Raw genomic sequence first — 144,179 nt, 5'->3', positions numbered from 1 at the left:
TGGTCGATGGCGACTGAAAGCTAACTACAAAATATTGTTTGAAATTTAAACCAAGGCAGCTTCACTATGATTGCTCAAGACATTGCCCTGAGGAATGAACCAGAGAATGGCTGTCACTTATTTTGTTCAACAGAAAAGGTCATAACATCTGTACATGTTCTTTCTGCCTGCAAAGATTAGGGCCCTTTATATATGTAACTTCAAGTACATGCAAATGTACCACACTGCGAGCCTGAGTGACAATCTTAAATTGACTGTGAATGTAATTCTTGTTTTTTAAAAAATATTTTATTGAAGCATTTGTAATTTTCACAGTTTAACACATTAACATTTGCTAAACAACCTCGTGCGCCGACACATGCAAAACACCTAAACGAACAAAAACCGGAAAACAACGTCCCATACTACCACTGCCCTATTCCTTAATTACCCGTATACTAAGTTCCCTGTCCTATCTAACATTGCCATGCCTCCTGTTTTCCTCCCCCCCCTTTTCCTCTCCACCCCCCACCCCCTTACTGCTGACGTTCAATTATCCGTGAAGAAATCGAAGAATGGTTGTGTAGTAATCCACGGGAGGCAGGAGTTCCGTCACCACACCAATATTTATTTACAATAACGATATTACAGGAGCAGCTACAAACAGTGCTGCTAGCAGTCCAGTCAACTTAAGACTCTCACAAAGCCTACACAGGTGATTATATGGGCCCCCTCAATGAGCTATCATTGAGGGAGCTCATACTCCAATTGGCCAACCAATAAAGCCAATTGGAGTTCATTACAGGTTGCCATTTCCGGGCGAATCCCTGATTGATCCTCTTAAGACAAACTTGATTTTTTTTCCAGACTGAGAAGCCCTGCCATATCGCTCCTGCCTTCGGGGACTCCAAGTGCCTCCGTCCCAGCAAAATCCGTCTCCGGGCCACTAGAGAGGAGAAGGCCAGGACATCGGCCTTCCTCCCCCCACTGGCCCCCGGATCTTCCAATACCCCAAATATTGCCAGTTCTGGACTTGAAGTTACCCTCCCTTGTAGGAATTCTGACATAATGTCCGCAAATCCCTGCCAGAACCCCTCAATTTCGGACATGCCTAAAACATATGTACATGTTTCGCCTGGCTACCCCCACACCGCCCACATCCTCCTCCACCTCATCAAAGAACCAGCTCATCCGGGCTACCATCATGTGGGCCCTGTGGACCACCTTGAACTGGATCAAGCTAAGTCTGGCACACGATGAAGATGAATTGACTCTCTTCAAGGCTTTTTCCCACAGTTCAATTTCCAGCTCTCCTCCCAGCTCTTCTTCCCACTTCCTCTTCACCTCTCTGATAGGAGCCCCTTCCCACTCCATCAACTCCTTGTATATCTCCGAAACTCTCCCCTCTCCAAACCCTGTTTTTGACATCACCTTGACCTGTAGTCCCCTCAGGGGGAGGTGAAGAAAGCTTGTAACCTGCCTCTGTACTGGCAGATGTGCCGTTAGTAAAGCCTCCAAACTCATACCCTTGCAGGATGCCACTTCCACTTGCTTCCAAACCGATCCCCCCCACTACCCACTTCCTGCCCATCGATATTAATAAAGCTCAGGAGGGCCAAGCGCCCCTTTGTGACCCCATTCCAGGAGTGCCTTCTTTACTCTCCGAGTTTTACCCAACCACACAAAACCCGAGATCGCCGTGTTCATTTTCCTGAAAAATGCCTTTGGGTAAAAATCGGAGGACATTGAAAAATGAAGAGCAGTCTTGAAAGGACCGTAATTTTCACCGCCTGGTCCGTTCCCGCCAGTGTCAGTGGGTGCATGTCCCATTTGTTTTCTTTTGATTGACTGCTTTGCCCAGATTTAACTTATGAAGCTGCCCCCAATCCTTAGCCACTTGAATCGCCAGATATCTTAAACTCCTCTCAGCCACTTTAAAAGGCAACACCCTCAGCCTCCTTTCCTGCCCCCCTGCCTGGATCATGAACATCTCGCTCTTTCCCATATTTAACTTGTAGCCTGAAAATCGCCCAAATTCTCCTAGTATCTCCATGATTTCGGCCACCCCGCCCGCCGGGCCTGTGACATAGAGCAGCAAATCGTCCGCATAGAGAGAGACCCTGTACTCCACCCCCACACACCCCCTCACTATCCCTCACCAGGCATTCGATGATCTAAGGGCCATTGCTAACGGCTCTTTGGCCAGGGCAAACAGAAATGGGGAGAGCGGGCATCACTTCCTTGTCCCCCTACAGAGATTAAAGCATTCTGACCGGACTCAGTTGGGTCTTACATTTGCCACTGGAGCCTGATATAACAGCCAGACCCAATCCACAAATCCCTGCCAGAACCCAACCTGCCTAGGATATTCCATAGGTACTTCCATCCCACCCGGTCGAAAGCCTTCTCCACGTCCATGGCAAAACCAACCCAACATCGCCCCCCTCCGCTGGCATCATTGTAACATTAAGAAGCCGTCTAATATTGGACGTCAGGTGCCTGCCCTTCACAACTCCCGTCTGATCCTCCCCAATTACCTCTGGGACACAATCCTCTATTCGGGTGGCCCATTCAGTCCACGACCATTCCACACAACCAGTCTGGTCCGGGGTGGGGGTGGGGGGGGGGGGGGGGGGCTCCTGCCCCCCTCCCCTGTCGGTCAGCCATGACCTTTCCTAGGCCAGCCCTTAGCCCATGTCCCGCACCACCCCTGGCCCGGCCCTCGGCAGCCACCGCCATCTGGTCTCATCTCCCACCTCCTAAAAGTCCCCTAGTCATCAGCAGTCCCTCCCCCACCTCTACCCCATCTCTCTTCAGCTCTCGCCCCACTTTGCTCCCGTGAACCAGCTCCCCCAGCTAGCCTAGCAGCTCCCGCCCCCAGCGCCTAGTATCCTACCACCTGCTGGATCCTCACCACACCCCCCCCCCCCCCTCCCCCCGCACTCTTCACATACGTTCTCAAAACAATATCAAAAAACACAGAAAGCAAACAAACAATCCCCCAAGGTCCAGGAGCAGAGGCGCACCCCACTTCCCTTTACGATATCTTATCAGTCCCATCACCTTCAAACAGTGCCAAAAGCAATAGAATGAAAATCAAGCAGGGTAAGAAGAAAAATTTTTTGCATGCAAAAACTCAAACATCTTTTCTTTTTTCTTCCCCCCCTAGAACATTGCAACTTAAAAACTCTTTTACTGTACCTCGGTACTTACATCAACGGATCAAAATCAAACCAATTCGAGATATCCTTCTTTTCTCTTTCCCCGCAACTTAAATTACAGTGGAAGGCTGAGAATTTTTAACTATAAAGCAACACAGAACTTCTTACTCAGCCCACTACCATCTAGATTTTAAAGTCATTATGCCTCTACCAGATTGTTGTCTTTCATGAAGGCCGCCACTTCTTCCGGGGAGCCAAAATATAGTTCCCGGTTCTCATAGGTCACCCACAGACGGGCCGAGTAGAGCAAATTTTATGTCCTTCGCATACAGGACCGCCTTAACCTTATTAAAACCCGCCCTCCTCTTTGCGAGTTCTGCTCCCAAGTCTTGATACATCCGGATCTCAGAATCTTCCACATGAATCGTTTTCTCTGCCTGGCCCACCTCACGATGCGTTCCTTGTCCAGGAACCAATGCAGCCTCACCACCATCGCCCTCGGGGGCTCACGCCCCTGGGGCTTACGCATGAGCACCCTGTGAGCCCAGTCCACCTTTAACGGCCTGTCAAATGCATCCTCCCCCAGCATCTTCTCCAGCATCTTCCCCACATACGCACTGCATCCGATCCCTCCTTTCCCTCTGGCAGCCCGGATATGCTGCCTACGAGAACGATTCTCCACGTCCTCCACCTTCTCCAACAGCCGTTTCTGCCGATCCTGTAGGATATTAATTTCCATTGCTACCACAGTGGGCTGCTCCTCTTGTTCCGCCGCCCGCTCCTGCAACTTTTGGATCCCCTGTCCCTGGGTCGTCACTTTCTCCTCCACCCGGTCAACCACCTCCTTAATCGAGGCCACCGGTCAACGTAATTCTTAGCACACTGAGGTTATTTAGCAACTGTTGTCAAATTGCGGAATCGCATCTAATGTTGGACACTGTGTTTTGAGTTTTGCAAGCACGGGCTGGTTGAATACAGTCTGTACCTTGGCCCTTTGTGAACAGTGGAAGGGACATGATGGTTGACACGATCCGCCAATCTTCAGGATGTATGACTTACATATCTAATATCACACTGGCACTGAAATTAATTTTTTTTAAATACTTTTGTTAAGGCATTTTCACATATATTTAAATCAAAGAGAAACAGCAACATCATCAATACACAACATGCAGCAACTATATCCAAACTACTTCCTCCAGCCCATGCCCCCTTTTCTTTATATCAGAACAAATCCCAAACAAAAGAAAGGAAACCACCCCCCCCCCCCCCCCCCCCCCACACCCCCACCCAGCTGACAATTTTTTCAACCGCTCCTTAAAGAAGTCGATGACCAGCCTGCACCTCAAGAAGAACCCCTCCTCCAAACCTCTGATAGTGCACTTTATTCTCTCAAGGTGCAGAAACTCCACTAAATCACTCACCCATACCCCTGCCTTAGGCAGCTCCGAGTCCCACCATCTGAACAATGTTCACCTCCGAGCTATCAGGGAGGTGAAGGCCAACACGTCTGCATCTCTCCCCACCTACACTCCCGATCTTCCAACACTCCAAATATTGCCACCCATGGACTCAGAACCACCTTCACCCCAGAATCTTTGACATGTCTGAAAACACTTTCCAAAACTCCTCCAGCCTCGGACATGCCCAGAACATATGAACGTGTTTCGTTGCCCCCCCCCCCCCTGCACACTGCTCACACCCATCGTCCCCTACAAAGAACCGGCTCATTGTGGACACCGTCATATGTGCCCACTCCACCACCTTGAGCTGGATGAGAATCAGTCTCACACACAATGAGAATGAATTCACCCTCCACAACATCTCAGTCCATACCCCAGCCTCAAAACCCCCTCAGTTCCTCCTCTCATCTGCAACATATTTCTTCCATCGAAGCTGCCTATATTTCTCTCCATCAACTCCCCATATATGTCCGACACCATGCCCTCTCCTGCCTTCTCCTTGGGCAGAATCTTATTATGTAGCGCCGGGAGAGGCAGTTTCGGGAACGAGGTCAGTTCCTTTCTCATGAAGTGCCGAACTTGCAGGCAGCGGAACCCATTTCCCTTCAGTAATTAATACGTCGCCTCCAATTCCTCCAACTCTGCAAACCTGCCCTAATAAACAGGTCCGTAAAGTACTCCATCCCCACCCACCCCACTGCCTAAACTTAGAATCCAACCCAGCCGGGACAAACCTGTGGTTGCCACAAATCAGCACCCACAGGGCCATGCCCTCCATTATGAAGTGCTGCAGATACTGGTTCCACATCCTCAGCACCGACACCATCACAGGGCTTGTGGAGTACCTAACCGGTGGGAACAGAAGAGGCGGCAGCAATAATGCCCTCAAATTGACACCTTACATGCGGCTTCCTCCATTCGCCCCCACACCGACCTCTCCTCCACCGCCCACTTCCTAACATTTGCAATGTTTGCTGTCCAATAATAATTCTGCAGATCTGGCAACGCCAACTCCCCTCTCTGCCTCTCAGAACACCCTCCTAATCTGAGGAATCTTGCCCGCCTATAGATACTCCAAGATCATTGTGGTGGTATGAATGTGAGCACTACCATTGGTGCAGAGCATGGGTTTCCCATTAGCTCTAGCTGGTCACGTGCCTCTCGCCCGATTGGCTGGGACTAGTCATGTGACTGCTCACCAATTGGTCGAGAGGCAAGTAGACCCCGCCTCCGAGGCAGGGTATAAGTAGCCAGAGTTCCCGGCTGTCGGCCTTACTCTGTAGTCGACCACCGGGCTAACAACTAGCTGATTAAAGCCACAGTTCGGATCCTAATTGTGTCTTGAGTCGAATTGATGGTACATCAATCATTTTATTGACCTCCCCCCCCCCCCCCCCCCCCCCCCCCCCCCCCCCCAAAAGGACTTTGGCACAAAAGTTGGAAGGCTCTGGAAGATGAACAAAACCTTTGGCAACACCGTCAGCATGACGGTTGGACCATCCCAGCTAATAATAACGGCAAAACATTCCATCTATTAAAGTCCTCCTTTATTCCCTCAATAAATTTCCTAAGTTCAGTTTGTGTAGCTGCACACTGCTCTGCACCACTTGTGTCCCCAGATGCCAAAAGCTGGATCCTACCAGCCGAAACAGCAACTTCCCCAGACTTTTCTCCCCTGCCCCTGTACAATGATAGGGACACCTCGCTCTTCCCCATGTTGAGCTTGCTCCCCAAAAACAGAGTAAACTCCCCCAAGATCCCGATAATCCTATCGAAACTCTCCACCGGATTTGAAATGTACAACATGAATAAAACCCAATAAAACATTTTTTTAAATGGAAGTATAGATTGTCCGTGTACAATGAGATTCAGTGCCCCCCCCCCCCTCCCCCCTCACAACACTCCTCCAGCCCTCGAGGCCCAGAGAGCCATAGCCAATGGCTCAATCATGAAACCAAAAAGCAACGGAGAGTGCGCACACCCCTGCCTCACCCCTCACTGTAATCCAAAGTACCCCGAACTAATGTTATTTATCCGGACACACACCTTTGGGACCTTATACTCACCCTCAGCAGCTCACATGCTTTTGGCTTCCTCCTTAGCTACCTGTGTGCTCCCTCCACCGCAGGTGGTCAGACAAATCCCTTCCAACTTCTCACACATCCTCGCCACATATTGTGTGGCCTGCGTTCCCTCAATCCCTTCTGACAGATCCACAATCCGAAGATTGTGCCTCCTTGAGCGATTCTCCAAGTCGTCCACCTTCTCTCTTAAGTTCTTCTGGCCCTCCGTCGTCAGCACGATTTCTGCCACCAACAAAGCCAACTGATCCTTGTGGTCAGCAAAGATTCCTCCACCTTCTGAAGTGATGCATGTTGAGTCTCCAGCCTTTGCTTCACTCTTTCTATAGCTGCTCAGATCAGCCTGGCCACCCTGGCCAGGTCATTTGAGACCTCTTTTCTCTGCTGCTCAAACTTAGCCATCAGGAACTCCACCAACCGTTCCGTGGACAACTGAGCAAGTTGAAGTGTTGGGCACTGTGGACTTGTGAAGCAGATATATGCCACCAACACGGAAGAAGGTTCAACACTATTTTATTAACTCTTATAAAATAATAGACATACTATAACTGTGGTTTTAAATGATGCTAGTTTAACTAGAGACCTGTGCCTGTCCGAACCAGTTGAATCTCTCAGCACGTGGTGTGAGTCTGTGCTATACTTGATGAGCTCTTGTGCTTCTGAGAGGCAGCATCCAGAATGAGTGGGAAAAGTGATGCCCTCTGCCTTTATAGTGCGTGTGTTCTAACTGGTGATTGGCTGCGGTATTTGTGCATGTTGATTGGTCCTAGTGTATGTCCATCAGTGTGTGTCTGCACCATGATATACTGGTGTATATTATGACACAAGCAACAACGCCACAGAATTCTCCGCCATCTTTCCCTTTGTCTCAATTCGAGAGATCTCCTGGTCTGACTGTTGCACCTTGTTGCACTCGTCATTTGATAGGCCCCTGACATGACCTACCAAAGGAGAATTCTTAGTCCCTTATACGTAAACACTTTGCACCTGCATAACTCTTCTTGAAATGTGCAAAAAGATCCAAAATAATTACACTTCGAGCAGGATCCACCTAATGTGTGACCACTCACATTACCATGACCGCCACTGAAAGTTACCGGTATGGAAATTCACACACCACATTACTCATTTGTGTGACAGGCAGCAAATACTTCTTCCCATTTAATTTACGATGAAAGCACACCAAAATCAAAACCATGTGCAAGAATAACCCTTTGATTTCTGAGAGTAAATGGTCAGAGAGATGTGTGACTTGTTTAGCAGCATCATTAATTGCATTGCCAAACTGTTTCTACTAAAGTGAGCTTACGGTGCAGACATTTCAGACAGTACTACTTATGGTGCGGTCTCGATTGAAGCAATATAGTGGCATAAACAGATCAAATAGAAAAATGAAATAAATTTGCGTGTGTCAGACCCAAGTCAGTGAAGGACTCAGTGAAAATTAGTAACCCTATTATGAATCTGTTCAATCTTATCTTGCTCATAGCATGCTCAAAGTTGGGACTGTGTCTCATTTTAGTATTATCACTACATTTGGAAATGAAAACTGCCAGAACCTTGAGTTTAATATGCTCCTGGAGAAATTCGATAGAAAGCTGCCTGGTTTAAATTTGAAACAATGCTTGGCAGGTAACTGTCAGTCACCATCAACTAGTGCATTTTTCATGGTAAAGCCTTTACCAATCTGGGGCTGGTTTAGCACATTGGGCTAAATCGCTGGCTTTTAAAGCAGACCAAGGCAGGCCAGCAGCACGGTTCAATTCCCGTACCAGCCTCCCCGAACAGGTGCCGGAATGTGGTGACTAGGGGCTTTTCACAGTAACTTCATTGAAGCCTACTTGTGACAATAAGCGATTTTCATTTTCATTTTTTCATTTTTTCATTTTTTCATTTTTTCATTTTTTCATTTTTTCATTTTTTCATTTTTTCAATCTGAATCCACATACCAACCAATCTCTTTTCATATAGTATAAGTTGTTGTTCCCTTTACATTTGATATTTCTGTAAATTATCCTGATGAGTGCAAGCTGAAAAGCTTTGACAAAAGAAATCTCTTTTTTTCAGCAGTACTCAAGCTCTGTACTACCAAAAGCCTAACTTATTGAATGGTGGAGCAGGCTCAAGGGGCTCAGTGGCCTACTCCTGCCCCTAATCCATATGTTTACATGCATGTTCGTAGTTCAGTCAATCCAATTGGCCAGCGGCTCTCGAGGGTGGGCCTTCCACCCAATAAAAGGGTGTAAGTCTTTCCATAAAGTGATCAATGCAACACTCAGCATTAAATTGCAGGGGGGCAGCCGTCAGGGCCACGGGTGGCCTCCTCACTAACTTCTTAGCTGGGGTGGTGGGGTGGCAGGGACCACAATTCCCGTAAAAGCTAGACCAAGGAGGAATAAGTCAAGAAACCGGTTAAGGGTTGGAAAAAACAAGTACATTTTAAGGTAGTTTTGTCTGATCAGGGTAGCTATTGTCTGTGATGCCTAAGGTCTCTATGTAAGAAGCACAATTGTTTTAAAATGTATATAAATGACCGGTGTTCAGAAACTACTTGCAAAATGATTGAATTTGCACATGATACCAAATCCATTGGGGAGAGGGCAGCAGAATTGGAATAGGAAGTTCATAAATTACAAAATCTATGTAAGTGTAAGAGCACAAATGGTAGCACAGTTCTATTGCACAAAATAACTTGTTTCCATACTCTTAATTGTACGTAAATGGACTTAGCAATGGCAGGTAAATTTCCTTTCTGACCAGCTGTGTAATACAGATGCAGTGATCAAACTTAATAATTGGTCCCTTAGACATCGTGCATGTGCCCCATGCACTAAGGCAATAGACTATCTCCCAACTTTTGATACCATAGTCGCAAATAGATGGGTCTCATGAAAGGGTAGTGGAGGGGGAGGGGGGAAGTGTGGGGCAGGGAACAGCTATGTTTTACTCGTTGGGCACAGAGGGACACTCCTGCTTTTCTAGACCCCACAATGAAAGTTTTTTAAAAAATATTTTTATGAAGGTATTTGCAAGTCTTTATAATAATAATAACAGCGACATAAACATAGTACAATAAACATTTCCACCCCCATCCCAATCTTCATACACCCCCCCCCCCCCCCCCCCCCCCACCCCGCACTTTTGGAATTTTTAATTTTCCCCGAGAAAGTCGATGAACGGCGGCCACCTCCGGGTGAACCCTGCCATTGACCCTCTTAAGGCAAATTTTATTTTCTCGAGAATGAAAAACCCAGCCATGTCACTAACCCAGGTCTCTGCACTTGGGGGCTTCAAGTCCCTCCACATTAATAAGATCCGTCTACGGGCTACCAGGGAGGCAAAGGCCAAGACATCGGCCTCTTTCGCCCCCTGAACTCCCGGCTCTTCCGACACTCCAAAGTTCGCCACTGATGTGTTAGGTAAGCTGGGTCTGCGAGGACTGCGTTTACTGCAGCAGTGAGAGAGACAGGCTTCCAACACTTGAAGATATGCAACATGATTTTATTGAACACTTAACTATCATACATGCTTTAACTGTGGGTTGATACTATGCTGACTTGACTGGAGACCTGAGGCTAACCTGACCAGACTATCTTACTACCACATGGTGTTTGTTCTAGTTGCTGCTCACGAGCTCTGACTGTCTCAGAGGCTGGATCCCGAGAGAGCGGGAAAACTAGCGCCCTCTGGCTTTATAGTGATCGTGTCCTATCTGGTGATCGGCTGCTGTGCTCTGTGCGTTCACTGGTCATCCTGTGTATCAATCACTGCCTGTCTGTGCACCATCATATACATGGATGTATATTATGACAACCACCTCTGGACTCGGCACCCCCCGTGTTTTGAGTACCGTGGACATTGCCTTACCAAAACCCTGCCAAATCCCTCTGAGCTTCGGCATGCCCAAAACATGTGGACATGATTTGCTGGGCTTCCCGCGCACCTCACACACCTGGCCACTACCCCAAAAAACCTGCTCATCTGGGCCACCATCATGTGTGCCCAGTGGACTATCTTGAACTGTATCAGGCTAAGCTTGGCACATGATGAGGATGTGTTAATCCTGCTTAGAGCATCCACCCACAGACCTGCTTCTATCTCTCTTCTAAGCTCGTCTTCCTACTTGCCCTTAAGCTCCTCCACCGGAGTTTCCTCCGATTCCAAAAGTTCTTGGTAAATAACTGATACCTCCCCTCTCCCACCCATGTACTGGAGCCTACTCTGTCCTGTATCCCCTGTGGCGGCAGCAGCGGGAAGGCTGGAACCATCCTTCTCAGGAAGTCTCACACCTGCAGATACATAAACCCATTCCCTGCTGGCAATTCAAATTTATCCTCCAAGGTTTTCAAGCTGGGGAAGGTCCCGTCTATAAATAGATTCCCTCATCCTCCTAATTCCTGCCCTTTGCCATCTCCGGAACCCACCATCCAGCCTATCCAGTACAAACCGATAATTATTATAAATCGGGGTCCAAATCGATGCTCTCACCACTCTCTTATATCTCCTCCACTGCCCCCAGATTCTCAGAGCCGCCACCACTATCGGACTTGTGGAGTATCGGGCCAGCGAGAATGGGAGAGGTGCTGTTATCAGTGCTCCCAAACTTGTGTCTTTACATGACGCCGCCTCCATCACACCGACCCCTCCCCCACTACCCACTTCGTAATCATGGCTATATTAGCCGCCCAGTAGTAATTGCAAAAGTTCGGCAGCGCCAACCCACCCTCCTCCTGACTGCGCTCCAGCAACACTTTCTTCATTCGCAGAGTTTTAGCCGCCCTCACAAAGCCCAAAATAACCTTATTCACCCGCTTGAAAAAAGCCCTCGGGATGAAGATGGGGAGGCACTGAAAGACAAACAGAAACCTGGGGAGGACCGTCATTTTCACAGTCTGTCCCCTCCCTGCGAGTGTCAGCGGGAGCATGTCCCATCTCTTAAAGTCCTCTTTCATTTGGATAGGTTTAACTTGTGTAATGCCTCCCATTCCCAGGCCACCTGGATTCCCAGATACCGAAAGCTCCTTCCTACAATTCTAAACGGCAGCTCTCCCAGTCTCTTCATCTGCCCTCTTGCTGGGTCGCGTACATCTCGCTTTTTCCCATGTTTAATTTATATCCCGAAAAATTACCAAATTCCCCGAGGATCAGCATAACTTTCCCCGTCCCCTCCAATGGGTCTGAAATATACAAGAGCAGTATCTTTGTTCAGATTACGTCAGGGCTCTGGATTCTCAATATACTGGTTTCCTATCACAGTTCTTTTTCGGTAGTGGTGGCGGCTCTGAGAATCTGGGGGCAGTGGAGGAGATATAAGAGTGTGGAGGGAGCATCAATTTGGACCCCGATTTATAATAATCATCGGTTTGTACTGGAATTGCGCTGAGCCAGTGGAAGAAGTGTGAGCAGTGAACAACTGTGGACAAGGAGAGGTTATAGTGTGCCAGGACCTCCAAAGAGATTAATCAGTCTTTAATGGATTGAATGCCATTGCGTTGTTAAATGCCCCGGAGCCATTGTTAACCTTTCCGTAGGAGGTTTCATAGGGGTGAGTGTGTCCACGATATGGATAAACTTGCCTAATTGGTTTACTATCTCTAGGAATGGATGCCCATGATAAACATTGGTTGGGGAAAATTGGCAATGGCCATTGTTTAGTGTGGTTCCACCATAATATTGTATCTTTGGATGATATAGACTAGAAGCCTTCTGGTGGTCCTGGTGAATTAAAGCGTGTCATTCAGCGTGAAGCCTGCCAACTTAAGAGCCTTGAGAACTTCTCTTGCCCAAAGGGCATGTTCTGCTCTTGTAGGGCTAGGTATGAGGATGTCGTCCATATGGCACATAAAACTTTGTTTGTCCTGTTAGATTACTGATTTATTGATTCATTAATTTGTTTGGTGCTTTTAAGTATTAATTGAGTATATAGCTCAGGAATAGAATTATTCAAAAACACCCAGTCTGCAAAAAGATAGTCAGTGTTTCAGATAATGAATAAACTTTGGTGCCATGCCTGCAGAAAATCAAAACAATGTTTCATTAAAAAGTTTCATAAATGTTTCATGTAGAGAATAGGACCACTGTATTCCAGTACATTTAGTAATGAAAGTGTATCAAATGCTTAGCAACAGTAAGGTTCATGGCTAGCTGTGACAAAGCACCTTATCTTCATAAGGTGAGGAGGCATGCATACACTGAATTAATTTGGTGGACATTAGTAAATCTTAAGTAATAACCAATGATGGTGAGCACATCATTTTCTTTTCTTTAATAAATTTAGAGTACCCAATTCTTTTTTCCAATTAAAGGGCAATTTAGCGTGGCCAATCCACCTACCCTTCACATCTTTGGGTTGTGTGGTGGAAACCCACACAGACACAGGGAGAATGTGCAAACTCCACACAGACAGTGACCCAGGTCTGAGTTTCGAACCTAGGTCCTCAGCACCGTAGGCAGCAATGCTAACCACTGTGCCACCGTGCTGCCCTAACAAATCATTTTCTAAGTGACAGACATTTATTTGAATAAATCAAGAGGTCACAGCAGAGAATTAGAAACCAATGAGAATGAATGAGGGATTAAATCATCGATAGGAAATTCATTCAGAGTGAGACCCTATGGTTAAGGGTCTATTCCAAATTTATGCTTTGATGAATTTTGAACCATTTATTGATTTACTTTTTAAAGTAATTCTTTTGTACTTTTCTTATACTTTTTGTTTTATGCCTTTCGCTATGTTCTAACCAATTTATGTATTATTTTTGGTCAATGTTTCAATTCAGTTTTATGCAGTTTTATCCAGGTGTGTATTAAGGTGAATAATTAGCAAATAAACGTTTCATAGATTATCATAGAATTTACAGTGCAGAAGCAGGCCATTCGGCCCATCGAGTCTGCACCAGCTCTTAGAAAGAGCACCCTACCCAAGGTCAACACCTCCACCCTATCCCCATAACCCAGTAACCCCACCCAACACTAAGGGCAATTTTGGACACTAAAGGCAATTTATCATGGCCAATCTACCTAACCTGCACAATTTTGGACTGTGGGAGGAAACCGGAGCACCCAGAGGAAACCCACGCACACACAGGGAGGACGTGCAGACTCCGCACAGACAGTTGTATTTTGGACACCTCCAATCAACCAGACTTTTGACTATTATTAGAAGATAGAATCAGAGATCTGTTAGTCCTCATGCATTGTGGACATGATGCATTGTAATATTTCAGGTGCAGAAAAGGTGTCAAAAGGGAGATGACCAAGGCAAAATGGATCAAATAGCTTGACAAAGGTCATCAGCAGCCTGGACTCCACTTCAAGGGATAGCTGCCAAAACCCACTGTTGGTAATGAGCTTGGTAAAAAGGATTCTGTTGGCAAGATTTGCCAGATTGTTGTCTCCAGATGCCATTGGATAGACTTTCCTCTGTAGAGGTATAGAACATAGAACATAGAACGGGGTTTGTAAAGGGGAGACAATTGAATGCCAACGTGCGGAGGCTCCTGAATGTTATGATGATGGCGCCGGTGGCTGGGGAGTCAGAAATAGTGGCGTCCATGGATGCGGAGAAAGTTTTTGATAGGGTGGAGTGGAGTTACCTGTGGGAGGTGTTGCGGAGGTTTGGGTTTGGTGAGGGGTTCATTAGCTGGATGAGGTTGCTGTACAGCTCCCCGGTGGCGAGTGTGGTGACGAATGGGAGGAGGTCAGAGGACTTTCGGCTTTCCAGAGGGACGAGGCAGGGGTGCCCCTTGTCTCTCCTGCTCTTCGCGTTAGCAATTGAGCCCCTGGCCATGGCGCTGAGGGACTCGAAGAGTTGGAGGGGGATTGTGCGGGGGGGGGGGGAGGGGGGGGGGGGGAGGAGCACCGGTTGTCGCTGTATGCAGATGATCTGCTGCTGTATGTCGCGGACCCGGCTGAGGGGATGCCAGAGGTGCTGAGGATACTTGAGGAGTTTGGGGACTTTTCGGGATATAAGCTCAATGTGGGGAAAAGCGAGCTGTTTGTCCTGCACCCGGGGGGGTCAGGAGAGGGAGATAGGGGTACTCCCGTTGAGGAGGGCTGAGGGGAGCTTTAGCTATCTTGGGGTCCACGTGGCTAGGACCTGGGGGGCTATGCATAGACTTAACTTTTCACGGCTGGTGGGGCAGATGGAGGAGGAGTTCGGGAGGTGGGATGCGCTGCCGCTCTCGTTGGCGGGCAGGGTTCAGTTGGTTAAAATGACGGTGCTCCCGAGGTTTTTGTTTCTTTTCCAGTGCCTCCCCATATTGATCCCGATGGCTTTTTTCAGAAGGGTGAATAAGTCGATTCTGGGGTTTGTGTGGGCGCGGAAGGCCCCGAGAGTAAGGAGGGTATTTTTGGAGTGAAGAAGGGAGGTAGGGGGCTTGGCGCTGCCCAACCTGTGTGGATATTATTGGGCGGCGAACGTGGCGATGACTCGCAGGTGGGTGACGGAAGGGGAGGGTGACGCATGGAAGAGACTGGAGGTAGCGTCCTGTGTGGGTACGAGTCTGGAGGCATTGGTGACGGCCCTACTTCCACTCCCCCCAGCAAAGTACTCCACGAGTCCGGTGGTGGTTGCGTCCCTCAAAATCTGGGGACAGTGGAGGCGGCATAGGGGGGAAGTGTGGGCCCAGATACGGGGCAATCACCGTTTTGCGCCAGGGAGAACGGGTGGGGGATTTGGGAGTTGGCACAGGGCAGATATCAGACGATTTGGGGACCTCTTCTTGGATGGGAAGTTTGCGACTTTGGAGGAGCTGGTGGGGAAGTGGAACCTCCCCCCTGGGAACGCTTTTAGGTATATGCAGGTCAGGGACTTTGTTAAGAGGCAGGTGGAGGAGTTTCCGCGGCTGCTGCCAAGGGGGGTGCAGGACAGGGTGCTTTCGGGGACGTGGGTCGGGGAAGAGAAGATCTCCGCTATCTACCAACTGATGCAGGAGGAGGAGGCCTTAGTAGATGAGTTCAAAGCAAAATGGGAGGAAGAGCTAGGGGAAGAGATTGAGGATGGGACGTGATCGGGCGCCATGGAAAGGGTGAATTCTTCCTCCTCTTGCGCACGGCTCAGCCTAATTCAGCTGAAGGTGCTGCACAGGACTCACATGACGGGGGCAAGGATGAGCCGGTTTTTCAGAGGGGAAGACAAGTGTGGGAGGTGTTCGGGTGGCCCGGCAAACCACACCCATATGTTTTGGGCATGTCCGGCTCTGGAGGGGTTTTGGAAGGGGGTGGCGGGGATTTTGTCGGAAGTGGTTGGGTCGAGGGTCAGGCCGGGCTGAGGGCTCACGATCTTTAGGGTAGCTTCGGAGCCGAGAATGCAGGAGGCGAGAGAGGCTGGTATTCTGGCCTTTGCGTCTCTAGTAGCCCGGCGCAGGATCCTGTTACAGTGGAGGGATACGCAGCCCCCGAGTTCGGAGACCTGGGTCAACGACATGGCTGGGTTCATCAAGTTGGAGAGGATGAAATTTGCCCTGAGGGGGCGGTACAGGGGTTCTTTCAGCGGTGGCAGCCCTTTCTCGATTTCCTGGCGAAGGGGTAGAGAGTGGTCGGTCTCGGCAGCAACTGGGGGGCAGGGGGGGGGGGGGGGTGTGTGTGGTTTGGGGGTTTGTTTTTGCGGCGGTGGGTTTGTTATGTTATTTTCTTCTTTCTTAGAACAGTACAGCACAGAACAGGCCCTTCGGCCCTCGATGTTGTGCCGAGCAATGATCACCCTACTTAAACCCACATACCCGTAACCCAACAATCCCCCCATTAACCTTACACTACGGGCAATTTAGCATGGCCAATCCACCTAACCCGCACATCTTTGGACTGTGGGAGGAAACCGGAGCACCCGGAGGAAACCCACGCACACACAGGGAGGACGTGCAGACTCCACACAGACAGTGACCCAGCCGGGAATCGAACCTGGGACCCTGGAGCTGTGAAGCATTGATGCTAACCACCATGCTACCGTGAGGCCCCACTATTTGTTATTATTTATTTTGAGGGGAGAGTTCTTTTCTTGTTTTGGTGTGGTAACACGCCTTGTTTGTTTTAATTTGCGGGGAGAAAATTTGTTAAAATTTGTTATTGTTATTGTTATTAAAAACCTTGAATAAAAATTATTTTTTAAAAAACACTGCAGTGAAGTTATTGTGAAAATCCCCAAGTCACCACATTCTGGCGCCTGTTCGGATACACAGAATGTCCAATTCACCTAACAAGCACGTCTTTCGGGACTTGTGGGAGGAATCCGGAGCACTCGGAAGAAACCCATGCAGACACAGGGAGAACGTGCAGATCCCGCACAGACAGTGATCCAAGCAGGAATCGAACCTGGGACCCTGGCGCAGTGAAGCAACAGTGCTAACCACTTGATGTTTAGGTTAGTCCCTCCCGACTCTTGGAGTTTAATATTTGAAGGCTGCACAAGAACTGTGTTGACCATGCAAGCTGATCAGCCTGTATGATACCCCTGCATGCATGTCAAGTTTGAAGCAGAGTGGGAACTCTTTGATCTCTAAAGTGATCATCCAGATGTCTTTGGAGTGCTCTTGTACTCAGGAAGTGTAGGATGCGATTTATCTGTGGTTCATCTCCTTGGAGAAAAGTGCACAGCGGACCAAAGGCTGAGCCAGGGAAGTGGGATGGGAGGTTTCGGAGATGGGAGTAGAGGGGAGTTAGGGTATTAAAGGATTTGTTTTTGGGGGGCCGTTTTGCGAGGCTGGAGGAGTAGGAGGAGAAATATGGACTGGGGCAGGGGGAGGTATTTAGATATCTGCAGGTCTGGGATTTTGCCAGGAAGGAGGTTTAGAGCTTCCCGATAACGCTGGCCTCCGCATTGTTGGAGGAGGTATAGACGGCAGGGGGAACAAAGAGAAGGGTGGTATCAGTGATATATAGGAAGATTCTGGGGGAGGACAAGGTATTATTGGAGGGGATTAAAGCCAATTGGGAGGAAGAATTGGGGGATGGTATGGAGGATGGACTGTGGTGTGAAGTGCTTCAGAGGGCAAACGCCTCAACCTTGTGCACGAGGTTGGGGCTCATACAGTTGAAGATGGTATATGGAGCACACCTCATGAGGGCGAGCATGAGCCGACTCTTTTGAGTGGGTGGAGGATGTGTGTGAGCGCTGTGGAAGGAGCCCTGCAGACCATGTTCACATGTTTTGGTCCTGTCCGAAACTGTAGGGGTATTGGAGGGAGGTCTTTAAGGTCATCTTGGGGGTAAATCATGTGAGGTTCGAACCAGAGCCCTTAGAAGCCATATTCGGGGTGTTGGACCAACCTGGGCTGCAGGTGGGTGCGGAGGCAGATGTCTTAGTCTTCGCCTCGCAGAATGCCCGAAGGCGGGACCTGCTGGGGTGTAGGTCAGCTTCTCCGCCCTGTGCCTTGGCATAGAGGGGGGAGAAGCTGGAATTTATGACGCTCCAGATGGTGAAGTTTGAGCTGAGGAGGATGATGTAAGGGTTCTACAATTCATGGGCATTGTTTATCCTGCACCTTCAAAAATTAGATGCCATCGAACATTGGGGGGGGGGGGGGGGGGGAGCTAGGGGCGGGGGGAGGGGTGGTTGTGTGTTTATTATTTATTTTTTACCATGTAAATGGGATGACCATGGATTCTCTTTTAGTCTTTCTTGTTTTGTATTTGGGATGTAGGGGGAGGCTTGGGTTGAAGAAGATGTTGGTTGGGGGATTGCTATTGTATTTGTTATTGTTGGTTATCTTTTGTTGGGTGTATATTTGATTTTAAAAAGTGGAAAATGAGGAGAATAAAAATATTTAAAAGAAAAGAAATGTGCATAGCAATGATTCCATTGTTTTCTCCACTTGTTGGAGATTTCAACTGCACGGAAGCATTGAAATGTCCCATCCCCCCACATCTGAAGCATAAAGTGGCCCCTGCTGGGCAGCTCTGCCATCTGAGCTGTTAATTCATGCCAGATAAACACTTGAAAGGATTTACTTATCGCACCCACCAGCTCATGTACTCACACTTCAGTGGGGCTCATTAGTCCAATGGTTGGGTTTTGGCTTGGTGACTCACACATTATAGTTGAGTAGAGCAGATGGTGGTGGCTGGCACAACAGTGGAGAATCCATGTTGAAGTATGCAGCCCTCTCCAAGCACTGTTCAGCTAGATGTGGATCCTGTATCTCAGGGCTGCTGATGGAAAGGATAATCATTGGACAGCAGTAGGCAAATGGGATGTACTGACAGGCCTCTAAGCCCTGACTAGGATTGCAGAGAGAATGGATGAGTCCACCTCAAACATGAATAGGTTTATGCTACACGACATTGTGATGATGTGTTCTTCCAAGGTTAGAGTAACCAGTTTCATAGAGCATTAGGCATTTCAATGAAATGAGCCCATGCACATCTTGACCATTCCCGCGCAGATGATGGGTGACAGGTAACTTATCCTTGGCCTTACAGTGCTATTCAAATCTGCACCAGAGTGCTCTCCAGTAGGGTGTCAGCAGTAAACTGCAGTTGGGCTATGAGAGGGGGTCCCCCATTCAGTCAATACCCAATTGGCTCTCATGTCACCCAATAACCAAGCCTGCATTTCACAGGAGCAAGTGGAGCAGACTTTGACGGCCCTGATTTTACATATGTGACCTTTCACCTGTGGTTGTACATCTGTGATTATAATTGCACACCTGTGTTTGTCCAATTTTGATTGCACACCTGTGATTATACACCTGTGATTTCACACCTGTGAGTGCACAATTGTGATTGCACACATATAACTTTACACGTGATTGCATACCTGTATTTATAAACCTATAATTATACAACTGAATGCACACCTGCGATTATACACATCTGATTATGCACACTTGTGATTACACACGTGATTATACACATTCGATTGCATACCTGTGATTGCACACCTGTGATGTCAGCACATGTAACCTAACACATGTAATTGCACACCTGTATTTATAAACTTATGATTATACAATTGTGAATGCACACCTGTGATTGTGTATCTGTGATTGCACACCTGCGATTGTACACCTGTGATTATACACCTGTGATTGTATACCTGTGATGGCACACCTCTGATTATACGCCTGTGATTGCATACCTGTGATGGCCCCCTGTGATTGCACATGTAAAATTATATACCTTGATTATACACCTGTGATTGCACATCTGTGATTATACACCTGTAATTGCATACCTATGATGGTGCCTCTGTGATTCCACACTTTTGATTGCACTCCTGTGATTATACACCTGTGATTGCACACCTGTCATTATGCACCTGTGATTGTGCATCTGTGATGGCACACTTGTTATCATACACCTGTGATTGCACACCTGTGATTAGACACCTGTGATGGCACACCTGTGACTGTACACCTGTCATTATGCACCTGTGATTGTGCATCTGTGATGGCACACTTGTTATCATACACCTGTGATTGAACACCTGTGATTAGACACCCGTGATGGCACACCTGTGATTGTGCACCTGTGATTGTGCATCTATGATTGCACACTTGTTATCATACACCTGTGATTGCACACCTGTGATTAGACATGTGTGATGGCACACCTGTGATTGTACACCTGTGGCTGCACATCTGCGACTGAAAACCTGTGATTGTACACCTGTGATTATACACTCTTGATTGCACACCTGCGGCTATACATCTGTGATTTCATAACTGTGATGGCACAATGGTGATTGCACAATGGTGATTGCACACCTGCAATTACACCTTTGATTATACACTTGTGATTGCACACTTATGGTTTCACAACTGAGCTGTTTCTGTAGTGTAGTGGTTATCCCATTTGTCTAATACATGATTGCACACCTGCAATTGCACATATGTAATGGAACACCTGTGATGGTTGCCCAGATTGCCATGTGTTCAGTCAATGATGCCCTGCACTTGTGGAAAGCCAGTGAAAACCTGAGTGTCTGCTCATTCTGACCATAACTTAATCGCAGGTAAAATCTGTATAATTATTGGCACCTGTTTGTTGCATCTGTCGGTGGCAGACTGGGAGATCCTGGATATGTTTCCAGCAGAGCATTGGAAGGATCCGATGACCAAAAAATTGAAAGCCATTGCCAATGCATGGGCTCCAGGCGCATCGGGGGCACATCTTCTTCAAGGAGGCTGCAGATGCCTGTCACATGATGTGACAACCTGAGACTCCTGATGGACTGCTATTCCAACATGGTGCTGCTAATTTTACTCCTATCCAAATTCCTATCTTTGGCAGCCAAGACACCGCCAAGCCAAGAATCACTGCTGTGATTCAGTAAACCTCTAAAATGTAGATAATAGGCTCTCAGTAAAAGTACCGTAAATAAATCCTCCCTCGCTAGTAGGTAAGAAAGCAATTATGAGTACTGAGAATTTTTGCTGTCTTCCGATGTGTTTGCTTCAGTCCCTTCAACTGACACTGTTTTTTTCCCTGCTTTTCCTGGGGTGTTTCAGGAAGCTTAGGAAACCTCTGGATCTCATGTTAATGTAAAATTAAGTTGAAACCATGTTGTCATTGAGAGAGATGAAGAAGCTGGTGGGCTGGAGCTGGCTTCCTGATACACTTGTCCATTTTAATCCCCACTCATATCCAAACCCAAGTGCTCCTCCAGGGTACAATTCTATCCAGGGTATCAGTATGACAAAGGATTTTCAACGTTATTTAATTGTGCTGGATTATTAAATTTCTTTGTTAATTAATAATTAGAGGTTCAGGAAAAAAATTAATTGTACCGCTAACAGGATTTGGTGTCCGCGAAATGTGCATTGAGGTGTTTTGATCTTTTGACCAGTTTCATCTTTTGCATGACAAAATGTGAAATTATCTCATGCATGACAGAAACTTTTATATTTTCTTGCCTTGAAACTTGTTCTTGCTATTATTTTAAGAAGCTTTTAAAAATGATTGTACTTTTTAAAGGAGACAAAGGAACATAATCTATGTCCAAAAATGGGAATCACTTTAGAACTTGAACAGGCATGCAGAAACATCTGAAAGTCAAAATGAATATATAAGTGGATATGTCAGGAGTTTTGCAATGTAGTAACCAACCAAAGCATTTCTATTGATTCAGCAGTGATCTAATCACTACCTGTCATTGAGCCATTAGTCAAGGCAGTCACTGCTGCAGTCTGAGGAGTAGCAACATAAGCTGAAGGAAATAATGATCCTGTATCATGCTGATTTCACACATCAAGATGAGTTCCTGCTTTTTATAACCAAACAAAAAATTATTGATCGCTGAGCAGCCGCTCATTTGCAAAGAAAATCAGTGCAATTTTTCAAATTTCCCAAGCAATCCCACCTTCAAAGCTGCCTCCTAGGAGCTGGTAAAAGTTCCTTGTGAGTCTGATCTGGTCTCTTCACACAGTGAGGAGAAATTTATGGTTTTGAGCTCCATTAACACAGGAACAGAGCTTCACTTTCTGCAATAACAAACCTCACACCATGCTCTAACTCAAACCAAGCACCTCATAAAATATAGATAGCAATGTGTATCAAGAAATACTACATGAGGACAGGGCGCTGAAGATGAATGAAGAGAGGTGCAGGATAATAATAATCAAGCAGTTATAGGGCAAATGTCTTGAAGATTGCTCAATTTTTTTCTATTGTCTCCAAATAAGACCTTATAGGACCAGATTTGAGGTAAAGCAACAACTTAATCAGCAACTTCAATCTATATAGTAATTAAATGTTCCATTGTGCTTCACAGGAGCATTATTAAACAAAATATGATACCAAAACACATAAGGAGATATTAGGGCAGATGACCAAAAGGTTGATCAAAGAAGTAGCTTTGAAGAAACACCAAAAGCGAGGCGAGGTAGAGGTGGATATGTTTAGAAAGGCTATTTCAGAGCTTGATATCCAGAAATAAGCTGCTGGAATACAAACATTATGTTGAGAAATAGCTTGCTTCCATACAATTGTTAGTCTGGCGAGATTTCTTCAAACAAACGTGGGCTGCTCTCTGATGAAAGGCCATAGACATGAAACGTTAACTGTGGGTGTGATTTTCCGGTGGTCCCTCTTGGCAAGCTCATCTTGTCCTGCCAAACTTAAGCCCCCGCTTTGGGTTCCCGACGGCAGAGGGTACAAAGAACAGGAAACCCCATTGACATCGATGGGACTGGAAGATCCCGTCACCAGCTGCCTCCGCCGCCACAAAACACGATGGGGGGGGGGGGGGGGGGGGCGTGCGGAAAATCCCACCCTTTGTTTCTTTCTCCAGAGATGCTGCTAGACCTGTTCAGCATTTGCATCATGGCACCTTTCATATTTTCGCAGGGTATACAGTTAAACACAAGGGATAGCTTCCTAGAACTCATGGATGTCCATTGCGGCACACAAAGAGAGATCGAGGGCCTTGTGGATATATACAATCAGCAGTGGCATGAATCAGAAACCCAACAATTTAGCTCTTACTTCAGTGGCAGTTTTGTGCCATCACACGGCTCTGCACAAGTGACAACAAACACAGCACCTAAAAGCACTGAAACCCAGTGACTGTGCAAAACAGACCCTTGGTACCAATGCGGGGATGCAAATATAAATCAGGAAGTCAGATGAATGTAGCCGGTGATACGAATATGTGACTGTTTGCCTGAGCAAATATCCACAACATCTGCTGCCTCAGCAGGAGGTGCATTTAGGATTGGGATTCCTAGTGAAGATCCAGAGCTGAAAAGGAGTGGTTAAAGTGGAATTTGTTAGGAGTTGCACACCAGAAGAAATTTCAACTTCATCCCTATCCTTGGACCATTGATCAGGTCCAGGTATTTTTTCCATTACCCATGCATTTTAACACTAATTCAATTAAGTTCAGTATTTGAGAATTATATCTTTAAAGGCAAGGAGAAAGCAGCAAGATTGATCTGCACCTAGTCAAAAAGGGAACTTGTTCAGTGAATTTCAGTGAAATAAGGAATGGAGAAAACTGAGCAAATTTCCTCATTAACAGAATACACAAGGGTGGAACCCCACTCCCTCTCTCTGGATGACTGAAATTTAGTTTAACCTACTGTGATTTAAATAGGGGTCATTGAGCTGATGGATTGGACTTTCTTTACCACGATTACAGATTTACTGAGGTTGTATGTTTATCAAGCGTGAATGTCCTATTTGACTGCTTATACATGTCACATTTGAAGGAGAACTCATTGAAGAGGGGAAGGCTCCCAATGCCATGGTTCACGTGGAAACCAATAACATGGGGAGAACTAGGAATGATGTTCTGCATGCAGAGTTTGAGGAGGTTTTACTAGAATACAAATTAAAAAGCAGATCTTCAAAGGTAGTAAGAGGCCACACACGATTTTGCATAGGGACAGACAGATTAAAGATTTAAATACAAGGCTGAAAGAGTGGTGTGAAAGGTGGGGAGTACAATTCACAGAGCACCTGGCACCACAATTACTGAGGGGTGAGGGTGTTGTTCCAATAGGATGGAGACCACTTAATCTGGGAAGTCATCATATTCTGGTTAAGTCATCCCAATCATTCTCTCAGCTTCACAAATAACCACATGATAGAAAGGGTTTAAAACTAATAAATAGAGAGGCAGGCTCAGATAAAGGTAAATCTATAATAATTAAGAGAAAAATTAAGTCTTTAAGGAACAGTAGTGGAGTGGGTAAAATTAAACAGATTACGACAAGAAGGAACAGAAAGTTTAAAAATGGTAACAGAACATTTATAACGAAGGTCATATCAGGGGAAAATATTAAAAAGTGTAAAATTAAAGATCAAAGCTTTCATAGATATATGAGGTTCTGGCAAAATAGAAATAAATGGGTTTGTTCGAGGAGCCATTACTGAAATGTGATTGCAAGGTGACCAAAGTTGAGAACCAAATATTCTGGCATCCTTGACTTTGGCAAAATGGACAAGAAGGTGGTGTAGCACTGATAATAAAAGGTGAGATAAGCTCTGAAGGGAGAAAGGAACTTAGCACAGAAAATCAGTATGGGTGGAGATAAAAATAACAAAAAACTGAAAACAGGAGTGGGAGTTAGTTTATGGGCCCCCATATGAACCAGTAATAATGATGAGAGTAGAGTATGAATTAGAAAATTAGAGCAGAATATATTAAGGTTAAGGCAATAAATACTCCTGGGTAACATTAATCTTTAAATAGACTGGGTAAACCAAATTGCCAAAAGTAGTTTGCAGGGTGAGTTCATGGAACATATTCAAGACAGTTTTCTAGAATAATATGTTGAAGAACCAACTTGTGAACAGGCTTTTTAGATCTTGAAATGTGGCTCAAACACAGATGGCACAGCAGATTACTTTGGGATGAAGGCATCACGATTGCTGTTGGGATACCAGCCATTCACCTGCATAACTTTAAAACAAATTTTAAAAAATTTTTTTTAGAGTACCCAATTCTTTGTTTTCCAATTAAGGGGCCATTTAGCTTGACCAATTCACCAATCCTACACATCTTTGGGTTGTGGGGGTGACACCCACATGGAGAGAATGTGCAAACACCACACAAACAGTGACCCGGGGTTGGGATCAAACCAGGGTTCTCGCGTCATGAGGCAGCAGTGCTAACCACTGCACCACACTCCTGCCCCTCACCTTCATAACATGCTGCTAACAGTTAGACATCAGTTGGACGCTGAAGGAGTGGAATCCCTTTTGTTTACAGTATATCTCATCGCTAACCTGTGGCATCTGTAAAGCACCTTGCATTTAGTTAATCACCCTGCAACATGGGGATCTCTGCAATCCTCATAAAGCCACAAGCTCACTGCATCTCTTGATACTTGTCAAGACAAAATTAAACATTGTCATCTCTCTTTTAAAAAAGACCCTCAGTAAAGTTCTTTACACAACAGTGGATGGTATGTTGTGAGATGTTACATACTATAAAGATCCAGACATATAAACATTTATCACTATAGTTACCTCCACAGCCAATAGCAATGCAGTCCTTGTCCTATTCTGAGGTTGCAGTTGAGACTGAAACAGGTGGCAGATTTTAGTGAGGACATGCTACCGGAAGACATCTCTCACATTGTCCCTTATGAGGTTCAGACAGGAGAATAGTTCCTGGAACAAATGGATGGATATGACTACCTCCTGGGAGGCTTTCTCCCTCTCCTTCTCCCTCTTCCAGCAGCTTGTCCTGCTCTACGTAATCTCTGAGGGCAGCACGGTGGCGCAGTGGGTTAGCCCTGCTGCCTCACGGCGCCAAGGTCCCAGGTTCAATTCCGGCTCTGGGTCACCGTCCGTGTGGAGTTTGTACGTTCTCCCCATGTTTGCGTGGGTTTCACCCCCAAAGATGTACAGGCTAGATAGAATGGTAACACTAAATTGCCCCTTAATTGGAATAAATTAATTGGGTACTCTTAAAAAAAAAATTTTTTAATCTCTGCTCATTCATGTTATATTTCGTAAGCAATGTCTACTACTATACCAATGACTGGGAGCACCTAGTATGTGCAGAAGCTTTAAAGTCAGGACCACGTCCTTCAGTACCAGCCACATCACTCCTCATAGACTTTAGCCACTTTAAATAATTCTAGAAAGTGCCAAACACTTTCTCCAATCAAAGCAACAACCAGAAGAAATCAATCAACAACTAACCTGAAAGTAGTTGCAATCCCTTTCAAAAGCATTAGTGGGGATCTTTCTGTCTGTTGTTCATTTTTGGTGTAGAAGAGGTGACTGGCAGTCATTAATACTTATCATCCCATTAAAAGGGCATCCTTGTAACTATTAACCCTAAATATCTGTGGCTAATTTGGTCCGCCAAAATACAGCAACATCATGGCACTCAAAGTATGTCAATCCTGAGGAGGGCAGTGGAGCACAACAAGCAGCAACTTGGACATTCATATTTAAGTGGGCATCTGCTCCTTGTCATGTTACATCATTAGCATCACCATTAATTTGACAATAAAATGTGGCCCATAACAGCTTTCAGCTATTGACGGGTCGTACTTCTGTTTAAAAGCATAATTGATTTTGAAGGTGAGTCTCCTTAATTGTGAAATGCTTTTGCATTCCTAATTAAACAACACACATAACGATAATAGAAGTAGAAACAGATGTAGAGCATTCTCAAAGTCATTAAGGAATTAATAAAAACTGACTGAGGATCTCATCATCAGCAGTCAATTGACAGATCAATTACAATGAATTATAACTTTTTCAGTCATAGACCATAGAAATGATACAGCACAGAAGGGGGCCGTTCAGCCCATCTTGTCAGTGCCGACACAAAGACACCCAGGTGCCCTTTCCAATCCCATATTCCCACACGGCCCATAGCCTTGCAGCTTTCAGCACTTAAGATACAGATACTTTTTTAAAGAGTTTAGGGTCTCTGCCTCCACCACCAACTCAGGCAGTGAATTCCAGACACCCACCCTCTGTGTAAAATGGTTTTTCCTCATGTCCCCTCTCATCCTTCTGTCTCTTAGCTTGAATCTATGACCCCTGTTTTTTTCACAGTAACTTCATTGCAGTGTTAATGTAAGCCTACTTGTGACACTAATAAAAATTATTAATATTGTTACTGAACTCTCTGCCAAGGGAAACAGGCTCTTCCTGTCTACTCTATCTCTACCCCTCACAATTTTGTATACCTCAATGATGCCACCTCACAGCCTTCTCTGTTCCAAGGAAAATAACACCAACCTCTCCAATCTCTCCTCATAGCTACAATTCTACAGCCCTGGCAAGTTCCAGTAAATTCTCTCCAGAGCAATTGCATCCTTCCTGTAATGTGGTAACCAGAACTGCACGTAATACTCCAGTTGTGGTCTCACAATTGTCTTATACAGTTCCATCATTATATCCTTACTTTTGTACTCTATACCTCTGCCAGTGAAGAAGACCATTCTATATTCCTTCTTTACAACCTTATCTACCAGTACTGCTACCTTTAGGGACCTGTGCACCTGTGCATCTCTCCTTCATCTACCTCTTTCATTAGAACATAAGAACATAAGAACTAAGAGCAGGAGTAGGCCATCTGGCCCCTCGAGCCTGCTCCGCCATTCAATGAGATCATGGCTGATCTTCTGTGGCCTCAGCTCCACTTTCCGGCCCGAACACCATAACCCTTAATCCCTTTATTCTTCAAAAAACTATCTATCTTTATCTTAAAAACATTTAATGAAGGAGCCTCAACTGCTTCACTGGGCAAGGAATTCCACAGATTCACAACCCTTTGGGTGAAGAAGTTCCTCTTAAACTCAGTCCTAAATCTACTTCCCCTTTCAGTATATTCCCGTTTATTGTGTACTCCCTAAATTGTTGTGTACTCCAATTGTTTGACTTCCCTAAATGCAGTACCTCACACTTGTAAGAGTTGAACTCCATCTGCCTCTTTCCTGCCCACTCTACCAACCAATCTATATCATTTTGGAATTTATAGCTATTCTCTGCACTATCAACTACACGGCCAATTTCTGTGTCGCCTGCAAATTTCCCAATCGTGTCCCCCATGTTCAAGTCCAAATTGTTAATATACCAAACAAACAGTAGGGACCTCAACAACAAGCCCCGTGGAATACCATTTGAAACAGCTTTCCATTCACAAGGGCAGACATCGACCATTACCCTTTGTTTTCCGTTACAAAGCCAACTTTGGATCCAATTCATCAAATTACCTTGTACCCCATGGGCTTTTACTTTTTTGACCAGTCTGTATGTGGGGCCTTGTCAAATGCCTTACTAAAATCCATGTGGACAACATCCACTGCAAAACCCTCATCGATCCCCCTTGTCACTTCCTCTAAAAATTCAATCAAATATATAAGGCATCACCTTCCCTTAACAAAGCCATGCTGACTACCCCTGACTATTCCATGCCTAAGTGATAGTTTATCCAATCTCTCAGGATTGATTCTAACAATTTTCCCACAATGGTGGGAATACTAACTGGCCTATAATTGTTTGGCAGTTCCTTCATTCCCTTCTTAAACAACAGAACCACATTTGCATTCCTACAGTCCTCCGGCATCTCCCCTGTGTCCAATGAAGTTTGGAAAATAATCCTCAAAGCACCTGCTATTTCCTCCCTGACCTCCTTCAACATCCTTCAACATCCATCAGGCCATGACAACTTAGCCACTTTCAAGGTTTCTAACACCTCTGACACTTTCTCTCTTCTTATGATTATTTTCTCCAATATTACATACTACTCCTCTTGGATTACTATATCCACTTCATCCCTTTCCTTTGTGAATATGGAGACAAAAAGTATGTTTAAAATTCTTCCCAAATCCTCTACATCTTCACACAAGTTTCCTTCTTCATCTCTAATAAGTCCCACTTTTTCCTTAACTAAATTTTTGCGCATTATTTACCGGTGAAACATCTTTGTGTTTTCCTTAGCTTTGCTTTCTAATATATTTTCATGCCCTCTCTTTGATTTCCTTATTTCTTTTTACAGTTAATAATAATAACCTTCATTAGTGTCACAAGTAGGCTTACATTAACACTGCAATGAAGTTACTGTGAAAATCCCCTAGTCGCCACATTCCAGTGCCTGTTCGGGTACGTTGAGGGAGAATTCAGAATGTCCAATTCACTGAACAAGCACGTATTTTGGAGGAAACCGGACCACCCAAAGGAAATCCACGCACACACGGGGAGAACATGCAGACTCCTCACAGACAGTGACCCAAGCCGGGAATCGAACCTGGGTCCCTGGCACTGTGAAATAACAGTGCTACCCACTGTGCTACCATGCTGCCCACCTTGATCCATGTACTTTCTATACTCATTTCAGCTATCTGCAGTGTAGATTTTTTTGTGTCTATCATAAGCTTTGTTTTATCTTTAATCTTTCCCTGTATTTTTCCATGGGGGTCTAGATTTGGCAGTACCATTCTTATTTTTGGATGGGACCTGTCTATTTTGTACCCTAGGATCTCACTAATTAGTGCTTCCCATTTGTTTACCACTGGCTTATCCTTTAGCAGTCTTGTCCAGTCCACCCCAGCCAAACCACTTCTCAGTTTGGTAAAACTTGCCTTCCCCCAGTTTAAAACATTTTCTCTGATTTATCTCTGTCCTTTTCCATAATACTAAATTTAACTGAATTGTGGTCACTATCCCCAATATGGTCACACACTGTCACGTCACCAACTTGTCCACCTTTCCCAAGACTAAATCCGAAATTGCATCTCCTCACTTTGAGTTGTCACATATTGTTTAAAAAAGATTTCCTGGACACAGCAGATGGATTTTTCACCCTCAATGCCTTTTATATTGTTTGAAATCCAGTTGATATTGGGATAGTTATAGCCTCCGACTATTATTCCCCTCTTATTCCTACAGGCAGAAATTTGTTTACGTATATCTTCCATGATCCTTTCACTATTTGGCCGTCTATAATATACTCTTCGTGGTGTGACTGCCCCTTTCTTATTCCTAAACTCAACACATAAAGCATGATTTGTCAACCAGTTTAGCATATCATCCCTTCTCACAACTGGAATTGATTCTTTAACCAATAATGCTACCCCCTCCTTTTTTGTCACCCACTCTATCCTGCCTGAAAATTCTACATCCTGGGATATTGAGCTGCCAATTTGGCCCCTCTTTTAGAAAGGTTTCCATTATAGTAACAACATCCTGCTGTCATGTGTCCATCTGTGCCCATAGCTATTCCACCTTGTTAGTAATACGCCTTGCATTGAAATTTCAACAGTTCAACCCCACCAATTTCCTTTGCTGAACGCTTTTTAACCTTTGTTTCTTTTGTCTTTCTGAATCGCTGACTACATCACTAACTAATGTTCTATCTCTTGTTTCCTGATCTGAATCTGACCCATCTAAGCCTACCCTTCCCCCCCCCCCCCCCCCCGCCATACTAGTTTACAACCTCCCCAATAGAACTAGCAAAAGCCACCTGATGATATTGGTCCCAGCCCTTCCCGAGTGCAACCTTCCCACCTTCCCCAGAATTGGTCCAAATGCCTCAATAATCTAAATCCCTCCCTGCTACACCATTTCTCCAGTCAAACATTCATCTGATGTATCCTCTTATTCCTGCTCTCACTAGCGCATTGAACTGGGAGTAATTTTGAGATTACTACATTTGAGGTCCTGTATTTCAATTTATCTCCTAACTTCCTGTACTCAGCTTGCAGATCCTCTATTTACTTGAAGAAGACTTTTGGTTAAATACAATGACTTAATTGTAGCTACTGTTTTGGCACAAACATAGTTGCCACTTAGTCATTCCCGAGTTTATGATTGTATCGCTATTCAAGTTATTTTTCTTCCTTGCAATTAGAGTCAGTAAATGCTTCAAGTCAGTACTCTATGGCGATATCATTACCAGTTGTAGTTGAACAGAAAGTGTTTAAGTAAAAACCTGACAGAAATATTCAGAACCATTGTGTGATGTACGGTATTAATAACTGCTGTAAACGGTACCTGACCTTTAATACCTTGCCCTTTAAGAGGCTTGGAACCCTGGGGGACTCTGCCTCTGGCTACGCCCCCAGGAAACGGTATATAGGATAAGGCTCCATGTGGTGAGCACACTTCTCTCGGATGCTGTTCAGTTCTCTGTAGATTAAACCTTTTGATTACCGACCTCGCTCTCGCATCGTAATTGAGGGTGCCTCACATTGCATATCACATTTTTGTTGCAATTACTTGATTTTTGAAACAAGCTCAGATGCTGTGATTTCCAATTTCAATATTTTGCACAATTCAGCAGGCAAAACTTTACCTAATTAGACTAAGAATCACACATAGATACTGCTACAATTTAATGTCCCTTAAATAAGTTGCTTGGACCCATATGTTATATAGATAGACTTTGTGAAACTATAATTTATTGCATACAGTGTTTCAGCCCAGGGGCAAATAGTCCCAGCATTGTGGAGACAGGGTTGGAAACAAGAGTTGAGAAAATAGCAAGGTGGGATGGCTCCCCGTTACATTATTATAATGAGGGAAGCTTTGAGGGGCAGGTTGGGAAGGGGATCAGCTGCCCATGCCACAGAGACAGGCAACCATTTAAGGTGCTTCAGACTCCAATTAGGGGTGATTTTGCTGCTTGCAGAATGGACACCCACTGCATGCAGAGGCTGCCAGCTTAATAGAACTGGTTTCCCTGCTGCAGGCTGGGGAACCATCAGAGCCAGGGGCTCCGTACTCATTGACATCACCGCAAGCATGACTAATCCGGATCCAGCAGAGGGATTTTCCCACCATTCAAATGGACCTGCCAGCCTCAATCCTGTTGATCTCTGCACGGCAGTGGAAGACAGTCAGAGTTCCTACCTGTTCTTGACCTGGCAGTCCCCATCTTTCTCAGTGGGCCTCCCAAGGTTCTAGAGCTGCTGGCCTTCGGATTGGACTTGCCGCATCAAGTGCCTATCTGCCATCCTTAACTGGATGTTGAGCTTGGAAGGTGGTAAAAAGGAGACTGCCTCCTGGAAGATTGTTGTGCGGTCTCACTGCTCGGAAGCGTGGGCTGGGGACCTCCTTTTGAACCTGATGTCAGGGTCCCAAAAATCAGGGAGAAACCCAGCCATAAAAATCACTAACATAATTATTTCAATAAAGTAGTCACTTACATTTTGCAATTTGGCTGACTAGGCAAAACAGTGAGCTGCATAGGCTCATGTTCTGCCTAGATTCTTCAATTAAGTTAACTTCCTGTTAAAGACAGACCTTTGAAGACCAATAAATTATTGTAATGACTCTAATGTTAAGGGAATTTCTATAATTTAACTAAAACATGCACTGAAGCAGGAATGTAATACATAAGATTGTAGGAACAGGATTGTGCCACCCATTAAGTCTTAATTTGTATTCAATTATGTCTTGGCTGATCTGCATCTTAATTACATCTACCTTCAATATACTTTTTAAAACCTAAAGAATATAAATATATGTGCCCTGCTTGAAGTATATTCATATGTTGTATATAGTTACAAAATATATATGTGGAAGTAACACATGCAAGATCTGCCTGCTGTCGGTCCTATGGGGGCCCTTAATATAGCTTTGGAAACTCTTAAGTATTAAGACTGGAAAGCAGGCAACACCTGGAGCAACAGCCAGAAGCCTGATAATATCTGAAGGAGACATAAATACCATTTCTTTTTCTTTTCTCTCATCTTGTGGGCCCTCGCAAATGCTCTGATCCATGGAAATCCTGGTGCTATCCTCAGTTCCTGGTTTCCTTTAGCATTCCTTTAATTGTGCACCCATTGAAATGATATGAAAGAATGTGAGGAAAGGCGTGGTTAAGCTGCATTTGGATCTCTGGAATGTGCCTGGCTGTTCTTCTCTTGTGACTCAGCTACCTCTTGGACAAGTCACAAAGAGTCAAAGGCAAAGTAAAGCAGGCAGAACTTCAGATCTGCTTTTCTGATCTTTGCACCAAATAAATGGGTATTCAGGCCTTTAACTCCTCATTGTCCATGTTTTATGAGGAGTTAAAGTCATAGAAGCCTCTTTAGATAGGTCAATATTCTAGAATTCATTTTCTGTATTTCTCCTTATCTCTTAACAGATTGGCTGAGAGGTTTTGGAATTTTCTTTCTTGCCATCTCTCACTTGATCATAAGAAAATAAGTAAAAGTGGGACTATGCTACTGAAAATCCTTCATTAATATGATAAGCCCAATTTAATTGAGGATTTTCACTGTCATTTTCATGTATTTTGCATTAATGTATTGTGGGATAGCCCTCCATACCTAGCAATTACTGACGCAGTTCAAGCATCTATCCTAAAGCATATTAAACTCCTGAATGTAGACGCGTTAGTAGGTTCCTATTTTTGTCCGACATTTGCAAAGCATCACAGACTAATGTTTTTGAATATGCAGACTGAATTAATTGCTAGCAACAAGGAATTCATGAATTACATGTAACTTTCCTATTTGTTATTCATACTATCGCCACCTTAACCTGTCCCATTACCTCCTTCCTGCTCACCATCTCAGGCCCTGAGCACTCTTTTCAAGTGAGGCAGCGATTCACGTGCACCTCCTTCAATCAGGTCTATTGCATTTACTGCACCCAATGAGGTCTACTCTACATTGGGAAGACAAAAGACAGACTGGGTGACCGCTTTGCAGAACACATCCGGTCCGTCTGCAAGTAGGACCCAGATCTTCCTGTCGCTTGCATTTCAACTCACCGTCTTGCTCTCACGTCCACATATCCATCCTTGGCCTGCTGCAATGTTCCAGTGAAGCCCAGCGCAAACTGGAGGAACAGCACCTCATCTTCCGATTAGGCACGTTACAGCCTTCTGGACTTAACATTGAGTTCAACAACTTCAGACTGTGACCTCTCTTCTCCACCTTCACCCCATTTTTATTTCTATCAAAGAGTCACCCAGACTCGAAACATTCGCTCCCTTTTCTCTCCACAGATGCTGTCAGACCTGCTGAGATTGTCCAGTATTTTCTGTTTTTGTTTCAGATTCCAGCATCCGCAGTAATTTGCTTTTATCTTCGAGTCAAGGAAGCCTGATTTTTCCCTCAGCTAACATGCACACGTGGGGACAGCCAGCTGGAGATGGTGAATAGCTATCAGGTCTTGGATCTGAACTGTTTTTCTCCTCCCTAGCCCAGAGGCACCAGCCAATTGTAGAACTCCATCCCCAACCCAGCTGAACCCAGCTTAGACCATGTATGGACGGCACGGTAGCACAGTGATTATCACTGTTGCTTTACAGTGCCAGGGACCTGGGTTCAATTCTGGCTTGGGTTACTGTCTGTGCAGAGTTTGCATGTTCTCCCTGTGTCTGCGTGGGTTTCCTCCAGGTGCTCCGATTTCCTCCCACAAGTCCCGAAAGACGTGCTTGTTAGGTGAATTGAACATTCTAAATTCTCCATCCTTGTCCGCGAACAGGCACCTTAGTGTGGCAACTAGGGGATTTTCACAGTAACTTCAATGCAGTGTTAATGTAAGCCTACTTGTGACACTAATAAAGATTATTATTATTAAATCAGGGACTAACTGTATCATGGTCATGATTGCTTATTTTACACATGATTTGGATGTTAATTTTCAAATAATGCTGGTAGATCACTGATAAGGAGAGGGAAGAGTTCAAAAGTAACAAATAAAAGCTAATATCGAGAAATTGGATCATTTGGAAAACTGGTGTCACAAATGCAATGATCTGATCTAGTATTGTCAAATAAAAATTGCTGACTAGCAACAGGTGCAGCTACGGTGACACTATTTTGTCAAGTACGCTAATTTTAGTACATACATAAACAGAATACAGGTAAATGTGTTTCACTTGGATGTTCACTTAACATATATTTACCATTATTCAGTACAAAACTTTGGAGTTTTTTTCCCTTTCCCCAATGTTTGGAATTCTGGTATAAACTTATTGAACATATGTATCTTAGTGCAGCTTCCAAGATTTTGCAGAGCAGCATTGAGCAGTATTTTAAGTTGTTCAGTGTGACTGCTGAAAATGTCGACTAGCACAGCAAGATGCACCAGTTCGCATGCGCTCTCTCGATCCAGTGGCTATATGGGACATCAGCAGTCTAATTTGAATAAATGCAGTGTATGGCAAAGAGGCAAGGGAAGAAGTAGAAAGAATATAAACTTAGCAGTTGCCAGCGAAAGGACACAATACAGAAAGGATATCTGGGGGCACTGGGTGAAACATTAAAAACTGCAAACATGATTTTCGCTAGCAATTCGAAGGATTAAATCATATATATCGGGAGGTGGTACTGAATTTGTGCAGGTATTAGTCTAACTCTCCATAAAGATGATGGAATTCTGGCCACCATACTGCAGTTGGGGTGTATATCTATGCTATGCAGGCTATACTAGCTGGACAGGAGGGTTAACGTTTTCAGTTAAATATACAACCCCTACCCATGGCACTTTTCACATCCACCAAACTCAAATATTATAATGAGGGGCAAATTTGGCAACTGCATCAGAGAGGTCAGCATATTTCAAACAGTGAAATGTTGCCTTTCTTTACTTCTTCAGAGACTCAGATCAATATACCCCTTTGAAAGATGCTCCAGTGATTGCCCTCTCTCTCATCCATGGTAGATGCATGCAGAATCACTGTAAATGGCCCAGTCACTGGCCTTCTCATCCCCTCCAACCCACTCCTCTGGTCTCTCCACCAGAAAATTATCATCCTCTCTCACAACTCCCAATCCCTCTGCCACACTGTACAACATTTCAGTTTCTCCACACCTACCCACTCCATCACACCCTATCTATCAGATTTAGTCCCTCAGACAAGTTCTGTCCTCCATCCGACACCCACCCAACATGTTTTCAACCTTCTTCCAATCTCCTACCAAGAAAGGTTTTGACTCCTTGCACAAATTGGAATTGTGAGTCAAGGGATGCAGCATTAATGTTGGATACTGAAATATTGAAGGGATAGTTGTTGCTGGCATTTGAATAAAATGTGCAGCTAACAAAACCTGATATCGAAAACTGAATTTGATTCATTTTGAGTCATTTGTATTACATCAAAGGTTTGTTTCTTACAATGACTGATTAGGCTGGGAAATGTGACTTGATATCAAAACAGACATTTCTATGTACAACTGCATGACGGCCTCTAGCATAGTTCATCATAATAAGCTTGTACAGTGCAGCCTGATGAAGATCAATCCTTTGTGCTGGTAAAGCTAACATGAGTTCACTTTGACTTCACCATGTGGTCCGCACTGAGTCTAATATGTTACAGTACTCAGATTTAAAAAGAAAAGGTGCAGGTATTTCTTTGGAACCAGTAGTAACTGCCAACCTGTAGTTGAACAATTAAACCAAGAAGTTCCTTTGTCCATTCATGAAAAAAATCAAATTGTCTCGGCTGGTCACATTTTGTGACATGGGTGCTGCCGTTATGTTACAAGAAAGGATGGTACAGTATGGGGGAGGGATTCTCTTTTACCTGAGTGCTCATTCATCCAGTCATTGTAAACAGTGGCTGTAATTAACTATAACATTTAAGTGACTGTAAATCTGATTTGGGAAAGTTTGTGAATGTCACTTTGCACATAAGAGTTGTCAAAAATGTAATTTTTATTGCATGCAAAATATTTGTCATTTATAACATCTCTTTATACTTAAATTCATCAGTTAAATCTTCCCTGTACATTTTCATTCAAATTTGAATATATTATATATATATATATATTCATAAATCTCTATGATGTCTGTTCTTTTGTACAAAATACTACCACTGAAGTTAGCTTCTGTGGTGCAAATTTACATGATTTCCCCTAACCATGTACATTCGTTATAAAAGCAACAATGTACATTTTGAAACGTGCCATATTTTAATGAAAAAATTAGAAAAGTGCATTATTTTACAACATTGCAGTAATTGTAAAGACAATGTAAAATATATACATGTTAGTGCAATCATTACAAAAAAGAAGCAACCCCAATAATTACATTTTGTACATAAGTCTGAGAGCTACCTTGAGTTGTAAACATTTTGTTACAGCTTCCTATCATTTGAACTATTTCATAGAACAGCAAAAAAAAATCAATTTTGGAAATAACAGTTAAAATCATTTAAACTGTTAGACCTTCTAAAGAAAAATATATTTTTTGTTGTTGATTTTCTAGTCTTATTGTTTTTACCCAGGCATTCAAAAACTAACTCCAGGTCATGCCAGTCATAACTGCGCTAAATAACTAAATGCAACTCCAGCCATTTATTTTTACTCCCCACAATGTTCCAACAAATCTCCACAAGGGGTGAGAAAGAACAAACGGCTGGAATTGCCACAAAAGCATAGATACTCATCATAAATCAATAAATATTAATGGTTTTATTAATTTCAATGCTAGTTAAGTTGTGTTTTCAGGTAAGTTACAAGGCATACCAGTTGTACAAAGCGCATGCATTTTAACTGGCATGCTAAAATGATCTTTCTGCACTTTACAATCCAGTAATATAGAGCCAGCTGTTGAAAACACATCCAGTATACCGACTGCTTCATGTGTTCACGCGCATGCTGTTTTGGCTACAGGATTTCGGTTCTTCTGTTCTGTTCGTCAAATCTGAAACTCAGTATTTAAACTGTTTTACAAAATTAATACCTGATGCATTGTTTCCACACATCCAACTTCCATCATAACACTCTCTCATTCTAACAGTTTACTGTCTTTCCCAAGCAGAATAATGCCAATCTAATGAGTCCTCTTGCTTGTAGTTTCAGTGAATTCCCAACGTGTTGCTTGTTGCCAAAACTCCAACTGCCACCTGTAAGGCATATTGTCGCTACTGTCGAGCTTTTATTAACCATGCTTCATGCTTGGTTTCTGAGTCCCAGAGAAAGGTTGCTTTATTTTCCTCACCTTCTCTAGCACGCTCAAAAACAAATCAAAATCACAAGTGTTTCAAATGGACTTTCTCCTTCTCATGAGCCTGTGATTTTCATTGAAGCTGTGCAAACCTGGCGACACAGAACTCACCGGAGAGGGGAACAGACTGTTTTTCAATGTGCTCGGTGAAATTTCTTCTATCTTGTAAGATACTGAGTGAAAGTACTGGGGATTGAGTTGGGAACTGAATGAATTCTGGTGAGATACCACCTGGTTGGTATACTCATGGGACCTGTAGCACATGCAGGAGCAAACAGACTGCAGATCTGTCACCTCTGTTTTGAACCGTTGCCGGCCTTGTTGGGAATCCTCCTGGATATGGATGATCATGCTGTTCCTATTTCCCGCCAAAGAAGCTCGCTCTTCAGCATCCCGCCGCTCATCTTCACTGTTCATGGTCAAAAACCTGAGAACCACAAGGTTGAGGAAAGCTCCAATAACCGTTAAACCCACTAAAATATACATAAAGCTAAAGGCCACATAGAGTGGCCTTTTCTGCAGAGCCTTATCCTTCTGGAGGGCCACAAAGTCCCCGAACCCTATTGTAGTCAATGTGATGAAGCAGTAGTAATATGCATGAAAAAAGTTCCAGTCTTCATAATGTGCAAAGGCAGCTGCTCCGATGCACAGGGTCCCCATGCAAGAGAAGAAACCCACGGTCACCATGTTCTCCATAGACACATCTGTGCTTTTCATGCCCAGGCATTGCTTTATTCGTTTCAAAAGGTATTTGACAAATGTGTTCATCCGTTCTCCCAGACTCTGGAACATGACTAGGGTCAGTGGTATTCCCAGCACGGCATAAAACATGCAAAAAGCTTTACCTGCATCAGTGTCTGGAGCTGCATGGCCATATCCTGCAAAGCAAAACAGAACACAGCCATTAGTCAAATTGTACCCACAAATTTTGGTGTTCGAGAATTTAATCTTCAACTCTTACAAAATGCCCTGATGAATTAATCTCAGCTGGAAAATTTTCCATTTTATTTCTTGTTGACCTTTGGTACACTAATAGGTGTTGCGTTATCTCAACATTGCAACTTGTTTGTCTTTGATGTTTAAAATATGCCCATCACCAGCACATACGAACAGAGGGCTGAAAGTTTCTCAGATGTATCTGTCATGAAATAACAAAAGTCTTTAATTACTAAATGATTTCATATCAATTTTGAATGTCAATAATGGTAAAACGAAAAAATAGAGATACTATAAACTTAAGCAAACACAACAATTCAAAATCAGCCTGAGGTCCAACACATATAAATTGCCAAGTTTTACAAAGAAAACTGTTAAAATTATACTGTGAATTCATGTTGACTTGGGTACTGGAAACCAGGGACTTGATTCAGATCAACCAACGCTAATTTAGCGTTTGACATAGGTAAAAGCAATGTTCATTACCAGAACGTACTTGGATTCATGTTTCCAGAGGTTTCAATTCACAACACCACTCAGCTTCTAAATATGTACTCTTCAACCCTAATAAATACGTAACTGAATTGCCATGATTTGAACTGGGATTCCTGTACGCTCTCGACAAAAATTGCATCTAATGATTATTTTGTTCAGTCAGTAATTCAAAAATATATGTGACAGAAAATATTAAACAAAGAATAGTTTGGCTTCCAGAATGTGGTGCTATTTCCAGGTTAAATGTTGCAATGGATGAAAAGTTCTGCCAGGGGATCTTCCGGTCCTGCTAATGGTGAACCCCACCGGTGGCACATTCCCCGCTGGCGGAGGATACGGGGCACGCGAAACCCCATAGACATCGGAGGGACCAAACGATGCCGCCGCCAGCCAATGGCGGGGCACCTGTGATGTTATCAGGTATCCTATAAACTTGTAAAAAGAAGGAAAGCAATTTATTCCAGTGCTTTGCCTTGTGTAGTCATTCTAAACAATGGCAAAGAATGGGAAATGCTTTACTCCAATTTTAGAATTAGATCCCCCAGAGCGAGTTAGACAAGTTCTAATAATAGCATCACAACAGCCATGTCATGACCCACTGCAGTGTCAAAGGGTAGGCCTGTCCCACTCTTCTAGCTGAAGAGAAAGTATGGTTGGCATGGAGGGAACACAGTGAAGTCACTATATTAATAATTAATTAAACGAAGGCAAAATTTTACATTCAAATATTTAAAGAAATTTGAATTTTTCACATCTACAGACAAACTTGTATGATTATTTCAGCAATTAGCACTAGGTAACACAGCGGCCAGGAGTTTCAAAGAGCAAACAAAGAACAAAGAAAAGTACAGCACAGAAACAGGCCCTTCGGCCCTTCAAGCCCGTGCCGACCATGCTGCCCGTCTAAACTAAAATCTTCTACACTTCCTGGGTCCATATCCCTCTATTCCCATCCTATTCATGTATTTGTCAAGATGCCCCTTAAATGTCACTATCGTCCCTGCTTCCACCACCTCCTCCGGCAGCGAGTTCCAGGCACCCACTACCCTGTGTGTAAAAAACGTGCCTCGTATATCTCCTCTAAACCTTTTCCCTCGCACCTTAAACCTATGCCCCTGGAAAGATTCAATGTAACTACACCGTGAAAATAGAATTACACCCCATTGTACCAAATTTACATGTTTCTGTTTTATGCCAGTTTTGATGCTATTGTTTGCATCTCCTTGGTTACATTTGCCAAAATCCAACTTAACTCATTAGAACAGCTAATCCTGTTCAAATGTCCAGTGAATGCAGGTTTCCCACATTTTCTGTGATAAAATATGAATTTGTCCCAAAGGTTAAGGTGCAGCAAGATCCAAAGTCACCATTTATGTTTTTAGCAGATTTTTATTTATTTCTCCATACTGAGGCCTACACTGCATTTTATAGCTTCAGAATCTGTAACATTAAAAAGAAAAAAGCTGCTACTTCGGCATTTTCTTAGACATGGAATTCTTAATGTACATAATTGATTATGTGATGGCTCCAAACTTTATCTTTCAGTCCATCAGTAAGATACAGAGGAACTAAAGCAGAAAGAAGGCCTATATTCTGCACTTTCTATTGCACACCTGCTATGGTACCCGGGGCCAGATCTCAGTTTATATTAGGAAACCGGACAAAATCCCAATTTGTAAAACTGTGAGGAAAGAATGCTTCACCACAGGTGTGACCACACTGAAAAATAGGAATATTTTATAGTAAAACAAACTTTATTATTATTATTAATAATAATCGCTTATTGTCACAAGTAGACATCAATGAAGTTACTCATGGTGCCTGTTCGGGGAGGCCAGTACGGGAACAGAGGAGTAACCACATTATCACAGAAAATAGCTTTTCAATTAACAGTTTAAAAAATTGTTATGGAAAACACTTTAACTACCAACTCATACCTTCTCTACCTCCAATTAAGCAAAGCCCATTACAGGTCAAAAGCTACTGGTAAATACAGTTAGCAAACACAGGGATTCTTGCTGTACTACCGTACAGAGATTTCCTTTAGAAAAGTAGAGAGAGATCCTTTCAAGCACAACCTGCAAATCCTTCTGTCTCTGCCAGACTCCTGCTCAACTTGACAGCATTTGGGGAAACTGTTATACAACTAAAAAACTCCCAGCAGACTGCCAACCCTATATAAACTGCAAAACTGCAGACAGACCTGGTTCCTCCCATTCATTATATCACCTTTATCCCACTCAGACCCCATTACCTGCTTACCTTAGTCTAAACACAATGGGCGGGATTCTCCATCCCGCGCGCCCATTTTCTTGTGCAGCGCTCCCCTACCGCCAGCGGGATCCTTCATCCCCCATCCCCCCACGCCGTCAGGAAATCCGCAGGCGTGAGTGTGCTGCTGGAAAAGCGGAGGATCCCACCGACAGAGAATCCTGTCTCAAATTATCTACTCTCCAGGGAATCTCCTGCAATCTCAACAAAATTCCATTTGACATCTCTTTGTAAACAGGTACATGGTTAGAATTAATGATCATCTCACTTTTACAACATCGTTATTGCATCATTTGTAGACATACCACCTGCCTGTGTGTTAAACCAGGGGCGGGATTCTCCGACCCCCCGCCGGGTCAGAGAATCGCCCGGGGCCGGCGTCAATCCCACCCTCGCCGTGTCCCGAATTCTCCGCCACCCGAGATTCGTCGGGGGAGGGAATCGCGCCGCACCAGTCGGCGGGCCCCCTGCCGCGATTCTCCAGCCTGCGATGGGCCAAAGTCCCGCCGCTGACAAGCCTCTCCCGCCAGTGGGAATCAAAACACCTACCTGACTGGCGGGATTGGCGGCGCAGGCGGGCGCCAGGGTCCTGGGGGGAGCAGGGTGATCTGACCCCGTGGGGTGCCCCCACGGTGGCCTGGCCCGCGATCGGGGCCCACCGATCGGTGGGCGGGCCTGTGCCGTGGGGGCACTCTTTTTCTTCCGCCTTCACCATGGTCTTCACCATGGCGGAGGCGGAAGAGACCCCCTCCCCTGCAAATGCGCCGGGATGAAATCAGCAGCCGCTGATGCTCCGGCGCATGCGCGGACTTACGCCGGTCAGCGAAGTCCTTTCAGCCCCTGCTGGCATGGCGCCAAAGGCCGTTCACGTCAGCCGGCGGAGCGGGAACCACTCCGGCGCGGGCCTAGCCCCTCAATGTGAGGGCTTGGCCCCTAAAGGTGCAGAGACTTCAGCACCTTTGGGGCGGCCCGACGCCGGAGTGGTTCATGCCACTCTAACATGCTGGGACCCCCCGCCCCACCGGGTAGAGGAGAATCCTGGCCCAGGACTTTAAAAAATATTACGCAGCAGATATATATTACCTTAACCCAGGAGTTTAATAACATTGCCGTAACAAATGTGTATATAATAAAATCTATATAAAAAATTATTACATCCATGACACCAATTGCAAATGGTCTGTGGAGCCCTCCCTCTTAAAGGGGCCAGGCTACCACATCTCTCCCCTGAACTCTTGTTGTAATTACCCTAACAAAGCTAAATACAGAAGTTACAAATGTTATAAGAGACAACCGGGGAAATAGACTCCAGCAAAACATTTATCGGCCCAGAGACCTAATAATAATAATAATCTTTATTATTTTCGCAAGTAGGCTTACATTAACACTGCAATGAAGTTACCGTGAAAATCCCTTTGTTGCCACACTCTGGTGCCTGTTCGGGTACACTGAGGGAGAATTCAGAATGTCCAAATCACCTAGCAAACACATCTTTCAGGACTTGTGGGAGGAAACCAGAGCATCAGGAGGAAACTCACGCAGACACGGGGAGAACGTCAGACTCCTCACAGACAGTGACCCAAGTGGAGATCGAACCTGGGACCTGGTACTGTGAAGCAACAGTGCTAACCACTGTGCTACCGTGCCGCCCACCTCCGGGTTCTTCCGGACCTCGTAGCCCTAACATAGGCATAGCATCCTTCTGAACAGTTGAATTGTCAATAGTCAATGTCACCTCAGGGGGCACCACCTCAACGACAGGCAATCTGGCCTCATTGGCTTCAAAGGGTGCAGCTGATTGAGCAGAATCAGAAGTCCATGTCTGCCCTTGGCGGACTTGTCGACTCCAAGCTGTAGGTCACCACCCCTGGACTCTGCAAGCTGTCAACGTGCTTCCTAATGGTCTTCCCATTGCCATTGACCACATATGGCATTGCTCCCGACTCGGCCACAGCCCGTCACGGACCTCACGGCTATACCACCCAATACTCGGTTAACCTCTCCTTTAGCCATGCGTTGAACATCAGTGGTTCCTTTATACGCGCACTCCGCCACCTGAGCTATCTTGATCGCTTTTTCTAACATTATCGTGGTTTCAGCCAGGAGCTTCTTCTGGATACTAAGGCTATTATAAATCCCACAAATCAGCCGGTCGAGCAATAAGCATGGTCCCGAACTCAAAGGGTATGAAGGTCGAGTCAGACTCTTCATGGTCTCTCAAACAGAGTTAAACTTATAAATTGGAGGATAATCGAGGGCTTTGTGTTGATATGTTCTTTGACCAATTTCATTATCTGGCCAAAATCCTTAGAGCCAGGTGCTGCCGGGGACATTAGATTCCTAATTTACTTATACGTTTGGAGCTCACAAACTGTCAGAAACTTTCTGCTTGACCTCGTGAAAGAATTGTGGAGCCGTTCGGTGAATTGACTCCAATCCTCAGCCCCATGGTCTATTTTCCCAATGATAGGCATTCTCACTCACGGTTTAATCATTCCCGTTTGTTGCTGGTGCTTCTCTACTTTCTCAACTGCTCCTTCCTTCCCCGCTCAATTCATAATGTCTGTCGGCTACGATCAAAAACTTTTACCTCACCACAAATGGGGTGACTCGAGACATACACTGGAGGCCCCTAATAGTTAGCAAAGGGGTTTATTTATTAAAGGCAAAGGCAGTAAATTAACAGGCACAGAACACAACACAACAGGTGCACTGTCATTTCTATGATATGAACAGGTCTTAACACTTCAGCTCAGGGGTCCACACTTTTTAGGGTCCTGCTCCCAGGGCAAAGACCCTATTGGCTGGGGTTTGCGTGATCCCGCGTGACTGGCCCCAAGCCTGCCATGTGGTCTGTGGAGACTGCCTCCTTAAAGGAGCCACGCCACCACATGGCACTACACTTTTTTCAAATGAATTATTAAACATGTGCATTAATGCCTTCCTCTGGATTCTTTCAAAATGCTTGGATGCAATCCATCCTGACCAGAGGTTTTATCCATTCTATGTTTTACTACTTTATTTAAAAATATTCCTCTTTTTTATTTTAAATGCATTTATCTCTTTGCTCATTTCATCATTCAATGCCATGTTTACCTTTCCCATAGCCCCAGCAAATACCGAAGAGAAATAATTACATTGGGGGGTTTTACGGCCCTTCCCAGTAGCGGGATCTTCTGGTACCGATGAAGGCAACCCCCCAAAGTAAGATTCCCTCCGGCGGGACTAGTGAGCCACACAAAATACTGTTGACTTCGTCAGCCCCAAAATATCCCACTAGTGGCCAATGGCGAGCCATCTCCATCGCTGAAAAACACCCAGGTTGGGGGGGGGGGGGGGGGGGGGGGGGGGAGTTGAAAACCCTGCCATCATTTTATTGCTTTCTGTGGTATTATCCTGTCTATACCGTAATGGCCCTATTCCCATCACAGCCTTTATTTTTTATTAATGTACCTGTAAAATATTTTACTGTTTTGTTTAATGTTCCTTGAAATTTCATTACATATCCCTCTTTGCCTTCTGATTTTTTTTTAGAACAACATAGAACATAGAATCCCTACAGTACAGAAGGAGGCCACTCGGCCCATCGGGTCTACACCGACCCTCTGAAAGAGCACCCCATCCAGGCCCATACCCCACACCATCTGCTGGTTTAGCACCGTGGCCTAAACAGCTAGCTTGTAATGCAGAACAAGGCCAGCAGCGCGGGTTCAATTCCTGTACCGGCCTCCCCGAACAGGCGCCGGAATGTGGCGACTAGTGGCTTTTCACAGTAACTTCATTGAAGCTTACTTGTGACAATAAGCGATTATTATTATTATCCCTGCAACTATGCCTAGGGCCAATTTAGTAGAGCCAATCCACCTAACCTGCACATCTTTGGACTGTGGGAGAAAACTGGAGCACCTGGAGGAAACCCACGCACACACGTGGAGAACGTGCAGACTCCACACAGACAGTCACCTGAGATTGGAATTGAACCCGGGTCCCTGGCGCTGTGAGGCAGCAGTCCTAACCACTCTGTCACCGTGTTCCCAAACCATTTTCTCTCCTAGCATGCGCTCCTCTGCTATCTATGTATTTGCTGTAACCTCAATTGATCCCTTATGTCTTTATTCATCCTTGGAGTCTCACTAGTGTTTAGTAAGATCTTTCCTTTTAGTGGAATGAATATTCCCTGCAATCTGTTGAACACAGTTTTAAATGTTTCCCATTGTTGTTCTTCATGATTGTTTTCCAGTCTGGCTTTCGATTTTATTTTCCAAAATTCTGTTCTCTGCCGCTTATAATCAGCTTTTCTGCAATTTCTTTACTGGTTTTCATCATACATCTTTCCTTCTCAATTGTCATTTTAAAGTAAATGATTTTCTAAAAGGTTCTAAATGTTTTAATGCTGGTGTCAAGCAAACAGTTTGTGCATTGATAACGAGATAAGCTATCTCTGGGGAATAGATCTCCTTGTGTACTTGCAAGGATGGTCTGGTAAATGCGGATTCTTCCAGTCCCTGTGAAGACAGTGGGTGGGATTTATCACACAACCTGCCACATGTCTCATGGCAGCCCCACCAATGGCCAGTGACAGAATCTTCCGGTCCTGCCATGGGTAAGGGAGGGGCTTCCTGTTGAATGCATTCCTCACCGCCAGGAAACCTGTGGTGGGGGTGGACTGTTGGCAAGTTCCGGTCAATAATCTCTTTTATAGAGAAAGGAAACCCCACACCTCCAATGGAAAGAAAACCACCGAGCAATATTTCACATTTCAAAACTTCTACCATGACAAATCAATTAAAACAAAAACATAATTCAACATTAAATAACAGGTTGTGGGTATTTCTTTTTTTTTAAATTTAGAGTAGCCAATTATTTTTTTTTCCAATTAAGGGGCAATTTAGCATGGCCAATTCACCTAGCCTGCACATCTTTGGGTTCTGGGGGTGAAACCCACGCAGACACGGGGAGAATGTGCAAACTCCACACGGACAGTGACCCAGGGCTGGGATTCGAACCCAGGTCCTCAACGCCGTAGGCAGCAATGCTAACCACTATGCCACATGCCGCCCAGGTTATGGGTATTTCAAATAAAAAGGTCAATTTCACTTTAAACAGTCAATATTTACAATGTTGATACGCATCACATTGTTACAAGCACACACATTAATTCCCACACAAATGTGGGATTGCACATGCAATCTCACAGTCTTTCCAACTCAGCTTTTGCTATGCATGACCTCGCACATCCCACTCAATCATGTTGGCCCTTGCGTCACATTCACCAGCAGCTGTATTACATCCAAAGTCCCAGGAAACACAAGGCATGGATGGAGGAACCCTCTCTCACTCAGGTGTCACAAGGGCAGTGTGCCCAGAGATTTCCTTCTCTGACCCACTGGTCTGATGGCCTCTGGCAAAACTGAAACAGCTGCATTGGCTCTTGTCTACTCTACAGTCCGTTGACCCTCCTGTCTTCAGCTCATTGTTCATCCCAACTGTATAACACACACAGTAACACAGTCTGTGCTCTATTCTCAGAGACCTGATTCAACAACAGGACTCCGAAGACTGGCAAACAGAAAAATTTTCCAGTCAGACACAACCTTGCTTGTTTCCTCTTTACATGAATTCTCAGTGTGAACTAAAGTGCAAACAGGAAACGCTGGCTGATCCAACGCGGTTGCAATTATCACATGAGCATTTCCTGGAAGCTAATGATGTCATAATCAGGAAACCAATGAACCCTCTTTCAGAATTCTTCCAGACCACATTGGCCTAAAAGTGCCATTGCACAAGAGAAAATATAGGTTTTCCCAGCACATTGGGCCTCACAAACTTGGACTTCACATATTGATCCAACCTAAAACTGTGCCAAAGCTGTTTCTACCCCCACAGAACACTGTCTTAGTCTTAAAATTAGTTTCTACTTGAAAATTCAATTCAATATTTACTCAGAAGCAATTAACTGGAATGATTTTTAATGTTATCAATATTATTAATGTCACCATGTTTTACAAGCCATCGGGTATAGCAGGCAAATTGCGCTGGCATGAGCATGGTGACAAGAAGCAATAGGAGCTATAATGAAGCATTTTATTTGATTTAGAAACAAATAGACAAGTTAAGGAAAGTGTGAGACACTGATCAGAGGCAGAAAAGGAATTTTCACAGAAGATGAAGGAATTGGCAAAGATACTAACTAGGTTATTTGTCTTAATTTCCATAAAATAGCGATAGTGAAGTTGCATGCATCGTAGAAAGGTGGAAACTCACAGAAAAAAATTGCCTGGGGCTCTGGGCAGTAATCCTTCAAGCACCCTTTGATCTGGAACTTATGCCAAAGGAATGAAGGGTTGCCAATGTAACACTTCTATTCAAAAAAGAAGAAATAAATAAATTGCGGAACTGTAGGCCAGTTCAGCATTGGTAGTGGGTAATTTATTTTTTTAATATAAACTTAGAGTACCCTATTCATTTTTTAACAATTAAGGGGCAATGTAACGTGGCCAATCCACCTAGCCTGCACATCTTTGGGTTGTGGGGGTGAAACACGGGGAGAATGTGCAAACTCCACACGGACAGTGATCCAGAGCCGGGATCAAACCTGGGACATCGGCGCCATGAGGTAGCAGTGCTAACCACTGCACCACTGTGCTGCCCTAGTAGTGGGTAATTTCCAGAGACCAGTACACAGGTGAAAATGAATACTTACTTCGAAAAACATGGGTCGATTACAGACAGCCAACATGAATGAACTAGTTGTATGTGACAAATTTAGTACACTTCTTTGAAGATGAAATGAGTGCATTACATGATCACAGTACTCTGCTTTCTTTTTCCTTTCAACCTTTTATTTCCTGAAGAATTTAACTCAGTATGGAAGTTTTATTCCATTGATGCTAGCCAACCTTCAATACCTAAATGTTCATTATTTATGTGTGGATATTGTTCAAGTCGAAATTAATTGGCTTTAAAAGCAAAAGTAATTTGCGAAGAAAAAATTCTCACAGTTAGTAGTTAAATTGTGGAATGCACTGCCTGAGAGTTGAAGCAGCAAAAAGAGAATTAGACTGTGATCTGGAAAGGAAGAATGTGTAGGATTATGGGAGAGAAGGCTGGTGAGAATGGCACAAAGTGGGCAGGATTATCCGACCCTCCGCCTGGTCGGAGAATCCCCGATGGGCGCCGTGAATCCCGCCCCGCCGCTCCGACACCGGCAGCCGTATTCTCCAGCCCTGGTTTTCGGGTGGGGGCGGGGATCACGCCGTTGGCAGGCCCTCCGCCCCCCCCCCCAGCAATTCTCCAGGCCCCGATGGGCCGAGCGGTCTTCAGTTTCTGGCCTGTCCAACCGGCATGGGTTGGACATGGTCCCACATGGCGGGACCTGGCTAGTAGGCCGACTAGTGCGGTCGTCGGGGAGGTGGGGGGGATCCAGCCTGGCCAGCGATCGGGTCCCACTGATCTGCAGGCGGGCCTGTGCCATGGGGTCCTTCCTTCTACGCCAGACTCTGCAGGGCTCCGCCATGGCCGGCACGGAGAAGACACCCCTCTGCGCATGTGCTAGAATACGGTGGCCAGTCTGCTTATATGCGGAACCACGCTGGCGGTTCTGTGCATGAGCTAACTCGTGCTGGCCCTTTGCCGCCAGTTGACGCAGCGCCAACCCCTCCGGCGCTGGCCTAGCTCCCGGAAGTGCGGAGGATTACGCAACTTCCGGTCGGCCCGACGCCGGAGTGGTTCACGCTGCTTTTTACACTGCCATTGGGCTATCGCGGGGATTCGGTAGAATCCCGCAGAGTGTGTTGATCATTCAGAAAGACAGCGCAGACAAAATGGGCCAAATGGCCTCCTTCTGTACTGTAAAAATTCTGGGATTCTGTCATGAGGAGGACTATAAGCAACTTTAGGAGGAAATAAGTTTATAGGTTGGACAAATACATATCAGATGAAAGGAAATGTGAGGTGATATATTTTTGGAAGGAAAATTCTGAAATATGCACTAAATGGCAGAACCTTAAAAGGGTTATCGAAACAGAGATAGAGAGGTGAATTCTCCACCTCCCCAGCCGCATGTTCCTCGGCGGTGTGCCATCGCTGGCAGCGAGATTCTCCATTCCTGCCACCGGCCAATGGGGTTTCCGATTGTAGCCACCCTATGCCGCTGGGAAATCCGTGGCAGTGGTGTGCTGCCGACAGAACAGAGAATCCCGCCGGAGGAGAATTCACTCCAGAGTTGCAAGTCCCTAAACGTGTAAAAAAAAAGTTGATATACAGGATTTAGGGATTTTAAAAATTGGGCATCACGTACAAAAGCAGAGAGGTAATGCTGGACCTGTACAACTCATTGGTAATTATGTTAAAATGTTGGAATATTATTTCTAGTTTTGAATGTAATAAAGAGGTTACAGAACAGATTCATTAAAATGCTACCAGGGATGACAGATTTTAGAGATTATGATAAAGGGAAGACACAAGGGGTCTTGTGGGAACAAAAAGGTCAAGGGGATATATAATAGAGGTGTTTAAATGATGAGAGGCTTTAAATAAGGTCCATAGGGCAAAACTCTTCCACTGGCTGGTGAGTCAGTAGATAGAAGCAATGAATTTAAGATCATTCAGAACACATGGAGAGTTTTGACATTTTTCATGCATTGGTGTGCTAAGATACAGAGTACCCTATCAGAAACATTGACAAAAGCAGATTCCATAACAGTTTTTAAGAGGAGTAGATAAAAAGCTGAAAAATACATTTTTAAGGAATTTGGTGAATGTATTGAGCTAATGGATGAACTGGTTTGCTCTCTAAGCAAGCTGAAAATGGATGTGATTGGTCAAGTAACCCCTGTCTGACATGTAGGATTCAATGATCCTGTAAGATGCAAAGGTCATAAAACAAAGGAAAATTGCCAAATGTTAGAAGATGGCCTACTGCTCACAAGTTTAGAGCATCCACTTTTCACCTGGGGGATTCAGGTTATGTCAGGGTCCAGCACAGACTAATGCACACTTATGTAGAAACTAAAATGTTAGAAAGGAGATATAACTTTGAGAAATGACAGAAAACATAGGGAAAATGATTACTAACCGACAATAAAGGCAAAGTAAGCCAATAATGTTAATGAGATTAAGCCCAATTGACTAAATGTTAAAGGCTTTTAGGCAAACACTTTGCTGAGTACAGGGGCAGGATTCTCCCATCTGCCAATTGCGTTTTCCAGCGCCCCCCCTCCTGCCGACAGCGGTATTCCCATTGTGGCCATCTCACACCGTTGGGAAACCTGCGGGCGAAGGTGCGCTGCCGGAAGACCAGAGGATCCCGCCAATGGAGAATTCTGCTGCAGAACTTTATGAACAACATCTTGCACTTACCTACCTCTTTTCATATGATAAAAAACCCAAAGTGCTTCACAAAGCGGAGCTGGATACCAAGCAGGAATTATAAGACCATAAGAGGTAGGAGCAAGAGTAGGCTGCTTGGCCCCTTGAGCCCGCTCCGCCATTCAATAGGGTCATGGCTGACCTGACATTCCTCACATCCATATTCCTGCACTTTCCCTGTAACACTTTATTCCCTCACTGATCAAGGATCTACCTATCTCAGCCCGCATGCGCAGTGGGTCCGGCGCAAACCCGTGCATGCGCAGTCCCACCGGCGTGATTTCCACACATGTGCAGTGTCTCCCTTGTCCGCGCCGGCCCCGATCCAACATGGTGCAGGAGCACAGGCACCAGCGCGGACGTAAGGAGGCCGGGAGACAGAGAGGCTGGCCCGCCAATCAGTGGGTCACGATCACGGGCCAGGCCACATCAGAGCCCCCCCCCCCCGGGGTCGGACTCCCCCTCCACCCCCCCCACAGGCTGCCCCTAGACCCTTCAACGCTGAGGCCCCTCCGGCTCAGAGCATGTTAGAACGACACCGGCGGGACTCGGGTTTTTGTTTTACAGCCGCTCGGCCCATCCGGGCCGGAGAATCACCTGTGGCCACATAGAGCAGCTCCCGACCAGCACCGCGCCAGCCATGCCAGCCCCAATGGCACTGATTCTCCGCTCTGCAGAGAATCATGTTCCGTCGTCGGGGCGGCATGGCTGGATTCGCGCGGCCCGCCGTCGATTCTCCAACCCGATGCGGGGTCGGAGAATTCCGCCCCCTATATGTTTCAATGAGATTACCTCTCATTCTTCTAAATTCCAATGATAGTCCCAACCAGTTTAACCTTTGCTCATAACACTATCCCTTTATACAAGGGATCATCCTACTGAACCTTCTCTGAATGGTCTCCAATGAAATATTATCTTTCCTTAACTAAGGGGACCAAAAGTGCTCACAGTACTCCAGATGTGGACTCACCAGTACCTTGTACAGTTGCAGCAAGACGTCCTTACTCTTATACTGCAACCCCCTTGAAATAAGGCCCAACATTCCATTCGCCTTCCTGATTACCTGTTGCATCTATGTGCTCGCTTTCTGTGATTCATGTACAAATATCCCTAACTTCCTTCATGTTGCAGCTTTATTCAGTTTTTCTCTATTTAAATAATACTTGTGTTCTCCCGTCCAAAATGAACAACATCATGGGCGAAATTCTCCCCTACCCGGCGGGGCGGAGGATCCCGGCGTAGCGGAGTGGCGCCAACCACTCCGGCGTCGGGCCTCCCCAAAGGTGCGGAATTCTCCGCACCTTTAGGGGCTAGGCCCGCGCGGAGTGGCTCCCGCTCCACCGACTGGCGCCAACGGCCTTTGGCACCACGCCGCCCGGCGTCGGGGCTGGCCGAAAGGCCTTCGCCGATCGGCGTGTCCGCGCATGCGCCGGAGACTGCCCCCATGGCACAGGTCCGCCTGCCTATCGGTGGGCCCCGATCGCGGGCCAGGCCACCGTGGGGCACCCCCTGGGGTCCGATCGCACCCCGCCCCCCCCCCCCCCCCCAGGACCCCAGGGCCCGCTCGCGCCGCCTGCTCCTGCCGGCACAGAGGTGGTTTAAACCACATCAGCGGGAGAGGCCTGACAGCGGCGGGACTTCGGCCCATCGTGGGCTGGAGAATCGCCTCGGGGGCCCACCAATCGGCGGGGCTCGATTCCCGCCCCCGCCGATTCCCGGGTGGTGGAGAATTCCGGCCATGGCGGGGGTGGGATTTACGCCGGCCCCGGGCGATTCCCCGACCCTGCGGGGGGTCGGAGAATTCCTCCCCATATTTTCCCACATTAATCTTCATTTGCCAACTGTCCACTTACCTAACCTATCACTATCTCTTTGCAAACTGTTTAGATCCCTCTCGCAACTTGCCTGTCCACCTATTTTTGCGTTGTCTGCAAATGTGGCTACAGTACATTCGCTTCCATCCTCCAAGTTATTAATATGTATTGTAAAGAGTTACGGTCCCAGCACTGATCCCTATGGAACCCCACTGGTAGCAGCTCGCCAACATGAAAAAGAACCCCTTATGCCCACTCGTTGTTTCTTGCCCATTAGCCAATTCTCTATCCATGTCAATATACTACCTCTAACACCATGGACTCTTATCATATGACTTAACCTTTTGTGAGGTAACTTGTCGAACACCTTCTTGAAGTTCCAAATACAACAAATCTACTGGTTCCCCTCTATCCCCTCTTAGTTGAGACTACCTCGGAAAACTCTAATAAATATGTCAGACACAATTTCCCTTTCATAAAGCCATGCGGCTTCTGCTTGCTTGATTAGATTATGATTTTTCAAATGTGCTGCTATTAGTTTCTTAATAATTGATTGCATCATTTTTCCAATAATAAATGTTAGGCTAATCGACCTATAGTTACCCACTTTTTGCTTCCCTTCCTTTTTGAATAGGGATGTCACATTGGCAGTTTCCCAATCCTCCGTTACTTCTCCAGCGTCCAAGGATTTTTGGAAAATTAAAACCAATGAATCCACTATTTCTGTAGCTACTTCTTTTTTGATTCTAGGATATAAGCCACCAAGGCCTAGAGTCTTACTGTCTTTAGCCCCCATTAGTTGGTCTAAAACTACTTCTCTAGCGATTTTGATAATATTTAATTCCTCCCCTGTATTTTTAGTATGAATGGGATGTTCAAGGTATCTTCCACTATAAAGACTATTGCAAAATATCTATAAAAAGAAAAGAAATCTATTTACTTCCTCTGCCATTTCCCCAGAACAACTATCTCCCCAGATTCATTTTCTAAGGAGCATGTGTCCACTTTGATCTCTCTCTTTCTTTTTATATATTTAAAGAAGCTCTTATTGTCGGTTTTTATATTCCTTATCAGTTTGTCCTCGTAGTTTATTTTTACTCTTTTTATTATCTTTTTAGTCCTCCTTTGCTAGATTCTGAATTTATTCCAATCTTTGCGCTCTCACTGTCCTTTGCCTCCTTATATGCTTTTTCTTTCAACTTAATACTCTCCTTAACTTCCTTGGTTAGCTGTGGTTGGTTTATCCCTCTCTTAGATTCTTTCTTCATTGCTGGGATCTATTGAAGGGAATTTGATGAGTGTTTTGAAAGTGTGAGGCGATTTTGATAAGTATTACGACACCCTGGACTAGTGTGTGGTCGATACCAGCCCCACAGGCCCGGAGTCCCAAGTGAACTCACCAATAATTCATATATGATTTGCAGAATCTTTGGCCCTTGACTGCTCAATAAGTTATAGCCACCAGTTCTGTACGTTGAACACAACGACTGTTTATTTATCACAGGAACAAAGTTAAAATATGCAATTATTATACCAGAATAACAGCCAGCTAACTTACTCCCCGAAACCCCCCCTATTCTACTGTCCCACACTCTACCCAAACACACACAAGGCAGACACACACAGACGGAGAGGGGGGGGGGGAAACATAATTGGAATTAAAATGAAATGAAAGATAAGTGTCCTTGCTTCTGATGTTGATGTTGTTGCAGCAGGCTGTCCTCCTAAGATGCTTCGGGATCAAAGCCACCAGTGTATGGTTCGAGATGATCTTCTGACAGGCACATTCAGCCAGTATGCCCAGACAATAAGTTTGCCTCCAGAGAGGCACTTTAACTTTTACAAAAATGGGCCTTCACTCAAAGGAACAGCCTCAATTTGTTTGAAATTGAAACAGCCTCGGGCCTGTTCAATTCTTATTTGTTTCCAACTTCACGTGAATGACCAACAGCTTTGCTGAGATAAGAACGGAGTTCCCACACAAGATTTCAAAAGAGTTTTAGGCAACTGATTCTGCCTTCAGCTGGTGCTTGGACTGGATTTCCTTGCAGTTCAGTCTGGCTGCGGAGAGAGAATGGCCTTCACTTTGGATCTTCAGAAAGAATCCATAAGATGAAAGAGAGATCAGGGCTGTGACACTCCAGCTTCTGATCAAAATGAAAGTAAAAGAGAAAAAAAAATAGTCACACAGAAGAAGGAACATTCCAGAGAAAACCACAACAAATCAGTTGGGGCCATTGATAAGGCCCGGCAATTCGAAACAGTCCATTGGTTGACAGCCAAGTCCATCACGAGGTGTCAGCACTCATCTCCCTTGAATCGGCTGATCCGAAATATAAACAGCTCTTTGCAACCTGCCTTGCCTGAGGTCATAAGCCAATCCTCAGTTTACCAGCCACTCGAATTAAAACTGAAGTCCATATTAAAGGAATAGGCACTTTAATTGTCCATGTACAAAAATTGAAACAGCAGAACAGAATTTAGAAGGAAAATAACAAGAGACAATCAGGGATTAACAAGAGGATCCTTACACAAGGGTGTGCCACAATATTGAATGTTAGATATTGTATGTCAACTTCATTAGCAGTCCCTTCTTTATGCCTAATTGTTGTGTCGAAACTCAAACGTGAACAAGATTGCGAAAACCTTTTAGAACCTAGTCATGGTCACTAGATGTCCAAAATGCAAAGCGTTCTGTTCCTAGCATCACCATCTTTCAGACTGATGAGTTCAAATATATAAAGCTATTTTTCTAAATTGTTTTGCTCACTGTGAAGATATAAGCTGATGTGATTGGTGGTTAATTTTGTTTCAACATCTGACTGAGAAAAATATGATTGTGTTCATTCTGCATGCTGATGTTGCACTTTGTGAAAGATGAAATAAATTAATCTGCCTTTTTATTCAGGAATTCTGTTGTTTGCCATACGAACAGCAATCAAACATAAAAATTAGGAGCAGGAGCAGTCCACTCATCCCTCAAGCCTCCTCAGCCATTCAATGGGATCATGGCTGATACCATTTAAAAAAATATATTTTATTGGTATTTTCCAGTCTTTACAGAGTAACAGCTCAATCTATGGTGCGCCTGGTATTCACATATGAAGTTGCTTCTTATTTACCAAGGTTTTTACATGTGTTCTCTCCATCTACCCTCCCCTCCCTTCCCCCCCCGTTGGTAGTGTAGTTTTCCTCCCTAGTACTGACCTCTGCCCTGGGTGTCTCCTACTGTGCTCTGGTCACTTCTTTTGTGGTTTTTAGTTGTCGTTCTTGCGGGGATGTGGATGGGGTTGGGCTTGCTGGCCCCTCTCCTCCTCCCTTTTTTCCATTTGTTTTGTTCTGACTCTCTTGAGTTCCGTCCTCTCCTCCACTCCCCTTCCTCCTCTGTTCCTTTCCATTGTGCCTGCTCTTATTTGTTTTCCTCTATCACACCTCCCCGCCTCCCCATCCCCTCTTCCTAGTCGCTACCAGCCTCAAACAGGTCTTGGAGCAGACGGATGAATGGCCCCCACACTTTGTGGACGCCCTTATCTGAGGTTAGGTAAGTTCTGTGCATCATTTTAAACTGCATGAGGCTTAGCCTGGCGCAGGAGGTGGTGGACTTGGCACTACTCAATGCTTCGCTCCAGAGTCCCCAACCCACTTCCAGCCCCAGTTCATCCTCCCAGTTTTGTCTGGCTCTGCCCAGTGGTGTTCTTGCCCTATCTAATAACTGTCCATAGATGTTCCCACAGTTCTCCCCCTCCTTACCGTCTGTGTTTATTAGTTCCTCTAGTAGTGCGTCTCTCAGAGCCTTGGGGAAAAAGTGTTTCATTTGAAGATGCCTGAGTTCCTGTCCTTTTGGTTGCTCCAGCTCTTCTGCCAGTTCGCCAAAGGTTGCAGTCTGTCCCCTATGTAAAATTCCCTGACTGCTAGCTTCCCCCCATCCTGTCTCCATTTTTTAAAGGTGGTGTTGAGCATGGCTGGTGGGAAATTGTGGTTGCCTCAGAGGGCCATGGAGGCCAAAGTGTTGTCTCAGTTGGTTCCATGTCTTCAATATGGTTACACTGGGTAGGATATATTATGTTGGGGGGGGGGGGGGGATGGTAGCACTGCAGTGGTGAGGGCCCGGAGGGTCATTCCCTTGCAGGAGGACCCCTCCAGCCTCACCCATTCCGTGTTTGGTTCTTGTATCCATCCCCTCACCCTCTCAGCTGTGGCTGCTCAGTGGTAGTATTGTAGATTCGGCAGGGCCAACCCACTCATATTTTTCCTCCTTTGCAATGATGACTTGGGGATCCTTGGATTCTTACCCCCCCCCCCCCCCCCCCCCCCCCACACACACACACACACACACACACACACAAATGCCATAATCATTTTGTTTGTCTTATGGGGATGAAGATCGGTATGGATCTAAGCAAGAAGAGGAACCTGGGCAGTACGTTCATCTTGATTATCTGCGCCCTCCCCGTTAGGGTGAGCAGGAGTGTGTCCCATCTCTCGAGGTCCTTTTTAACTTCCTCCGCCTGACTGGTCAGATTCCACTTGCGGACCAGTGTTCAGTTATGGGCTATCTGGATCCCCAAGTAGCGGAATTTGTTTTGGGCTAGTTTGAATGGTAGTCCCTCCAGCTCTGTCCCTCCCCCATTCGGGTTCACCTGGAATGTTTCGCTCTTGCCCAGGTTGAGATTGTAGCCCAAGAAGAACTCTTCCATGGTTGTTTTCAGGCCATTCTGTGGGTCCGAGACATAGAGGAACAGGTCATCCGCTTAGATTGAAACTCTGTCATCTCTGCCTCCTCTATGGATTCTCTTCCAGCTTTTAGTGTCTCACAGAGCAATCGTCAGGGGTTCAATTAGCAGGGCAAACAGGAGCAGGGTCAGTGGGCATCCCTGCTTTGTGCCTCTGTGCAGCTGGAAATATTCACAGCTGGTGGAGTTGGTCTGAACGCTCACCTTGGGGATGTTGTACAAGAGTTTCAACCACAAAGGCTCCTAGCCCAAACCCCTTCAGTACCTCTATGAGGTACTTCCATTTGACTGTGTCGAAGGCCTTTTCTGCATCCAGAGAGGCGATTACCTCTGGTGTTCTCTCCATGGATGGAGTGGTGGATCTCATTTTAACTTCAACTTCACATTTCTGCCTACTCCCGATAACCTTTCACCCCCTTGCTTATGAAGAATCTATCTACTGCTGCCTTGAAGATATTCAACGACTCTATCTCACCCACCTTTTGAAGAAGAGAATTCCGAAGTCTCACAACGCTCAGAGAGAATTTATTTTCCTCATCCCTTTTTAAAAATAAATATTTTAATTAAACTTTTGCCATTTTATACAGATCGCAACTGCAATAACACATCTGGCAAAAATAGGAAAGTAAAAACAAAAAAGGAGAAAGACAACACCCCCCTCCCCCACCACTACCGCCAGGAACTACCCAGACCCCTCTCCCTCCACACCACTAACAGCTAACAGTGACCAATTCCTTAAAGTGCTGTATGAACGGCTGCCATCTAGATAGAACCCATCAATCAAACCCTTCACCGTGAACATGACCTTCTCAATGTACAAGAACTCCATACAATCACCCAGCCATGCTATGGCGCTAGGCGGTGTCACCTACCTCAAACTCAACAGAATTCGCCTCCAGGCCAACAAAGAGGCGAATGCCAAAGTATCCGCCCCCGCTCCATCCTCAGTTCCATCTGGTTTGACACCCCAAATACAGCTATCAATAGGCATGGCTCTAGATCCACATTCAGGATAGTCGCTATGGTGCTAAAGGAAGGCCCCCAAAAACCCACCAGCTTAAGGCAGGACGAGAACATGTGCGTATGGTAAGTAGGTGCCCTCTCGAGCTCTGCTCACACCTCTCTTCAACCCCTTCAAAAAATCGACTCAACTTGGTGAGGTGTGTACTAAACCACCTTCAGCTGCATCAGGCTCAAACTCATGCAGGATGACACATTCACCCTGCAAAGAGCCTCACTATACACCTCCTATTCCAAAACGGGGCAAGCTCCTCCTCCCAGCTGGCCTTCATTCTTCTACCGAAATCTGCTCTTCCTCCATGATCTACTCATATATCCCGAGCATGCTGCCCTTTTCTGACCCCGTACAAGAGAGTATCCTTTCCATCAAGGTAGATGGCATTGCCTCCGGGAATGCCGGAAATGCCCGCCAAACAAAATCCCGTACCTGAAAATACCTAAACACATCTGATCCCCCTGCTTTCTCCTCCAACTTCGGGGCAGCATGGTGGCACAGAACTGCTGCCTTAGAGCGCCAGGGACCCAGTTCAATTCCAGCCTTGGATTTCTGTCTGTGTGGAGTTAACACATTCTCCGTGTCTACATGGGTTTCCTCCAGGTGCGCCGGTTTTCTCCCATAATCCAAAGATGTGCAGGTTAGGTGGATTGGCCATGATAAATTGTCCCTTAGTGTTCAAAAAAGATATGCATATTTGGTTAAAGGGTTATTGGGATAGGGCAGGGAAGTGGGCTTGTGTGGAAAACCCTTTCAGAGGATTGGTGCAGACTCGATGAGCCGAATGGCTTCCCTTTGTACTGTAGGGAATCTATGAACCCTTCCCAACTGGCAAACTGCCCCTCCGGAAACAACCCCTCCACCCCCCCGAATGTAGTGTCTAATTTTGCTGGCTCAAACAAATGGTTCCTACAAATAAGGGGCCACCTTGACACTGCCCTCAACTTAAAATGCTGACGGAGTTGCCGTCATATTTTTAATTTGGAGACCACCACTGGATTCAAAGAATATTTCGCTGGAGCAAACAGCAGAGAAGCCCTTGCCAGCACCTCCAACAGGACCCCAACTCTCTAAATAACTTCCTGATCCCAAAACCACCCTAACACCTTCTCCACATTAGCCGCACAATAATAATACATCAGGTTCGGTAACGCCAACCCCACTACCTGCCTCTCCTGCTATTGGATCCCCCTCCGAATCTAAGGAGTTCTCCCCGCTCAGATGAAACCCATTATGAGCCACTCCATTTCCCGAAAAAACAACTTTGGTAGAAAAACCGGGAGGCATTGAAACAGGAACACAAATCGTCGCAAAATATTCACTTATATAGATTGAACTCAGCCCGCCACTGACAATGGGAGGATGTCCCACTTTTGTAAATCCGCTCCAACTCACCAGGCTTGTAAAATTCAACTTGTGAAGTTGCACCCTATCCCGGGCTACCTGGACCCCAAAGAGCGAAAACCAGTCCCCACCAGATGGAACGGCAGGCCCGCCAGCCCAGGTCCTCCCCCAGCAGGTTTAACCACAAAATACTTGCTCTTCCCAACATTCAGTTTATGTCCTGAAAAGGAGCCGAACCTCTTCAAGGTGCCCAATATATCCCTCATAACCAGCTCAGGGTTCCTTACGTGTAACAGCAGATCCGCTCATCATTTTTAAAGAGTGGCCCTAGTTTTAGATTCTCCCACAAGAGGAAATATCCTTTCCACACCCAGCCTCTCAATTCACCTCAGAATCTTATATATATCAATCTAGTCACCTCCTACTCATCTAAACCCCAGCAGATACAAGCCTCGTCTGTTCAGCCGTTCCTCATAAGACAGCCCACTAATCCAGGTATTAACTTAGTAAACTTTCTGTCAAGTACTGTCATTGTAGTTACATTGTTCCTTAAATAAGAAGATCAATCCTCAAGAGTGTACACAATACTCCAGATGTGGTCTCGCCAATACCCTGTACAACTGAAGCATAACCTTCCTACCTTTGTATTCAATTCCCCCCACAATAAACAATTACAGTCTATTAGCTTTGCTGATTACTTGCTGCAGCTACATGCTAACCATTTGCGATTCATGCACTAGGACACCCAAATCCCTGGCATCTCAGAGCCCTGCAATCTCTCACCAGTAAATAATATGCTTCTTCTTTATTCATTATATTCACATTTTCCCCACATTACATTCGGTTTGCAAAATATTTACCCCCTCACCTAACATATTTATATCCTTTTGTAGCTTCCTTATGTCCTCTTCACAACTTAAGTTTGATAACTTGTGAAGATCAATGCAAAACACTTTTCCAATTTATCTGCATTCTCCTTATTTTCCATTACTAACTCCCAAACTCACTTTCTATAGGATGTATGATCACTTTGTTACCTCTTTCCTTGTTCAAATCAAGTGGGATGCTTTGTCCCAGATGATGCTGAATTTCTGAAGTGTCGGAGGAAAATGAGTTGTGTTTGATTACACTTCTGACTTCTGCTTTGCAGATGGTGGAAAATCTTTTAGAAGACAGAAGTTGAAATACTCTTCAAAAAAACACAGAGGGCGCGATTCTCCGCAAATGCGGTGAGTCGTAAAGGCTGCCGTGAAACTGGCCGTGTTCCACGGCAGCCTCCGTGCCCCCTCCCAGGACCCGATTCTCCCCCCCCGGGCGGGGCTAGCAGCGGGGCCCCGTGAAGCACGGCATCACGGGCTTAGCGACCGTTGCTAAGTCCGCGTGCCAAGCGTCACGCCGGCCGACGCGCACGATGACATCAGCCGCGCATGCCCCTCAGCCGCCCCGCGGACTGATCCTGCGGGGCGGCGGAAGAACAAATAGTGCGCGGGTATCGGACCGGCTGCCCGCAATCGATGTCCACCGATCGCAGGCCCATGCCACCCTTGGTGCCATGGTTGTCCGGGACGGCACTTTGCGGCCGTTTTCACGAACGCTGAAAACAGGTGTGATCACGGCCGTGAAAACGGCCGTAAACTCCGCGGTATTCGGCCCATCGGCCTGCAGAGAATCGCTGCTCGCCGTAAAAAGCGGTGAGCAGCGATTCGTGTCGGGGGGCGGCCGGTGGGGGGGGGGGGGGGGGGGGGGGGGAATAGCGGGAGGCCGTGAAAATTGTCGGGAAGGCCCTCCCGCTATTCTCCGACCCGTCGTGGGCAGCGGAGAACCGCGCCCAGAGTTTCTGATTTTCTCATTTAGATGGCAGGTCCCATTAGAGTTTTGATCAATGGTAAGCTGCAGAATGTTGATGGTTGCAGATATCATAGTGGCATTTATGAGGCACCTTGATGAATACATGAATAGGATGGGAATAGAAAGAGAGAGACGAACATCGGACGTGCAGAAGGTTTTAGTTTATGCAGGCATCATGATCAGCTCCGGCTTGGAGGGCCTGTTCCTGTGCTGTCCTCTTCTTTGTTCATTGTGAAGAATTGAATGATGGCAATGCCATCGAGTTTTATGGTTAGACATTCTCTTGTTGGAGATGGGCAGGATTCTCCAGCCTCCCAATCCCAGCGGCAGGAGGTGGTACGCCATTCGCTGGCAGCAGAATTCTCTACTCCTACCACTTGTCAATGGGATTTCCCATTGAAGCTGCCCCACGCTGCCGGCAAACCAGTGGACAGGGTGCGCTGTCGGGTGGGACCAGAGAATCTCACCAGCAAACAGCCGGAGAATTCCAGCTAGTATTTGTAAATAGATGAATAGTACTTTCCATTTGCCAGCCCAGCCTGGATCCTCCAAGGCGGTAGCTGGAGATATTTGCAACATCGTGCAGTTTGTGTGTACTGTTGGTAAACGGAGATCACTGGCACTCTGTACTGATTGACAGATAGCCACATTTCACTCTCGCTTCCCAGAGAGAAGCAGGCAGAGGAAGCATGCTGCTTTGTTAGGATTGCAGATTCCATGGCCGGGATTCTCCAATATCACGGTCAAAACCAGCTTGAGCAACGCCAGCATCGACGGACCTCCTGGCTCAGCTATTCTCCGGATTTCAGGGGGCTAGAACGGCGCTGAAAGCAGGCCCTGCACGGCTGGCGCAGATCCACACATGCGCGCGATGGCCGGCGTGGGTCCGCGCATGCGCATGATGGCCATCTCCACACCAACACATGCGCGTGGTTGCCATTTCCACACCGGCGCAGGGCAACATGTCGGCGACCAAACAGCGGGCCCGCGCAGAAGGCGGTAGGATCCCTCCAGATCGCTGCCGCCCGCTGATCGGAAGCCCCCGATAACGGGCCTGGACCCCGTGGAAGTCCCTCCCCGGAGTCAGATCCCCCCCCCCCCCCCCCCCCCCCCGCAACCAGGACGTCCACATCTGCCGCGGGTCCGGGCTCCCACCAGGTGGTACAATGTTTGAACCACACCGGCGGGACTCGGCAGAACTCGGTGGGAATTCAGCCTGTCGCGTGCGGAGAATCGCCACGGGGGCTTATTTCCGCAGCCCCCGACCAGCGCCATGGCGACCGCGCAGGCATGATTGGCGCCGATTCTCCAGTCGCCGGCGAATCGGCGGCCCGACGTCAGACCCAGAGCAGCAAGACGGGATTCTTGCGCTCCCCGGCAATTCTCCCGGCCCATATGTTGCAGTGCACTGTCTTTGAGAGTGTTGGATGTCAAGTCTGCCTAATGCTGGAAACAAAAGGAATTCCGCTCCCTCAAGGTCCATCTGCTGTGTTACCATAGGCCGAGGATTATTCAGGTCAATGTCTAGTTTCTTGGCAGCAGCCAGGATGCCTTCATTCATCGGCAGTTTGCTGTACCATTTACATTTTGCTACCACAGAAAATCAAACGGGCTACTCGGGTCAAGGCCTATTAGTTGACAACAGAGATGATAACTCAAGTGTGCAACTCACACACATGTGCACAGCATGCAGACAATGAAAGCTATGCTGTCATATGAAAGGTGATAGAGCAGACCGTTCTCATGCTGATTCATTGCTGCTGTTGCCCTGGCTGCACTGGAGGAGCTTTTCAGTAGCATGGGTGACAAGATTCGTGATGGTCTACTGCATGCTGCGCAACTTCTCCATCATGAGGAGACAGCCCCTATCACCAGCTACATGGTCAGAAACTCAGGAGCAGACACATGAGGAGCAGCAGGAGGAGAGGAAGAAGAGGAGGATGAGGAAGTCAGGAGGCAACTTAGATAACCTAATTCTGGCCAACTGTCCATGAAGAGCTCTTCTGCATGCAGTAAAGGTAAAATCATCATAGTATAAGATGACCATAGGCTGCTTTTCTCTTTGAGGGGGAGAGATGACTGGTGGTGATTTAACCAGAGGATCACCACATCTCAGGCGAAGGGCAAGGTTGAGAAGGCAGAGCCTTCATGAATAAGCTCAGCTGGTACGGGAATTGAACCTGTGCTGCTGGCCTTGCTTTGCATCGCAAACTAGTTATCTGGCCAAGTGAGCCAAACCGGCCAGTGCAACACCAGTAACTGCAACCTTTGTTTCCTCTTCATCAACAGTCCCAGATATTAGCTTTCCCATGTCACAGAACATAATACAGTAGCATCACAATAGCACCACAATGCAGAAATAAAAGCCAACACAAAATAAACATTCCAAATACAATTTATGAATGAAATCATAACATATTGCTTGCATAATTAAATGAATCACACTTCTGCATTTCCTTTGCGCCTGTTTTCTATTTGCTTTTGCCTGTTCCAGTGCTCCTGCAGTGCTACAGCTACAGCTGCAGCCTGGCTGGCAGAAGGTTGCTGACTTTAAATGCAGAAAAGAGTGCAGAGGCCCTGGTGGACCAGCTCAATCTGCTTTGTATCTAGAAGGCCTGTCTGCAGATTTCACTGTCTCAGACTGGCTGGCAGGATTGGAGGATGAATTATGTCTTCCTGTGAGAGGACAGCCAGTTTATGCCCCACAAAATTAATGCCCCTCCCTTGGGCTCACACCTCAGCAATCTCAGTAATCTGCAGAAGGACAGATTGATGAATTGCTGTGAACCCCCTTTGCAAACTGTATTCCACAGTATGGTGGCAACTGTCTGAGCTTGCAAGGCAGCAAATTAACCTTACTTGGCAACAGTTTGAGCCGTCACTGTAACATTCAGATTTTGGATGACTGCTAGTTGTGTGCAATAGACGCTGCAATATTATCATAAGATAGGACATCATTGTTGGGTTCAGACTGTGAGTGTCACCAGTTCTGGAAAGGATGTGCTCCAAGTTCTGTGCAAAGCCCTGCACCAAGTTTGTACTAACCCTTCCATACTTCCGAGCATTGACCGCAAGTTTTTAATAAACTCCCCAGTGCATCAAGCATTTGTTTTGCACACGCATCAGTGTTCTTGTGTAGGTTGCCCCATTGAAGTGCTTGCAGCAGAACACTCATGCCTGGTTTCTCACCGTGTGCAGATACTACCGCTATGCTATCCTCTAAATTACATGCATTGTCAGTATCTGAACTAGTAGATGCAGGTTTAAAATCAAGTAACCATGGGCGCAATTTAATATTGTAGGTGGGTTTAGCGGGTGTTTCCCAGTGCCTAGGGAACCCAGCACTGGAAACGACCCCGCTATCGTACAGGACTCTGTTATTTTTTCCACTTGCCTTCATTTCCTGCACAGAGGACCTCCGCTCACCAGTGCAGGAAGAGATTTGGGTGCCGTCTGTAAATGGTGCCCCAATCTCTTGATCCTCCACCGAAACCTCAGATTCCCCCAATGTCCCAAGTTACCAGGTCGGGAGTCCTCGAGCCCCCCCAGCACCCCACTTCTTAAGGGCAGAGCAACCCCTGGCCCTATCCCAGCGTGGGCAACATAGCACCTTGGCATTGCCAGTCTGGAACCCTGGCAGTGCCTTTGCCAGCCTGACAGCATCACCCAGGCACCCTGGCAGTGCCAGGCTAGCACCCTGGTGGCACTGCCAGGTTATCAGGCTAAGGTGCCCAGGTGGAATCAGCAGAGCCACCCTGCCCAGAGGCCAACCACATGGGGGCCTCCGATCGCCTGGGAGAACCCAGCAAGTCTGTTCTGCCTGCTCCCTGCTGTGGAGGCCAGTGCTAAATGGCTCCCGGCTGTGGTCTCCTCTGCGAGGCCGTTAGATCCCGCAAGCTGGTTAGCTCTGATGGAGATGTATCTTAAATATGTAAATTTAGGTCCTGCCCATCCAGATCGCGACATCTCATGAGATCCCAAGGTGTGCCAGGTAAATTCTTGTGAGATCTTCCGAATGTGTCACGTCCCAAGTCGGTGCCGCACAGCCGTTAGATCATGTCCCATGTTTCTTCATCATCACAGTGATCTTGATGTGCCACCACTACCTAGACAGTTTGTACTTTTTGGGTATCTGAATGGAAAATAACACATGTAAAAAGATGTGCGACACTTAATCTATTTATTTATAAGAATACAGCAGGTGATGCCATTAAAAAAAAGAGCATTGGTTTTTATGCAGATTCTCTGCACTGCTCCCTCTGAGATTCATTGGGTCGAATGTGAAGGATCATCCATCCGAAAATCACTCAGGAAAATTATAGGAAAGGAAATGTGTATTTATTTGTCTAATCATTGACGGAAATAGAGATTTCGATCCTGATTGGAAGATCTTGGCTAGAGCAGTTGATGTCATATACATGGATTTTAGTAAGGCGTTTGATAAGGTTCCCCATGGTCGGCTCATGAAGAAAGTAAGGTGGTGTGGGATAGAGGGAAATTTGGCCAATTGGATAAGGAACTGGCTATCACAGAGAAGACAGAGGGTGGTGTGGATGGAAAATTTTCAGACTGGAGATCAGTTACCAGCGGTTTACCACAGAGATAAGTGCTGGGTCCTCTGCTATTTGTGATTTTTATCAATGATTTAGAGGAGGGGGCTGAAGGATGGGTCAGTAAATTTGCTGATGACACCAAGATTGGTGGAGTAGTGAATGAGGTGGAGGGCTATTGTAGGCTGCAAAGAGACATTGATAGGATGCAGAGCTGGGCCGAAAAATGGCAGATGGAGTTTAACCCTGATAAGTGCGAGGTGATTCACTTTGGTAGAAAAAATTTGAATGCGGATTACAGGGTCAACGGCAGGGTTCTGAGGAATGTGGAAGAATAGAGAGATCTTGGGGTTCATGTCCACAGATCTCTGAAGGTTACCACTCAAGCACACAGAGCTGTGAAGAAGGCTTATAGTGTGTTAGCGTTTATTAACAGGGGGCTTGAGTTTAAGAGCCGTGGGATTATGCTGCAACTATACATGACCCTGGTGAGACCATATTTGGAGTACTGTGTGCAGTTCTGGTCACCTCATTATAAGAAGGATGTGGAAGCATTGGAAAGGGTGCAAAGGAGATTTACCAGGATGCTGCCTGGTTTGCAGGATAGGTCTTATGAGGAAAGTTTGAGGGAGCTAGGGTTTTTCTCTTTGGAGCGAAGTAGGATGAGAGGCGACTTAATAGAGGTTTATAAGATGGTGAGGGGGATAGATAGAGTGGACGTTCAGAGACTATTTCCTCGGGTGGATGTAGCTGTTACAAGGGGGCATAACTATAAGATTCAGGGTGGAAGATATAGGAGGGATATTCGAGGTAGGTTCTTTACTCAGAGAGTGGTTAGGGTGTGGAATGGACTGCCTGCTGCAATAGTGGAGTTGGACACTTTAGGAACTTTCAAGTGGATATTGGATAGGCACATGGAGCACACCAGAATGACAGGGAGTGGGATAGCTTGATCTTGGTTTCGGACAATGCTCGGCACAACATCGAAGGCCGAAGAGCCTATTCTGTGCTGTTCTATGTTCTAACTCTCAGATAGAGTCCGAGGCTTTTACTGGTTCCAACTTATTTACCTAAATAGTTACTCAAGGAGTGTTAGACAGGAAAAACCTAGTCAAAAACCTACAACTGACACCCCTATTTTCCCCCAAATGTCCAGCTACCTCCTTGAACCCCAAATATGCTCCTGACACCACACCCCAAGCCCCTCTCAGATACTCTCCCTACCCTTCCTGACACACCGACTTTCCCCTGACCAGACTTGCCTCTGACTTCATCTGATAACATCCCAACCACCTATCCATTCACCCAAATGTCATCCTACCTACCTCACCCACCTCCCTGTCTGCAATGTACTGAACCTGAAGCTGGCCTACCCTCGGCCCACTTACTTTGGGCGCGAATCTCCCTAAAGGGAACAAAGTCCTCTAGCGAGCATGTTTACTGCATGTTTCCCGGCACTCGCAGTGCTGAGAAACACATGACTATTCAACGCGACGCACATTGAATAAGGGGCCTGAACGGGCAATGTGCAGCCGAGGCCACACTTAGTCCTGTTTTGTACAGTGGGGAACTCTGCTCGCCGGAACTCCCCATTGTAGCGAGAGATCGGGTCGCCATTTAAAAATGGCGTCCCGATCTCTGAGGTCCCCAAAACAATCCCCAACCTTCCCCTAGCCTGAACACAATATGGGAGGGTCCTGGAGCCCCCCCCCCCCCCCCCCCCAACACCCAACACCCACGGAGGGCACCCCCGACCTGATCACGTGGTGCAAAAAATGCCAGCTTCAGATTCAATACATTGCAGACTGGAATAGAAGAAGCAGCTGATGTGCTGGATGCTCTTATAAGAATTGTCTACTCCATTTCCCATAAGCAAGTCTTCAGCACAATGTGAGAGTTGGAATCATGATCAAGATAAAGTGACAAAGTTTACAGGTTGTTAGTTATTCTGAATTAGTTGCAGTGGTGTTAACAGAAGTTGGTAACCTCCCTATGACCTGAATTTTCCACCTGTCGGGCACGCACACTCGACGGGCCTGGAAATGGACTGGAAACATATTCCTGGCCACTGTCAGCTCCAGGCTGGGCTGAAGTGCTTCCTCAGGGTGACAGCCACTGCGGAGCCGTCTCAGGGAGCTGCTAACCCGTGAAAAATAAATATTGATGTTAATGCCACAAGCATCTAGGCAGCACAAGTCACACACAGGCCACAATCCCCAGACATGTTTTTAGTTTTATTTCAGCCCTGACTGTTCATCCTGCCGAGGACTGAGTTTGCAGCTAATACGCAAAGGCCACCTAGCCTATCGGCCTGCCTGCCAACTGTAAAAGCAGATGGGGGCGGGCCACGTAAAATTGTTTTCAATTGGCCCCTTAAAATGGGCCAGATCGCCTGCTAGATTTTCGGTGACTGCGCTTCTGACTCTCGCACGCGAGCAAGTGCCCGATGACGTCAGGACACACACCAGATGTCTTCTCCCATGATTTCACACTCTGCCCGCTCGGGAACACTTCCGCCTGATCAATGTCAAATTCTGGCCTAGGTCCCTTTCCACTTTGCATGAATAGCAGACAAGGAGGACCAGGGATCTGACAGGTCCGCTGAAGCAGAAAATAAACACGGAAAGAGAAAGTAGAGAGAATGGTGAAGAAATGACAAGGTAAAGGCTAGACAGCTCCAAATACAAATACTTTACAATGTGAAGGGCACTTTGGGGGAAAAAAATACATGGTTAAAATGGGACCTAAAAGGAGAATGGTGGGAAAATATTTGGGATCATGGAGAACATCTTTGTCCTCACATTTACTAATCTAAAAAAAAATAATTACAATTGCTCAGGCATTGGCACCATCATGAGCATTACAAGCCGGTACAGAAAATCTAACGAATGCAGTTTCTAATTTGGAAAGAATTCAAACATTGATGTTTTCTTTTAGATGGATTTATAGGCCCTTAAAGCCACAAAAAATACCCTTTCAGTAGAAATGCCAAACAATTAAATGTTGAAAAGGAACAAAATCATACAGCATACAGATTGAACAGTTTAACTTAGTCAATTAATGTGCGAGAGATTTTTTTTTACCAGTCAAACTTCTTGATATTTCAGTGGAAATTTAGATTTTCAAATGTGTTTGCTTTAAAAACAGAAATGATCTTATGATCCCATAACTTTAAAGGCTCAGTTCTAATGTTTATGAATGCAGACTCAGACCACAGTACATTTTGCATATAAGACCAGGTAAAGAATTGCTTTAACATAAACTATAACCATCATGCACAACTGGTGTTCCTTTGTGATGTCTCTGTAATATTTAAATAGAATTTACAGCACAGCACAGAGAGCCATTCAACCGATAGGTCTACACCGATGTTTATGATCCACACAAGATTCTTGCTGCCTCACTGGGCAAAGTCTTGGAAAGGTTTATAAGATATAGTTTGTATAATCATCTGGAAAGGAATAATTTGATTAGAGATAGTCAACACGGTTTTGTGAAAGGTAGGTCGTGCCTCACAAACCTTATTGAGTTCTTTGAGAAGGTGACCAAACAGGTGGATGAGCGTAAATCAGTTGATGTGGTGTATATGGATTTCAGTAAACCGTTTGATAAGGTTCCCCATGGTAGGCTATTGCAGAAAATACAAAGACATGGGATTCAGGGTGATTTAGCAGTTTGGATCAGAAATTGGCTAGCTGGAAGAAGACAAAGGGTGGTGGTTAATGGGAAATGTTCAGACTGGAGTCCAGTTACTAGTGGTGTACCACAAGGATCTGTTTTGGGGCCACAGCTGTTTGTCATTTTTATAAATGACCTGGAGGAGGGCATTGAAGCATGGGTGAGTAAGTTTGCAGATGACACTAAAGTCGGTGGAGTTGTGGACAGTGCGGAAGGCTGTTACAAGTTACAGAGGGACATACATAAGCTGCAGCGCTGGGCTGAGAGGTGGCAAATGGAGTTTAATGCAGAAAAATGTGAGGTGATTCATTTTGGAAGGAATAACAGGAAGACAGAGTACTGGGCTAATGGTAAGATTCTTGGTAGTGTGGATGAGCAGAGAGATCTTGGTGTCCATGTACATAGATCCCTGAAAGTTGCCACCCAGGTTGAGACGGTTGTTAAGAAGGCGTACGGTGTGTTAGCTTTTATTGGTAGAGTAATTGAGTTTCTGAGCCATGAGGTCATGTTGCAGTTGCACAAAACTCTGGTGCGGCCGCATTTGGAGTATTGCGTGCAGTTCTGGTCGCCGCATTATAGGAAGGATGTGGAAGCATTGGAAAGGGTGCAGAGGAGATTTACCAGGATGTTGCCTGGTATGGAGGGAAGATCTTATGAGGGAAGGCTGAAGGACTTGAGGCTGTTTTCGGTAGAGAGAAGAAGGTTAAGAGGTGACTTAATTGAGGCATACAAGATGATCAGAGGATTAGATACGGTGGACAGTGAGAGCCTTTTTCCTTGGATGGTGATGTCTCGACGAGGGGACATAGCTTTAAATTGAGGGGAGATAGGACAGATGTCAGAGGTAGGTTCTTTACTCAGAGAGTAGTAAGGGCGTGGAATGCCCTGCCTGCAATGGTAGTGGACTCGCCAACATTAAGGGCATTCAAATCGTCATTGGATAGACATATAGACGGTAATAATAGTGTAGATGGGCTTTAGAGTGGTTTCACAGGTCGGCGCAACATCGAGGGCCGAAGGGCCTGTATTGCGCTGTAATGTTCTATGTTCTAGCCGACCAGTATTTCCATGTACTTATGGGACTTCCTCTTCAATACATCTAAGTTACATAGATACAGAGAACATACAGTGAAGAAGGAGGCCATTCGGCCCATCGAGTCTACACCGACCCACTTAAGCCCTCACTTCCACCCTATCCCCATAACCCATTAACCCATCCTAACCTCTTTTTTGGACTCTAAGGGCAATTTAGCATGGCCAATCCACCTAACCTGTATGTCTTTGGACTTTTGGGAGGAAACTGGAGCACCCGGAGGAAACCCACACAGACATGAGGAGAACATGCAGACTCCACACAGACAGTGACCCAGCAGAGAATCGAAACAGAGACCCTGGCGCTGTGAAGCCACAGTGCTCGCCACATGTGCTACCGTGCTGCCCCTCAATGTGGTAGAGAGTTCCACATTCTCACCACTCTGTGAATAGGGAGGTTTCTTCAGAGTTCCTCATTGAATGCTTGCTTCATTTACACAGCATTTGTAAAATTAAATTGTCTATTATCAGAAATAACCCAAGCACTTTGTGGCATGTGTGGTAGGCTATATTAGGGGTATCGCGGTACCTAGGTGGGGTGTACCTTATACTGTAGTATGAGTGGTAGAACCTGCCTGCTGGTTCCGCCCAGTAGGCGGAGCATAAGAGTCTGTGTTTCACCCACAGCAGTCATTCTGTACCGGAGCTGCTGGGGTAACTACTTGTTCATTAAAGCCTTCAATTGGACCACAATCTCGCTTCAGTAGTGATTGATCGTGCATCAGCCTGTAATCACACATGTCCTATCTTTTGATGCCAATGTTGTGAAAGCCACTTTCTTAAATAAAAAAGCATGCAAACAGATTATAATAATAATAATCTTTATTGTCACAAGTAGGCTTACATTAACACTGCAATGAAGTTACTGTGAAAAGCCCCTCGCCGCCTGTTCGGGTACACAGAGGGAGAATTCAGAATGTCCAAATTACCGAACAGCGCGTCTTTTGGGATTAGTGGGAGAAAACCGGGGCGCCCGGAGGAAATCGACACAGACACGGGGAGAACATGCAGACTCTGCACAGACAGTGGCCCAAGCCGGGAATCGAACCCGGGACCCTGGCGCTGTGAAGCAGCAGTGCTAACCACTGTGCTACCATGCCGCATTCTCCGTTTGAGAGACTATCAGCCAGATTCTCCATTCCTGAGATTAAGTGATGACACCAGGACAGGACTTGTGGAGCTCTAGGACAGCTAAACAGGGGCCGCAATTGGACCAATTCACCGACCATTGAGGGGCTAGCACCGACGCCATGTTGAGCAAATTGATTCCAATGGAAAATAGTGTCAGATTCGCCGAAAACAATGTCTAGATTGGCTGACAAGCTGCAGCTGCATATTAGCACGCCACTCCCCACACCCACTCATCCCAGCCAACAAGATGGCACTGGTTGATCTGGAACACACCGATCCCATTGATAAGTCGGCTGGGGTCAGAGGGTACCAAGGGGATTGGCCTAGGGTGGGGGGGTCACCTTACGACCGTGGCGCTCGGTTCACAGTTGGTAGTCAGCAGCATGGCTGCCTGGCAGGCTGCGGCAATGGTGCTCCGTACCCATCCACCGCCTGCTACTCATACTTGTGCCGGTCAGCAGCACAACTGTCAGCACACTATGGCGATGTTGGACACTTTCCGTATCCCCTCTCTTTCCCCCTCATCAGCCATGACGACCATTTCTCAATTTCTAAAAGCACAAGTGAACCTCGCCATTGGGAATTACCCCCAGTGGAGGTGGAAGATTGCTGAGGCCCTGGGGGATACTGGGTTAGGCCTGCTAATGAGATGCCAACGGCGTTTACTGTACCTGCGGAGTGGAACGCATTGACGCCAAGTGTCAAGACACCACAGAATTGGGCTTTGGCATGAACCAGGTACCCACCACAATTTCCGCATCAAAACCAATTCTCCACCCAATTGCGTTTCGCGATTCCGGTGTCGGCCAATGGAGAATCCCCCCTATTTTCTCCCACCACAGCTGAATTGTACCTGATTTGTTCGCCCTCAGGAAGCTATTCCCAATCCTTAGCCATGTAAATTTTTGCATTGCAAGGATTGCAATGGATTTCTTGGGAAATCCCACTATCAAGCCGCCATTTTGAGTGGGTGGCCCGCTAGCGAGGTCCTATGGCTGGGCACCCCCCCCCCCCCCAACACAATTCAGCACCCACACCGTCCGTCCCCCATACAGCGTAATTCAGACCGACCCCCCCCCCCCAGGATTTTCTGGGTCACCACATTCCCCTCTCCCCTAGTACGGGATGATCCAACACTCCCACTGTCCCCACCAGAGACCCACAAAATAAAGTGACCCCTGTGACCCCCCACAGAGACTCCTAAATAAAGAGACCCCCCCCAAGTTAAGAGAGTCCCTAAATAAGGAGAGATCCTCCCACAGACACCCCACTCCGCACCCACATTGAGGTCCCTATATAAAGAGACCCCCACAAGAGAAATCTCCGTCATAAAGCCTCCCCAGAAGAGAGACCCCTGTCTGGAAGCTAGAGAGAAGTTCAGACAGAAGCAGCAAAAAACAATCACTGCTTTACCTGGGCATACACCTGCAAGCTCAGGCAGAGAAAGCAGCACCTGTCAATTCCTGGTAAGAGAAACCAGTCAGCTGGGTTTAAACTCCCTCAGATCTTTGTTCTGTAAACCATCCATTCATTTCTCTTTGGTGTTGACTTTATGAGGCTGTGATTGACAGTTTCCATGCACACACAGCTGTCAGCATTGTTTCATTCAAGGACGGCACAGTGGTTAGCACTGCTGCCTCACGGCACCAAAGACCCGGGTGTGGAGTTTGCACATTCTCGCCTGTCTGCGTGGGTTTCACCCCCACAACCCAAAGAGATGCAGGATAGGTAGATTGGCCATATTAAATTGCCCCTTGATTGGAAAAAAATAAGCTTTGATTAACAGCTCCTGGACCACTTCAAACAGAATTAAGTGTGTTAGTATAGAGGAAGCAGTGGGGGCTTTTGGTGAGGATGGGGTGGACAGGTCTTACATTGTGGGTGTGGTCCTTTGATGGACTTTGGGGGCAACTCTCCCCCTTGGCCCATCCCGAGGTCCACCGTATCAAATGCACGCTTGCCAGGACCAGCACCAATTTTCACCGACATGATTCCTGGACATGAGAACCACGTGGGACCAGAGAATATGGTGTCCAGCCCATTAATAGGATGCAATTGGGTGGGGCACAAACATCGGTCTCAATGCCAGCAGGGGGAGCCGGAGCACGAAAATGGGTCATCGCCTGACACCAATCGCATTTTTCCCCGAAGCTGGATTCTCCAGCACATTGGGAACTCCGTTACTGGTGGCGCGAGGCAGACAATCCAGCCCTACTTGATCAAGTCTGTTCCTAGCCTAGATCCTGTGTAATCTACCCTGTCATGGACATTAACTCACCCACTTAATCATTTCACAGAAAGTTCTGCATAAAACCTCACTGATCCCCAAAGAACTCCAGAACATTCATCGATTTATTCGACCCAATACTGGTCTGCTGCATTCTGAGCAACACAGAAATAATTTTCTTCAGTGTAGTATACTGTGAGACTGCTTATCACATGGAACTCATAATGAAGCCAGATCATCAGTTTTCAACTATTAATTCAACATCATGTTCCTATTGTTAATACTATTAGGTAGCCATCAATTAATTTAAGATACCAATCTAGTCAAGGGCTTTAAATGGCATGTAAACTGTTTGACTTTTTTTTAAACTGTTTGAATTTATTGCATCACCTTAACAGTTCAGTTGGATCATTTGTCTTGTTATCCACTGAGAGATGATTAGTGTCTCCCTTACATTTCTAACATAAAGATTCATCTACGTTACTTGAGATGACAGATTGTGTGAATGCTTAACACCAATTATAGAGCATCTCTCATTGATGGAACTCCTGTAGCTCATACCAATAAACATTAAAATGTTTAAGTAACTACAACAGCAGAATTGTGTCTAAAGAATGTGATAGAATGCATTAAATGGACAGACGAAGAATGGCTGAGTATTTACAATAGTGGCAATGGACGTTTGGAATGGAAGTTGATTTAACTCTCAGGGTGAAGTGATGCCATGGAAGCCGAGTCAGCTTTAATGACCAGGCCTTATTTGCATTCTGCAGGGTGATTTCTCAGCCAAACTGAATGGGAATGATGGAGAGTCTGTCAGGTAGGCAGGAGAAGGAGATGAACACCAAGGACCTCAGAGCTGTGGGCATCACTGAGTCAGTCAGCATTTATTACCCATCCCTAATTGCCCTAAACTGAATGGCTTGCTAGGCTATTTCAGAGGCATTTAAGAGGATATGGAGTCATGTGTAAGGATGGTAAGGATGGCATATTTACTTCCCTCAGGGACATTAGCGAACCAGATGGGTTTTTACAGCAATCAACAATGGTTTCAATTCCAGGTGTTTACTGAATTCAAATTTCACCATCTGCCGGATTCTCCGTCCCTGAGATTAAGTGTTGATGCCGGGGCAGGATTCATGGACTTCCACAACAACAAAACTGGTGCCTCACCTGGTCCGATTCTGCTACTGTTAAGGAGTTAGCACTGGCGCCACATGGAACACAAACGATTCCAATGGGAAATGGTGCGGGAATCACCGGTTTTGCTGTTGACACTCAGGACGCTGCAGCCACATATACACACTCCACTCCCCACACAGAGAATCCCAGCCAACAAGATGGCAGCAAAGAGAGCGGCCCCAAGGTTAACCGGCGCCAAGCTAGAAACCCTCCTGGACATGGTAGAGGAGAGGCGGGCCACCCTATACCCCAGCTCAAGAAGGAGGCTGCCAGCCCTCACCATTCCCCATACCTGGGCACAGGTGGCAGAGGCAGTCAGCGCCACCAGCAACACCATCTGGACTGGCTGGCAAACATTTTCAGGGCATCCAGGGTGAGTAGGCAATACTGTGCCCCTGGCACCAAACCCCGTCCTACACACGTATGACCTACACCCTCACCAGGAGAACAATCGAACCCCTACCTTGCATCACATACCGGCACCCATATCGGCCACCATGGCCTGGTGCCCTGGCCACTGAGGCCACCAGCCATCCATTCCCTGGGCTGCATGTTTTGAAATTTCATTCATTTACGGGATGTGGGCGTCACTGGTTAGGCTAGCATTTATTGCCCATCCCTAGTTGCCATTCAGAAGGTGGTGGTGCATTGCCTTCTTGAATCGCTGCAGTCCTAGAGGTGTAGGTACACCCACTGTGCTGTTAGGGTTAGCTGTTAGGGGCTGGTTTAGCTCACTCGGCTAAATCGCTGGCCTTTAAAGCAGAGCAAGCAGGCCAGCAGCACGGTTCGATTCCCGTACCAGCCTCCCCGGACAGGTGCCGGAATGTGGCGACTAGGGGCTTTTCACAGTAACTTCATTGAAGCCGACACGTGACAATAAGCGATTTTCATTTTTCATTTCATTCATTTCATTTCATTTTGTTATGCATCAGACTGTCTAACACTGTCGTTATCTGTTTCCCCCACCCCCAGGAGAAGGCCTGCCAAACCGCCAGTAGTGGGAGAAAACTGGGAGGTGTCCACCAGACCTGCGGCTCTTCACGGTGGCAGAGCAGCGTGGTCGGCGGGCCAGAAGAAAAGGAAGTCCGCGGGGCGGAGGTCAGCCGCGGGTGAGGAAGTGAGACCCCACTTGCAGTTCCCCGTGACCGTATGTCAACCCCTCCAACACCAACCCCATCCCCGCCCCCACAACACCCTCACCCATACCCCACACCACCATCATCCCCACACCACCCTCATCCCCAATCTCATCCCAACACCACAACGCCCTCATGCTACTTCCCACCCCGGCCTTCAGTCTAATCAAGCTTCTTGTCTTGTGCCATGCAGGACCTGCTGGCGATGGAGCGGATCCATTTGGTGTCCCCACCCCCAGCCAGTACCACAACCTGATTTCCCCAGCGACAATGACATCGACACGGACAGGAGCTATATTATGCCTGTGACCCAAGACACCCTGGAGCTCAAAACTGGAGATGACACTGATTTCCCATCACAGCTGTCTCCAACATCCTCCACCATGCCAGAGACACACTCCTCAGTTGGGCACTTCAGTGAAGAGGCTCCTCAGACACCCTCTGGTGCTCACCACACAGCTGCTCCAGTACATCAGGTGGAGATAGGAATTCCCGAGGGGGCTGAAGGTTGGAGGGTGGGCTGACCCCAGTGACTAGCTGCCATTGAGATGGGTTTCGGTGTTCTGGAACGGACAGTCCCATCGATTGTGGAGATGCAGTTGCAGAGCCAGGGATTATCTGAGGGGTTGGTGGCGAGCATTCAGAACATTCAGAGAGGTGCAGTTGGAGGAGTCCAACCGCGTGCAGCAGCAGGAGGTGGTGCCGACCATGCGTGCCACCCAAGCCAACACCGCACAGGTGGTGTCCGGGGTGGAATCCTTTGAGGCCAGGTCTTTGGCTATGGATCAGTATGTGTAAGACCTGGGGCGCTCACTGTAGGCACTGGCCCAGGAGAAGGCTACCCTCTCAAGGGCAGCCATGTGCCAGAGCCACGTGGACATTGCAGTGGCTCTCCTCTGCATGGCCCAGTCACAGCAGGCCATGGCTACAAAATCGGTGGCATTGCCCAGGCTCTGGCTGACATGCCACAGTCCAAGATGGCGATGGTCGACTCCCTGTGCTCCATGGCCGTGAGCATGCAGATCCTGGACCACACCAGAGCAGGCCTCCAGGACTGGCAGTACAGATGGCGGGGGTGCCTCAGGGGATGGTTCAGCTTGCATCCCTGTCCCACGGAGTAGCCCGGGGGGCCATTGGGCACTCCAAGGGATGAGGTAGAGGTGGGGCCCAAGCCAATGACTCCCGCAGGGGTGTTGCTGGAACACTGCAGCGGTGGAGGCCAGACAGGAGCCCTGTTCCCCTGAGGTTTCAGGAGGGTCATCCACAGGGCAGCAACTGCTGCCTGGGAGGAAGTGGCAGCAGCCGTCAGCTCAGGGAGCATGACCAGGAGGACCAGCACCCAGTGCCACAAGAAGACGAACGACCACCAGGCCATTCGGGTGAGCTCGCACCGGACCCCCAACCCCCCCCCCCCCCTCCCCAACATACTCTACCCCCCCATACTCCCCATACGGGCCATCACTCCAAGACGTTGGGTCACAACCGACAGAAGAGAGCCCAGAAGGGGAGCGTGCGCCAGACATCAGTCCTCACCCCTTATTAGGAACAGGTCCTGGCGGTTACGGGGAGAGGCCAAGGACAGATTGGTCACCAATGTGGAGGTCAGGGCTGTAGTGATATGCATAAGCAATTGTACTTGTAAATATGTTTGACCTCCAACCACTAGGTGGCAGGCAAGTAATACCATGTGAGTCTGTAGGAGAATTTGTCATGGTTAGTTGTGTTTGTTATTGTTCCAGTTTGTTAGTATTAATCTCCAACCCACAGTTTCTTATACAATAATAAATTTGACTAGTCGAGAACTTGATGTTCTTTGGTACGCCGACTCAATCATTGTCTCTGTACGAGAACATAACATGGTACCAGAAGTGGTGATCAAAAACTGACGATCTGAAGAGTGAACATTTGAAAGACCCCGGCCAGGATTCTCCGTCGGCATGATTCTCCGTTATGCCGGCTCCCGGGGGTTTCCCGACGGCGTGGGGTTTCCTCACAATGGGAAACCCCATTGACCAGCTGACGTAACAGAGAATCCTGCCGGCCAGTCGGGGCAGAAATGTGGCACGGCGGGGCAGAGAATCCCACCCAGAGTCTTCAAATTCTGAAACGGTGCTAAAAAAAACAAACGAGGAACATCGAAAATAACCTCTGAAGACGATCAACAGGTCAAAGAAGAAGATGGAAAGTTTGAAAACGCCTGAGTATCTTTGAGAAACTGGTAATCTAGATGGTAATTGCCGTGCATTTAAGCAACAGTTCACATTGTATGTGACAGCCTTAGCGCTACAAGTACAGCCAGATGAACCAAAATAGTGTTATCGCTAACTGTAGCAGGACCCCAGGCGATAGAGATTTACAACACATTTGTTTTTGAACTGGAGGAAGATGGTAAAAGCTTCAATGCCATCATTAAGACGTTTGATGAGTATTGTACTCTGAAAAGAATGAAACTTTTGAGCAGTACATATTTAGAACACACATGCAGAAGACGGGCGAATCCTTAGATAGCTTTCTTACCGACCTCTGGTTGAACACAAACTTGTAACTTGACGTTTAAATCCTTAATGATTCGAGATCAGATTGCTTCGGAATTAATAATGATAAGATGCGTGAACGTCTCTCATGGGAGAATGAGCTTCAGTTAGAAGACGCGATTAAGATTTACCATGCTGGTGAGCTAGCTGTGCAACATGTAAACACATTGAATGCATGGAGTTTTGGCGCAAAAATTGGGTGCAATGCCGACACCATTTATGTTGTGACGCACTCTAAAATAAAATGTGGTCTCAGTGGTGCGGCCATTTTAAACACTGCCAGAAGCAGCCATTTCATGTAAATGATGTGGAAACAGGCACCTACCGACGCAATGTCCAGCATGTGGAAAAGTTTGCACGAAGGGGTAAAAATCATTTGCCAAACAATGTTTCACAATCAAGAAAGTTAATCTAGAAAGGTCGATCAATACTATTGACAATATTAACTTAAGAGGGCACACTTTTCATCAATGTAGTCTCGGATTAAGACAGGGCCAGTGAAGCCAATCAGAGTAAAATGTTACCTACACAGAAACAGAAAGTTATAAAAATGATATTTTAACAGTAACTAAAGACAACTGGACATTTTCTTTGTTAATAAATAAATCACTCATCAATGTTAAATTATACAGAGGAGTGAGAGCGAATCTCATAAGCATCAGTGATATTGAAGCTATGAAAATAAAACCGAGAATATTAAATAAGCCAGTCTTATTGAAGGACTGTAATGATCAGAAAATTGACACATTGGGAATGTGTGAACTCTATGTCCAAGTAAAAGATAAAGTTCACAAAGTCAAATTCTCCATAGTAGCTAAAGACTGCGAGTCGCTGCTAGATGTTGAAGCGTGTGAAGCACTGGAACTGTTTGAACGAGTATATAGCACTGTCTGTGCACTGAACACACAGTGGATCGGTTGAGTCCATTGTGCAGGCTTTTCCAGACATTTTCCAGGGTTTTGGTGTTTTGCCTTTCACCTACATGATTTAACTCAAAAATGATGCTCAATCAGTGATACATGCTCCAAGAAGAGTTCCAGCACCATTACGTGACCGTCTAAAAGCTGAATTAGATAGAATGACATATCTTGGTGTGATCAAAAAGATCGAAGAGCTGAGAGTGGAACAATTCGATGGTGTGTGTAAAAAAAAAAACAGAATAATAATTTTTGGATATACATGGATCCTAAAGATCTAAATGCAAGTATAAAAAAGGACTACTATCCGATTCTATGTTCTATACCTAAGCGAGAGGAGATCACAAGAGGAGATGACATCATTTGGGGTTCCACCCAAGAGGAACACAATGACAAGCTAATAAGAGTTTTGCGAAATGTCAAGAAAAATGGGCTACGTCTTAACAAGGCCAAATGTCAGTTTGGTATGAAGGAAATAACGTTCCTAGAAGCCAGGTTGTCTGCTCAAGGAATAAAGCCTGAGGACATGAAGATACAAGCCAGTATGAATATGCCTCAACCAACAAACAAAAAGGGAGTCCTAAGAGTACTAAGCATTGTCAATTTAATTGGTATATTTATACCTAACCTCTCAGCGAAGGCAACTTGTCTTAGAGAAGTCCTGAAGAAAGTGAATAACTTCACTTGGACAGACAAACATGAACAAGAGTGGATTACATTGAAAACAGCTCTGACAACAATTCCAGTTCTAACATCTTTCGATCCAACAAAAAAATACCAAGGTTTCGACAGATGCATCGAAGGATGGAATAGGTGCAGTTTTGCTGTAACAGGAAAATGGTAGTGATTGGAAATGCATATGCATCCAGATCAATGACAGAATCTGAATGTCTTTACGCTCAAATAGATAAAGAATGTCTATAATTAGTGAATGGATGAGAGAAATTGCACAGTTACTTGTATGGTCTACCTACTTTCCTTGTAGAAACAGATCACAGACCATTGGTAACCATAGTCAGGAAAAACCTCAGTGAGATGTCACCTCCCATCCAAAGGATGATGATGAAACTTCAGAGGTATGGCTTTGAATTGATCTATACACTGGGCAAGGACATTGTAGTAGCTAATGCGCTATCCAGAGCTACAGCAGCACTGGATGACACTTCCATGGGAGAGGAGTGCAAGTGCATGTAGATATGATCACTGAAACACTACCAGTGTCAGATGCAAAGTCAAAGCTGATTGTTGAAGAAACAGAGAAAGATGAAGTATTGCAAATGGTGCTACACAATCTCAACAATGGATGGCCAAAAGGTTAATAAGACCATAAGACATAGGAGTGGAAGTAAGGCCATTCGGCCCATCGAGTCCACTCCGCCATTCAATCATGGCTGATGGGTATTTCAACTCCACCTACCAGCATTCTCCCCGTAGCCCTTAATTCCTCGCGACAGCAAGAATTTAACTATCTCTGCCTTGAAGCCATTTAGCGTCCCGGCCTCCACTGCACTCCGCGGCAATGAATTCCACAGGCCCACCACTCTCTGGCTGAAGAAATGTCTCCGCATTTCTGTTCTGAATTTACCCCCTCTAATTCTAAGGCTGTGCCCACGGGTCCTCGCCTCCTCGTCTAACGGAAACAGTTTCTTTGCGTCCACCCTTTCTAAGCCATGTATTATCTTGTAAGTTTCTATTATATCTCCCCTTAACCTTCTAAACTCCAATGAATACAATTCCAGGATCCTCAGCTGTTCATCATATGTTAGACCCGCCATTCCAGGGATCATTCGTTTGAATCTCCGCTGGACACGCTCCAGTGCCAGTATGTCCTTCCTGAGATGTGGGGCCCAAAACTGGACACAGTACTCCAAATGGGGCCTAACCAGAGCCTTATAAAGGCTCAATAGCACATCGCTGCTTTTATATTCCAACCCTCTTGAGATAAATGACAACATTGCATTCGCTTTCTTAATCACAGATTCAACCTGCATGTTTACCTTTAGGGAATCCTCGACTAGCACTCCCAGGTCCCTTTGTACTTTGGCTTTATGAATTTTCTCACCGTTTAGAAAGTAGTCTATGCTTGGATTCTTTTTTCCAAAGTGCAAGACCTCACATTTTCTCACGTTGAATTGCATCAGCCATTTCCTGCACCACTCTCCCAAACTGTCTAGATCCTTCTGCAGCCTCCCCACTTCCTCAGCACTACCTGCCTGACCACCTAACTTCGTATCATCGGCAAACTTCGCTAAAATGCCCCCAGTCCCTTCATCCAGATCATTAATATATATGGTGAACAGCTGCGGCCCCAACACTGAACCCTGTGGGACACCGCTGGTCACCGGCTGCCATTCCGAAAAAGAACCTTTTATCCCAACTCTCTGCCTTCTGTCAGACAGCCAATCCTCAACCCATGCCAGTAGCTCACCTTGAACACCATGGGCCCTCACCTTACTCAGCAGCCTCCTGTGTGGCACCTTATCAAAGGCCTTTTGGAAATCCAGATAGACCACATCCACTGGGTTTCCCTGGTCTAACCTACTTGTCACCTCCTCAAAGAATTCTAACAGGTTCGTCAGGCACGACCTCCCCTTACTAAATCCATGTTGACTTGTTCTAATCCGACCCTGCTCTTCCAAGAATTTAGAAATCTCATCCTTAACGATCGATTCTAGAATTTTACCAACGACCGAGGTTAGGCTAATTGGCCTATAATTTTCCATCTTTTGTCTTGATCCTTTCTTGAACAAGGGGGTTACAACAGCGATCTTCCAATCGTCCGGGACTTTCCCTGACTCCAGTGATTTATGAAAGATCTCAACCAACGCTTCCGCTATTTCTTCAGCCACCTCCTTCAGAACTCTGGGATGTAGCCCATCGGGGCCAGGAGATTTGTCAATTTTAAGACCTTTTAGCTTTTTTAGCACCATCTCTTTTAATGTTCTAAGCATCATCATATAAGATCAAAGCTAAGTGTAGCAAATGGTTTGTTACTAAGACCAGAGAGAATCATTATTCCACAGTCTAAGCGCAATTAAATACTGCAAAAGATTCATGAGGGTCACCTTGGAATCAAGAAATGCAAGAGAAGAGCGCAAGATACTGTATGTTGGCCAGGAATAAATAAAGATATACAGACAATGGTGGACAAGTGTACCACTTGTCAACGATACCAATATCGACAAGCAAAGGAACCGATGGAGATGGGTGAAATCAGTTTCTTGGCAAAAGGTTGGGATAGATTTCTTCTACCTTGAAGGGAAAGAATATTTGCTGATAGTGGATTACTATTCAAACTCTCCTGAAGTGGCACAGTTGTCAAGCTCGTCAGCCAATTGTGTTATTACGCACACGAAAGCAACCAAAATTTATATTTGCAAAACATGACTGAAAATAGGTCCAAGATCTGGCACTGTAATCACGGAGCAAGGACAGGTACTAAGGAGACTAAGCGAGGTCTCCTTAAAGTTAAACAACCTGTTGCTCAACTGCAAGGGGACAATGTCGATGAAAATTTATATTCAAAATCAACACAACCAGAGGACGAATCAAATATCATTGTACAATCTGAAATTCCAAACAGTGATGTGGTCATATCAGTTGCACCTACAGAAATGCCAGACTGTCAAACAGATTAATGAAATCTACCGAAGTTAAGAAGATCAACAAGGCATGGAAAGAAATCTGAAAGACTGAATCTGTAATTGAACAATATAGCTGTACATGATATAAATTATTGTGCAATGCATATCATATATAATATTTATTGAAATGATGTATAATATGTTTTGTTCAAAATCTCAAGGAAAGAGGATGCAGTGATATGCATAAGCAATTGCATTTGTAAACATGTTTGACCTCCGACCACTAGATGGCAGGCAAGTGGCACTGTAACCTAGCATGAGTCTGTAGAAGATTTTGTCGTGGTTAGTTGTATTTGTGATTGTTCCAGTTTGTTAGTATTAGTTTCCAACCCACAATTTGTTTTACAATACTAAGTTTGACTAGTCTAGAACTAGTTCGGTACGCCAACTCAATCATTGTCTCTGTACTAGAACATAACAGGGACATGGCACAGAGGTGAGGTTCCAATGGTCCGTACCCATATGAAGTTTCAAACATGAGTGGTTAACGGCATACAGACTGACCCATTCCTCCCACTGACCGCATGTCCATTTTCCCGCAGGACCTCCAGCCGACCCCCCCCCCCCCCCCACCCCGCTTGCCTCAAATGAGGACATCTCCGAAAACTCCAAGGATACCACCATGTACATTGTGTATTTATGTTTGCCCTATGTTTTTTTTAATGTATGGAATCATCTGTCTGTACTGTTCGCAGAACAATACTTTTCACTGGACTTCAGTACATGTGACAACAAATCCAATCCAATAGACGTGGCACAACTGTCATCCCCGCCCTACACTAGCACAGAGACACGCACCTCGGTGGGACATGTTAGTGGACAGGCTTTTGGGGCACAAGCTGGTGAGTACAGTTGCAGATGCACATCAGGTGGCGCAGGAACGCCCAGGTGAAGCAGCAGTCGGAGATCTGCTGGATCCCAGGACCCAGCTGGGTCCCAGTCAGATGCTGAAGCTCTGGAACAGGTTTCCCCGGAGCTGATGGAGGCATTAGGGAGCAGCCGTGATATTCAGAGGGGGATGTCAGCAACACTCCAGTGGGCCCATAGCTGATTGAAGGAGTCCTAGAGTCTAGGATGCAGGAGATGGCACCGGCAGTGCCTGGCACCAAGGTCAACACGAGGATGCTAGGATGGCGGCTGCAATGGAGAGCTTGGCGCACAATGTTAACAGCATGAGTGGAGGTGTGCATGGTGGCTCAGTTGGTGACGGCAATGGTGAGGGCCTCGTCAGAATGTCCTATTCACTAGGGGACCTCACCCAGTACCAAGCGGACCTTGATGAGGCACTGTGGGACATGTCCCGTTCTCAAATGGGAATAGCCGAGGCAATTACCTGTAGAATACCAAGAACACAGGGGGTCGTCAAGTAGCAGACACCTGATGTGTCCTATGTCCATAATGAAATTCTTTGCTAATCATGGGCAGGATACTTCGGTCCCCCACCTGCGTGCTTCTCGGCTGCGCGCCATTCATTGGTGGCGGGATTCTATCCTACCGCTTGTCAATGGGATTTCCCATTGAAATCACCCACGTTGCCGCAAAACCTGCTTGCAGGGGTGCGCTGTCAGCAGAAACAGTGAATCCCAAGGACCGGATAATTCCGGCCCATATCAAGCCCATTGCTCTCTAAAAAACAATTTTGCACTCACTGTTCAGTGGCATCTGACCTTAGAAATATAATTTTACATACCAAAGAAAGACCTGAAAGCCAGGAGACTCTGTACCCAGGATCTACCCAGCTCGCAACGCCTCATGAGATTCAACGCAATCTTGTGAGACATTGTGATGTGAAGCCCGCCTACAATGGACAAATCTGCATATTAGTGCAAGGCAGTGAGCCTCGCTCTAATGCGCAGATTCCCAAGGGTACCTGAGGCTTTGCAGACAACCCCTTTGCCTCTGAGACCTCATTGCTTCGGTTACCAACCTCCATACTTGTGTCATTAGCCAGGTCCTTATCCCCCAAGGGCCAACCAGGCAACTTGAGGTGTCTTTGAGGCTGGAGATGTCTGACTGCCCCAGGATGTAGCCATCGTGCACACTCCCTGGGAAGTCTGCACACACGTGCATGATCCTCATCTGGTAGACGCACACGAGCTGGATGTTCAGGGAGTAGCACCCCTTCCTATTATGAGAGGGCACTCCCAGATGGAATGCATGAACAAGGCAACATGCGTGCCATCTATTAACCCTTGAACTTGGGGTATCCAGTCGATGGTGAAGAATCCTGCTGCCCAGGAATTTTGTTGGGCTTGGTCCAAGTCAAAGTTTATATAGTTTGCTACCCGGGTAAGCAGGGCATCCGTGACCTCATGGGTGTATTTCTGGGCTGTAGCTTGTGAGATGCCGTATAAGTACCTGCTCGAACCCTGGAATGATTCTGAGGCATAGAGGTTCAGGGATACGGTGACCTTGACTGCTACCTGGAGCAGGGATCCATCATCTATTCAAAAGACCAGCGACACTTGTACACCTTGGGTCGTCGGACGTCCCCCCACCCCGAATCTCTCCCTAGCTTGTTGGGTGGATAGGTCCTCAGGATGTGGGGCGGGTCTCAGCATATGGGCCACCACTGTCTATGCTGCTGCTGCCACCACCTTCTCCAGCGTCTGACCACCTGGCCTGCCAGCAGCGCCATGAGGGAAAATTCCGCTGGGTCCAAAGTATCGTCCATACTGTTTAATATCTGTAAGTAATTGGAATAGGGTGTGAGACTGACAAACAGTGATGTCTTCCACCCTGGGATGCTCCAGTCCCCCCATTGCTTCCCCCCGACACTGCCAAGCCCTGCACACATACTCCTGGCCCGCAATGGGGGCCACTGTTCACCCTGTACCCCAGACACCTGCACGTAATATTACCTGGACCAGGTGCAGGTCCCCTCCCCAGTGCATTCACCCACCCTCTGGCCGTGGAAATGTCCCCGGTGTTTGGATGTTGGATGCTGCGTCCATGGCATTGCTTCCTGCAGTGTCCAGGCATAACGGTCTGATTGGGATGCTCGGCAGTAACCCCCACATGCTACCCACGGGGTCTACGTGGGAAATGTGAGATACTCACTTAACCATGATTGTCAATTCCCGATTAGCAATAACCTTCAGCAACGTGGCCAGAGGCCTCCGCAGACAATGGGAGTTATATGTGGGTGGTGGAGCAGAACAATAGGGGCTAGGGTTGCCCCAGAATGGGTACACATGATCCGGGGGTTGGCAAGGCAGACCAGCAGGCGATTAGACTATCCCAACCGAGACCATGGGAGGCCAACCCCCTGCTCCTTGACTCCAACCCCTGAAGGTGGCTCACCCCGACCAAGACTGGCCCCCGAATGCTCCCCCATCCCCTCCAAGCACCAGGGTAGCAACCCAGTGCCCCGGGCTCATTGCCCCGGAGTGAAGATGGCTACTCACCTCCTTTTGTCCCCACAGCAGCTTCCCCGCCAGTTTCACGGTTTTAAAAAGGAGTACTAATTGTCGCCTGCATGACCACTTGTTGGGGAGGCCGTTAGATAGGAGGTCGCTCCCACTAATTGAATGGAGATTGGCTTAAGTGGTGATTATTAGTTGCTCGCCACGCTTAGGCGGGATCCGAATTTCCCCAACGGGAGTGGGCCGGTTAGATCACGAACAAATAAGCGCATGGCACAGTTCTCATTTTGGCCTCTCTCATGATTGAACAGCCTCGTCGCACACTTGCTTCAGCGCAACACAGCCATTAAATCAGGCCCAACATTACTTAGATTACCGTCTACAGGCAGTCCTCGGATTTATGACACAACAGGTTCTTGAAAACCACATAGTAAACCGAAACATCGCAAGTCAGACTGATTTGCCCATAGGTACATTAAAGATGGGTGATTGGTTAGTGAATTCATGTTAGTGTCCAGCCTTTCAGTTTCTTTTGTGCATCTGCTTGGAAGTCCCAGGTGGTGGTAAGCCATTTGTCTGAAGCTATTTCTTAGCGAACAAGTCACTGTCGGAGATTAAACCACATGGATACATTAGGAGATCAGCCTAGTATGGTGCTAGCATATTTACTGTGCTCTCATGTTCTCAGTGTAAGTGTCTGTCTAAACTAGGCACATAAAACCAAGGCAGATAGCACTGCCTCTCCCATGCCACGGCTCCCTGTCCATCTCTCATCCTGTCTGTCCCTGTCCGTATATATTGTAAAGCCACATTTTTACTGAAAATTCTGAGGGCGATTTCTCTCACTCCATGGACTCATTTGTGGGTCAAAGACCCAAAAGTATAAAAGATGAGCGGCGCAGAATGTTGTAAAGTCAAAACGTTGCAAAGCTGAAACAGTGAGCAAATTTGCAAATGTCGCAAATACTATTGGTCGTTAAGTCAGGTACTTAAAATGACACAATCTTGATTACCACACACTTAAATGAAAGTGCCCATATTATTCTATACTTAAAATTAAATTCTTACATTGCTATGTACATATATTTATATTGCCATAAATTTAGAACAAGTAAATGTCATAAAAAAGAATAAGGGAAGAGGCTTAAAATAAACCAACTTGTACAGTTAAATGGAGTATATTATAATTGAGGCTCTCTGCTGAAGTATACAATTACTAATGATTGTTTCCATCAGTTCAATAGATGTTAATGTGACTGGGTTTTCAGATGGAGATAACTAGTCACCAACTTTAACTCATTTTTAAATGAAGAGTGCACTATTAATAAAATGGAAAGCTAGCTTCAAATTCAGGTTACTTTACTTATCTTTTGAAAGCTGAGGGAAGGGCAAACTTTAAAGCAATAGTTCCTGCACTCTTTCACACAGCACAGATGGGCTTTGCTCACTCGGGGATAGCCTGATTTTTTGGAACAAATTTGCTCCACCTTAGTGTCCCATTTAACTTGGGCAGTTTAAATTCAATTGTATTTCTAAATAAATACAGATGCTATCATTGTTTGTGAATCATAATTTTGGGTTAAAGGAAATGACTTGGCTGACGTGCTTTCTGGCAGTGGAGGCAGCTTGCCACTGGCCCCCAGGGGGATCTTTCAGTCCAGCCGACATCTACGACATTTTGTGTGCCCTGCCACCCCACTGCCAGGGAACCCACTGCAGGGGGGTGCCTTCGGTGGAGTCAGAGGATCCCACTGGCAGGAAGGGAGGGAAAATCCCACCCGTTATTTGCCATTTCCAGATGTGTCTAAAAGTATTTGTGTTCCGCAATATTTTTAAATGACTTACGTTAGTTCAGTATAACATTACATGTTATGGCTGAGAAACCTACTTCAGGTCAACCTGTTAAAGACGTCAAATACATTGTTGCTAGGTAACACTGCATTAGAATCTAAGTGGTATCAGGGTTTGTTTTTACTTCAACACCGAATACTGATTTGAGTGAAGTGGCAAGTTTTTCGTTGAGTGGAAGAGGCAAATAGATCACAAACTCTTGTACTCATTGACCCTTTTTAATAAAACCAAATGATGTTGCCCAAATTATGTTTTTCCACCTGGTTAGGTTTTCAGGAATTATGGATGGGATTCTGTGACCCTGGGGTTAAGTGTTGACGCCGTCGGAAATGCCGTCGCGTTTCTCGACGGCATCAACACGGCCTCAGGATCAGCATTCTGGCCCCTACAGGGGGCCAGCACGGCACTGGAGCAGTTCACACCGCTCCACTTTCTGATCCCGGCATCAACTGGGCACCATGGGATCCGCACATGCGCAGTGGCACCGATGCCAATGCGCGCATGCGCAGTGGCTCCCTTCAACGTGCTGGCCCTGAAGCAACATGGCGCAGGGCTATAGGGGCTGGCGCAGGAGAAAGGAGGCCCCCAGCCAGAGAGACCGGCCCGCCGATCAGTGGGCCCCGATCGTGAGCCAGGACACATCGGACCCCCCCTCCCCCCGCACAGGCCACTCCCAACCCTTCAATGCTGAGTTCCCGCCGGCTGAGAGCAGGTGTGGATGGCGCCGGCGGGACTCAGCTTCTTTACGACGGCCGCTCGGCCCATCCCGGGCCGAGAATCTGCAGGGGGGGGGGGCCGCGTAGAGCGGCACCTGACTGGAGGCGCGCCAACCACGCCAGCACCAATAGCACCGATTCTCCGCTCTGTGGCATTAGAGCAGCGTGGCACAATTCGCGCCGGTCATGAGGATTCTCCGGCCTGGCCCTGGGCTGAGAGAATCCCGCCCAACGTATTTGTAACCCAAGATCTCTGCTCCTCTAAATATGTCAGCACTTTTGGATTGACTTCTATCCCTGCTTGTACTTCTCAAAAGATATTGCCTTGCTGTATCAGTAATATATGCCCGCCCCATCCAGCTGCTCATTATGCTAACTCAGCTATGTATTTCAAAAATCTGCTACACTCCCCCTCACAGTTTCCCAACACTTTTGTGTTGTTAGCAGAGTTCAGTATTGTGCTCCCTAATCGACAATTTACATCATCGAAGGAGATTGGAAACCAAAATGATCCCAGCATTGACCCTGGAGTAACATTATTTCCAATCCTTCTCCAATTCCTCGGACTGGGATTCAATGTGTACACTTGGTACACTCCGTTGAAACTGAAGTCTGTTAACAAGGATTATTAAAAGGAAATGAGAGGACATCGGTGGCGTGGGCGCGCAGGGTGGCTGCAGCTCCTGCCGGTGGCCGTGAGACGCGGTGTTTTCGGGGATTTCCCCGAACTTTAGCGCACCCCCTGACTATCGTCGGCCTTTGGGGCCATCGGGAGCAGCCAGCGGGGCTGGTTTAATAACCGGGGAAGAACCCCGTGCGGGTGTTGGGCGGTGGGGGCTGAGGCGCTGGACTCAGCGCGGTGTCGGGGCCAGAGCAGTGGGGGCGGAGTTACGAGGAGGCAGGCCCGAGTCCAGGTCACCATGTAAGTGGGGTGTCCCACATCGGATGACTCCCACCTAGGAGGGAAAAAAGAAGGCTGGTCCCAGGGAAGTTCTGGATGAGTACAGATGAGAAAGAAAGAAAGCTGGAAGATTTAAAGAAATTTGGTGAAGTTTTTGTTTCCTCTTTTTTTAAAAGAAAAAGAATAATTCAGATTGATGAAGGACAGAAGGGTGGAGGGAGAGAGAGGAAAAGAGAAAGAAAGTAAAAAACAATAAGCCGCTAAAGAATGCGAAAAGCAGCGTCGAAGAAAGGAGGAAACGCAGGGTCGCCGCTGAAGGAGAAGATGAATAAAAGTGGTGATAGGATGGCAGAAGCCGAACTGCAAAGCGGGGCCACACTATTTACGGTGGAGAAGATGACCGAGGTGATGGCGGTGGAGCTGGAAAAACAGTTTGCGAGGCACATGGAGGCCTGGAAAAAGGAGACAGCGGTCGCATTGAAGTTACTGGTGGAGGAGGCAATCGCCCCAATAATTGCGCCGATGAAGGTGGCGGTGGCATTGGCCGAGGTGAGAAAGCAGGGCGAAGAGATGAAGGAAGTGGAGGAAGCCATGTCACGACACAGCGACCAGGTCACCTCGATGGGAAATGAGTTGCGGAGGGCTGTGGAGATTAATAGAGGTCTCCGAGCAAAGCTGGAAGACTTGGAAAAATGCTCAAGGCGGCATAATTTGAGAATTGTGGGCTTGCCCGAAGGGACCGAGGGCCCAAGGCCAACACAATACTTCGCTAAGAAGTTGGCGGAGCTGATGTGGGAGGGTGAGAACCCCTCCCAGTACGAGCTAGACCAAGCTCATCGTTCATTAAGGCCGAAGCCCAAAGTGAACGAGCCGCCAAGAGCAGTAATTATCTGCTTCCATATGTTTTGCATGAAGGAGAAGGTGTTAAACTGGGCGAAACACAAGCGGGAGGTACTATGGGATGGTACTACGGTCCGGATCTACCAGGACTTGACGGTGGAGTTGGCAAAAAGACGAGTGGCGTTTGGGCGAGTGAAGGCGACGTTGTACAAGAAGGGGGTACGATTTGGTATGGTGTACCCAGCGAGGTTGAGGGCAACGTATAACGGCAAAGACTTTTATTTTGAGACAGCGGATGCGGCTGAGGCGTTCGTGAAGGCAGAAGGATGGGACAGATATGATGAGCGGAACTGGAAGAGAGACTGTGGACTGTGTTTGAACAGCCAGAAAATGTATAAATGTTATAACTTTCTTTTTACGGATTTGTATTGTAATCTACTTCTCTTTGTAATGTTATAGAGTTTAAGTTAATGGTGGGTTGATGGGCGCTCTGTGTTGCGACAGTTAAATGTTATGTTAGTGAATTGTATGGGTTGGATTGTTGGGTTTGGTTTTTTTTCTCTGGGACTGGGTGGAAGGGGATGATATGTCTTGGCGGGGGGGAGCCACCCGCACTAGCTAGCTAAAGTCAGCTAGTGAACAGAGGTGAGAGGAGAGGAGGCTGCGGACATTGGAGCCTGGATAGCAGGCATCAATGGGCCTACGAGGCGAGCGAGAGCAGGGGGGAAGGGTTGGATGTTGGGGGATGTTGTTTCAGGGGGAAAGGTAGGGGGGTTTTCAGGAGGGGGGAAGGGGTTCGATGTTAACAATGGACAGTGGCGGGTCAGGCTTATGGGGCAAGGCTGGCGGTATGTTGATGGTGGATAAGAAAAGTGGGGGAGGTGAGAGACCCCCAGTAAGGATAGTCACATGGAACGTGAGAGGGCTAGGAGGTCCGGTCAAGAGGTCAAGGGTGCTTGCGCATCTTAAAAGTCTGAAAACCGATGTGGCAATTCTACAGGAGACTCACTTGAGGGTGAAGGACCAGGTGAGACTTATAAAGGGTTGGGTTAGCCAAGTGTTCCACTCTGGATTTGATGGAAGGGCTCGAGGGGTAGCAGTGTTGGCCAGCAAAAGGGTACGCTTCCAGATGGAGAAGGTAGTGGCAGATCAGGGGGGTAGATATGTGATTGTGGTCAGGGCGTGGACGGGAGATTAGTGGCGCTGGTAAGTGTATACGGTCCCAACTGGGACGATGCGGGATTTGCGAGGAAGGTGTTTGGAGCCATTCCTGACTTGGACACACACAAGCTGATTGTGGGGGGGGACTGGAACCTGGTGCAGGAGCCAAGGTTGGACAGATCACGGCCGCTCTCGCTGGTCCCATCATGGGGGGGCAAAGGCGTTAGCTGGGCTAATGGTGGAAATGGGAGGAGTCGACCCTTGGAGGTTCCTGCACCCAGGGGAACGGGAGCACTTGTTTTTCTCAGCAGTCCATAGGGTATACTTGCGGATTGACTTTTTTGTGGTGGGAAAGGCTTTGCTGGCTTGAGTCAAGGGGTCGGAATACTCTGCAATTGCTATGCCAGATCACGCGCCACATTGGGTGGATATGGTGCTGGAGAAGGGTTAGTGCAGAGGCTGGGGTGGAAACTGGATGTGGGGCTTTTGGGGAACCAAGTATTCTGTGAAAAAATTGAAAAGGTAATTAAGGAATATGTAAGATTCAACTGCACGGGTGAGGTGTCAATGGCAGTCGTCTGGGAGGCTCTAAAGGCGGTAGTGAGTGGTGAGGTAATTTTGTTTAAGGCCAGGGTGGACAAAGAGGAGAGGTTGGAGCGGCAGAGGCTAATAGATGAGATGTTGGAGGCAGATAGGAGTTATGCAGAGGATGGGGACCCAGCGATGCTGGGAAGGAGGAAGGAACTACAGGCGAGCTTCGACCGACTATCCACCAGGAAGGCAGTGCGCCAACTGAGATGAGCGAGGGATGCAGTTTATGAACATGGAGATAAGGCAGGGCGTATGTTAGCAGGTCAGCTCCGGAGGGAGGCAGCAGCAAGGGAAATTCTTCAGGTAAGGGATAGGGCCGGGAAGTTGGTGGTGGCTCCGGAGCTGATTAACAAGGTTTTTGAGGAATTCTACGAGAGATTATACAGGTCAGAGCCACCCGGGGGAGACCGTGAGATGCTGGAATTTCTAGATGGGTTGGAGTACCCGAGGCTAGGGGAGGGAGATTGGACTACATTAGAAGGAGCAATACTGGAGCAGGAGATAAAAGACGCAATTGGGAGGATGCAGTCGGGAAAGGTGGCAGGGCCGGATGGGTTTCCGGTGGAATATTATAAAAAATTTAAGGACAAGTTGGCATCCCTGATGGTGGAGATGTTTGAAGAGACGATAGGGAAGGGAGTGCTGCTGCAAACCTTGGGGCAGACATCGATTTCACTGTTGCTTAAAAAGGATAAGGATCCGACGGAGTGTGGGTCGTATAGGCCTATGTCACTTCTTAATGTGGACGCAAAGGTATTGGCGAAGGTACTGGTGGGTAGGCTGGAGGGGTGTCTCCCGAAGATGATAGGTGAGGATCAGACAGGGTACGTGAAAGGGAGGCAGCTGTTTTTGAATATTAGGAGGGTTTTGAACGTCGTTATGGCACCGGCGGAAGGGAAGGAAACAGAGGTGGTTGTGGTATTGGATGCCGAGAAGGCGTTTGATCGGGTGAAATGGGGGTACCTGATGGCAGTGCTGGAGCAGTTTGGGATTGGACCAAGATTTGTGAACTGGGTAAAGTTATATAAGGAACCAAAGGCGAGTGTCCACACAAACAATATCAGTTTGAGATACTTTTCTCTCCACCGTGGGACGAAGCAGGGATGTCCTATGTCCCCCCTGCTGTTTGCGCTTGCGATTGAGCCATTGGCCATCGCATTAAGAAGTTCGGGAGCATGGAAAGGAATAGTGAGGAGGGGAGTAGAGCATAGGGTGTCCGTGTATGCCGACGACTTGCTGCTGTATGTGTCGGAGCCAAGTGCATCGATAGGAGGAATATTGGAGTTGCTGCAGGTATTTGGGTTTTTCTCGGGGTACAAGCTGAACTTGGACAAGAGTGAGTATTTTGTGGTGTCTCAGCTGGGGGTGGGGGCAGGGGTGGGGGGGCTGCCATTCTGTAGGGCAGGGACCCACTTTAGGTATTTGGGGGTGCAGGTTGCCCGGGAGTGGGGAAGGCTTTGCAGATACAACATCACTAGTTTGGTGGGGAGAGTGAAAGCCGACCTGGCACGGTGGGATGGTTTCCCTCTGTCACTGGCGGGTCGGGTGCAGGCGGTTAAAATGAATGCGTTGCCGCGATTTCTGTTTATTTTTCAATGCCTACCGATTTTCCTGCCAAAAGTCTTTTTTCAGGGAGATTGAGGGAAGGATTACCTCGTTTATATGGGGAGCAAAGGTGGCCAGAGGGGAAGGCAGGCAGGGGGTTTGGGTCTCCCGAACCTGATGTACTACTACTGGGCGGCGAATGTGGAGAAGGTGCGGAGCTGATTCCCAGTGGGTCAGAATGTAGGAGAGTTTGTGCAGGGGTCGGGGCTGAAGGCACTAGCAACGGCACCGCTCCCGATAGCTCCGGGGAAATACTCAGGGAGTCCGGTAATAATAGCTTCATTGAAAATCTGGAGGCAGTTTCGCCAACACTTTGGGTTGGGGGCAGGGTCGAGGGAAATGCCGATCTGGGAGAACCACAGATTTGAGCCAGGGAGGTGGGACGGAAGCTTTCAGAAATGGGAAGAGAAGGGGATTAAGACTCTAAAAGATTTGTTTCTTCGGGGTCGATTTGCAGGATTGAAGGAGCTGGAAGCGAAGTATGGGCTGGAGCAGGGAGAAGTGTTTAGGTATATGCAGGTTCGGGACTTTGCCAGGAAGGAGATACAGAGCTTCCCGGAGGAACCGGCTTCCACGTTGTTGGAGGAGGTGCTGGCGGCAAGGGGACTGGAGAAGGGGACAGTGTCAGAGGTACACGGAGCTATGTTGGAAAAGGATAAGGCACCACTGGAGGGGATCAAAGCGAAGTAGGAGGAAGAGTTGGGAGAGGTTATAGAGGAGGGGGTCTGGTGTGAGGTGCTCCGGAGAGTGAATGCCTCCACCTCGTGTGCGAGGTTGGGGCTGATACAGCTGAAGGTGGTGTACAGGGCACACCTCACGAGGGCGAGGATGAGCCGATTCTTTGAAGGGGTAGAAGATGTGTGTGAGCGTTGTGGGGGGCGCTAATCATGTTCATATGTTTTGGTCCTGTCCAAAGCTTGGGGAGTACTGGAAGGAGGTGTTTAGGGTAATTTCCAAGGTGGTGCATGTGAAGCTGGACCAGGGTCCCCGGGAGGCCATATTCGGTGTGTCGGACCAGCCAAGGCTGGAAACGGGTGCGGAGACAGATATCATAGCCTTCGCCTCGTTGATCACCCGAAGGCAGATCCTGCTGGGATGGAGAGCAGCCTCTCCACCCTGTGCCCTGGCAGGGCGGGGGTACCTGTTGGAATACTTGACCCTTGAGAAGGTTAAGTTCGAACTGAGGGGAAGCTCGGAGGGGTTCTACAAATCATGGGCACTATTTATTATGCACTTTCAAAAACTGGATAACATCGAACATTAGTTGCGGGGGGGGGATGGGTGGGTTGGGGGGGGGAGGGGGGCTATGTATTTTAAAGATGGCTATGGGTAATCCCTGATTCCTTTTTTTCTTTGTCATTTGTTTATGTTAACATGCGGGCTGATGTCTGGGCATGGTGGGAGGATGGGATCGTTGTTACTGTTTTGGGGTTTGAGATATTTGTTGTTGGTTATTGATTGATGTTGGGTGTAAATTCAGGAGAAAAATTGTGAAAAAGGATGAGAATAAAAAATATTTTTTAAAAAAGAAAATGAGAGAACAAATTCGAGAAATTATAGCATATTCTACGAAATGACCTGAAAGTATTTAGAACAATTGGTCAATCCAACTCTACCCTGCCCCCAACCTGACATCAGGATGCATGTAAAAAAGAAGAATGTGCAATTTGTATTCAGTTCAACTTTTTAAGGGCTACTTTCAGTTTTAGCACAATTTGAAGTGTGGGGAAATCAAAAACTGAATTCCCAAACAGACTTTTGTTGATGAGTGATTCAGCTTTCCAAGATGGAAGTACAATCCTGCAGAAATCCTATTCAGAACCACTGACCTATCATGAATGTTTTTTATTTCATCAACTTTCTTCTTATTTACTGGGATCAGATTAATTGTATTAAAAGCTGCCATTAAATCACTTTGACGGCACCACTCAACAGAATGTACCAAGTCCCTGGCCACATAAGAGATTAGATCAGATGTCAAAATCTACCCATTGCTGCACATGGATCTGAACATGTTTTTTTTATATTATTCATTGTAAATATTCTATCCTTAGAGTCTTGGTATTTCTAAATATTACAACACAATCTCAATGCAGAGGAATCCAAGAGGAATATCCTTTCACATTTGCTGATATATAGTGATTGAAATGTCAACAATAAGCATTAAGATTATTCACCTCATGTGCCCGTCAGTGATTAAGATTATAGGTTACTCTTACACACAAATCCTGATATCATTGAGGAGAACTATTGATGTTCCTACGTTGTGTCGAGAGTTGTATAAAGTATATGGCTGCATTATTCAGTCAAGGACTTCAACTGCACATTATGTGAAGCCTGCGATGAGGTGAGAGATATCTAGATTAGATTAGAGGTTAGAAATCTGATGTGGTGAAGGTCACAGTATTGCTTTGTGCTCATTTGAGGTTCACAAGTGCATTATTTCTGTATTGATGTTAACCTTATTTCAAAGGAAGACTACTTTAAGTAAGTGTCCTATCTGCTTAATTCCTTCTTTCACATTTCTCAGTCAAACAAATTAGCGCTTTATTGCATTTGCCTAGTGCATCATTTAAAAGTCTGCGAATGCGGTTGATTTGTTTTTGGTTTACCCATCTGAGTTACATATATGTCCTTAAAATAAAATCCAACCAAAACTCGTAACTGAAGTGAAGATACAAGTCAGCCAATCACTTTGTAAAAGGAGTATGGCCAAGATTTTGCAATCAGTGCCAAAGAATGGTGCTCACTGTTTACCAGGCAGACAGATTGCCACACCGTTTTTTCAGACTTTTGAAAAGAGTCTAAACCAGCATTGCAGCCTCTACCTCTATGTGTGACCAGGAGAAGAGCAACGTGAATCTTCAACCAATCAGATTGACAATCCTTACTGGGACATGTAGGGCAATGGAGTTCTGAACCCTTTGTCAGGCCCAGATTGGGGTCAGATGCCCACAGTCTGTGGTAGACAGTCACCACCTGTGCTTTTCCTCAAATTGGCCAATAAGTGGCCAGAGGGCGAGTATCCAATTATAGATGATGGGTAAGCTCTCAAAGCTGGAGGACCAATGTGAGGCCTTCCATCTTGAAAGCAGGATGGCATGGCATTTAAAAATAAATTATGCTTGCAACTAGATCTCCACTGTTTAGAGGAGGGATGACTCCCCTCTAAAGAGTGGCCTGCAGCTGCTGCTGCACCCAGGTAAGCAGGACGGATCTCTAGGCCTGCCTGAAACCTGATCTCTGAGCTTCCACCAGGAGGCCATCAGCAGGCAGTTAAAATGGCCCCCACTGCCTGCAAGAAACTGGAGGATGACTGGAAAATCCTAGTCGACCTCCATCAATTGACTTTAAGTGCTGTTAATGAGCTTAACAAGCTACCCACTACTTGCAGGCAGGTCGCCCAGCCACATCATCGCTCACCACCCCACCCCCATTGCACCTCCACGATAAAGGCCTGAGAGGGGCTTTGGAACTGATGAATAGGTCACTAGGTGAACAGCACTATTTTTAATGCCCACAACATCTGTTCACAGTCCCAAAAGGTATGAAAACTCAGACCTCCAGTACTTAAACTAGGAATTATAAATTAGCTAGAAAGTGAAATAAAAAAGGGAATGAAATTTGGGATTAAGAGAGGGAGAGAGACAAAAGAGGCATTTTTAAAAAAAAAACTTAAACACAAAGTAAAATCTGAAGGAACAGGCTTGTAAAAATAATACTTGTAAAAATAAACGTTCAAAATTAGAGAGATCGTTTGGCAGTAATCATGACCAACGCACCTTTAAATATTAATATTCACCTGAATGCTATGTTTAGTGGCTAATTAGTGGGCAAGTGCCACAACTTCACGCCCTTGGAGTCAGAAATTATAAGGTGTGTTTGTACATATTAGTATGCATTTTTTTTTTTTTAAATAATTTTTATTGAAAGAGTTTTTCCATACAGACATTTACCCCTACTAATTTTTAAATTATTTACAACACAATCCCTCTAGGCAAATGTCCCTCCCTCGCCCGCCCTCTCGCGCGCACCAGTCCTCCCCCCCCCCCCCCCCCCCCCCCCAGGCAACCTTAACAACCAAGGCAGCCTACAGTTTCAGACATGAGCAGCGAGCAGGCTTGCCCGCGTTACAGTCGTGCGTGTCCCCCCACGACCCTTGCTGCCCCCCCCCTCCCCCCCCACCCCCCCTCCCCCCCCTCCCCCCCCCTCCCCCCCCCCCCCGGGTTGCTGCTGCCACGACCCCGAACGTCTATCTCTGATCTAAAAAGTCAAGGAAAGGTTGCCACCGCCTGGCGAATCCCTGTACCGACCCTCTCAGGGCAAATTTGATCCTTTCTAGCTGAATATAGCTAGCCATATCGTTAATCCAAGTTTCAACGCTTGGAGGCCTCGCGTCCTTCCATTGAATTAATATCCTTCGTCGAGCCACTAGGGACGCAAAGGCCAGTATTCCGGCCTCCCTAGCCTCCTGTACCCCCGGTTCTACCCCGACCCCAAAGATCGCAAGCCCCCATCCTGGTTTGACCCTGGACCCCACCACCTTCGACACCGTCCTTGCCACCCCCTTCCAGAACCCTTCCAGCACCGGACATGCCCAGAACATATGCACATGGTTCGCTGGGCTTCCCAGACATCTGACACACCTGTCCTCACCCCCAAAGAACCGGCTCATCCTTGTCCCCGTCATGTGAGCTCTATGCAGCACCTTAAATTGAATGAGGCTCAGTCTCGCACACGAGGAGGAAGAGTTGACCTTCTCCAGTGCATCCGCCCACGTCCCGTCTTCTATCTGCTCTCCCAGCTCCCCTTCCCACTTGGCTTTCAGCTCCTCCCCCGATGCTGCTTCCGCCTCCTGCATTATCTTGTAGATGTCTGATATCTTCCCCCCTCCGACCCAGACCCCCGAGAGCACCCTATCACTCGCCCCCTTACTGGGGAGCAGGGGAAACCCCTCCACCTGCCGCCTAGCAAATGCCTTCACTTGTAAATATCTGAACATGTTTCCCGGGGGGAGCTCAAACTTCTCCTCCAGCCCTCCCAGGCTCGCAAACCTCCCCTCTATAAACAGGTCCTTCAGCTGCCGTATGCCCACCCTGTACCAGCTCTGAAATCCCCCGTCGATGTTCCCCGGGATGAATCTATGGTTCCCTCTTATTGGCGCCGCCAACAGACCTCCCATTTCACTCCTATGTCGCCTCCACTGCCCCCATATCTTGAGGGTGGCCGCCACCACCGGGCTCGTGGTGTACCTCGTGGGGGGGAGCGGCCATGGTGCCGTTACTAGGGCCCCCAGGCTTGTGTTGCCACAGGACGCCCTCTCCATTCGTTTCCAAGCTGCCCCCTCCCCTTCCATCATCCACTTGCGCACCATTGACACATTTGCCGCCCAGTAGTACCCCGAGAGATTGGGCAGTGCCAGCCCTCCACTGTCCCTACTCCGCTCCAAAAAGACCCTCCTCACCCTTGGGGTGCCATGCGCCCACACGTAGCTCATGATGCTACTCGTCACCTTTTTGAAGAAGGCCCTAGGGAGGAAGATGGGCAAGCACTGAAATAAAAACAAGAACCTTGGGAGGACCGTCATTTTGATTGACTGCACCCTCCCCGCCAGCGACAACGGTACCATGTCCCACCTCTTAAACTCCTCCTCCATCTGTTCCACCAGCCTGGAAAAGTTCAACTTGTGGAGGGTCCCCCAGTTCCTTGCCACCTGCACCCCTAAGTACCTAAAGCCCTTTCCTGCTCGCTTGAAGGGGAGTCTCCCAATACCCTCTCCCTGGTCCCCCGGGTGTATCACAAAAACCTCGCTTTTGCCCAAATTTAATTTGTACCCCGAAAAGTCCCCAAACTCTGCTAATAGTTCCATTATCTCCGGCATTCCCCCTTCTGGGTCTGCCACGTACAGCAGTAGATCATCCGCATACAGCGATACTCGATGTTCCTCCCCTCCCCTAGTCAGTCCTCTCCACCCCCCTGAACCCCTCAGTGCCATCGCCAACGGTTCAATCGCCAGTGCGAAAAGTAGGGGGGATAGGGGACATCCCTGCCTGGTCCCTCGGTGGAGCCCGAAATACTCCGACCTCCTCCCGTTTGTCACTACACTCGCCGTCGGGGCCGGGTAGAGCAACTTCACCCACTTAATAAACCCTTCCCCAAACCCAAACCGTTTCAACGTCTCCCACAGGTACTCCCACTCCACCCTATCGAATGCCTTCTCCGCGTCCAGCGCTACCACTATCTCAGCCTCCCCCTCCACTGCCGGCATCATAATTACATTCAGCAATCTCCGCACGTTCGTGTTGAGCTGCCGCCCCTTCACGAACCCCGTCTGGTCCTCATGGATTACCCCTGGCACACAATCCTCTATTCTAGCTGCCAGGATCTTTGCCAGCAACTTGGCATCCACGTTCAGAAGCGAGATAGGCCTGTAGGACCCGCACTGCACGGGGTCTTTATCCCGCTTCAATATCAGGGAGATCAGAGCCTGCGACATTGTCGGGGGCAGAACCCCCCCCTCTCGCGCCTCATTAAAGGCTCGTACCAGTACCGGTCCCACCAAGTCCACATTTTTCTTATAGAATTCCACCGGGAACCCATCTGGCCCCGGCGCCTTCCCCGCTTGCATCTGACCTATTCCCTTGACTAGCTCCTCTAGCCCTATTGGCGCCCCCAGCCCTTCTACCAGCCCCTCCTGGACCCTTGGGAACCTCAATTTGTTTAGGAAGTCCTCCATTCCCCCTCTCCTCGTCGGCGGCTCAGACCGATACAACTCCTTGTAAAAATCCCTGAAGACCCCGTTCACTTCTTGCCCCTTCTGCACTACCTTCCCGCCCCTCTCCTTCACTCCCCCAATCTCCCTAGCCGCATCTCGTTTGCGAAGCTGGTGTGCCAGCATCCTGCTCGCCTTTTCCCCATACTCATAGACCGCGCCCTGTGCCCTTCTCCACTGCGTCTCTGCCTTCCTGGTGCATATTAGTATGCATATATGTCAGTAATTACAAATGTGCTTGTGTACCAGTTAGTGTATGCATGTCAGCAACTATGAATGTCTTTGTCTATCAGTGAATGTGCATACATATTACGAATTATGAATGTGTCCATATTTATGAGCCTGCATGTTTGCCATTAGCCAGGCATGTGTTTGTATATCTAAGGATGTGTTTAGCTGTGTCTCTGCTTGAGAGAGAAAGACAAAGAGAAGAGTTTACAATCTGAAGAATAGAGAAATGAAAATAGACATTTTTCTGTTTGCAACTTTTTGTTTTGAGGTGAAGAATATAGTAAATATTTAATGACAAATCTAAAGGACACTGATATATTACTTCAATATTAAAACTGTTCTGTTTCACATATACAAATGAAAACTTTCATTGTGTGACATAAGACCTAAGGAAATGTTGCTGAGAGTGATGTAGTGTAAGGGTACACGCCTCAGTACAGGATTTTAAACTATTATGCTGCATCTTATTTTTACTGCACCTTTTCTATCGAAGATTCTATATTTTGCTATGTTTATTTTTTATGAAGTAAGAAACTTATAGCCAAGAAATAAGCTTAGAAGGGCGGCACGGTGACACAGTGGTTAGCACTTCAGTCTCGCGGCGCCAAGGACGCGGGTTCAATCCCGGCCCCGGTCACTGGAGTTTGCACATTCTCCCCGTGTCTGCTTGAATCTCACCCCCACAAAAGATGTGCAGGATAGGTGGATTGGTCACACTAAATAGCCCCTTAATTGGAATTTTTTTTTTAAAAAAGGAATACACCTTTAAATCAATATATGCTAAATGTGTAGCATCTAATTTTAACAGGAAAATTATGTTTCATCTTAGAATCAAAACAATGACACTTGCAGTACATTTCTCATTCCTTCCTCTAACTTCCAACCCTTCATGAAGCATGCCCGTCATCTGGTAGATTACAAAATTGCATTGAAAATGAAAAAAAAGAAAATCGCTTATTGTCACGAGTAGGCTTCAATGAAGTTACTGTGAAAAGCCCCTAGTCGCCACATTCCGGCGCCTGTCCGGGGAGGCTGGTACGGGAATCGAACCGTGCTGCTGGCCTGCTTTAAAAGCCAGCGATTTAGCCGAGTGAGCTAAACCAGCCTGTTGATGGTGGTCAACAGGAAATCCAATCCTGGTGTTCTAGTTACAGGAAGCAAATCTGATCAAACATGATCAAACATGAGGGGAAAAAAAACAATAATAATAATCTTTATTATTGTCACAAGTAAGCTTACATTAATACTGCAATGAAGTTACTGAAAAAGGCCTTAGTTGCCGCACTCCGGCGCCTGTTCGGGTGCACTGAGGGAGAATTCAGAATGTCAAATTCACCTAACAAGCACGACTTTTGGGACTTGTTTGAAGAAACCGGAGCACCTGGAGGAAACCCACGCAGACACGGGGAGAATGTGCAGACTCCACACAGACAGTGACCAAGCCGGGAATCGAACCTGGGACCCTGGCTCTGTGAAGCAACAGTGCTAAAACAAACCAGAAATAGCATTCCCTTCCCACACTATCATGCCCTGAGCATGTTACGAAGATAGCATAGCATCTTATAGCACAAAAAAAGATCATCGGCTCATTATGCTGGTGCTGGCATTTTAAAACCTCTATCCAACAGTCCCAGTCTCCTGTTCTTTCGCATTACCCTGAAAATGTTTCCTTGTCAAGCTTTTATTCAATTGCCTTTTGAAAATTTTGAAAGCTTAATTATGTCAGTGTACCTTTCATTATAAGTATGAGGGATCTTTTTAGCAACCTATGGTCAGACTGTATCAGGAAACATTCTAGTAAAGCTCTACCAATTTTAGAAACTGTCTCATACATTTCTTACCATGTAATCCACAGAGAGACAATCTGTAACATTACTTTTCAAGGGACTGTAGTTTTATTGGGCCCTAAGTAGCCATTCCGCTACCAAGCAAACTTATAGTTCACTAATGGCTTCCAGGGGATAATAATGATCAGAGTGATGGTATGAAATAACATTATTAATGGAACCATTATCTATTTTGTCTCTTTAATTAACTTTGTAATAAATCTAGCCCTTGGAGTTATTAGTAAAGTTTTTATTTCATTGGCTTGCTGAATGACATATTGTTTCATTTAATTTTGCCTAAGAATCCACAAGGCTAAAATTAATTTGGCCTTTCTATCATGATGAAATGGTTCTGTGGTACATGGGAGCATTTTCAGCTATTGAAAAATAAATGACTGAATAGAGAACTATAAAAGACTGATGGAGAGGAAAAATATGAAATTGCACAAAAGAGACTAACAGTAAGTTGTGACAAAAAAAGCCATAATTTATTTTCTTGCCAGTATTTCCTTCATGCATTACAATTTCAAGGATATTTATTAATATAATTTGTTTTTGAGGCTGAGACATCAGAAAAGTTACTCAATAATTTCATGTGAAATTATATATAACCATCAATTGTAGCTTATGCTGCAATTGCAATGTGGTGTGTTTATGGTTTACCAAAAGTTCATTGTTACATCCTTCAGATAAGACTTTTGGATTCTCCAAGAAAGGGAAGCTTGAGTATAGAATGATACCTGTTTATCCTAATTTAATTTACTGAGTGGTTAATAACTAGCATACATCTCTGAGCTTGACATCAGGTCTCAACTAAGCTCTCAACTAAGACATTTTTTGTCTTATTGTCAGGAAGGAATTTGGTGTACCATAGTTTGAAATGTCGGTTTCACTTGAATCTAGCTCACTTTAATGGGCATTGCAGGTCTTCTCTTTTTAGCTGTCAATATGGATTACATGCAAATAGAATTGATGTAGCGAATGCCTTTTTTATTGCTTCTGAACTTGCACTCTTTAGATTGGCCAAACAATTGAGATTGCTGATGACAATCATTCTGTGCAATTCTATACTGAAATTGTCCAGTTTGGCGGAGTAACATTTGCAAAGATTGAGTGATGTACAGTCATTATGATGCAGGCCCTTTTGCATTTTTCTACATCTGATGATATTGAGGGTCTGTGTCCAAACATCTGTCCAATCCTCCTTCGGTTTCCTCCCACAAGTCCCAAAAGATGTGCTGTTTGGTAATTTGGGCATTCTGAATTCTCCCTTTGTGTACCCGAACAGGCGCCGGAATGTGGTGACTAGGGGCTGTTTCATAGTAACTTCATTGCAGTGTTAATGTAAGCCTACCTATGACAATAAAGATTATTATTATATTATTATCAAAATATGGCTCTTGTTAAAGAGTTGGTTTTATATGGTGAACTTTTTTTAATCCCAGGATCTAAATCAGGGTTTGCAGAACATGCAGGTTAGCATTGTCTTCAGTAGTAAATGCAAAAAAAGGTGCAACTTTCCTCTATGGTGAAATATATCCTAATTTCTACAACTCCTGTGCTCAAGCATAAAGCAGAGGCACCTATGCTACAAATTGCAATAGTAGCAGTTAATGTTTGACCTCCACCTCACGGGCCTCACGGTAGCATGGTGGTTAGCATCAATGCTTCACAGCTCCAGGGTCCCAGGTTCGATTCCCGGCTGGGTCACTGACTGTGTGGAGTCTGCACGTCCTCCCCGTGTGTGCGTGGGTTTCCTCTGGGTGCTCCGGTTTCCTCCCACAGTCCAAAGATGTGCGGGTTAGGTGGATTGGCCATGCTAAATTGCCTGTAGTGTAAGGTTAATGGGGGGATTGTTGGGTTACGGGTATACGGGTTACGTGGGTTTAAGTAGGGTGATCATTGCTCGGCACTACATCGAGGGCCGAAGGGCCTGTTCTGTGCTGTACTGTTCTATGTTCTATGTTCTATCTGAGACAGCAGGAAGTGACCCTCTTAGGTTTTTACCCCAACAATCCACCTCACAGGAGAGGAATACAGTCCAGTAGAAGGAATCTACCTTTGGACAGGCAAGGACAATAACCCTACCTAATATTATTACTTGCAGACAATGGTAAATTCATGATGGACAGGATATCTCTTCCTCACTGAATCTCTCAACAGATAGAAAGGATGCTGCCTTATATGTTTAACATCCAAGTCAAATTTTTTGTGGAGCCTCATCTCTTACTTTGGGAACAGACCAGGCACCAGTGTTAACTGGAGTCCCATGATGACCTGCTAAGTGGGCATCTACATTGTTTATTGCGGCTTATTTGACTACCAATAACAATGTGCATCATTCAAGATCATTAATTTTCAGCCAATTCTGGGCCAGTACTTACACATTAGTTTAGACAAGAAGATGGACCATTAACATGAATAGCCTCAGGTAATTAATCTAAAACAACAACTACAACTTATATTTATATATCCTTTAATGAAATGCAATCTCCCAAGTTACTTCACAGGAGCATTTTACACCAAGCCACATAAGGCGATATTAGGTCAGGTGACTAAAAGCTTAGTCAAAGTGGTAGGGTTTAAGGAGTTGCTTCAAGGTGAAAAGTGAGTTAGCGGGGCAAAGCAAATTGCAGAGCTTGGAGCCTAGGCAACTGAAGGCACTGTCAAAAAAGGGAGATGATTAAAATCAGGATGCTCAGAATTTGAGGAATGCAGATATCTGTGGAGGTTTGTGGGGTTGGAGAAGATTACAGAGATATGGAGGGGAAATGCCAGGGAGAGATTTGAAAACAAGGATGAGAATTTTAAAGTCAAGATGTTGTTTGACAGGGAGAAAAGGTAAGTCAGCAAGCACAGGGGCCATGGCTGAACAGGACTTGCTTGTGCGTTAAGATACAGGCAGCTGGGTTTTGGCCTGAAGTTTACAGAAGGTAGAATATGGGAGACCAGCCAGGAGTGTATGAGAATAGTCCAGTCTTGAGAAAAGGCATGAATGAGGATTTCAGAAGCAGAGAGCCTGAGAAGTCTTAGTGAAGGGGCAAATGTGAGGTCGGCAGCTGAACTTGGGATCAGATATGACACCATGATTATGAACACACTGTCTTAGTCTCAGATAGTCACCAGGGAGAAAGATGGAGTCAATAACTAGGGACAAGAGTTTGGAGTGGGAATCAAAAACAAAGGCTTCGGTTTTCCCAATATTTAATTTGAGGAAATTTCAACTTTCCAGTACTGGATGTAAAATATGCAGTCAGATCATTTAGAAATTGCAGAGGAGTCAAGAGAGATGGTGGTGGGTGGTGAAGTACAACTGGGTGTTGACAGCAAAGATTGGGGTGGCACAGTGGTTCGCACTGCTGCCTCATAGCTCCAGGGACCAAGGTTCAATTCTGGCCTAGGGTGACTGTGGGAAGTTTGCACATTTTCCCTGAGTCTGTGTGGGTTTCTTTTGTGTGCTCCGGTTTCCTCCCACAGTCCAAAGATTTGCAGGTTAGGTGACTTGGTCAGGCTAAAATTGCCCCAAAGTGTCCAGGGATGTTCAGTTTAATTGGGGTTGCAGACATAGGGTGGGGGTGTGGGCCGAGGTAGGGTGCTCTTTCAGAGGGCCGGTGCAGACTTTATGGGCCAAATGGCCTCCTTCTGCATGTAGGAAGTCTATGGTTCTATGTGAAAACTAATGCTGTGCTGTCAGGTGATTTTGCCGAGAGGCCGCATGTCAATGGGAGGTAGGAGAGAGCCAAGACTAGGTCGTTAGGGAAAACCAGAGAAATGGTGCAAGAGCAGGAACAGAAGCCATTGCAAGTTCTTTTCTGGTTACAATTAGATAAATAAGAATGGAACCAGAACAGTCCTACCCAGTTAGATTACAGCGAAAAGTCACTGGGAAAGGATGATATGGCTAACCATGTAAAAGACTATACACAGGTCTAAGGGTCCATCTCAGAAGTCATTAGCAGAAAGTTGGGAAATTTTTTAAAATACTTTCGCAACTGCACCAATGCAATGCATTTTGCTTTTTACAATATCCACCATAAAAACATTGAGATTTTTGTGTATTTTGCGATCGTGCTGCCTGTGAGGCCTCCTCAATGCGAAAAGGGTGTACTGAAATGATGAAAATCTTGTGAATGTTTAGACACCCTCATCTATTACTAATGCAATTTATTCATAAGTAAAACAGAATTTTCAGAAGAGTGGAAATTCAACATATAAAACAATCATGCATTTTTTAAAATGGCATCATATTTTCAGCAGTTACCAAGGAATACACTTATATTGTATTTGTGAAAATTAAATATGTGCATAACTATTAGAAAGATAAATCAATATTCCCTTAATTCTCCATATTTCAAATACAATAAAATGACAATGGCAAAGAATTGTTCTGATTTCATTTAAATGCAAGGCACAAGGCATTTGATAAATGCGTTAAATCGTTATTAGTGAACTCAAATTCAATCATCAAGTCAATTATTCAGAAAAGGCATTTTTTAATGCTTTTTGAGGAGGATTTTTTTTCAGTACTAGTGGTTACTTACAATGGTGAGAGCTGATAGTGCTGGATGGCGGAATGGATTTTTTTGCTCAGTTACAGCAAAATCCGTAGCAGACAGATGCCTCACATTATTGTTTTTTCCCATGTCGAGCTTCCATAAAATATTTCTGAAGTTCCAAGACAAAATTGCACTTGGTACAATTTAATTAACTTCATTTAGTTACAAGTTGTGCTTTTGATTTAGTTACAAATTGTGCTTTCATATTTGTGTTATATTTAAATGTTTGAAATTATATGTTTATTCACATTTGAAGTAGGCTTTGCTTGTGGATGATAATCCACTATAATATGGGAGAACGGTTGGCAGTGCGTATTTCTGCGACAGGTTCACTCTGGTTTACTGCAATGCCATGCAGCATTGCAGTTATCTTTCAAACAAAACCAGGGGGCTGGTTTAGCTCAGTTGGCTGGATAGCTAGTTTGTGATGCACAGCGAGGACAACAGCGTGGACTCAATTCCCGTACCAGCGAGGTTATTCATGAATGCCCGCCTTCTCAAACATGCCCCTCGCCTGAGGTGTGGTGATCTTCAGGTTAAAGCCCCACCAGTCAGAGCTCCCCACCACCCCCCCCCCCCCTTCTCTAAAGGGAAAAGCAGCCTATGGTCATCTGGGACTATGGCGACTCTACTACTTTTACTATCTTGCACCAACTCACTATATGAGTATTTAGCAATACTGGGCTGAATTTTACCAGTCTGGTGGAAGGCCTCATAAAATGGCAGAGTAAGGCATTGCAATAAGAGCCCGACATCTTCCCACTGCCACATTTTCAATGGTGGGAACACTAACAGCATGGTCTCCCACTAACCGGAAGCATGAAACTAATTAAACCAATTAATTGGCATATTAACAGCCACTCATGTCCCCGCTGCCAGTGTCAGGATGAGCCCTCCCATGGCAAACCATGGCAACCTCCCAGAAGGTTAATGAGGGGACCCTCCTTAATGGCCAATCCATGATCCGGAGAAGAGCCCCCAGTGGCCATGGCTACCCCTACAGCTCCAACACCATGGCTCCAACTCTCAGCTTTACCCCTCCAATCACTGGGGCCTGTCTTTCTGGCCTCAGCTCAATAAAATAAATCTTACCTGACCTTCTAGGATACCTTTCTACCTCTCCTGCAGTCTTAGCAGAGGCTAGCTTTATTGGTAGCACTGCCAGCACTGCTGAGCAAGGAGATCTCTGATTGTCTTGGATGTGGGCTGTCCTCCTCAATTGGACAGCGGTCCTGGCAGTATCGCTTAATTGACCACCACCGATAAAATCCCTCCAAAGGTACCAGCAGTGGGACAACATGGGATTTGGTAAGGCTCCAGATACTTGTTCTGAGTTTTACCAAAGACAAGATAATATTTATTTTAAACCACACTAAGTAATGATGAAAAGTAATGTGGCATTCTTAAAAGAGTTTACATCCAGTTAGTATATATTGTAAAACATTTGGTTTCCAAGCGTTTTTACCTTGATTAGAAAGTCAAAGAAATATGCACCGCCAAACTGCTGTTGTTCATACACAATGATGATACATACACTTTGCCTTTTCTTAGCGAGTCCCTTAACTATTCTTTACGCACAGAGGTCTTCCTTGTTCTTATTTTTGCATGAGCAAAAAAGCAATTAATATCTGTACACTCCATTCTTACACCTACCCTTTGTTTTCATAAAAACAAATGCTTCATAAATGATTGCTATTTTGCAATAATATGACTTGGAAATGAAAAGTCATTCATTCATCCCATGTATTAAACATAAGAAATAAATTGAATGTCTTTAAACTAACACTGAGACTTAATAACCACAGAATCCATCACTGCAAGGCATATGTCAAAGTCTGACACTTGAAAGATTCAATGACATATAATAATGCTGCATGCAGAGAGATTTTTTTAAATAAGCTTGCGTGACACACTGAAGTTGGAGTTTAGGATTGCCAGTGGATGGTGACATACATCTTACATCATGTGTAAGGTTTACCAAGACGAGTGAGTTCCTGGTCTTGACTCACTACTGTCGAGAGCATTATGCACCATTCTGCACGGTTTATGACAACATAGCCTTCGAAGCATCCTCAGATGTTGTTGTGAGAATATAAATTAGAGGATAGTAGTACAGCTAAGATCAGGTTGTGGTGAATAATGCAGCAACATGTTACACCTTTGGAGCACTATGTATTATCTTTTACAAACACTATATCAGATCTGTTCCATAACTACTGCATGCTTTGGAGCTATCAGACAACTGAAACAAATCAAGTGGATAGATTTTCTGCTGCCTCACCTGGGCATGTTCAAACCAGCAGCTGGACTTCCTGTCCCTTCCCTGCTGGCCCCCAACTGGTCTGAAATATTATGAGGGAAGGGAGAGGCAAGCACAGCTCAAAGGCCTGGGGCCTACTGAGGCCCTTAATTGGCCGCGTTTGGCCTCATTCTACTGCCACTGGGATTTTACCCACAGCAGGCCATGCCGCTCTGATTGGAAAGTGTGGGGGAAGCCGCTTTGAAGACCCCCTGTGCTTTTCAGAGGCATCTCCAAAGGTCATGCTCCCCTTCAACAAAGCCCCCTGGTGTCTTGAAACTGCCCCCTCACCCAACTCACTGAGATCCTGATCCTAGACTTACTTGGACTCCTTGGTCTGGTGGCATTGCCTGTAGTCCTAGCAATGGCCACCGCTCCCAGCTGGTGTTGATGGGACTACAGGGAGTTCTCTAAAGTGGGATTTGATCCTGAGAAAGGGGTGGAATTATTGTCTTAAGACTTTTTAAATGGAAGGTGAGTTGGTGGAGAGTGTTGAAACCTGTATTAATGCCCTACAAAGTCCAGCCCAAGGACACAATGATTTTAAACAGTACAGCATACATTATCACTAAACTAAGCATGTTTTATCTTTGCAATTTTGTCAAATTAAGATTCAGTGTGATATTTTTGAAGGCAATAGGTTTAAAATTATTGGGTAATTCTATGATTTTGTGCCAAACTGTTTTTTTCATACAATGTAGGATTATAACATGTTGCAATACAAATATACCTCTGGGAAAGTATCAAACAGATACAGGGGCTGGAATCTTATGCCTCTGCAAGAAAGCAGGCTGGCAGGCAAGGGAGGTATTAAATTAGGCCATGTCGGGGAACACTGTGTCCATCGCCTACCTGCCTCCACTGTTTTATTATCAGTGGTGGCGAGGCATCAGGCAGCCCGCCCATCCAGGCCAATTGACACCCTTAGGTGGGCAATTAATCACTATTTAAGGGCTCTTCCTACCACCACTGGTAATTTATCAGTAGTAAGGCATGCCCACACCATATTGCAAGACCGTTGTGAAACCTGGCATCCTTGTTGCAATCTGGAGATGGGGTCCCCATTGTTCGAGCATCCTGTGCCCAACATATGCCTCACAAACACAGTACTTTGCACCTCCACTTGTTCTTTCCCATGGCAGCCCCACCCTCTGCCCCTTGTTGGGGCATACCTGACTGGTCCTGACAAAACCACCCCACTTACTTCAGTGCCCAGCCACCAGTGATGGTTTTCCTTGATGACTAGCTGCAGGCTCAGCAGTGATCTCCACTCCTGGCCATTTTATTGATCCAAGTAATAGCCCAATGGCCATAAAATCAGCTCAAGGTTTTGCAGTCACATCAAGATCAATTGCTCCTAACTTTTCAGCTGGAATGTAGAGCCAACATCCCAATGTAAAATTATGGCTAATTTTGGCTAATCACTCTGGAGATGCAGAAGCAGCAGTAGCCCATTTGGCCCATAGATCTGCTCGGCCATTCAATTCCACAGGTTCACTACCCTCTGAGAGAAGAAATTCCTCCTCATCTCTGTCTTAAATGGGCAACCCCCTACTCTGGTCCTGTCTCTCTCACAAGGTGAAACGACTTCTCAGCATCTACCCTGTCAAGCTCCCTGACAACCCTATATGCCTCAATAAGGTCACCTCTTATTCTTCTAAACTCCATTGAGTACAGACTCAACCTACTCAACATCTCTTCGTAAGAAAATTCCTCCATACCCAGGATAAACCTAACAAACCTTCGCTGGACTTCCTGCATTGCCAATATATATTTCCTTAGATAAGGGGACCAAAACTGTTCACAGTATCCCAGGTGGAGAGAAAGTTAGACAGTGTCAGTCTCCCAGATACTCTCCTGTACCAATGGCTGGTTACATTGCTAAAGTCACCATAATAAAGTCACAGTAAGGATGTTAGAAATTGTCCCAGAACAATTTCAAAAACACAAGCCGTATTTGAAAAATTGCAGCATCGCACGAACAGAAATTGAGATAGAAGGCCAGTCCAGCTTTCACTGAAACATGATCATTGTGGGATGTGACAGTAAAGAATTTGTTGGACCATCCCTGTGTGCTATTGGTGCAGTCCAGCAATTACAAATCATCACTGTAAGCATAGAATAGCAGGTTCAATAATAAGAATTCATTGCTGAACCCCTAATCTTTGATTAATTGGTCTATCATTATCTTTCTCAAAGGTACTTGATTGGAGAACATTTATGTGTGGATTGCATTTATAACCAGCTACCTGCCCAGTTTTGCTAACCAGTGTGAAACAAATAGTTGCTGCTCTTGAGAAATCAGCAGCCAGGATTTCACAATTAACAGTGAAGTGACAGTGCTCATGGCAGCCTTCTCTCGAGGAAAGACGCCCACAAAGATCGAGTGATCTGTGTAGCGTGGATATCCCCTTTCCCAACATCAGTTTGAATCTAGCGCCAAGAACAGGGGGGAGGGGGGTGTCGCCAGGCATTCACGACACAGATGTGGTCAAGCAGCTCAAGTAACCCAGCGTGAAGTATTCTCACAGACAGTGAGCTGAATAATATGGTGGGGGTGGAGGCCACCCCAGAAATCACATCAGCATGAAGCCAGCTGGCCCCTCGTCCAGCAGCAGCAAAGCACTGCGGGGCCATTGACAGGAGCCCAGTGAGTCTTCTGCCCCTCACTGGCATGGAGGCCTGGCCCTCTGCGGCTGCTGATTACCTGGCAGCTCCAGCAGTCCCAACAATGCCAGGAGGGGTCGAGTGGCAGCTTTCGGGACCGCAGCTGAAGAGAGGAGCCCAAGGCCTGGAATTCCCGGAGCAGGTAAGTCCGGAATCTTGGTTTGGTTATGTTGGGGACAGGGGCAGTGTGAGTTCAAGAGAGGGAGTGGGTTGGAAGGGTTTAGAGGTGTGTCCCCCTCCCACAATCAGCAAAGGGTTTCCCCTGAAGACTCCCCATCTTGCGGCGGGGGGGGGGGGGGGGCGTCTTCAGAGGCAACCCTTTGCTGATTGTGGGAGGGGGACACACCTCTAAACCCTTCCTCCCTTCCCACCCTTTAACCATTTAAGTTAAACATCGGGCCCCTGCTCCCATCCTGCTGCACATGCCAAACGTATTGTGTGGACAGGATATTATTTGGTTGAATAGGATTGATAGCAAACCCAACTGGCCATTACATTTTAAATTGAATATGACAGGTAGGCTACTTATTTCGGTGCCCAATGGGGATGAGGTGGGGAGTGAACAGGAAGGTGGGAGTCGTGTCCCCACCCCTTCCATAGGAAACATGCTGAGGGCAAGTAAAATTCAACCCAGTAAATCAGGAGCTTGTTTTAAGAACTAAACATTGTTTTAATTAAACCTACAAAAGATGAAATGAATGGTGGGGCTCACAGAAAGGGTTAAGATAGAAGCTGAAATATTTTTATATCATCAATTATATTATTATGTTAAATTGTGATTCCCCCCCCCCCCCCCCCATCATGGTTGAAAATGTGGGCTTTTCACAAAATAGAAATGGATTATCCGGGCCACCGAGGCTGTTCAGAAGTAATTATGAATTTAGTACGCCCTTAAAAACCCAGCGACACGTCATTCAATATGCTGTAACATTTTCAGGGGGTTTTACAAGATCGATTGCAGACGAGCAAGTTCTCTTCGGTTCATTAAATTATTTGTTTTGCAATCTGGGATGACTTCAACAGCACATCCTAGAATCACTAACAGCAGTGTGTGAATTACTGTGTTTAATGGTGCGTGTGCAGGTTCCAGACGTAGCTTTTAGTTGTGGAGGAATAATTACCACGAACACAAGCTTTCATCATCATTCCTCCGAGCCACTGAAGAATGTGGTTACCGTCGGCGCCTATAATGTGGCCGAGATGAATCCGTGTTTGTGTGAAAGGGGCACGATCTGTGAGCCATGTTGAAACGTCTGAAGCGTGTACAGGTGACAGAGATGAAAGCATCGTGTGCACGTGTGTGCGGTGTGTGTGTGTGTGGCCTGCAGAATAGCTGTGTACAGGTGTGTGACATGTGGCAGAGCTGTGTGCATCTGTGTCTATTTAGCTGGCATGGTGCATAGGTGGCCATGCCCTTGCATGAACTGTACGCTGCAGTAGTCAAAGCCATGGTACAAAAACGCTTTCCTTTCTTTGATGTTTAAAGTGTGAAAACCAGGGGCGCATTCCCGGGAGTGACAGCAGGATACCAGACCACACCGCACTAAGTTCTGAGTTCCAACAGAAACCGCTGCGATTTGGCGCTTTGAGGAGATGCGCAAATTGTTAACCCTGCCACTGAAGAAATTCTCCATCTACAGCGTATCCCTTGAGAATGTGAAGTGAGATTCACCGCCGCTTTGTTCAAAAGCACTGCGTGGAACCTGAAGATAAAAGCAAATGACTGCCGAGGCTGGAATCTGAAAGAAAAACAGAAAATACCGGCCAATCTCAGCAGGTCTGACAACATCTGTCAGAGTCATTCAGACTGGAAACGTTAGTTCCCTTCTCTCTCCCCAGATGCTGTCAGAGCTGCTGAGATTGTCCAGTATTTTCTGTTTCTGTCTAGAACCTGGACAGCCACAAGGAGGTTCAGAAAAAACCTCAGGAATATGAAGAAGGGTTATCTGGCTCTTCCGTGCCAAAACTCTTCAATGGACCTTCTGTAATTCAATTTAACTTTTCTTTCATTCTCCGTAATTTTGTTATGAGAATGGTAGGCTGTGTGTTTTACAAACACTTTGGATTGTTATTTCTGCCAAAAATGAAAACAAGGAACTTTTGTGACACCCCACGGGGTGGGGTGATTGAGACAGCAAAACAGGAGGGTGAGAAAAGGAGGCACGCGGGAAGGTGAGAAACAAGGACACAGTAAGAAAAGTCAGGGAGGAAGAGAGTGGACAGGGATGAGATGTAACGTGTCAGATTGCAAAGGCCGAACATTATGACCGAAAATAAAGATCAGAACAGAACTGGGAAGACGTGTGGAAGGACAATAATAAGGAAAGGCAAATAGTGAAAGTGCCAAGTGTTGTGTTCAAGTTCTGGGAGACCAGTGACCCGGAGCCGAATCCACAGCGAGCCAGGCAGCGATCAGCTAGAAAACAGGCAAAACTCCAGGAAAGCATGATGCAAAACAAAAGGCCGTGACATGGCATTGTTTAACCCCTTCCTGGTCACGTTTACGGAAAGATAAGCACAACACACTAAGTCGTAAGTCACCCTACTACCCAGCACCATCCCAGTAGTAAAGAGCAAGATCAGAACCCAGGTAGGGTTGTTGGGGCGGTTACTACCCGAGTTTACAGTACCCAAGTACACTTCAACACGACCGACACCTTCCCCCTAAGACTGGTGGGGATACAAATCGATTCAAAGTCATATCCCGGTAGCCAGATCATTTGAGCACATCACTATGGGCCTTTAATTTATATTTAAGGAATTACCTTTCTTTGCTCTCCCTGGGTAGATTGGGCTACATCTGTAACTTGACGGAGGCAATGGGTTTCAAAGATTCTGACCTAGTTCAATTTAGCTATTAGAATCAACCTATTTGGCTAAAGATTTATTCCAAGGTGAGTTAGTAGTAATGTACTGAGAGATAAGACAAAATGCAAAACATTAATTGTGACTGGAGTCTATTCTTGGATTTTCAGAATCTGGGGAACGATTTTGTGAAGTTGAAACTGAAAAATGGCTTGTATTGGATAAGCATCTGAAGATTAAACAATAATGTAGGGCTTCGGGGAAAGGGCGGGGGAGTGGGATAGCAGAGAGCTGGCAGGGGCCAGGCAGGCTGAAGGGTCAACTCTTGTGCTACAACCATTCCATGGATCTATTGCAAATTCTGAGTGGTGTTGTTTTAGAAGCTGGGAGAAGCAAGGATGTACCCTGCCTCCCTCTCCACTCCCCGGATGGGGAAGGAGCTCGTTTTTGTGCCAGACTCACCAGGAAGCTCTAAAGGGGGGGGGGGGGGGGGGGGGGGGGAACTATCTAAAGGGGTAAACTATTAGAGACCATTTTGTACCCAATGGTGGCTCTAAGTAGAAATGCGCCTCTCACTTTAATATCATCATCGCTAAATTCCAACCACTTCTGTTTCTGTTTGTTTTGTCAAATCAAATTGTTCACTGTTGTTCACTGACGATCTGATGACAGAGCTTTGTGAAATACCGCCCTATCCTCCAGAATAACCACTCTGAGCACCAAGACAGCAATTTAAGATTGCAATATACATTATTCAAGTCTGGCCAGAGGGGAATTTCCAGGTGCAGCAAGGGAATAATCCTATTCCACTGTATTTAATCATCTGTCTACCCTCATAACCTCCAGTTCTCTTCTTGAACAGATATTTATCTATCTCTTTAAGAAACAGACAATAGTATATTTGTTAATTTCTTCCATTTCCTCTCATTTTACCTGCTTTCAAGGTTAGAGAAGGCAGTGTTGAATGGAAAACAAAGGTTTGTTGGAGAGAAGATTCAAAATTTGCAGTAGTCATTCTCACCATCTCTCCTTGCAAAGTTACCACTCTTCATTTTCCTGCATCTTTCCTTTTTCTCACCTATTTATTAGATCAGTATCAGCTGTTACAAGACAAAATGATGTAATACATGATTTCACAGACCCCGTAGTTTTGGTTGTTTTTTCCCCCAGGCAATATTAGTTTTCAACAATTATTGTGGAGAATACAAACTATGTTGAATGTGCTATTGATCGGAGAACAAAGCTGACTAACAGCGGTCCAAATAATTAATAGGGCTCCAACAACACTCAAGAAGCTCAACACCATCCAGTAAAAAGCAGCTGCTTCATTGGAACCCCATCCACCATCTCAATATTCACTCCTTCCATCACCAACACAGTGGTAGCAGCAGTGTGTGTACCATCTACAAGATGCAGCACAGCAACTTCGATAGCACCTTCCAAACCCAGGGCCTTTTCCACCTAAAGTGGCAGCAGCTGTATGGGAACACCTCCACCTGCAAGTTGCCCTTCAAGCCACTCACCACCCTGACTTAGAACTATACACCCTTTCTTCACTGTTGCTGAACCAAAATCCCGGAGCTCCCTCCCTGACAGCACTCTGGGTGTATCTGCACCATACGGACTGCACCATTTCATGAAGGCGGCTCACCATCACCTTCTCAAGCGTAATTAGGGATGGGAAATAAATGCTGGTTTTACCAGCAGTGGCCACATCCTGTGAAATAATTTTTAAAATCTTGCCAATTGTGAGATTAAAGAGAACCACATTTTTGCCAATGTCAGAATTAATCGAAGTTTACAGAAGTTTAGACAAGTTCCAATTGATATTATCTTTCGAGTAGAAAGGAGCAGGTTAGGTCTGGGACCGGGGTTAGTGGTGACGGAGGACCGCGGGGGGGGGGGGGGGGGGGGGGTGCAATATTTTAATTGCTAAATGTTCTCTTCTGGGGCGCGCTACAGCAACCTTGACACTGAAAGGCTGGCCTGTAAACCATTACTGAACCGTAAGCATGCACGAAAACACAATCTAGGTGATGGCAGTTTATTTATATCCTAACCTAATTCGAATAGCCCAATATGTTTATTGATAGCTGTGAGTTTTAGAGCACAAGATAGTTTCTAACTTCAACAACTGAATCATTCCCATATGTTGAACTACGAGATATTCCAGTATCACTAAAACACTCATCTTCTCGCAATCTATTTATATGTATGGAATAGATTCAAATAATGTTGCACGCATCATGTTCTTGACATATACAAAAGAGGAAATAATGTGCACATTATAAGTGCATCTGTTTGGCACGGTGGGTGCACTCCCCAGGCCCAATGATCCTACACCTGTATCCACAAGGTAAGCAAGGTACAGGAGCCTGTTGCCAAATGATCTGTACCTGAATGTGCATGGGTACCCCCGCCGAGTTCTGACACGCTGTTGTGATTCTAACTTAAATGCATCTCTAAGCTGGCGCTTGTTGTCGGTAATTAAATAAGCAGCGTTGGTGAAAACATTTAAAGCAATTAATCAGGAAAAGTGCACTGGATCGAGTGACTGGAAGGCGGGTGGAAATGTCAATTCTTACACTTATGGATGAGCAAAGAGGGGGCTGTCAGGGCCAAAGGCGGTGCTCAGGACTTGAGCTTGAATTACAAGAAGACGTTTCATTCTATTGGGAATCAGGCCGTGTCAGCTGGGATTCCGTCTTTTGACTAGCCCAAGAAAACGAAATGTGCAAAACAGCAACTTTAATGGCACGATACGCTTACAATATAATTGGCTGAAAGTTATGGGGAAACAATTAAATATAGAGCTATCACAAGGTGGCTGGAGTGGGCTGCAATCACGCCCAATACTGGAGTGGTCAAGTTAAAGCCATCCTCATGAGGAAACCACGATGTGCGATGTGGGATTACATTGTTTCATTGCAATCCCGTGACTACTTCACAGAAGTGACGTTCCCCTTCATGTTTCGTGTGGGAGCAGAGATGAGATGGTAATGATTCACCTCCCCCTTTCGTCACCCACCAGCACCACCCACCCTACCCACCCCCATTCACGCTTGCGCATTCCAGCTACATGACATTGTTGTTGGTTATTATTGTCTTTTGAAAAGGGGGAGGGAACAGCTGGTGTATCCCAGAAACTGGGTATCACTTACTGCAGTGTTTTGTTCCAAACACTGAGCTACTGCCTTTGGCGCAGTAGGGGGCTGGTTTTCTACCTTACCCTGTTATTCCCACACGCCACCAAGAATGACCATATTCTTTTAGTATCTGAAATTATCTCGGTCTAATTAAAAAAAACTCTAAGCATGTAATAGGTTCCTTCTCTACCAGTTTTACCAAGGACTAGTAGAAATTAAATCTGCAGTTCCTTTCTCCAAACTGCCACATGCATCTTCATTGAAAACTATGTTGCGCACCTCTTTGAATATCCTCCCATATCTTTAAGCCCTGGTGTTACATGGCACGTCATTTTCCGCGCTTGCTGCACTGCACGCACATGGTTCCATTGCATTTTGCCCACATTGCGGTTTTCTTGAAAGTGTTTCAAATTCAGCCCTCCCCATTATTTCGGACTTTAGAAAGCAACATGTCCCAGTGAGTGGAACAAGCTCACCTTCTCCCTCACCGCCCCCCCCCCCTCCCCCCCCCCCCCCCCCCCCTCCCCCCCAGGTTCCCCATCGCCTCCCCTTACACTTTACTAATACTCTTCAATCTCCTGTTCGCATCTTCAACATGACCGCTCCAGCTTTACATTCTGCCAGGTGGTTTTCGTACTTCGCATGCAACAGGACACAAGTTGAGTGAAAAGACTGAAGCAGAGGCGCCAGTGCAGTTGCGATGTGCCGGGATTTCCTGGGTGTGACAAAGGAGCGATCGCTGTTCAGACTCTTTGAAAACCACGACAGTGTGTGTGTTCTCAATACGTTTAACCATTACAATGATGAAATGTAGACATGGTCTTACTCCAAACAGACCACGTAGAGTGATGGAAAAGTTGCAAGTCATGCCTGGGCTACCTAACTGAAGTGAGCCTGGCCAGCAGTTTCACCTCATCTTGCAGTGGAAATGTGCTCACGGGCAGCAATTTATTTACATTAAACACACCAAGCTGAACACTTCTCTTTGTATCTGGTGCACAGTTACTGGGGGAAAGGGTTTAGATCGCGTTCAGAGATCGGTTCCATAGCCAGCCAGATTCGTGTATCTGCCAAACAGGAGCTGAACAAAAACCTCATCCCGTTTAACACTTCTGTTGCTGCCTGACAAGTGGCTAACCCAGCAAACGTTTCTAGTTTTGGAAGGTTCTCCTGCTCGGGTTGTCGCTGTTCTTTCAGCACCGACCCCAGCGCAGACATAGCCCTGTGTGTGTGTGTGTGTGTGTGTGTGTTCAAAGTGGAATCACAAAGCAGAACCTTACCTATAGTTGTGATCACTGTAATAGCAAAATAAAAAGAGCCGGCGAATTTCCATTGAACTCCAGCTCTGTGGGGCTCCGCTTGCATGATGATCACCTCCAGTTGCTTGTAGTCCTCGTCGCTAATGTTATACTTGCCCTTGAGCCCGATCTGCTGCTCCTTTAGCTTCCCACCCTGCTCCATTTCAAACTCGGACTCGAGAGCATCGAAGACAGCGGCTCCCACAAGCAGGTAAGTGAACGTGCAGATGATCAGGGATAGAGTTCGCACGTTCTGCCGCTTCATGGCCTCCAAAAAGCGGCTTGTGAGCGGCTCATGTCCGCTCTCCCTCCTATTCTCCAAACGGCCGAGGTCCACAGAGAAAGCCCGGGTGCAGCAGCCAGGATCCCGGCAGCGGTTGTTCAAGTTATCCGAGACGTACTGGTCCTCGTCGATGTCTTTCTCGGAGGCGGACAGGCAAAGCAAGCTGCTCGATCGCCGGGACCAGGATCCCTGCAGCCTAACTCTGCGCAAGACCTGACCAAACCAAGTGGTCCCAGTGCGCAGGGCCATCAAAACAACACGCTCAGGGTGGGGGGAATAATGCTTCTCGCTCAACGATCTGTTCACAAAGGATGCGATCGGGTGCCCAAAACCTGTGTAATCTGCGTCAAAGCCCGCTGCTGACAGTGGGGAGATGCTGACGGGGTAGGACTGAACGGGTTTGGCAGATTCCTGCTGGATCTGGGTGAGATACCCACCAAGTTGGATTGGGTGTGATCGCCTCCCCCGGGTCCTCTCTGTCCTTTCTAACTACACCCAGTGGGATCCAAGTCATCAGGGTGTTTATTTATTAATTTAAAGGGTCGGTCATTTTAGATGGATTTCTATCAGGAAGAGTTGCTGCCAGCCAACGGGCTGATGTCATCCCCATATTTGTACTATGAAAGGCGGGAATTAAGCAACCTGTTAAAGAGGGATTGAGTCTGGTGAGGGCGGGGACAAGTAAAGCGAAATGTCATCAACGGGAACTTTCTTACAAAAATGTCAAATCGTGCTGTGCATAAACTTCTCTAACCTTTCCTTCCCCCACCCATTCCTGATTTCACATGGGTCCCCCCGCAGGGGTTCCCTGGATTAGTTACCTGAGGTAGCTTGACATTTAACATAATAATAATAGGGTGGGACAAGCATGTCTGCTTTCCATTTATGTTGTGTGTATGTATTTGATGTGTACTCATTGTATCACTTTTACTTTACATTTTTGGATTATACTTGTCCTAAAATATATTTTTCTTTATAAATGTATGGTCAACCAGGATAGTTAGTTCATTGCACTGAGCACCGATCCTGATTACCAGGTACAGACGGATGTTCCTATCCCTGCGCTATCAAACCGTTTGAATGCAAGTACATGGATGATTCACCAATCTTCCACATGAGTTCCCCAACTATGTATTTTTTATTCCCTGACGTGACATTTCGACTGAAAGAAAGGCAAATACGGAAGGATACAACAGCGAAACAGAGAAACACAGCGGTGCTATACAAATGCTTACCTCATTAAATGGAGTATAACTACAGGGAATTGCTACAACCCAGGTTTAGATCATACGCCCGAATGACCCGGTAAAGTTAGCGCTGTGGAAGTGTATCGAAGAACCCAGCAAGTAAAAGAACAGAAGCATCCTGGAGTGGCTGAAGACATTTTGGGGAATGGTCCCGAACATATTCTACATAATTACTCATAATCTGATTTCAGCATACTACCAGCCATTGCTGTTGTGACATTAAATTCATTGTCCAAAGTTTCTTACAACATAGAACATGCAGCGCAGAAGGAGGCCATTGGGCCCATCCAGTCTGCACCGACCCACTTAAGCCCCCACTTCCACCCCATCCCCGCAACCCAATAATCCCTCCTAACCTTCTTTTGGTCACTAAGGCAATTTATCATGGTCAATCCACCTAACCTCTTGCCCCATTTAACCGCACGATGGATTGTAGTCAACTTCAGCTGAAACTATAAAATATTTTAAAAGTTTGACATTTTCCTGTGTGGGTAAATAAATCTCCTTACGACCCTGTTATATAATTCAATCCAGGTTATCTGCCTAATGTGTAAATCTCGATTCAAACCTGACATGATTTGGTCAAGAGATGATACCTGAAGGTATTAGACAATGGGGAATCTCGGGCACCCGGAGAAGGGCGTCTGTTGTAAATAGGGATCTCTTCGCATTTGACAGTGCATTAAAGTAGTCATGATTCATGCAAGATCAAATTGTTGTCCCAAAATGGCGTTGGTTATCTGGAACCATGGTGGTGAAAACAAAACTTGTTCTAATAATAAATAGTCTCGTGGTAGGCACGCTGTCACCTTGTTGTTTCTCCACTGCCGTGGTCCTGAAATGCAGTGAAAGGCACAAGCTCCAGGGCGGGGTTTTCCTTCTGTGCGTCACCGGCAGCAGAAGAAATTGGCATCAGGGTGAGTTACATGGAAATCAAAAGCTGCAGAGATGTGAAATGGTATGGCCGAATCAACCTTCTGCCTGCTGAGTCAGCAGCTACACAAAATGCTATCAGCCGCTGAAACTTCAGCCAGCCTTGAACTGCCTTTTCTGGGTTAATTAGTTTAGGAGGCGCATTCCATAGATTAACATATCACCTTCTCCAACCGACCAGGGCATGGCATTTTGTTTTCAAAGTAATTGAACGACCAACTATTCAAACCACAGCGCTATGTGCTGCTGTGACAAAAGTGCAATATGCGTTTGCAAGGAATCGCCTGGTTTCAAATGCAATATTGTCCATCTGGTCGGCGCTCCAGCCCATTAAAGCCAGAAAATAAACCGTTCCGCATCTCCTACCCCCGGACTGACACCAGGTACCATTGTTCCCATATCGCCCTGCATACCTTTTAAGCAGAGTTCTCAGAAAATGAATATGGTGCATTAACACGTGGTCAAGGTTACTGTAAATATCATTTCAAAGCTGAAAGATTGCCCTTGGCGCCCTGTGCGCAGGAACAGCCAATGTCGAAGAATTGCATACATTTTGCTGCCCCACTCACGCTTTAAGACGTTCCTTTTTATATGTTCACTAAACAATCCTCACTGACACTGACTTTGACTTTAAGACTCGGCTTGCCAATACTCAACTGAACACTGTGCTTTTGCTTTGCCCAGGGCTGCGAAAAATACCCACTTAAATGAGAACAATCTCGTATTCCTTGGATATTTTTGCAAACGTTTGATCCATTTCATCTGGATCCTGATAACAGGCAGAATTTGAAAAAAACACGCGTTTTTTTTATTCCAGTAATATTTGAGTTAGAAGGAGGTGTTGCAATGACAATGTCCCTGACTCTCTGACTGTGACAGTGAGGAGTGTACAGTGAAGTGTATTGGGAGAGCAACTTGGTAAATACTTCGACACAAACTCACACATACTGTTTTTTCATATTGACAAGAGTAGAGGGAAAGCTTGCAGTTGGCATCGTTGTTATTGTTGTATTTTCTATGAAGGACTTGGACCTAAGGATATTGCAACTCACAATAAAACGGATGTGGCATGACCGCGCAACTGGACAGTTGCTGTGAAACATTTTATCAATGCAACTGAAAGACCCTGCACCTTGGATGCAGCTTGTAACTCGGCAAAATAAAAAGCACATTGGCAGGAAATAATCCGTGCACCTTTTTGGCTGCTCAAGACACAGGATGAGGACAATTGAAGAAATAACTTGGGGGGGGGGGGGGGGGGCGAGACGTTTATGGTGAGTGTGGAAGTGTGTTAAAGAGGTCACAAAGTCCCACTCACCTTGAGTGGGCCATTTTTAAAGAGTGCGTTGAACACATTATTGAGCCGGCGAGAAAGTATTCCTCAGCACTGAGTGAGTTTATGGAAGCGTTCTCCAAACAAAACATTTATGGGGAAGGGGAGCACATCACGACATCGCTGAGAACATGAACAACAGCACCAAGAAGAGAGTAAACAATCCTGCATCTTTGTAAAGATCATGATTGGAAAGTTCCTTTCCAACATACACAACTCTTGCGGTAAAGACTGGGCTGCATTTTAACCCTTCAGCCTGCTGCATATAATTTTTAAGGACCGAGTATAGTCTATTGGATTATCATGATGCAGAGCCCAGCGTTTGAAGCGATAAATTGATTAGTGCGGTCACGGTAATCAGTATATTCATAGAAGTGTTGGATGTTGTGCAATCATCTCGGGCTCTTTTGATACGTCTCGATTTACATGGACAGCTTCAAATATCAGGCGCCCTTACACATTTTCTCAGAATTGATTGGGAAAGAGGTTAGTTGAGAAGGTACATTTGCCCGAGAACTAGTTGTCTCAGCTCCCCTTAAACATATGTCACATTAGGTGACCAAGGAAATTAGTTGAGATTTATATGCTTCTACACTTGTTGCCATGGATCCCCTTATAAAAATCTCAGACGAAATAGAGTAAGCGATTAGTTGAGGTGGCGCATGTACCTGAATACCCGTGGCCCCAGATCTCTTTATACCCAGCTCAATCTTGGCTGCAAGGAGAGTGTTTCGGCCAGCACATGTACCCAAGCAACTATTGTACTGGATATCCTCAGGCATATCGCAGAATGGACGAAAGCTCTTTGTTTTTAAGACAAGAGTTATCTAATTATGGATATGTTTTTCATCCTGTTAAAGTTAAACATTACATGTGCTGACCACTTGTTCACTCCCCGAGGATCAGTTTTCAAAATCCTGCTTCCTAAAGATTGCATTTTGCATTTTAAGCGTATTATTTGCAAGCACACACATTGTAGTTGCAAAATACTGCGTCTTTTCTGTGGGGCTAGAAATGCAAATTAAACTGGAGCACCATTACTTAGCTTTAGGTCTAAGATTATGGATTGAAATGGGTTGGTTAGCGCAGTTGGCTAGACGACTCTCTCCTCGCAAAGCAACTTTGAGCGGAGGATGAAACAGACCTGGGAGAACAGGTACTCAAGTACAAATATCTCCTCAACTAATCTCTTCCCCAGCCTCGTCTGAGATATTTCTAACTGAGTCAATGACAACAGACATTGAAGTACATAAATCTCACTGCGGGTTCACTGCCCGCACCGGCTATGTCTTGGGAGCACCCTCCATGCCTTCTCCCATACCAGTAACATGGCACTCAGCCAATGTCAGCAAATCCTCATGACAACGGGAACGCTCCAGAGAGAGGCATGACGGATGTTCTAATGATGCAGTCTGCCCTGTTTTTCTCTGATTATTTTCCCCTTTATTGTCAAGTTACCTGATGAAAAGTTTGATCAATATTATTGGAGTGGGCTGAAGATATACTGGAACATTTATGACATACTGCTCCATAAATGCATCTTGCCCCTGTTGTCAGCTCACGCTTCCTGCGCAATCTAATCTCTCGGTAACAATGGTAACCCCAGTCCGCCCTTTCTCACACCTTTGTCTTCACACTCACTGCCTGTCATGGACACACTGGTGTTATCTTCGTCCTTCTTGTCTTCCCCTCTGTATTTTTTCATCTATATCGCGCATCTATATCACCAGTCACAATACACACAGTGATCAATGGAAAGGGGGTCAACTGAGGACATGCTATTCCATTTTTAACCTGCTGTTCTTACAGCGGGTCTTAAAATTAACATGCAGTTTCACAGCAATAAAGTTATGATTAGACTTATGTTTCATTTCAGAACCTGGACAGCATCTTGAGATTGATCAAAAACGTCCTTCAAACATGCAGAAAGACCGTTAGGGATTGGTAGGACCTCTCATTTTGTTGCGTTTTCGGAGTTTTCTCTTCACATTGAATGAGAAACCGGCCTCCCCCAACAGGCGCCGGAATGTGGCGACTAGGGGCTTTTCACAGTAACTTCATTGAAGCCTACTTGTGACAATAAGCGATTATTATTATCATTAATTGTATGAACTATGAGTTAAATGAATTAGATTAGCAACAATTGACTCCATCATCAATTACTGGAATATGATTACATTTGTGTTAACCATCTTCCAGGATCTTGCACACAGTCATTCGTAATCTGTGACCTTAGACAAAGTCAAGGAGTTCTTCGATCATGAGCAACATCCAGCCACATTCAACCTTCTTCCCCAATAGATGTTTATATACTCCCAGCAGGGGTCAGTGTATCAGAATCAGGAGCAGAGATCTCTGTCAATCTTCCTCTCTCAACAACAAACCCCGAGATTATTTATAGGGCTCCCACAGTGTCCTGATGCATATCAACTAATATAGACTCAGGTCAAAGACCAAGACTGGGTTCAGCAATTCATGGAAAGGGAAACAGAGCAGCTCATTCTGAAGAAGACCAGTTGGCATGTAGATTCCTTTTTGATATTACGTTTGCACGGACTACACATGTGTTGATTAATGGTCACCCACTTGACAAGATCTTAAAAAGCTATTTAATAATTATCTGTGTCGATAATGTGTTTTGATATTCAGTGACTCCATGGAACTGTTGTTCAGATGTTTTGGCCAATGAGAAGATAAAGGCAGTTGTGAAATGTCCATATCCTGTGCAGCCCAGGACATTTGTGAAGCAATCTAGTGTATTTAAATTGTATAAAGTTGGGACTCTAAGTCCTCTCTGGCTTTATCTAGCACATTCATTAGCGAGAAAGTCTCTTTTGGGATTTGATAGAGATAATCCGAGGAATGTGGTTTGGTATTTCATAGAATTTACAGTGCATCGACTCCTGGAAAGAGCACCCTACCCAAGGTTAACACCTCCACCCTATCCCCATAACCCAGTAACCCCACCCAACACTAAGAGCAATTTTGGACACTAAGGGCAATTTATCATGTCAAATCCACCTAACTTGCACATCTTTGGACTGTGGGAGGAAATTGGAGCACCCAGAGGAAACCCATGCACACACGGGGAGGATGTGCAGACTCCGCACAGACAGTGACTCAAGCTGGAATCGAACCTGGGACCCTGGAGCTGTGAAGCGATTGTGCTATTGACAATGCTACCATGCTGCCCCATTTGTTGGAACAGGTTTTAAGAGAATATTTGCCTTGAGGGCATTTGGCCAAAAACAGCAAGTAGTAGATTCATTGAACTCCTACCTAATTCAGAGTAAGATATGTGGCTAAAAAAATCTATGTGACCAAATATCACGTTAATAGTTAAATACGAAGAGGATGAGTTCTTCAGAGGGAAACAATTTTCGATTGGGCGGCGTGCTGTAAATACAGATGTGTCTGTACTCCAGAAGTTAACCTTGCAGACAAAATACCCCACATAATCAATTTTCAATGCACTGGAAAGATATTGGTTCACAAATTATGGAGAAATATTATTTCTGATTAAACAAGTTGCAAAAAATGATAGTTTGTTTTATTGGTACATAGAATGTGGGCCTTCATGGCTGGGCCTGCGTTCATTGCCCGTCCCTAATTACCCTGAATTGAGTGACTTGCTCGGCCATTTCAGAAGACAGGTACGAAGTGTCAACCACATTGCTGTGGCTCTGGGGCCACGTGTAGGCCAGACCAGGTAAGGACGGCAGATTTCCTTCCCTAAAGGACATTAGTGAACCTGATGTTTTTTATAAACCACACTCCACAATGGTTTCCTGACCATTAGATTTTCAATCCCAAAGATTTCGAGTTCAAACTTCAACATTTGCCCTGGTTGGCTTGGCACGCAGCTCCCCAGAGTGTTATCCTGGGTTTTTCCTAATCCAGCAGCAATACCACTACACATGGGTTCCACATACAGACATAATTTAAAAAAAACATCCAGTTAGAATACTATGTTCGAAATCACAGCTCATGCATCTACGGGTAGGGAATCAAGCAAATAGGCGGGAAAATTATCTTTATAGTGAGCAATGCCTTTCCTTGAATATACAGGTCCTGTCGTTACAGTCAATCATGAAACTTGGAATATCAGGGTGACGCCTTCATCAAACCTTAATTGAAAAAGACAAGACCCATTACTCTTTCCTTATATCTTGTGAATTCAATAATCTGGGAACTTGCATTCTATTTGACCCCTTCTCAAGGGGGAGACATTTTCACCGCCCAATGATGGCTTTTCGTGGGAATGATGGTCCACGCGTTTCAGTTTCTGTCTTCCTGACTCGAAGCCGGTGTGTGGCCAGTAACCAGGCTCCTGCCAGGAGAAGGGCATCTTCTTGGCTAACTAGTTTTCTCCCAGAGACTAATTTTGACAGATGTGCCCTGGGAAAGTATCGACATGGTAGGCTGCATTCTTACTTCAGAGAAAATGAAAGTACTTTCTCCCAAAAGGACCTAGGAAATATATTCGCAGATCCATTGTTTAATGTTGCCTTCATTCCAGAGATCTGTGCAAAATGGACCAATATAAAAGGTACATTTCTACTGCCCGCTTATAACTTAAATTGCGAACAACTTTACTCGTCCGATTAAAGCTAACAATCGTTGTTATTCCTATTCACGCCTCCTCTAGACACATCCTTTGTTTCTTTACAAAAACAAAGTGGTGCTTAGGAACAGGGAAATAAAACAGAAAATGCTGGAGATGCTCTCAGCAGGTCTGGCAGCATCTGTGGAGAGAGAAAGAGAACTAAAGTTCCAGAGATACCTTTTATCAGAACTTGTTCCAGTACTATATCTTTGTGCCTTTCACCATCATCTCATGTCATCTCTAATGTCCTCCAAGGGTGGACCGTCTGTTTTGTTCTCCTGCCCCCCCCCCCCCCCCCCCCTCCATCTTCCTCGGATTATATACTTGGGAAATCTTCTGAAAGATTAACCATCTGAAAAGTTAGCCATTTCCCACTTCATGGATGCTACCTGATCGGAGTACTTCCAGTATCTTTTTTATATTTCAGATTTGCAGCACCCATGATATTTTGCTGCTGTTATGTTATATCCAGCTCGTCTCTTGACTCGCAGAAAGTGAGCATTACTATCCCAGATCTTGCAACAGTCAAGCCACCTGACCCATTCTGCCTTTAATGACCTCAGGATGGTTGATTGGCATTTGCAGAAAGTGACCAATAGGCACAGCTGACAGAGAGCTCTCTCTTCAAACCCTGTGCACCGATATGAAGCTATCCTCACCTCTACGTGTTGTGGAAAAATCATGCTCGGAAAATAAGGAATGTTGCGGGGCCATATACACCTTAGCCTGCTGTATGTAGAATTGCTGAGGTTGCAGTGTCCCCGATTACACAGAAGGTGAAACAAGAGCCTCCAGAGATTTACTGAAAGTTCCACTTTTGCGAGAAGCTGAAAGGGTTCAGCTGGTCAACCCAGCAGAGAAACTGCCGGGTCTCACATTAATGTCCCGTCCTACCCATGAAGGGAACACTATTATTTCGCTTCCTTTTATTGAATTTCACTTGAACTGTAGGAAGAGGGCAAATCTGTTAACTTCATAAAGGAACAGTTTCACGTCAGCCAATAGCAAAAGGCTATCCAGTGATACTCACACGATAATCACAGGAGGAGTCAGTCAGCCCATCTCAACTCATCTACCAAGCAAGACCACGATAAGAGCAGCCAGCGTAAATCCAGGGTTTTAATTTCCACTACTCTATAATGTATTCCGCGATAATCACCTTTTGTCTTTTGCTCGTTTAAACCCGCGAACTATCTTCACAGTTTCATTTATAATCTCCGATCTTTAAAAAAATTCATTTACGGGATGTGGGCGTTACCGGTTAGGCCAGCATTTATTGCCCATCCCTCGTTGCTGTTCACATGGTGGTGGTGAGTCGCTTTCTTAAAAGTACTTCATTAGTTGTCTTGAGGTCATTTTTTCTTTACTTTGAATGTTATTAGCATTCATATGCAACGTTCTAATGATGATTTGCCTCCCATCCAGCTCCCCAATGGTTGCCTTTGATTTGTTGTAGCTCTACCCAGCTTCTCACTATGCCTGACTATACATTCAGTATCATCTGAGATTCTGCCTTTGTCACATCTATCTAGTTCAAATCAATCTTAACTTTTGTTTTAATGTTATTCATAAATGTCTTTATTCCTATTTGGGTTAACTCCAGCCTACCTCCCCTTTACCTGTCTTTATTATTTTGAACATACTATCAAGATCCCCGGTAGACCAAAAAGAGTCAAAATTACTGAACCGCCCAAATGAGAAAACAATGGACACAATTTCACTTTATAACCTATACTTTATCAAACAGAAATCAGCATAAATTAAACAAGAATTAACAGGCAAATTGTGACCAAAGGATTATATATGGCATAGTGGTTTAGCTCAGTGGGTGAGACAGCTGGCTCGTGATGCAGATCAGGGCCAGCAGCGCAGGTTCAATTCCCGTACCAGCTGAGAATTCTGAATTCTCCTTCTGTGTATGTATCTGAACAGGCGCTGGAATGTGGCGACTAGGGGCTTTTCACAGTAACTTCATTGCAGTGTTAATGTAAGCCTACTTGTGAGAATAAACAGTTATTTATAAATTATACATTAAATAGCAGATACAAAAAAGATAGATCTCAAAAATTTACAAAGAAGTCCACTCAGCATATATGACAACAATTCCAGTCAAAAAGTCCTTCGAGGCTCAGACCTTCCTCTGGTGGAATTCTAAATATTGTTTCAAGGATTTAGACAATGATTCTCATCTGACAGCAGCTTCCCTTCAACCCAAGTTCCACAGGCATGGTCTTCAGCAAAAGGCACACTTTCCCAGGCCATTTTCAGCTCTGCTCGTGACAGTCTTGATGGTGTGGACCTACTAGGATCACCTTAAACCGAACTTTCAATGGTGACCTTGTGCACTGCAGAGCAGGTTCTGGTTGTTCAACCACTATAAATAACAAAAACAGTGGTCACCATCTTGTACTTGCCTTTTGCCAGCTCCTGGACCCCATCCAGCCTTTGTTTTTATCTCTTGTCAGCTGTGTCATAACCGCTCTTCTTCAGAAGAATACCCAAGATTACCTTTAGTCACGTGGGGCCTGTTTCGCCCCGGCCCGCAGTACACAAGGGCCCGTTTTGTGACCTTTCAGAGGCTCAGCCAATATCCCCAGCCCACCGAGCATGCGCATGACATCCACCAGCCACACCCCACCCCGCCCCAATCATGGGCCCATCACAATATCCTCAGTATTTACAAACACAACATTGCCGTTTGTCCATCATTGATGCATAACCCGAGTTTTCATGATGAATACCTTCTTTCCCAGAAACTGAAAATATATGGAACACTGCTGTACATCCGCCATCTTTGGGTTAAGGGTAAATGACTTTTAAGAATCCTACAGGAGTTTTCTCTGAATTCTATAATCCCATATTGTCCACCAGCACTAGGCTTCTTCCTCCCGTCAGTATAAATTACAGTAAGACGTCTTGCTACACCAGGTTAAAGTCCAACAGGTTTCTTTCAAATCACTGCTCCTTCCTGAGGTGAATGAAGAGGTATGTTCCAGAAACATATATATAGACAAAGTCAAAGATGCAAGACGATACTTTGAATGCGAGCATTTGCAGGTAATTAAGCATTTACAGATCCAGAGAGAGGGGCAACCCCAGTTTAAAGATGTGCGGATTGTCTAAGCCAGGAGAGTTGGTAGGATTTTGCAAGCCTAGGGCAGATGGTGTGTGTGTGTGTGTGTGTTTGGGGGGGGGGGGGGGGGGTGTGAATGTAATGCATCATGAATCCAAGGTCCTGGTTGAAGCCGTACTCGTGTGCGGAACATGACTAAAAGTTTCTGCTCAGCGATGCTGCGTTGTCGTGCGTCCTGAAGGCTGCCCTTGGAGGACGTTTACCCGAAGATCAGAGGCTGAATGTCCTTGACTGCTGAAGTGTTCCCCGACTAGAAGGGAACATTCCTGCCTGCCGATTGTCAGACGATGTCCGTTTATCCGTTGTCACAGCGTCTGCATGGTCTCGCCAATGTACCACGCTTCGGGACATCCTTTCTTGTGTCTGCATGAGACCATGCACTTTCCCAGTTACTGTTTGCTTTGGCGATTGAGCCGTTGGCCATTACATTTAGGTCGGCGGCCAGGAGGAAGGGTATTGAGAGGGGAGGGAGGGAGCATAGAGTGCTCCTGTATGCTGATGATTTGTTGTTAGATGTCACAGATCCTCTAATAGTGTGCTGAGTTGGCACTCAGCACCCCGACTTTGTCATCAAACCTGCCGACAAAGTGGGTGCAGTTGACATCCGGCACACTGACCTCTAACTCACAGAGGCTGAGCGGCAACTCTCAGATACTTCCTCTTACCTCCCCCTGGAACATGACCAGACCATTGAACATCAAGCCATTATCTCCAATACCGTAGCGACCTCATTTCCTCTGGATGCCTTCCCCCTACGGCTTCCAACCTCAGTCTCCCAACCTCGGACAGCCCGCTTTTACCTACTTCACAAAATCCACATAAAGGACTATTCCGGCAGGCCCATTGTGTCAGCATGCTTCTGCCCCACCGAACTTAATTTCTCTTATCTTGACTCCATCCTCACTCCTCTGGTCCATTTGCTCCCTACCTACATCCGGGATTCCTCTGATGCTGTGCGTCATATTTTCAGCTTCCAGTTCGCAGGCCCTAACCGCATTCTATTCATCATGGATGTGCAATCTCTCTACACCTCCATTCCACACCAGGATGGCCTGCAAGCTCTTCGCTTCTTTCTCGAAAAGAGGCCCGGACAATTCCCATCCACCCCCTCCGCTTGGATGAACTCGTCTATCTCTCAACATCTTCTCCTTTATCTCATCCCACTTTCTCCAAATCAAAGGTGCAGCAGTGGGTACCCGCATGGGTTTTTATGGGGCATGTGGAATATTCCTTGTTCCAGGCCTTTCCGGGCCCCCTCCCACAAGTCCTTTGCCGATGCATTGATGACTATTTTGATGCCACATCATGATCTCGTCCGGACCTGGAAAAATTCATCAACTTCGCCTCCAATTTCCACCCCTCCATTTCTTTCACCTAGTCCATCTCAGACACTTCCCTTCCCTTCCTTGATCTTTCTGTCTCCATTTCCGGCAATAGACTATCCACTAATATCCACTACAAGCCCACTGACTCCCACAGCTATCTGGACTACAGCTCTCGCACCCTACACCCTGTAAGGACTCCATCCCTTTCTCTCAACTCCTTCGCCTCCGTCGCATTTGTTCTGATGATGCCACTTTCCAAAATGGTGCTTTGAAAATTTATTACTTCTTCCTCGACTGTGATTTCCCACCTACAGTTGTTGACAGGGCCCTCAACAGTGTGCGGTCCATCTCCCGCGCCAGGACCCTCACCCCCTCCCCTCCCTCCCAGAATAATGATAGAGTCCCCCTCGTTATCACGTTTCATCCCACCAGCCTCCGTATGCAAAGCATAATCCTCCGCCATTTTCGCCAACTCCAGCGTGATGCCACCACCAAACACATCTTCCTTTCACTCCCTCTGCATTCCACAGAGCCCTGCATTAATCCTGGGTGACTTTAATTTTCATATAGATTGGGCTAATCAAATTAGAAATGGCAGCCAAGAGATTGAATTCATAGAGTGGATTTGGAATGGTTCTTTGGATAAAATAATGATAGAATTTCGCATTCAGCTTGAGCATGAGAAAATCGGGACTGAAATGTCAGTGTTAAACTGAAAGAAGGTGAATTATAACTATATGAGGATGGAATTAGCCAAAGTGGACTGACCATATAGATTAGTAGGTAAAACAATAGATGAGTAGTGGCAGGCATTGAGGGAGATGATTCATGACTCCCAGCAAAAATACATGCCAATGAGCAGGGAAGACTTTAAGGAGAAGGGCCTACCATGGGTAACCAAGTTAAGGAGGGTATTACGTTGAAAATGAAAACATATAAGCTGGCAAAAGTTAGTGGAAGGTCAGAAGAGTGGGATAGATTCCGAATGCAGCAAAGATGTACTCAAAAATAATCAGGAAGGATAAAATTAACTGAGGGCAAGTTAGTGAGAAACATAAAAAGGACAATAAGAGCTCTGGTTAAGTACGGTAAAAGGAAGACCAAAGTGAAAGAAAGAATTGGCTCCATTACGGAATGAACCTGGGAAGGTAATTATGGGGAACAAAGAAATGGCAGAGGAGTTAAATAGATAATTTGCATCGGCCTTTACTGTAGAGGATACTATGAGCATCCTAGAAATGGTACAAAATACGGGGAAATTATTAAATACAGTCACCATCACCAGAGATTTAGGCAAACTAATGGGGTTAAAGGCTGACAAGTCCTCTGGATTTGATGTTCTGCACTGCAGGATCTTAAGAGAGGTAGTTACAGAGATTGCGGATGCATTGACAGCCATTTTCCAAAAGTCCTTGGATTCTGGAACTGTGCCAAAGGATTGGAAATCTGCCAATGTGGTACACTTGTTCAAAAAGGGAGGAGGAAAATGTTGGAAACCACAGGTCTAACTTCAGTTATTAGAAAAATATTAGAATTGATTATTAAGGAGAGAAAAGCTGTGCATTTGGAAAAGTCATAATCTGATTTGGGCAGCACGGTAGCATAATGGTTGGCAGAATTGCTTCACAGCTCTAGGGTCCCAGGTTCGATTCTCGGCTTGGGTCACTCTCTGTGCGGAGTCTGCACGTTCTCCCTGTGTGTGCGTGGGTTTCCGCCGGGTGATCCGGTTTCCTCCCACAGTCCAAAGATGTGCAGGGTAGGTGGATTGGTCATGCTAAATTGCCCTTAGTGTCCAAAATTACCCTTAGTGTTGGGTGGGGTTACTGGGTTATGAGGATAGGGTGGAGGTGTTGGCTTTGGTAGGGTGCTCTTTCCAAGAGCCAGTGCAGACTTGAAGGGCCGAATGGCCTCCTTCTGCACTGTAACTTGTACGTATGTATGATCAAGCAGTCAGCATGGTTTCATGAAGGGTAAATCATGTCTGACAAATTTATTAGCATTCTTTGAGGAGGTATCAGCCAGAGTACATAGAGTAATACCAGTCGATGTTGTATATTTGGATTTTCAAAAGGCATTTGATAAGGTGCCTATTGGATTTAACAATTAATTAGGGGGTCCTTTAAGAGAATCAGCAACCTGAAAATAAAGTGATTCTTGAAAAATTACTGAATCTGCAGAAGCATGTTCAAATTATAAAAAAATGACTAAACCCTTATTGAACCCCAACCATGACTGTCAAATACTGACAAATGTTGCACAAGATGTACTGTACAAATATGTCTATAGAAGCAATACAAAGGTACATTCAATGAATTTACAACAATCTAGTGACAATGGTATAAACTGAGACTAGACATGGCGCAAGGATTTTGACCATGGGCAGAATGCATGAGAACAGTGCTGTGTCTGGGAAAAGATAATTAATTTGGAGTAATTGATTAATGTCTAATCAACCAATCACCTGTTAAATGACTGACACTTTTTTGAATAAATCAGAAAGTCTCAGCTGAGAATTAGAACCAATGAAAGTAAATAAGGGGCTTAACCATAGACAAGAATTTCCTTAAGAATGTGATTAGTATGACTGATTATTAGAATAATTTTAGCCTTCCAAATTCTTGAAGCATCCATGAAAATTACTTTTTATTTTGAGGCCTTTGTTGAAACTACTTTTATTTTTAAGTCTTTTCTTTTACTCTCCCTTACCTCAAAAGTTAGAAGACTTTTTTCGCTGTACTCTCAAAAGTTTATGTATTATTTTGATCTAAGTTTTTTCATTTAATTTTGTGCAACTGTATTAAGTGAATTCTTGAAATATAATGAGTGTTTTGGACACCTCTTCCACAGGACTGAGTACCTTATTCCGAGAAGAAATAAAGGCCGGGATTCTCCAATCCAACGGCCAAGTCCTGACGACGGTGTGAAAAGTGGCGCCAACCAATCCAGCGTCAATCATCCTCGATAATCAGGTATGCACCCCTTCCTAGGGGGCTAGGTCAGCACCAGAGTGGTGTCAGCAGCTCCAGCCGGCATGGCACAGCCGGTGTGATTTCACGCATCCGCGCTATGGTTGGCGAGACTTCGCGCATGGGTTCCCATCTCCGTGCTAGCCCCCAGGCAATATGGCGGAGCCCTACAGGGGCCCGGCGTGGAGAAACATAGACCCCTATGAAAACCCCTCGCCCCCGCCCTCCACTCCAGTACGGCCCCGCAGACAGAACTTCCAGGTCCCGCTGTGTGGGACCATACGTGACACACGCCGGCGGGAGTCGGCTGAACTCGGTGGGCACTCAGCTCGTCGAGGCCCGGAGAATCACCGGGGAGGGGCCCCTTTCAACGGCCCCCGACCGGCGCAGTGGCGATCTCGCGGGCGCCCGATTATCGGCGTCGGAGAATCAGCGAGCCAGCGTCGGGGCAGCATGGCACGAATCTTGCGCCCCCCCCCGGGGATTCTCCAACCCGGCGCAGGGTCGGCGAATCGCGGCCAAGATGATCTTATAGTGCCACACAAAAGGCTACTATGCAAGATAGGAGCTTATGGTGTTGGAGGTAATATTCTAACATAGAGGATTGACTAACTAGCAGAAAGCAGCGAGTAGCGATAAGGGGGTCTTTCTCAGGTTGGAGGGCAGTAACCAGTGGAATGCCACAGGGATTAGTTCTGGGAGCGCAGCTCTTCACAATATATATGAATGATTTGGAGGAAGGAATGGAGTGTAAATTTGCAGATGTTACAAAGGTGGGAGGGAAGGCAGGTTGCAAGGACGATATAAATAGTTTACAGAAAGATATTGACAGCTTAAATGAGTGGACAGAAATTTGGCAAATGAAATTCAGTAGAGGAAAATGGGAGATTGTTCATTTTGGAAGAAAGAATGAGAAGAGTGATTATTATTTAAATAAACAGAGACTGCAGAAACCTGTAGCACAAAGGGACTTGGGGGTTCTTGTTCTTGAAACCCAGAAAACAAGCATACAGGTGCAGAACGTAACAGGGAAGGCAAATTAATGTTGGTTTTTGTTTCAAGGGGGCTGGAGTATAAACTTAAAGAGGTGTTGCCACAACTGTGAGACCACATTTAGAATACTGTGTACAGTTTTGATCCCCTTATTTTTTTTATTTTTTTTAAATTTAGATTAGCCAATTATTTTTTCCAATTAAGGGGCAATTTAGCGTGGCCAATCCACCTACTCTGCACATTTTTGGGTTGTGGGGGCGAAACCCACGCAGACACGGGGAGAACGTGCAAACTCCACACGGACAGTGACCCAGAGCCGGGATCGAACCTGGGACCTCAGCGCCATGAGGCGGTTGTGCTAACCACTAGGCCACCGTGCTGCCCTTTGATCCCCTTATTTAAGGAAAAGTACATTTTCATTGGAGGCAGTACAGAGGAGTTTATTAGGTTGATCCTGGGTATAGAGTGACTGCCATATATGCAGGCAGGTCTGTATTCCTAGGAATTCAGAAGAATGAGAGGTGATATGATTTAAATATACAAGATTCTTAGCGGGTTAGACAGGGTAAATGTTGTGAGGATGTTTCCACTGATGGGAGAGCGTAGGACCAGAGGACATAGCCGCAGAACAATGGGGTGCTCATTTTAGATGGACTTGAGGAAGAATTTTTTCTCTCCAAGAGTGGTGAATCTTTTGAATTCTTTACCCCAGGAAACTGAGGAGGCTGAGTCCTTGAACATTTTCAACACTGAGATCAAAAAGTTTTTAATCAGCCGGGGAATTAACAGTTACAGAGAGATGGAAGAGAAGATACAGAGAGATGGAAGAGAAGATACAGAGAGAAGGAAGGAAAATGAATGATCAGCCATAATCTTATTAAATGACAGAGCAGGCTTGAAGGGGTGAATGGCCTCTTCCTGTTCCTATTTCTTATGGTTGTATAGTCTCATCTGAGTATAACTTGTCTGCATTTGGAAACCTGAAAAGCTGAGTCTAAAAGACTTGGTCCGGCTCTAGATATTCATTGGGGGATAGGAACAGGAGTAGGTCATTCAGCCCATCAAGCCTGCTCCACCATTCAATATGGTCATGGCTAATCAGACACTTTCATGCCTTTTCATCCACACTATCCCCATAACCCTTTACATTATTGGTAATTAGTCATCTATCAATCTCTACCTTAACCGTCCTCTGAGATAGGGAATTCCAAAGATTCACAACCCTCTGTATAAATACACAACCCTCTGTATAAATACATTTCTCCTCATCTCATCCCTAAGTGGCTTCCCTCTTACTTAAAAATTGTGTTCCCTGATTCTAGACCCCCCCTCCCAACCCCAACCCCCCCCTCCCAACCCCAACCTGCATGTTAGCCTTCAGTGACTTATTGTCAAGGACACCCAGGTTCCTTTGTCCATCCAAATTTTGTAATTTCTTGCCATTTAGGAAATACTCTGCACACCTGTTCCTCCTACTAAAGTGGATAACCTCACTTGTTTCCACATTACATTCACCTGCCATGATCTTGCCCACTCTGTCCAAATACTCTTGAAGTGGCTTTGCATCTTTCTCATAACACACATTCCCACCTATCTTTGTGTCATCTGCGAACCTGGTCCTCACATCCAAATCATTGATATATATTGCGAACACCTGGAGCCCAGGTACTGATCCCAGCAGTACCCCACTAGTCACAGTCTGCCAATGCGAAAATGACCTGTTTTATTACCACATTCTGTTCTCTGCCTAACTAATTCTTAATCCATGCCAGTGTATTACCTCCTAACCCACCTGCTTTAAATTTTGCTGAGCAACCTCCTCTGGGGGACCTTATCAAAATTCTTCAGAAAATCCAAGTACATGGACTGAATTCTCATTGCTGCAGTATGTGTTTGAAATACATTCCTTTGGTGCTACTTACAGGCTCCTGGCTGCTCACACCACTGATTGCTGTCTGTCTCCTTTCAATGCTCAGAAGGCCTCTGGACCTCATCCAGGTCGCCTCTCTGCACACCTTCATACCTCAGCTACATCATGAAGGGAATGAGCGTGGCCAAGCACAATCAGGGGCCCACCAGGTATTGGCACTTCTCAGAAGTGCTGCTCCACTGCAGAGGAAGCAGGGGATCAGCAGAGCTCACCTCAGCCAGAGGACACCTGCACCATAGCCTTTGGAGCCCTCGCTGGTTCTCTGGCCCTCTCAAAACAGAGGCCTCATGAGTGACCCCCAAGTCTCTGGATCACCAGCTGCCTCCTCCTGGTGTGACTGGCAGCACTGACTGCCTCTGCCACCAACTCCTAGGCTCTGTTCAGGTGGGCAGATTTGAATCTGTGGCCCACCGTGGGGAAGAGGTGTCCTTCCGCACCTCATTAGCATGGAGCTTAAAAACTCCAACAGGGTCATCAGTCATGATTTCACATTCATAATGGTCTCTGGCACTGAGTCTGGCTCTGGGGCTCAGAAGGGAAGGGGGGAGCATAGAAAAGCAATAGTAATAGGAGATTCAATGGTTAGGGCAATAGATAGGAGATTCTGTGGTCACGAGCGAGACTCCCGGAAGGTATGTTGCCTCCTGGGTGCCAGGGCCAGGGATGTCTCGGATCGTGTCTTCAGGATCCTGAAGGGGGAGGGTAAGCAGCCAGAAGTCGTGGTGCACATTGGTACCAACAACGTAGGTAGGGCAAGGGGTGTGGAGGTAATAAACAAGTTTAGGGAATTAGGCTGGAAGTTAAAGGCTAGGACAGACAGAGTTGACATCTCTGGTTTGTTGCCGGTGCCACGTGATAGAGAGGCTAGGAATAGGGAGAGAGTGCAGTTGAACACATGGCTGCAGGAATGGTGTAGGAGGGAGGGCTTAAGGTATTTGGATAATTGGAGCGCCTTCTGGGGAAGGTGGGACCTGTACAAGCAGGACGGGTTGCATCTGAACCAGAGGGGCACCAATATCCTGGGGGGGGGGGGGGGGGGGGGGGGGGGGGGGGGGGGGGAGGTTTTCTAGTACTCTTCGGGAGGGTTTAAACTAATTTGGCAGGGGAATGGGAACCGGATTTGTAGTCCAGCAACTAAGGAAGCCGATATTCAGGACGCCAAAGCACGTAGTGATGCAGTGGGGAAGATAACACTGACAAAGGAGAGTACTTGCAGGCAAGGAGATGGGTTGAAGTGTGTATACTTCAATGCAAGAAGCATCAGGAATAAGGTGGGTGAACTTAAGGCATGGATTGGTACTTGGGACTACGATGTGGTGGCCATCACGGAAACTTGGATAGAAGAGGGGCAGAAATGGTTGTTGGAGGTCCCTGGTTATTAGGGAGGATGGTAAAAGAGGTGGGGGGTGGCATTGTTAATTAGAGGTAGTATAACAGCTGCAGAAAGGCAGTTCGAGGGGGATCTGCCTACTGAGGTAATATGGGTTGAAGTCAGAAATAGGAAAGGAGCAGTCACCTTGTTTGGAGTTTTCTATAGGCCCCCCAATAGCAGCAGAGATGTGGAGGAACAGATTGGGAAACAGATTTTGGAAAGGTGCAGAAGTCACAGGGTAGTAGTCATGGGTGACTTCAACTTCCCAAACATTGAGTGGAAACTCTTTAGATCAAATAGTTTGGATGTGGTAGTGTTTGTGCAGTGTGTCCAGGAAGCTTTTCTAACACAATATGTAGATTGTCCGACCAGAGGGGAGGCCATATTGGATTTGGTGCTTGGCAATGAATCAGGGCAGGTGATAGATTTGTTAGTGGGGGAGCATTTTGGAGGTAGTGACCACAATTCTGTGACTTTCACTTTAGTAATGGAGAGGGATAGGTGCGTGCAACAGGGCAAGGTTTACAATTGGGGGAAGGGTAAATACAATGCTGTCAGACAAGAATTGAAGTGCATAAGTTGGGAACATAGGCTGTCAGGGAAGGACACAAGCGAAATGTGGAACTTGTTCAAGGAACAGGTACTGCGTGTTTTTGATATATATGTCCCTGTCAGGCAGGGAAAAGATGGTCGAGTGAGGGAACCATGGTTGACAAGAGAGGTTGAATGTCTTGTTAAGAGGAAGAAGGAGACTTATGTAAGGCTGAGGAAACAAGGTTCAGACACGGCACTGGAGGGATACAAGACAGCCAGGAGGGAACTGAAGAAAGGGATTAGGAGAGCTAAGAGAGGGCATGAAAAATCTTTGGCAGGTAGGATCAAGGAAAACCCCAAGGCCTTTTACACATGTGAGAAATATGAGAATGACTAGAGCGAGGGTAGGTCCGATCAAGGACAGTAGCGGGAGATTGTGTATTGAGTCTGAAAAGATAGGAGAGGTCTTGAACAAGTATTTTTCTTCAGTATTTACAAACGAGAGGGGCCATATTGTTGGAGAGGACAGTGTGAAACAGACTGGTAAGCTCGAGGAGATACTTGTTAGGAAGGAAGATGTGTTGGGCATTTTGAAAAACTTGAGGATAGACAAGTCCCCCGGGCCTGACGGGATATATCCAAGGATTCTATGGGAAGCAAGAAATGAAATTACAGAGCCGTTGGCAATGATCTTTTCGTCCTCGCTGTCAACAGGGGTGGTACCAGAGGATTGGAGAGTGGCGAATGTCGTGCCCCTGTTCAAAAAAGGGAATAGGGATAACCCTGGGAATTACAGGCCAGTTAGTCTTACTTCGGTGGTAGGCAAAGTAATGGAAAGGGTACTGAGGGATAGGATTTCTGAGCATCTGGAAAGACACTGTTTGATTAGGGATAGTCAGCACGGATTTGTGAGGGGTAGGTCTTGCCTTACAAGTCTTATTGACTTCATTGAGGAGGTGACCAAGCATGTGGATGAAGGTAAAGCAGTGGATGTAGTGTACATGGATTTTAGTAAGGCATTTGATAAGGTTCCCCATGGTAGGCTTGTGCAGAAAGTAAGGAGGCATGGGATAGTGGGAAATTTGGCCAGTTGGATAACGAACTGGCTAACTGATAGAAGACAGAGAGTGGTGGTGGATGGCAAATATTCAGCCTGGAGCCCAGTTACCAGTGGCGTACCGCAGGGATCAGTTCTGGGTCCTCTGCTGTTTGTGATTTACATTAACGACTTGGATGAGGGAGTTGAAGGGTGGGTCAGTAAATTTGCAGATGATACGAAGATTGGTGGAGTTGTGGATAGTGAGGAGGGCTGTTGTCGGCTTCAAAGAGACAGAGATAGGATGCAGAGCTGGGCTGAGAAGTGGCAGATGGAGTTTAACCCTGACAAGTGTGAGGTTGTCCATTTTGGAAGGACAAATATGAATGCGGAATACAGGGTTAACGGTAGGCTTCTTGGCAATGTAGAGGAGCAGAGAGATCTTGGGGTCTATGTTCATAGATCTTTGAAAGTTGCCACTCAAGTGGATAGAGCTGTGAAGAAGGCCTATGGTGTGCTAGCGTTCATTAGCAGAGGGATTGAATTTAAGAGCCGTGAGGTGATGATGCAGCTGTACAAAACCTTGGTCAGGCCACATTTGGAGTACTATGTGCAGTTCTGGTCACCTCATTTTAGGAAAGGTGTGGAAGCTTTGGAAAAGGTGCAAAGGAGATTTACCAGGATGTTGCCTGGAATGGAGAGTAGGTCTTACGAGGAAAGGTTGAGGGTGCTCGGCCTTTTCTCATTAGAACGGAGAAGGATGAGGGGCGACTTGATAGAGGTTTATAAGATGATCAGGGGAATAGATACAGTAGACAGAGACTTTTTCCCCGGGTGGAACAAACCATTACAAGGGGACATAAATTTAAGGTAAATGGTGGAAGATATAGGGGGATGTCAGATGTAGGTTCTTTACCCAGAGAGTAGTGGGGGCATGGAATGCACTGCCTGTGGAAGTAGTTGAGTCGGAAACATTAGGGACCTTCAAGCGGCTATTGGATAGGTACATGGATTAGGGTAGAATAATGGAGTGTAGGTTAACTTCTTCTTAAGGGCAGCATGGTAGTATTGTGGATAGTACAATTGCTTCACAGCTCCAGTGTCCCAAAATCGATTTTGACTTGGGTCACTGTCTGTGTGGAGTCTGCACATCCTCCCAGTGTGTGCGTGGGTTTCCTCCGGGTACTCCGGTTTCCTCCCACAGTCCAAAGATGTGCAGGTTGGGTGGATTGGCCATGATAAATTGCCCTTAGTGTCCAAAATTCTATGATTAACCTAGGACAAAAGTTCAGCACAACACCGTGGGCTGAAGGGCCTGTTCTGTGCTGTATTTCTCTATTTCTATAAATCCATGTTGACAAAACCAATCAGGTCAAATATTACATTTGAGTCCCACATCCAAATCATTGATATATATTGTCAACAACTGGGGCCCAAGTACTGATGATTCTTGTGGTACCCTGGGAGCCACAGCGTGCCGATGTGAGAATGACCCATTAATTCCTATTTGTAGCACAGTGGTTAGCACTGCTGCTTTACAGCTCCAGGTTCCCAGGTTCGATTCCTGGCTTGGGTTACTGCCTGTGCGGAGTCTGCACGTTCTCCCCGTGTCTGCGTGGGTTTCCTATGCATGCTCTGGTTTCCTCCCACAGGTCCCAAAAGACGTGCTGTTAGGTAATTTGGACATTCTGAATTCTCCCTCTGGGTACCCGAACAGGAGCCGGAATGTGGCGACTAGGGGCTTTTCACATTGCAGTGTTAATGTAAGCAGCGCCGGCTCTAGGGTTGCTGGCGCCCCGGGCAAGCTGAACTTCGGGGGGCGAGGGGGGGGGGGGCCCGGGGGGGGGGGGGGGGGGGGGGGGGGGGCGAGGGGGGGGTCCGAGGGGTGGGGTGGGCGCCGAGTGGACGGGGGTGGGGGGCCCGATGTGGGGGGGGGGG

The 144,179-nt window shown here is 46.0% G+C and overlaps 1 protein-coding gene across 1 annotated transcript; it reads right to left on the bottom strand.

The window, feature by feature from the left end:
- Positions 1-36,824: 36,824 nt before the first annotated feature.
- kcnk9 (potassium channel, subfamily K, member 9) lies at positions 36,825-121,426 on the bottom strand. Its single transcript, XM_038809221.1, has 2 exons — positions 120,533-121,426; positions 36,825-38,882 (listed from the first exon to the last, which is right to left on the bottom strand). The coding sequence occupies exons 1-2, from the start codon at positions 121,080-121,082 to the stop codon at positions 38,041-38,043; spliced, it is 1,392 nt and encodes a 463-aa protein (XP_038665149.1). The 5' UTR covers positions 121,083-121,426; the 3' UTR covers positions 36,825-38,040.
- Between the last annotated feature and the right edge of the window lie 22,753 nt (positions 121,427-144,179).

The sequence above is a fragment of the Scyliorhinus canicula genome, chromosome 10, assembly GCF_902713615.1.
Source record: "Scyliorhinus canicula chromosome 10, sScyCan1.1, whole genome shotgun sequence".
Classification (NCBI taxonomy): domain Eukaryota; kingdom Metazoa; phylum Chordata; class Chondrichthyes; order Carcharhiniformes; family Scyliorhinidae; genus Scyliorhinus; species Scyliorhinus canicula.
This window is presented reverse-complemented; position numbering and strand designations above follow the sequence as displayed.

Coding starts and splice junctions, on each gene's coding strand:
- kcnk9 (XM_038809221.1), bottom strand. CDS start 121,082: ATGGCCCTGCGCACTGGGACCACTTGGTTTGGTCAGGTCTTGCGCAGA. Junction 38,883..120,532: donor TACAGTGATCACAACTATAG/GTAAGGTTCTGC, acceptor TTTGCTTTGCAG/GATATGGCCATGCAGCTCCA.